Here is a 144179-nt window from a genome sequence, read left to right as displayed (position 1 = left end):
TTAAGCTTGATAGTCTCTGGGGAGGCAAGCTTCCACTGAGACCCATGTATCATCTCCTACACTTTAACCACCCCATTCCATCCCAGCAAAAAGCCGGAGATTTTCTCTTATTTTTAGTCTCCCAAAGGCACGGCATAGCCAGGCAGGCCCAGCCCCCAGCAGGAAAACTCTTCCTTCCAGCCTGCTGAATGGTAAAGCTAACAAGCTTTAACCGTGAGGCAAAGGAGTGCTTAAAGGATGCACTGCCCACCTTTCAAGATAAGAAATGAAAACATAAAAGGCCTCTTCTCATCAAAAGTTTGAAAGTACCTCAAACAACCATGAAAGCAGAGCCCATCCACATGACTTAGGCAACTCAGTTGCCCCACCACAGCCCCAAAAAGGCCCCCCCAGCCCCACACCTTGTCCTTATCAGTGGGCAGGCAAGGCGGGGGGGGCAGCAGGCGGCCATCACCTGAGGGCCTGCAGGTGTGTGCTGCTTGGGCAGCCCAGCCCTAGCCTGTTGGTCCCTGGGGAGCACTTGAACCCCCCCCCCCAAGGGCAGGGGGACAGGCTACCTGTGTGCCCCCATGGGGTTTGTTCACTCAGAGGGAGCTGGCAGCAGCCCCCTGGCCCTGAGGGCCTGCTGCCCGCATGCAGCCCCTCGCTCAGGGTTGGGGAAGCACTCGTGTCCTCCCGGCGTCCCCAGCCTCCCTCACACTTGCTTAAAATAAAGAACGGAGAAATGTCAATGGTGGGAAGACCGTAACAAATCACAGAACAAGCACTTAGCCCTTGACAATATTGGTTAGCAGTGCTTAGCACAGGGCCCGGCTAATTGAAAATGAGGCCTTCTGCTCAGGCACGGCTTCGCTCTAACCAGTCCTCTGGTATTTCAAATGGCAGCAGCCCTGGCAGAAACAACGCAAGCAGCTGCCTCTGCAGGGGTGTGCCACTTCTCAAGGTATTGCTGTGGATTAAATGAAATGTTTTGTCATAAAGTCCCAGCGCAGGAATCTGTTAGTGCCTTGCTCCAACGGTAGCAGAAGCAACATTTCAAGGCTGAGTGGAAGACTGAGTGAAAACACACACAAAAGGCCTAATTCTCTGCTTCTTCCTCACACATGAATTTGTTCCTGCCAAGGTAGACTGCTGCCATTTGGTATCTTGGCATTTACACCCTCCTCAAGCTCCTCACTTTGTGTTTTGCCAATGAAAACAAAGGAAAATTGCAGCCAGCATCCCATTGTTAGGGCTTTGCCATGACTGCAAGGGCAAGACTTCAATATAGGAAAAGTAATATGCATGTAATAATTTTTTCCATATTTTCTCTTTGGAAAAGCCTAAGGACAGTCGTGCTTTCCAGGGGCAATGGCACTTTCAAAAAAAAATTTCTTTTTGGGAAGGCATATTTAGTATTTGCCTAGCAATATGTAAGTTTGTTGCTGCTCTGTATTGCTCTGAAGTGTTATGAGTTTTAATTAGCAGGTTTTCAGTCTTTCTGGCTCATTATAATAACAGACAAGAAATCACAGTTAAATTAATAAATCGAGTTTCTCTCCTAAATTGCTGTTGGGCAGAATTCAGAGTGGTTTTAATATGTGTAATTATGCTCAAGGATCTTGTCAATCATGGCATTAATACGAGTCTCATGGAGACTTTTGGAATCAACAGAAAGCTCTGGCTGGGCCCAGGGCAAGCATGGCATTGATGTTCTCTTCTCCAGCCCGTGTGCTGGTTTGTATGCAACCAGTGCTATACCACAGTGCAGCCAAGCCCGTCCCGATCCCACTGCGCACACACTCAGCAGGCCCAGGTTGAACCTAGGGCCCCAGGGCCAGCCCCAGCCACACGCAGCGCCTGCATCCAGCCTCATCTCCCAACTTAACCCTGTCCTTGGCATGTGCCAGGGAACCACCGAGGGAGGCTGGTGCCTCCTTTGGGTAGCCGGGAACTACCCTCCCCGGTGCCCCTCAGTACCTCGTCGGCACAGTGGCTGCTGCCCCGCTGCTCGCACAGGGCGGCAGGATCCAGGCAGCTTTTTGTGAGCAGCCCACTGAATAAAAAAAAAAGAAGCAGAGTCCCGGGGGTGCTGTCCTGTAGGAGGCCAAGCAGAAAAATTCCCACTACTCGAATCCCCAGTGCAGAACAAATGCTGAATCAAGGTTCTTAATCGCATTTGAGACTCAAGCTTCTTGCTACCAATTGCCGAAGAAATCTTGTTTATAGAAGACAAAGGGAATGGACAGAGAATGAAAGTCATAAATACATGAATCTTTAACCATTTCCTCCATTTTAAAAGTCTGAATATTAAAAATGATGGCTTCTTCAGGCACCCCCAAGGTAGTTTCCAATTGTGTCAATGGCACTACAGGACATAAGCACAAATTAAAATCGGCAGGATGAAGATTTTCACTTAAAATTACTTTTGTGCTGTTAGAGCCAACATAACGACACAGAGTTTTATTGGTAATTTAAAACACACAGAAAAGAGGCATTTTCTCCCTTGACCTCCCTTCAGCACACACACCAGCTGCCCAGCAGGGCAGGTCCTGCAGCACAGAGCCTGCTGCTGTGCTGAGCAGCGCAGACATGTACCTGTGTGGGACGCTGCTGCCAGCCTTCAGGTGGACCAACATGTCCTTCTTTTTGTTTTTGCTTCTGGCAGAATAACCAGATACAGGAAAAAACGAGCAGTTACTGTGACAACTGTCTATCACACACTCTGCAGCACACACGGATTCTTGCTTTATGTTATGGTTTTGCATTATTTACAAAGCACAGCTCCAAACAATTCACTTAATAAGTGTTGCCAAAATAATGACAACTCTCTAGCTTTGAAAATACAACATTTGTTGTCCTCTTTAGTGACATACACAGGCTGCAACAGGAAAGAGCTGAGGGCTGGCTTTTCTCCCACTTGTTTACCATCCTGCCTCCAGCAATGGCTGGTACCTGGATGCCCCAGAGAAAAGACAAAAATATATGTTCCTATATGTTGGCTGCTGCCATAGAGATAGTGCCCCTAGCTAAGCGTACGGTGTTATTTCACAGAGGAAAACTACCTTTTATTTCACAGCATTCAGAAAGCCGCCTGAGAAAAACAGACCACTATTAAAAAATATATTCAAAAAGACAAAGCAAAAGGTGCTTCTATGAACTCCTCGTAACTCTAATGTGGGTTTTTTTTGCAGTAAACCAGAGCAGTTACCGATGGGAATTGTTGCCCTGCGATGCTGAGGGGCGAGCAAAGCCCATGCTGGGGCACTGCGAGGAGGATGCTCGCTCTGCTGCAGCGCAGGATGGCAGCTGGGGGGCACGGGGACAGCCCCCAAGGGCAGGGGTCTGCACACCATGGACACAAGCAGCTGGTGCCGGTGCGATGGGGCCCTGGAGATTTCCAGGACATGCTCATGGGGTGCATTTGGAGCATGGCTTCTCCTGCCAGCTGGGCTGGAACGAGAGCCTGGCAGGTAGGTCCTGAGAGCCCCAGCTCCCCAGAAAGGCTTTCTGCAGGGAAGAGGGCGTGAAGGTGCTGCCATATGATGGGCCTCTCTCGCCTTTAAACATTTCTTCTATTTTTCTTTTTTTTCTTCCTTTCCCATGCGGCTGCAAACCAGCCTTTTGAAAACAGACATCCAGCACCTCAGTCTGACAACTGAGTGCTTGAATCTTGTCACAATATAAGCCCCGAGTACTTCACAGCCGGAGGAAAATAATGCCATTAATACAGCAAAGGGATCTAGATGCATTAGCTACACCCAAGAGAGGGCTCGCGCTGCAAATCTTAAGCATCCGAGACAGCAGATGGAAAAGCAGTACTAGAAAGGGTTTGACAAGCATGTCTCTTGTCTCTCTATTCCATTTAGGAAACTGAATCACACCGGCACAATAGTAACGGAGGCGTCCGACCCTGAGGAAGCATGAAAACAGCCCAGACCGCTAGGAGCAGATTTCATTTTTCTGCTTCGAGTAGCACTGGCACAGGCTCCCATGGCAGTGCGCCCCTGCCCGTGTCGCTCCCAGCCCACGCTTCTCCGGCACCACACGTCCATGCGCCGTGCCCAGAGCCAGCACAGAAGGGGCTGCTCCGTGGCCAGGGATGAGCAAACACTGACTGCCCCAAAAACTGAGGTGGCACAGACTGCCAGCCTGACACAGTGCCCCTCTCCACAAAGGGCAGCTCTTAGGGCTCTGCAATACCTCTGACGGGAAAGGCTTTAGGTTCAAGGCTCAGCAATGAAATTAGTTCATTTATTTCTTCGCTTACAGAGCAATAGGGTGAGTCGCTTGGATGGAGGAAGCAGGGAAATAGAGAGTGAACCATCGACTTTCAGATTTCAAAACTTCAGAATTGAGCCAAGTTTAAGTTCCAGAGGCTTCGCCTCTAAAATTGATTGTTTCGCTATCAGAAATCACTGCTTTGTAGCTAGTCGTGTGAAACTAATATTTCCATTCATTGCCAAAGTGAACAATACCTATCAGATAACAGGTTCCTGATGTATTACATACATCACGCATCGGAAGAGCGCCGGCACCAATCGCCCACAGTACATCAACGCTGCATGCCTGTCTTGTGGTTCCCATCTCACTTTGACATTGAGGAAGAAGAGCAGCAGCGTGCGAGGCATTGCTGGAGAGGGGACCATAAAGAGCGTGCTGCTAAGAGGTTTCTCATTAGTAGTAGAGAGCTGGAGATTGTATGATTCATCATCCCCTTTTTGGAAAGCTTGCAGAGTATGGAAACAGCGCAAACACAATTTCAGTTGCAACAAAACACCATGTCTTTGAACATTAGCTTTGCTGGGCAGCAATAATCATCTCCATTTATTTTATTTAATCCTTTAAGTGCACAAATGCAAAATGGTTCTGTAAGTACCTAGAGGATAAATGAGGTTAAAACATTCATGGGCGGTAGAATCAAGGCAGGCTCATGCTGGTGTTTCGTACATTCAGCCCTCTATTATTTTTGCCAGAACCATTACTAAGCAATCAGCTTTAAACATTTCAGACCTTGGTGGCAGGGCTTCTGCATAAAACGGCTGTCTGCTTTTACTGAAATCCAACTCTTCATTATAAAAGAGCTGTGCAGCAAAGATAAATGTAACAAACACACCTCACTGTACTATGATTGCACCGGAATTAGGAACAAACTGCAGGTTTTTTGGAAAGAGACTTATTTTCTCAGAGCTCTGGAAAACCAGATCTGCACTCAACTGCAAACCTCCCCAGGACACAGCTTCAGCTGGTTTAAGTCAGCGTAGCTTCAAGTCAGATGCACAGAGAGAGCAAGAGATGCAAGAGGGACGTACATAGATAATTACAGAGAGCTAAAATTGAACGAGGGGGTGCCAGCCTGCAAGTGCTGGAAGCCCTGCAGCAGCTGACCGGGGGAGCTGGAGGCAGGGCTCAGGGGATGGGAAAGCCGCTCCATGGTTAATCCTTTCCCCAGCTGCAGCAGAGCTGCTAGCACAGACCACTGCCCTCCCAACGGGTGTCTGAGACCTCAGGAAGTTTTTAAACACGCAGATGTACTCAATCCATTGCAGTCGCCATCTGCAAACGTACAACGCAAAATAATTTAACACCTAGGAAAGGGAAAGATGAAACAAAAGCCTAAAAACATTGGCAGCCTCTTTGAAGGCAATGTCACAACTCTTTTTTAACTGCATCTTCATTTTTGTAGGCAAATTACAAGTCCAGGTTCAGAACTGTTTTTGTTCTGCCGTTCTGCTGTGACAGTATGTGCTGGCAGCCGCTAATTCATTCAGGAAAATCCACAATTAAAGCAAAGAAGGGAAAATGACAACAGGTTTGTGGGGCTCCTGCTTCCTGCTTGCCACGCATCAGAAAGCAGTGACGTCCAGTGCAAAGGGCCTTAGGACTTCCAAGCCCCTCTTGCCTGCTTCTCAGACTCTGCCTGGAGTGCCTCCCAATCTTTTCCTCCAGATCACCCAAACCTGAATTACAGCAAACTCCTCAGCTCGCCTGTCAGCTTTTTGTCTTATCTAATGGGCTTCTGTGACTGAGCAGTCCAGATATAAACAGCAAATAAAATGCACAATAATTAGCATAGGAGATCTGCACTGCTCCGGTAGCCAAGATTAATACCATAAATTTCAGGAGTCCTCGGGGATATAGATTCTGGAAGTCTGATATATACTTCTTATGCTTTTAAAGGAAAACAGATTTACCTAATTTACAATCAGGCTTGATGGTGGGAGGAAGAATTTAATTTTTTCTCTTTTGATAAATATCCTAGCCAGCTGCATCTTTTCTGTAATCCCTATCAGTCTGACATTCAAGGGGATATTTTGCGGGTCCATCATCTCTTGGTACTCTTAGTCCATGAAGTGCCCCCATGTAGGAAAAGTGGATTTCCTCCTACAAGCCTCTTACACCTACAAACATCCCAGGTGGGAACTCTTGGGGGAATTCAGTCCCTGCCCACGGAGAAGGCAACACGTCTGTGGGGGCTGAGGGGAGGTGCTGTGGGGAATCGCTACCGGGCATGCAGAGCATTCCCATGGGAAAGCTGGAGCCCTCCAGCTCCCCTCCCTCTCCCCGGCTCATGCAGACAGAGACACTATTCAAAACTCCCCTATTCAGAAGCGTCAGGGAAAGAACATCTGTTGAAAAATAAATGCAGGACTAATTATATATGATTGAGGATTTTAAACTGCTATTTTTAGCTTAAAATTAAACAGATTTGATGAATCAAATGCTTGTGCTCAGCATTTCGAACTAGGAGAGAGGAGCGCTGACTGCTTGACCTGCCGAGCTGGAGTGGGGAGCCCAGAGGTGTGGTGCTGCTCACCGGAGCTCGCCACGGCACTGAGCATCTGTTGGCACCTGGGCAGAGCAAATGGGGCCCACCAGACCCACCATTCATTTGAATAAGAAAGCATTTTTTCCTCCAGCCTGAGTAGTAGCAGGTGAACATCAAGATGCTTTTGATTATCAAGTTTATTTCAGCTCATTCTGCTCGGAAAGATCCAAACAGCGCGGTGCAGCGACACATCTGAGGACACGCATGAAAGAGCTGGTGCTCATCACCCCGAGGTAGACAGATCCCCCAGAAGGATGCCTGGGTTCTGCTGGGCTCTGATCCTGCATCAGGGCGATGATGTAATTGGCAGAGCATCACAAGAAAAGCTTGACAGAGTGTTTTTTCATCCGCTGCATTAAAAAGTAAATGGACACAGTGGAGATATTTCAAAGGGGCAATAAATTGAGGGGAGGCGAAACTGCAGCAAGTGCTCACGGGCACGGCCAGGTGCTGCTGGGGGCGCACCCAGGAGGTTGTGCTCAACAACGCTGGAGAGGGAGCAGAAGAGGGACACGGTTGTGCATCTGCCAAGAGAGCCACAAACACCCACCACGAGCATATTTGCCTGAGCAACACCGCTGCTGTCCTGCCAGCCTCGTGAGGCTGCTTTGCCCTGGGTTCCCAAACTGTGCCTGGGCTGTGGAACCAGCCAGGACCGCACCTGTGTGGGGCCACGAGGAGCCCCCTGGGCTGGGAATCTTGGGGGGACCTAAGGGAGCATCACCCAGGGCTGGGGAGGGGGCTGCAGCCTCCCTCGGAGCTGAGGAGCACTTGGAGCAAGCAGCGAGCAGTCAGGGGAACGGCTGCTGCTCACACTTAGTGCCCTTGAATTGGCAGAGTGAGAGATCATGTTTTATTTTAACTTCGTAATAATTACAGTTATTACTGAATTCATGTATACCAAAGAGGTTACAGCTCCCTAGGAAAGCTCGTAATGTTATTAATTGGTATGCCATTCCATTGGCTTTATCGTGTAATAAGCTAATTCACACATTTTGATGTTAAGCAGCGTACCTCCAAAAACTCTCAGTCACTCATTGTCACTGGGAGCAACGGCAGCTGCACAGATGTGGTGCAGCAGTAATTGTCCTTTGAAACAATTGCTTCACAGAGCCCCAGTAACTCAACCCTAGAACAGTAATAAGCACAGCCTTTATGTAGAGCAGTGAAATTAATACTAAAGATTTTAATACAGAGGAATGGCACGACAAATTAAGGAAGCGTTGCTCGTCGTGCAGTACCAAAGAAGAGGGAGATCTTATCTGAAAGATAGTGATGAGCTCACTGTTCCCGTACTTTCCACGTGATTACTCAGATTTAATTTCTCTGCAGCCGGCGCACTGCTCGGACAGGAGAACTTCTCCATGAGGGCTGGAGCAGCCTCGTGCTGCCGCCTGGCAGCTGCTGGCTCTTGGAGGAGGTGGAAAACCTCTGGGGGCTGAAGCTGTGGCCGCAGGTGGCATTTTTGCAAGCAAACGGGGTTTTTGCTGCTGGCCTGGGTGGGCTAACGGGGGGGCTGAGAGGGGCAGCAGCCCCCAGCCCCATCTCACCCACCCGAGGTGCTCCCATCCAGGCACTGGTGGTGGCAGAAGCAGACACATGCGGTGTCAAAGTGACACAAATCCCGGCTGTGCCTGTAACCTCACATTGATTTTTACTGTAAATCTAATACTTGGAGTCTGCCATCAAATGAATTGTTGCACATAAAACCCAACCATACACCCGATGGAGTAAAATTAGACAGCAGGTCTATTCCAGGACTGTTGCAATTTCCTCCACAATGTCAGGCTATAGTAACACATACATATTTCAAAAAAATTAAATTGCTATTAAACTTTCTGACCATCTTTGTAAATTAACCTCTCTTTCATCTCGGCAAGAGCTAGCTTTTGATTTAGCAGGAAATAATTTTTTGAGCAGTTTCCAGACTACTTCCATTAGGCTTTGGGGCTGTGGTCAATGAGCTTGAGTTAATTACCTGCTTAAAACAGATCACGGTGCTGTGCAAACCGGTCACTCATCTGTTCTGGAAACATTGCTTCTCCCTCCTCCTGCTGCCGGGGGGAACGAGCCCCCAGGGACAGCCTGCCGGGAGCTCCGTGCCCTGTTTGCACTTCAGGTTTCACAGCCCCAGGAAAGATCCCACAGCGCTTGCCCCAGCAGACAGAGGAACCATGTGGCTCCATGCCTCTGGAACAACCTCGCCATGCATGAGAGAAGCGCTCTGGGTGCACACCAACATCTACAACCTTCAATGCACCAGCATCCAAAGCAGAAAGGGGGCAGAGAAAGGTGTCCCAACAACTTTAGGGACCTGACTTGGGCTTTTTTCAGTTCTACTCCTCCTTGCTGATAAGCTACGTAACGTCTGATTACTGGTGTGCTAGCTTGTGACATGATTTGCTCTAGGTATATGCCTCAATTTTTGCTTTTGCATTCATGCATTAATGGCTTCAGTCACAAATCAACAGTCCATGTGTTTGGCCCTGTGTAATCAAGGGAAAAAAAGCAACACCAAAGAGAAGGTTTTTTTTTTTTTTTTGTGTTGCTTTTCACTTGAAAGCCTTGGCTCGTGAACAGACAAGGCTGTGTCCAAACCAGGTGAACCCTCATTTATCCAGTATCAACAGAGCTCTAATTGAGAGATCAATTGGGAACCTGCCTCTTCATGCACAATTTGGAGAGCTGACAAAGCCACCTGTAGGGGCTGGAAAATAAGTTCTGCCTCATTACAAAAGAAATTGCATCTAAATGAAAAACAACATATAATAAGAGCCCTAAAATGCCTGCAAAACGCTGCCAACCAGACAGGTAATCCAGTGATATATAGCATACACCATGTCTTTGACAAGGGTCACCTTTAATTATTCAGCAATTGAAGTAGCTCAAATCATTTCCCAAGGGCTTAAATGTTGGTTTTTGGTGGGTTTTATTTATTATTATGATGTGTAAATTCCAGGGCAGAGAATTAGCTGGCCTGAACCTAAGAACTGCATCTCTTTGATAGATTAAAACCTAAATAAGCATACATATAGCAAAGCAGAGGCACATTAACCAGGCTTTCCACCAACATTTTGAAAAGATTTGTAAGTCAGAATATCCTCCAAGCGTTCCCCTCCCCTTCTGTTTGGCTTAGCCTGTTTTCATCCTCACAGCCTAAACGGGCACAGGCCTCCTGTAGGATGGGGGCTGGCTCTGCTGCAGGGCATTGCACGGCCACACCATGAGCCCTCCTGCTCCATTGCTGCAGTAAGAAGGAGAAAAGACCTTTTGCATATTAAGTGTTCTCAAGTTGTGCTGGCACTCCACCCAGAAATGTCATTCTTTTACTAAAAAATGTACGCACTTCTGTAATTACTACCACAAGCTCGTCTCATGGTATCTTCCTTACTTGTGATTCATTATTTGTATTTTTTCACAGCATTACCTTTGTTCTGTGCATGTGGGACAGTGTCCAGCCACAGAAGATGCTGGGCCGATGTGGAGATCCCCGGCGTTTTGGTGGAGTGCCTTGGTTTGCAGGGGTGAGCAGCAGGAGGAAGGCTGCTCCCCTTGCTGCAGCCTCTCATGGGTCTGAGGGAACGTAGCCAGCCCCGCACCAGCTTCAGGGCTGCAAAATGAGATCAGGATAATAAAAGACATTCTGGAAATAGACAATAATGGTGAAATGATGTTTTGACATGGAGGCCATATATGGTTGACAGGAAAAAATGAACAAAGTAGATGATAGAGGAAGTGCTGGAAAAATAATTTCTAACAGCTGATTAGACTCCTGTTCAGCAGATCCCAGACAAATGGGATTGATTTTGTAGAATAAATCCCTAGCTGTCTTGGTTCATCACCACGCTTGTTTCTTTCCTTTAGGATTACATTTTATTTTTTTTTACCTTTTCTTTTTTTGGGGTCTGTTTGCACTGCATCCTCCCAGCTCACGTACCTGGGTTTGCTGCACTCCAACCCCGGCAGGCAAAGTCCCGTGGGACATGGCAGTTGGCAGAGATGGAGCTGCTGCAGGGGAAAAGCAGGGAAAACATTTTGAATCAACCTGAAAAATGTGTCTTCTCTGAAAAATGTTGGGGGATGCTCAGTTATTTCCAATTTTTAAATATCATTGATCTATGATCTAAGGAAAATATGGGTTCATTTTTCAGGTGTTAGCATCATTTTAAAGTAAATCTCAGTAATACCTCAATAGAAGTATTTCAGATCTAAAAAATGTAAATGTTATATTTAATAAACATTAATAGTAAACGTTTTGACTTCCTGAAAAACGTTTTGTTTTCTTTAAAACGCTGAAACACTTTGACAAATGCAACATGAATTCACAAGTGCTTTCAGCTGACTCAAAACCACATTTTTTTTCAACAAATAAAACATTCATTTGAAATGTTTTGCCCAACTCTAATGTTTGTCCTGTGCCTAAGGGTGAATTGCACTCTGTGTGAATAATAACGCGGTGCAGACAAGATCAATAAAGCTCATATTTCATTTTATTCACTGTCATGTTTCAGGCTAACCTGGCGCACAGCTGTGGCATTGCTGCACAGCGCACACAATGCGGCTTTAGTTCCAGCAGAATGAGGAGTAAACTGCCTTTTAAATCCCAGTTACACCAGTGATTTGATAGCGAGCCTGGAGAACCACTGGAGTGCCAGCCCAGCCGCTGGGGGGGCCGGGTTCAAACACTGGAAGTGGTGTCACCGCGCTGGCTCGGGCACAGACCCTTCTGCCAGTGAGGAATTGCCTTCAGCAGCTCCCACTGCAATCAAGCCAAGCCCAGAATAACGCAGCTTTGTCCTGCTCATCCACAGAGAAAACCACGCGGGGCTGCTCAGGGCCCGATCCTGAGCCCCTGCCTGGCTGCCGGCACCTGCCTGGGCTGGGGGCTGCTACGGGCACCTCGCTGAGAGCATCAGCCACCAGGAAAGGAGGCTGCCAGCAATGGGCCGTGATTTATCATCTTGGTGTGCTGCAAGGTCACCAGCCCCTGAAGCACCCTCGTTTTTGTGAGCAGCACACTCAGCACTTGTTTCACCTTCCAAACCCAGACCGACAGGGCTGGTTAATGGACAGGGCCAGTTTCTGGGGTTACTCAACGGGACAAACATCTCCGAGCTGTGGTTTGTTTCTCCTGCTTGACGATTAGAGACCTCTGTAATTTATTCTGACCAAGCGATGGGTATATTCAGAGCCTCGCATCTCCAGGCTGGAGACAGGCTGACAAGCAGCATGGCCAGGGAAGATGTCCTAAAATATCCCCAAAGAAAAAGAAACTTGAGACCGCTATTGTATGAGGCAGTGTCAGACACAAGACCACTGATGGTCATTACAAAGTTTAAAAATACACCTAAAATTGAACTTTTGTTAAAAAAAAGCCCACGGCAGTTCCAGGAACACACTTCTGCTCAGCATCCTCTCGGAGGCTGCACTGATCAATACCGCGCTGCCCAGCTGCTGTAGCACACCAGGATTATCGCATTACAGCACGCTGTCCTGCGCTGATGTATCAGCTTGGTGCCTTTTCAGGACTGCGAAGAGCGGTGTTGTACCAAACCAAAATGAATTTAAGTCACACCACAAAAGCTAATAACGGAGAGGGTTCCTCAGGATGTCAGTTTGCACATGCCGGTGAGGTGAAGGATTTTTCTGCGTCAGGCTCTGCAGGATGGGCTCCCCCATGGGTCCCCATGCCCTGGTCTCTCTCCAGGAGGCTGCAGAGCTCAGCCCCACAGCAGAACCCACAGCTGGAGGGATGAAGCCAGAGCACAGCCCCAGCCCATGCTCAGCCCCGGGCCACCAGCCAGCGAGGGGACAGCCCCAGCCCCGTTTGCTGCTCTCATTCCAATCCTCTCCTGCCTTCGCTGTTCCCTGGCACCGCTACCCGAAACAATTACAGGGCTTTTTTTGTACCAACTACAAAGGGATTTCACAAATTGGTGAATTTCGTGTTTCTCATTCAGAAAACTCTTCAGATGAAATAGCTGTGAAGGGAAGAGCTGCGCAGGGGGCACCAGGAATAGGGCTGGGAAGCTCCCCCAGCCCTCCCCAGCCCTGCATACCTGCAGTTGGGAGGCGCAGGGCACTGGGGGCTCGCTGCCAGGCTGTGCTTTGCCTGTGTGAAGGAAAAAGGGTGCCAGAGCACCAAAGTGCCAGTAACTGCCCAGCACAGATGAGAGGAGCAGGGTCTGGCTTCCTACTCAGTTCAACACCTCTCCTCGGTCATTAAACAACAACAAAAACACACAAAGCCAGAGCAGTTCCCACCATATTTCCCCTTTGCTCTTTCCACACTGGAAAATCTGGGTAACTGGCATTTGCCGAGCACTGCAGCAGTGCCTGCATCTCCCCATTTCATTTACTGCCTCCCTTCCCCTTATCACAGCAGTAAACATCTATCACAGAGCCAATATTTACATTTCAAATGAAGACTGACTACATCTGGGATGAGCCTACCCTGTTTTGTTCTCTCCTCGATTATTTCTCCATTTGTAAGCTGTAATAGTGGCAGATGCACAGGTGGTTCAGATGCAGAGGCTGTGCACGGGGTCCAGCAACAGAGAGGGGAGATGCAGAACACCAATTTTTGCTTCATTACAGAAGTTTTTTGCAATGCTGCTAAAGAATGCTGAGGGAACTGGTGACATGCTGGCCACGTTACAAAGCTGTCTGGGTGATTAGCTCATAAAAGTAGAGATCAATTCACTGGAGTGAAATAATTGTGGGTTCATTTTGCTACATGCTCTGTTCTGCATCTGATGACTAATTATCAGCATCTAATAAGCAAATGTTATCTTTAAATCATGGAAAGGTTAAATGCATTGCTGTTACATGATGCTAAAGATTGCCCACGTGAGAAGGTTGAATATCTCTTATTGCATGTTTGTTTTCTACCCAACACAGATAAAAAACAGACAACCTGCTTCAAAAATAGTATCAGAACCATCTAGGTTGGAAAAGACCTTCAAGAGAATCAAGTCCAACCATCAACTGCATTGCGGCTTCTTTGATTTCCTAAATAGATTTTTATTATTTCAAAACTGAACACGCTCAGCTTCTGTCCTAATAATTACCAGGCACTGCCCTTCGCAGGAAGCGCAATCTTTGCCACATTTTCCCTGCTCTCTTCGAGCACAGGAGATGAGCTGGCACTTCTGTGTCGCTGCAGCGGGGAGGTCAGGCACAGGGTCCTCATCTGACCACATCGGTGGCACAGCCTGGGTTATTCCGACCTCTCAGCACTTTTCTGAACTGATCCCTTTTTTTTCCCCCCACCCCTCTCTTCAGACTCAGATTTAATCCTACAGTGCAAATGGAATTCAGACAACTGCTTGCCCTTCAGGTTTAGGAAAAAATGTATAAATTTCATAAATTGGTAGAAAGAAGTTAAGAAAAATAATTACAAGATAGACCGAAATAGCAAAAAGCTGCTTTAATTCTGTAAAAGCTAATGAATTGGAGCTCCTCCTTCTAGCTGGCACTGAGTGTCATTGAACAAAATGCATGAACTGAAAGGCTTCCTGAAAGTAAGGGAATAACTAAAGAATCACAGTTTTGAGAAATTACGTTAGATTTGGGTCTAACTCCAGAGACCCGGCGTCTTCTCGTCACCCTTCAGAAAGCAACATTTCTAGAATCAGGAGGCAGCCAGCAGAGGTGTCGATAGCTAATTTGTGGCCTGTTAGAATTTACACTTGTTTACCAGCATTTAAGTAGACAAGACATTGATGCTAAGACAGTGGGAGGGAAGTGTTTTGAGCCAATAGTGTGTCTTGTCAGAAAATTAATTTGACTCTGGCCTTCTTTATACCCCAAACTGCAGAGATAATCTGGTACGGAAGGGCCGGCACTGCTGAAATGAAATCAGTGCCATGGAGGAGTCAGCAGCTCCTTCAGCACAGACCCAGTTTAGTTTTAATTTAAGGCTCATGCTGGGCATCTACCAAGTGCCTTTTATCACTGAAAATTTTAAAAGAAACGATGTTTCCTGATATAAATTTCTCTGCTAATGACAAAGACCAGAAGTAGCTTGTGGCCAAAGAATAAATGTTTTTCAAAAGCTTAGCAACAGCTCACACACTGAATGTCATCATCTCCCTCTGAGGGATAGCGCTGTGTTGTCAGGATTATGTGAAATTATCCTGAGCGCTGCATGCCATGGGTTTTTTCAGCGGTGCATCTTATCTTTCTGTCTGAAGGTCAATTGAGAATTACCCATCCTGTTTTTGCTCGTGAATAGAGGCTATGATAAAAAGTCAGGAAGCGCTAACTGTAATTATTTATTATTAATAATACTTATTATTACAGCACTTCTGAAAAGCAACCACCAAATCACAGGATTTAACTCTGTGCAGAGACAGAGTGTTTGGCAGAACCGATGGCTGCAGATGCCTGCAACGCTGCCTGGCCCCGGGGCCAAGTTTGCTTCTCAGCTGCTTTGATCTCCCTCTGCAGTAGCTGCTACCGCGGTGGTTTCAAATTTGCACGGGAGTCAGTTAAGGCACAAGCTGGTCCAATGCAGAGAGCTGAGCCTGTACCATGAGTAGTCCTCCCTGTAAAATGTTATTTTTTTTTATAAAACCACTTCCTACATGCACCAGCACAGAGCAGCATGAAACAGCTCCATGCAGCCAGCAGGGGCTCAGCCACAGCCACCTGCAGAGCTGGGACGGACAGGGCACGGAGCCACTCTGGTTTTGTGCTTCAGACTCATGCAGACATAAAGCCACTCATGTTTCTAAGCTTCCCCTTAATTTTATGAGGGCAAGAAAAGTTTTAACAGCAGCTGGGAACTTGCTGGGAACTTCCAAGCACCACACCAAGTGGCCAGCAGACAACACACTTATTGTATTTGTTCTTATTGCTGCTACTTGTGTTGACAGTGATAACGCAAGTGATTATCAGCAGCAATGCTTGTCCTTCTTCAGTATCGTTTATCTGCTCTCCAAGTTACCCACAAGTGGCTTTCCAGGTTTATTGTGACTGTGTGTGCACTAAGAGACATGGCACAGGACCGTGATGCCCAGACCTGCCCAGCCCTTTGAGCAGTCCCTACCAGGGGCTCAGATGAGTGATACCCACATCGGTTTCCATTGCTTTGACATCTCTCCAGCGCTAATTAAAACCTGGAGTGCTGCTGCTTTTATTTCATTTTCTTGTTTAGAACCGCGAAGGGCTGTTTTTCTAACAGCAGACCGTGTTTTTTCAGACCTGGGTCCCCTGCAGGGTCCCTCAGACTGAAGCCAAGAAAAGCGCCTCGGCGGCACGCGATGTTCTGGACTCGCGTTCCCCCTGTGAACCAGCAGGAATTTTAAATGAGCATCTATTCATATGTCTATCAGTACTGGATTAATTAGTAAATAATCATAAGCATTCTCCTCTCCTCGCTGTTGTTCTTCTGTGATTAGAGGGCTATCACTGCTTCAAAATGGTTGCCTGAAAAGCCCTGAAGCAGAAAAGCTCAGCACCCAGCAGCAAGTCCGAGTGCCACGTGATGACTCCTGTCAGCAACTGGGTCTGAAATCCACGCTTTAATCGGGGCTGGGATCCTACCGAGTAAGCCCCCTGGCTACAGCCCAGCAAAGCACTTAGCAGGTGTTTCCCCTTACGCACATCAGCGGACCCTTGACTTCACTGGGCCTTTGGGATTTTGATTTTAAGCACACACTGAAACACTTCTCACTGAAACACTTCTGAAGGGGTGCCAGCACAGTGCCAAGCACCAGCACCTTGCAGGGTGAGTGCTCAGCACAGGCTGGGGCTCTGCACACCAGACCCTGCGCACCCAAAGGGGCTGCACCACACCAGGCAGCCCCCAGCCCCCCACCATGCCCCTGGGAGCGGCTGCCAGCAGGGGCTCCTGGAAATAAGCAATCACAGGAGTTCAGCTAGCAGATTTACCAGGTCCTTTCCTGCATGTTTGAGCGCTTTAGATGATTTATCTGCTCAGAAAAGGATTATTTTTGAGCCTCCCTTTGCCAAAAATGTAAGCCTTATCAAATGGAAATCAGAATCCATTCTTCGGATCAGCAGCCTGGATCAAAGCTGAGGTGGAAAGGAGGTCACAGGAAATGCAGACACTTTCATGAATATTTGCCTTGCTGCTTCTTAAGCTTTACCTCTGAAGGTCTGATCTCAGACAAGCCAGGTGCCTTTGCACCCCACTGCCCGCTTCCAGCTCCTAACAAAGGCAGCAACACAGCCAAAACAACGTGAAAGTGTTAATTTGGCTTCTCTAAAATATTACTTTTGAAAATGGCTTTTCAATATTTTGCAAACATTGAAAAACATTAACACATGTGATCAATATTCAGCTGGCCATTGTAGTAGCAAAAAAATTGTCAGGTCAAAAATTTTGGTTGTCTGCATCACTTCTAACCCAGAGCAGTTTATTCCTCAGCCAGCTTCATGCAGATGAAGGTAATATCTCTGGCAGAAGATTCACACAATAAGAACAAAACACAGAAAAACTTCAACATTTTGAATATGGAGAAAAAAAGAATTTTGTATGCCCCCCCCTTTTCTGCCATTGGCAAAAATACAAAGAGCTGTTTCCCTCTCAGCTGTGTGTTCTGAGAAACTGGGCAATGTCTGCAAACTCAGAGTTATCCAAATAAGAAGTGCTATAAAATTGTGAGGTTTCATCAATACCAAACCCATCATTTGATTGAACTCTATTTGAATGCTATTACATGGATTTATTGCTTGCCATTTAAACATTTCCTATGTTCCTATTTATACTGGCTTGTATTATCCCCTACTACATCATTCCAGGTTGTGCTACTTTTTGCACATTATTTCTCAAACAGAGAAATAGTACAGCTAAAAATGCATTATCTAACATTTATTATGGTAGCTGAATGCTCATCTTTCCAACTAATTTAAAAATGAGTTTGTGTAACTTCATTCCCAGGTGAGCAGTAAGAATTTCCATGCTAAAAGGCTTCTTGGTCAGAAAAATGCGAGCAGTGATTTTTAGAAGTGAAAAAACTCTTTTTTCACTTGCTGGTCTGTCACCCACAACAAAACCAGAATTACTAATCTGTTTGACCCTGGATCTTGCTGTGAGCAAAGCTGGTCATATTTAAAAGATGTGTCTTGGTTAACCTTATTCCTGCCTGTAACAGAAATAAAATTGTGTTCAACTCCACTACACTGAAGTTAGCATATTTGATGATACTGCACATTTTCCCAGCAGAGATGAAAGCCCAACAGTTCACTTGTTACACAAGCAAGAGGAATTGTATTTTCACCATCCGCACCATCTTCAGACAGTTTATCACTTTGACAAGTCAAGTGAGTGGAACTTGCTCTGTGGTTAGAGCCAGGGAAAGCACCGCTCCTTTCCGGTTCTGACCTCCAGCTGGAGAAGACCTCTAACAGCCAACTCCAGGAGCATCCCCACAGGCTGTGGTATGTTGCCTGCTGGGATGGAGTTGTAGGACTCAGTTAAAAATACCCCCTCTAGAAACTTGTGTTGGTAGTTAGCCAGGAAAAAAAAAAGAAATAAGAACAAAGTCTGCTTTTCACTTTTCTTTCAGAAACTGAGGATCTTACAAACAAGCAAGCATCCCTAAGCTGTATCTCAGGAAAACATCTGAATATCCAAAAAATCCCTTTAATAAACTGATCTTCCAGCCTGCTAGGAAGTGAGATCTCCATCACGCACATAGGATCCAATAGAGGTCACAAAAACTCCCTGCTCCAAAACATGTTCACACAAATATTCTTTTTGAGCTGCCTAAGGAGCTTAGAGGAAAGATCTCCCATTCCTAAAGAACTTCATTTAACACTGGACTATCCAAAAATACTAACTTAATTTACCTTCAGGCTATCAGCTCTTTCTTCTGCTCTGAGCAAGTTTAAGATAATGCAGCAATAAAAGCCCTCTTTGATATCAAAGGTCCGCACCGAGGATTTAGATCTGAATTCCAGGTTAGCCCTTAATGACACACACATGCACACCGAAAGCCTTCCCTTCAGCCAGCAGGCTACGTCCCACTAAGAGCAAGGCAGAAATAATGATCTTACCGTATTCAATAATTCAAAAAAAAATCCGATTAAGCATGCATACTAGGTACAGAATTTGTCTGCAGGTAACATTACGTTTAATCTGCTCCAAGATAAGAATAAATCTATTTCTGCCTACCAGCAGTTTCCTGTACACCAAGGGGTTTGGTGAGACAAGTGGGGTTGGAACTAACCTCACGCATGGCAGCACAACAGGGGATGCACGCGGAGCAGGGATGGAGGCAGCCGGGCACAGCACGAGGCAGACACAGGCCCAGCGGAGCCCAGCTGGGCTAGGAGGAGAGCAGCAAAATCACACTCATAAGGAATGGCCCTGCCTGGCCACAGGCACAGAAACAGCAGCCACAGAGCTTGTAGGGCAAAGCTCCCAGCCTGGGCCTTTTATCATCTCCCTCCCAGTCCAGGCCGTGCCAGCTGGTGCTGTAACACAACGATCTCACCTGGTGAATAGCTCAGAGAAGGCAGGTGGGACTAAAAAAAATAACGCAAGGCTCTTGGCTTTTGATGGCCATCCCTGCCATGCTCTGTTATGCACCTGTGTCAAATCCTAACAACTGGGAGCAGCAGTTTTCAATCCCCATTTGCACAAAAAATGAGTGACCGAGGTGCAGGCCCTGGGTGGAGCAGCCCTCGCATCCTTCGATGCAGCTGCAGGCTCTGAGCAGTGGTCAGCTGAGCCGCGATGGCCTTCCTGCCAGATTTCTCCTCCCTGCCCCCATGCCTACTAATAATAAAAAGGAATCATGATAGTGCAGGATTCATTCCCCAGACAATAGTGAGGCAGGCTGTATATTGCTTTATGGCTGTTGACTTGATTTAAAATGCACTCTTAAAAATGAAAGAACAACTCCTTAAATTTGCAGTAAATGTATAGTTCCACAGATCTGATTTACTGGTTATGAGCCACCAAAGAATTGCAATTGCAGTTTATTGTATTGTTGACTCTAGCAGCAAAAACCTCAGCAACACTGTAGCTTTGGAAACCATGAAAAACCTGATCGTTTTAGATTAATCATTTATTTCAGGTTGGTTGTTAGTTTTTTTGTTGTTGTTTTGTTTTGTTTTCTTTTCTTTTCTTTAATTGGTCCCTCAACTTCCAGGGGATAACGACGATTGCTTTGATGGTGACTGTTTAACCCAACGTGAGTGAGATCAAAGGCGTGCAGTTGGCTTGTGCTTTGCTCAGTTCAGAGCGTTTTAGCCTTGGTTGACTCATAATTGCAAGAATTCCCAACTGGCTGGAAGTGGAAGGAACTTGCTGCAGAGCACCAGGCGCAGCACAAGGTGCAGGAACCTGCCTGGGCTGCAGCACACAGCAGAGAGCATGCAGCAGAGCAGCAAGGAATCCATCTGCTTGCACAGAGCTCCTCGCTGTGAGCCCACTGTCCTCATTTCCCTCGCACCCTTGCCAGCAGTGAACGTGCTGCTCAGTTGCTCAGCACAAGCACGAGGCACAGCCTCAGCACCGGCACCAGCTCCCACCGCCACCGCAAGAACCGACAGAGGCAAAACACGCTGCAGGTTGCAGGCGGTGCAGCTGAACCGCTCTGCCTCTGTTCTCCTGAAGGCACAAACAAAGGCGAATCACGTGCAGCACTGTCTCACACGCAGCCGCTGATATACGCAGGCACACGAATTCATTTCTCTGCTCCCTGCTCCCGCAGCACCGCTTGCTGCCGCTACCGCACCTGCTGGCTCCAGGCAGCCCCGCGCTCACCGCGGCGTTGCTGGCCAGCTCGCCCTCGTGCACCCGGCTGGCCTCATCCCTAATCGGGAATGTGAACGCTAGACTCTCGTTACTTAGGTGTCTGGATGTTGATAATGTAGAATATGGCCAATTAAGCGCAGTCCCTGACGAGCTGCTGCAGGGAGCAGCATCGCAAACCGGCATTTTTGCCTTACTGTGCGAGGCGGTACGCACGGGGCGGGGAAGGGAACGCTGCACAATAAACTGAACCCAATCCAGTATCACCGCTGTCCTTCAAGGGTCTGTTCCCTCTACTACCATGTGTGATTTTTTCTTGATTCATTAAGGTCTGCTGAGCAGAAAATTTTGCAGCTGCTGGCTAGATAGCAGCACTGCTGGACAGCATCCACGGCTCTTTCCTCTTTCCTTTTGGAAAGAAGCGGCAGAATGCAGCTGCCTATGAGGCTTTATTTCAGGTTGGAAAATCTCCAAACACAGAGGGGAAAAAAACTGAGAACGCTGTAAATCAGAGATGGCCTTGAACCAAACCCCACGGGTTCCCAGCACCCGCGGGCAGTGACAAACTGCAGCCGAGACAAGGACAGGGTCTGTCCATCACAGCGACGCCGCTGACGGACGTCTGAGGGGCTCCGAGGACCCCACAAGGATGCAAACAGCACCCCTGGAAACTCTGCAGTGCTCCCCAAAGTGCAGCTAACGCAGGCTCCAGTCATCCTAAACTAGTCCCCCAACCCTTAAGAACTCCCAACACTGAACTTTCTTCAAAAGGTGCTTGAAAGTTACTCACGTTTTCCTTCAGGGCTTTCCTAGGCTAAAAATAAGGCAGCTTTTCCTATATCAAAATAAAATTTTCACTGGAAGTGTGATGATAAAAACAATTTAGATTACCCGTAATGAAGAACATTTCTGCCTCTAAAGTAGAAAACAGCACTTTTTTTTTCAATCTGTACAAACTTCAAGCAACTCCGTGGTCTCTCAGGAATTTCAAATTTATGGATGTTTTTAAATTTATTTACTTTAACATATATAACCCCTTTCATTTTATAGCCTGTCTCAGCTATGACAGCACGGAAACAGCTCTTCCTGGAGTATAGGCACACCGTAACTGGTAAATGATAGTCAACACAGCCAAAAACATGGAGCAAATTTATATCTGCTGCATCAAACGGGTGGCGATGTGGCCGAGGAGGGAGCCCAGGTGGGGCCAGCAGAGGCTGGGGGGGGTTCAGGAGGGGGCTGCAGGGAAGGGGCCAGCCCCCAGCACTGCCTTGGCAGCGGCAACTCCTGAGCAAGATCCTTGAGCTCCTTCCCCTGCCACGCCTGCAGCACAAAGGCGTCTTAAAGAAAATGACAGATATTTTGTACTGGATTGATCGGATGAGATAGGAAGCGCCTCGCGCCTTCCCTCATTTATTCACCTCTGACTACGTATTTTGTGCACTTAGGTGCTGCGGCGAGAAGCCCGCTATTAATCCTGGAGGGCGGACAGGCGGGGAGGTGGCTGGCTGGAGTTCTGGAGAAGCGCCGGAGTGATGGATAGACAGACAGACAAACTAAATCACTGGTACACTTTTATAAAAGTGATTTCCTTCAGGAATTTATAGCGCTTTATAAATACTTGCACAGCCTGATAAAGCACTTCTTTGCAGCAAATGTTATCACATTCCTTCTTGAGCTGGGAGCTGGGAAGGCAGGGCTGAAGAGAGTTAGCCAAGGTCTGAAAGAGTTTTGAGAGAAGTAGTGAGATCCAAGCAGCTGTGTTTTCCAGGTTCTTTCAACCAGCACAGCACATATATAATTTTAAGGTTACCAAGACTGACCCTTTAGCATAATCTTATTAATGATCTTTCTTTAATCTACGCAGGCATTTTCACAAGCTTGGATCCAAAGCAAGGAAACTGCTGGCACAATCTATAGGACATAATGAGACTACAAAGCTACAATGTTACGGCAAGCTGTAATTTCAAGCAGCCAAGCTAGCTTTATTACTGCCACTGTCATTACAGAATGCTTATACAGCATGGCCATGAAGTCAATGAGATATTTAGATGCAGAATTAATGCAGGATAGCGCCCAGTGTAAAGAACAAACACAATAAATAAAACACACTGGAGAAGCACAGGATATAAATACAGAAGAAAATGGCAGAGCAAAAAGAAGATGCAAACTATATTTAAAATTGATATTTAATCCGCATAGCTCATTCCAGTGACTTCTCTGCATATGCGGCTTGTTTTAATGCTAGCAGGTTCGACTTTTCAGTAACAGAATGATAAAAAGTTTTTCAAAAAGTTTTAATAAAATGCTTAATTGGTTCATTAGAACCTAAAGAGATATTCCTAGAAAGCAAGAGAGAAAGGGAAAGGCAGAAAAAGAGTGAAAGAGACAGAGAGAGAGAAGATGCAAGCAAAAGAAACAAAGAAAAAGAGAAGGAAAGAGAGAGGAGAAGGAATATTTTCACATCAGACTATTTGCAGTTAGCTTGCTTTTGACTTTCAGACTCTATTTAAAAATACAAAATTGGGAGCATTAAAAAAGAGTTCCCAAATTAGCTTTTTAATAGAGATCGAAAGTTAAAAGGGGGCCGAGTCATGGGGGAAAAGCTATTCAGGATCACAGCCAGGCCAGAGCTCGCAGAGAGGGAGGCCAGAGCATGCCTGGGCGAGAGCAGAGAGGCAGCTTTATGAAGCAATGACATTGGAAATCACAGAAAAATCTTTTATACCAGCTAAAGCCAAATGACATTTCTGGTTTTACTTTCTTCTGTGCATCTGCAAGAGGCAAAGAGCAAGTGGAGATACGGGAAGCATTTTTAAGGGTAAAGTTCTGAAGCCGTTTAGCAAAGACGGATTTCGGGCCCTTTGATGTGCCTAAATGCATCCAGCCACCCAAAGTTTCCCATGGAAGTTTTAGGACTCACTTTGTACGCAGCTCTGCATGTGCAGTTATAGTGCCTGTACTCTAACAGTTATAGTGCACAGCTTCTGCCTGACCTCATCACCTGGCCCGAAGGGACTGAAACACAAACATCGCTGCGGGGAATTGTTTTGGGGGAGGACCACCCGTGACCTGCCATCCAGAAAACTGTTTGGTCTTTAATAATACTGGCAGTGACTTATCGGGGATTAGGGGATGCTGAGGCAGAGGACCGATGGATCGGGGCGCTGCTCTCAGCTTCCAGGTTGTATTTCCCAGCTAGTCAGTCGGAGAGCCGAGGTGTGTGAGGATCTGTTGGTCGCTTGGTGGGTTGGCTGCGTTTGTTTTGGTTTCTTTTGGTGTGTTTGGTGCGTGTGTGCGAGTTTTAAACGGAATTCGGGCCCGTTTTAGGAGCCTGTTACAGCACCGCCGCACGAAATCCCCGGGAAGCTGCCCCCGCTCGCTGCCGCCACCGCACGGCCCCGTTCCCCGGGGCTCCTGCACGGACCCCCCCACAGCCCACCCGGCTACCACCACCCCGCCGGGGGCTCCGCGGACACCCCCGGCCGCCGGGACCGGCCGGGGGGGGAGACACGGGGCGAGGAGACCCCCGGCTCTGAACCCCCCCGGCCCTGAGCCCCCCGGCTCTGAGCCCCCCCCGGCTCCGAGCTCCCCCCAGCGCACCCCGGCGCCCCCGGCTGTGCCCCCCCCCCCGGAGCTGTCCGCCGCCCGCGGTGCTGATGCCGCCCCCCCCGCCCCGCCCCGCGCCCCCCGCCCCGTTCCCCCTCCGCGCCCGCCCCCGCGGCTCCGCGCTCCCGGCAGCCGCATGGCAGCGGCGGCGCTCGGCGAGCGGCCGCGGCCGGCAGCGGCGGGGCGAGGCGCGGCGCCGAGCGGAGGAGGTGAGGTTGGGGGGGACACCGGGATGATGGAGGGGACGGCTCGGCTGCAGGCGGGGCCGGGGGGTGGGTGGTGGGGGGCTCGGGGTTGGAGCGGCTCTGCCCCCGCCGCGCCCCCATCCCCTCCCCTCCTCCCGGTGCCCGTGCCCGGGGTGCGCTCGGTGCCGCGGTCCCTGCCCCGCGCTGCCCGGCACGGCGGGGCTCGGCCGCTCCGCTCCCGGATTTGGTGCGGGGAGCCCCGCCGGTAGCCGGGGAGCCGGGCGAGGATGCCGGCACCGAGCGCCGGGAGCCCGACTCCTGGCCGCGGCTGAGAGGTGCCGAGGCGGCGAGGAGCGGTGAGAGCGGAGCGGGGCGAGAGGCAGCGGGGGGACGCACGGGGGGACGGGCGGGGGGAAAGCAGCGAGGGCGAGGACCCGCTGCCGGTGCTCCAGCCCCCGCCGAGGGCTGCCGTGGGCTCCCGGGGCCGGGGAGCGGCTCCCATCCTCGGTGCTGCCCGGCCCCGGTGCAGCCGGGCTGGGGCTGTCGGGGTCCGGCTGCGCCTCGCCCCCAGCCCCTGCCCTGCCCCCGGGGCCGCTCCGAGGGCAGGGGGCGGCCGGGGGCGGCTCGGGGGGGGGGGGGGGGGGGGGGGAGCAGCGGCGGCTGGAGAGGCTGGGGCTCGGCTGCGGTGAGAGAGCAGCTGTTTAGTCATCTCTCTATATATACTTCCACAATGATGATCGCGTTTTCTGATCGCTTCTGACTGCGTTTAGAGAGGGAGCCGAGAGGCAGGCAGAGCAGCTCACCTTTTTAGCCGGAGGAGCGACTGCTCCCCCTCTTCCTCCCCTTCCTCCGGCTGCCCAGGCTCAGCCCCGCTCCGGGGCGCCGAGCATCCTCCCGGCCAGGTAAGGCGTCCTGCGAGCCGGGTGCGGGGAGAAGTTCGCGTGCCTTCATCCTAAGCCTGTTGCTTTTGCCCCCAGATCTCTCCAGCTGGCTGAGGGAGCCAATGCTTTGCAGAAAGTTTTATTATCTGATGTGGCTGGGAAGGGAAAGGAATATGTGACCGAAAGAGGATATTGAAGCTCTGACATATTTTGCTTTTAAGCAAGAGCATCTTTGCTGTCTGAGCCTGACCCAACAAAAGATAGAAAAGGAGAGAACGAACGGTCTGAAGGCTCCTCGCCCCCCTTAGCATTGCGTCTCATCGACAAACTCACATGCTTATCAGTCATTTTAAATCATCCCAGTCTGCTTCCAGAAAGGGAGACACGATGAGATTTTTATTTTGCTTCTGGTTTTGTGAGCTTCTGAAGAGGCACTTATTAAGTATGGCATTGCCAGTGGAAGTTAATGTGGTAAGAACCCATCGCTTATTTCTTGACCCTTTAGGTAAATAGAAATGACTGTTCTCTAAAGTTTTCCTCCAGAGCTGTATTGATCTAGCAGTGCATGCCAGGTTTTTGTTTTGAAACTGGGATCAAACCACGGTGGCAGCGAAGCCAGCTGGCGCTGCGACAGCCAGAGGTGGTCAGGAGGCAGCAGCCGGGGTCGGAGTCCTGGGGAGCCGGAGGGGTCAGGGCACAGCTTTTCTGTCAAAGTATCCGGAGTAAAAGGATCATTTTCTTCACAGATGCTGACTTTAAGTCAGAAGGAAGCAAATTATTTTGTGTACCAGGTCTTCTAAATGGCATCAACAGGCAACCGATCTTTTGTTAACTAGTTCCTTCCAAATTACATGTTGAAATTACAGTAATTAAAATTCAAAATGTGTGTGTAGGCAAATACATGCTTGTTAGAACTGAAGCGTGTCTGTTTCCTACACGAGCTGAACAGACTCAGTCAACTGTACGGTATATTTTGAGCCCAGGCAATTGGTCTCCAACCTAAAGAGAATGGGTAGCAGTTACCGAAACCCAGGCTTGGTGTGCAGAAAAGGAGGCTTCTTTCCATATTTTATGGATAAATTATTTAACTCTTTGTTGTTGCTGTTTGTTTCCTTGTTTGTACCTAGCATGGTTCGTGCAGCTCTGAATTCCAAATCCAGTCCTACCTCTTTTAATTTTGTCTCATTTCGGGGCAGGGTGGAGTTTCAAAGATTCATGGATAAGAAAACACAAAACCTTTGTTATAAGAGATTTGATTATTCTTCTCCCTCTCAGTCCTTCCTTACAGACACCCAGTTTACAGCTGGAAAAAACATGTATTTTTGAGCATTTTGAGGATCAAAAGGGGCAGATTAATGCAACTTTGAAAATGAAGCACTAAGTTTTCTTAACCAGCTGCATTTCTTTGTCACAGAGAAATGGGATCTAAACTTCTATGAAGAATACCCTTCTCTTTTGTTTCAGTCTCCTGTCCATTTCATGGCTAAGATATTTATAGCTTCCCCACACATACTGCTAGCATAGAAAGACCCATTTTATCTTTAAAAAATGATTTAAAAATGTGTAAGTCACTTATGAGTTACCAGTGCTTTATTAGAACAATTATATGTGAAGTATTTATAGTGCCTCAGCAGCTAATGTAGGTAACCTGGAATTTACAACCAAAGTTATAAGTACAGAAGAGATTTCTAATAAGGTTCCCCAGAGAAATCAGGGAAGATGAGGATCCAGTGTCTTGTAGCTGCTCAGGTCACTGTACATCGCCAATCAGTCCTGGTAGAATGGCTGTGCTGGTGTCGCTAATTGAAATTAAAAAGCACAGAAGACAGTTTACCAGCAGGGAAATTAGGGACAGGATGCATTATCTTTGTCTCTTTGCTGTTTGCCTGTGTATATTCGGTGGTTAATGAATGGGATGGTCGTCACTTCGCTGCCTCCTGTTTTGCAGTCCTGTTCTTAACGCAGTGTTTCATAAAAGTTAAAAATCCACCACTGCTGCTAAAAGAAATCGGCAGCTCTGCTGTCTAAGCCCCTGGAGATTGCCTTCCAGCGAAAGACTCGGGCATATTTTCCAAGTAGTGCAGAGAAAGTTTGCAGTGCTGTGCTCTGGCTCTTCCATGGAAAAAGGATTCTGGTCTCCAGGGCTGTCAGTCTGGCACGATTGATGCAACAAATTCACTCTTTAGGAGAAGGAGAAAAAATAGTGCATAGTAATATTGAACAATCCTTTATAGCAAAATGTTGTGGGATATTGGCTTGGTGTATAAGAAAAGTGTCTCCTTGGGATAAGCATCACTATGGATTATTGTATGCTTCATAATTACAAAACCTCTTCCAGCAGCAGTAAGATGCTTGCACGAGGGATTTCAGTTGTCCTTTAGATAGTAAAATTGCACAGAAAGATGCTCCACATTAAGGTGATGAATGTTAATGTGTCCTGAGGAGGAAGAGCATTTCTGGGAGCAGTTCAGTCATTTTCACCACAGATTGATTCCATCATTTTTTATTCAGTATTTTGATGGCTGTTGAAATCAATAATGCTGCAGCCTTACTGGCTGGAATGGCAGCTTTCATATAATTAAAAAAGTTCAGAGTAAAATCGCATAGAAGGCTATCATGTAGAGGATATAATTAGGCTTTGAGGGCCTGAGTCAGTGGAATCAATGGAATCTCCATTGATAAATTGACTTTTGATAGGGCCCCTAATGCATCTTATATGATAATGGTACCTTTCTCCAGACAATTTTATGGTGGAGTTTGAAAAACATTAGGGAAGTAAGAGTAAATATGAGTTAAAACACAAGTTAAATATTCTAAGAACCATCACCAAAGACCAAAAAGAAAAAGAAAATTCATGGCCAGATCAGAACCACAAATGAATGCTATAATTTCAAGAGAACGTTGATTTCCAGTGGTTGAGGATCTGGACAGCTTGGGATATTTTTCGTCTAAAAATCAAGAGTGCATTGAACATATTTCACTTCAGCCTAATAGTCCTTCAGTTCTTAGCCTGAAGGACTTCTGTCTCTGCCTGCTAGGCAACAGCCAAGGTATCTTCCTGCTGGAAGAAACCTGTCCAAGTTTGGAGGCTTCCCCGTTCTGATTTTCTTGGTACTCAGCTGGTAGCATAATCCAGCGTGCACATCCTTCACTGACACATGTCCCTGCTGGAAGGTCCATAAACTTGCACACGTGGGATTCAGCCTACTGATGCTCAGATATTCTGAGCAACATTCCTGCAAAATTTTCCCCTGGGCCAGTGGAGGGTGCAAGATTTCACAACACTAAAACACATCCCTAAATCCAAGAGAGCAGCAAAATACTGCTGCTGAGCCCAGGTCTTTAATTAAAGGTGGAAGAAAATTAATGAAAACCAGAGAAGATTTTGTGCTTCTTTCAACTGACAATGTTCAGGTTCATTACATATCGAACTTTGTTAAGACTGGAAGCCCAGCTCAGGCCAATGGTGGCTTTTCATGACATGATTTTGCTGGGTGAACTGCAGGCTGATTTCACTGGAGCTCCCAGCTCTTTCTTGACAGCTGTAGTTAAATGGATGAGCACACGAGACTTACACCTGGGGAATCACGGATTAGTCTTGTTTGTAAGGAAGCAAATATAAATTACTGTGTTTATGCTACTTTTAAAATGCTTTTAATGAGGAATCATTTGCTATTCAAAATTTCAATCCATAATAATGCCATAACCTCGCTGAGCTGATTATCATGTGCCTTGTTTAACATCATTCTTCAAACAGGAGACGAGGGCAAGCCGGTTGTTTTAAATTCTTGTGAACGTGCTGATCTATAACTCCAGCACAACGGAGCAAGACACCCTGCCTGACTTTGTGTTGTGTTTGGTTTTGTTCTGTGTTGCAGATGGAACTGATCTGACTTGGGACAGGTCTCCGAAGCAGCCGAAGTGTCTTCTCCAGTAGCAAGGCCTGGGGTCAGCATGGCAGCAGGGGTGGCAGCGTGGCTGCCCTTTGCCAGGGCAGCTGCCATAGGATGGATGCCAGTGGCCAACTGTCCCATGCCACTGGCTCCCACAGAGAAAAACAAGAGGCAGGACGAGCTGATCATTCTCAATGTGAGTGGCAGGCGGTTCCAGACCTGGAGGACTACACTTGAGAGATACCCGGACACTCTGCTGGGCAGCACCGAGAAGGAGTTCTTCTTCAACGAAGACACTAAGGAGTACTTCTTTGACCGGGACCCTGAGGTCTTCAGGTGCATCTTAAATTTTTATAGAACTGGCAAGCTGCACTATCCCAGGTACGAGTGCATCTCTGCCTACGATGAAGAGCTTGCCTTCTATGGGATCCTCCCTGAAATCATCGGGGACTGCTGCTACGAAGAGTACAAGGACAGAAAGCGGGAGAATGCAGAGCGGCTGATGGATGACAATGACTCAGAAAACAACCAAGAAGGGTCCATGCCATCCCTGAGCTTCCGGCAGACCATGTGGCGAGCCTTCGAGAACCCCCACACCAGCACCTTAGCCTTAGTCTTTTACTACGTCACCGGTTTCTTTATTGCTGTCTCTGTGATCACTAATGTCGTGGAAACTGTCCCTTGTGGCACGGTGCCTGGAAACAAGGAGCTTCCATGTGGGGAGAGATACGCTGTGGCTTTCTTTTGCTTGGACACGGCTTGTGTGATGATTTTCACAGTAGAGTATCTGTTGAGACTCTTTGCGGCCCCAAGTCGCTACAGGTTCATCAGAAGCGTGATGAGCATCATCGACGTGGTGGCCATCATGCCATACTACATTGGCTTGGTGATGACCAACAACGAGGATGTCAGTGGAGCCTTTGTGACACTAAGGGTTTTTAGGGTTTTCAGGATTTTCAAGTTCTCTCGCCATTCCCAAGGCTTAAGAATCTTGGGCTACACTTTGAAGAGCTGTGCCTCCGAGCTTGGCTTTCTCCTCTTTTCCCTCACTATGGCAATTATCATCTTTGCAACTGTGATGTTTTATGCAGAGAAAGGGTCCTCAGCAAGCAAATTCACCAGTATTCCTGCTTCCTTTTGGTACACTATTGTAACCATGACAACACTTGGGTGAGTATTACTTTTTTCTTACTGAGCAGCAGGCAAGCATGTACTGGGAGCTTGACTTCAGTTACTCCTAAGCATTTTTCTGGGTGCATGTTCCAAAAGGGAATGGAATTGTTAAGGACTTGTTTGTTCTTTGCCTGACAACTTCTGGATTTCATGCTTTTGAAAACCTGAATAAAACAGAAAAGGTACTTAAACCCACTTGACAAATGCTTGGCACAATGGTAGATGGATGCAGGAGAAGCAGGGCTGTGAACAGTAGGTCCTGTTTTGCACTCCTTTTGAAGCAAAGATAACACGAGTGGAAGGCAGTTGGCAACTGGAGCTTGTGGGTTTATTTTTCAGACATTCATTTGAGCCGTAGGTTTTACACAAAATTGCTGATGTATGTTTTGTCTCTTCTCACAATGTCGGTCACAGTTTCTTTGCTTGACATGCCAGGAATTACAGGTTGCTGAATTCAAATGGCTGTTCTGGGTTGCTATGCTCCTGAAGATGCTCAGTGGTCTCCAGGACATATATATATATTAAAAAAAATATATATTTTACTTAATTTAGCAACAAACAGGCTTCTTGTCTGTGCTAAGTGCTGAGTTTAAACACTAATAGCAGTATGCTATAGCAGTTGCACTAGAATTTCAAACACTCCTACGGACAGGTACAGAGGTAATGATATAGTCAAAGCAACAGATATGTAGCCTGTAGGGCACTGTTTTTTTTCTATTTCATTTCTGTCTCACAGATATTTCTACTGAAATTATAGATCTGTGCTTTGAAAACCTTTGTCGGAATGGCCAACCCCTCACCCTGACAGGGTTACGTAAAAGAAAGTAGGCAATGCCCAAACTTTATAGCTACTTTGCAAAGAGTTTTCCCACTGGGGAGTTCACACAGTTCAGCACTCAGATGTAGACAATTCTCATCCCTGTAATATGGTGACAGGAATGACCACTTCTTCTCTAAGCTGCTTTTGATTTTAAACACTTCTCTGTGCCTATTAGGCATGGACAGGCTCACAGTAGCACTTTTAAATTATTAAAATCATAATTCAGCTGTCAGAAAGGCACAGAATCTGAGCATGTGACAACTGCAAGTCTGAATTTCTTCATTAAAAGAAAATGTGGATGTTTGTCATAGTCACTGGAAGATTTTCTGGTTTCTGTTTAACAACGACTGCACCTATCTTTCTGCCAACACACACGTGTACATTGTTATACCTTTGTCACAAGAAAGTTAGGATCAAGGAAACATTCAGGGTTGCTTGGGAACAAAACTTTGTTGTAAAATACATGCAGAATGTGCTCTAGAGTGCGATTAAGTCCCTGTTCCCGTCAGTGATGATTTGGTCTTGTTCTCTTTCCCTTCCTTTCTGAACACGCGGGTAGAGAAAACTGAGTGCTCCTGAGGACTTGAAGTGTCCTCAGTACACTGCAATCACCGAAATTATACATGAACGAGTGCTTTAAATGAGTTGACAAGAATTAAAAAAAAAAAAAAACAAAAAAAACCACAGACATTTAAACAGAGCTTTGTAAGAGTTCATTGGAAAGGGATCTATAAGGAGATATCCAAACCTTAAACTTAAACTTGTGGTCTTACTGATTTGGGGCGCTTTGTTGCAGGATTTTCACTAAAAGAGGTGTCTCCGGCACACACTCTGTCAGCTCAGACTGCGTCGTTCTCACAGACTTACGAGACGTACAGAGACCTGGGCGATACCAGCCCCTGAGGAGAGCCTGTGCTCTCCGACAGCCTCTGCCTACCTCTGACCGCGTTCGTCGGGCACCAAGCACCTTCCTGACTGAGGACCAGAGGCCAAGCACTCTCTGCTGGCTTGCCCCAAACCCTCACTAGACAGAGGAGTTGCTCCTCTGAGCTATCAGCCCCTGATTCCTGCTCCCTGTGTCCCTCCAAGAGGCACGCTGGGGTGGCAGCGGTGCAGCCATGCGCCCCCAGCACCAGCTCATCCCCGGCTGAGCTCCACGGCACCGAAATGAATGAGCGGCAGCGATGAAACCTCCTGGCCCTGGGGCATCCCCATCTTCCTGCCTTGCACCCTGTGGTGTGGGTGGTTAACACCCCCTGCTCCCCTTCATCTGCCCATAAAACCTTTCCGCTTTTTCAAATTGGCATTTTCACCCAATATTTCATCTGCTTCTCTCTTCAGAAATCGTTTAAGTGTGTTTGGAAGGATCTTGTTCCTAATGAGAGCGCTGGCAATGCCCGTCTCGCGGAGGCTGCCAAAACCGCAGCCAGAGTCCCCCCCATGCTCCCTGCTCCATCAGACTTCACCTCCTTAGCAGGTGCCCATTAGCAGCTTCCATTTCAGCCATGCTCAGAGCTTTTATAATTATCTTAAATATTATCTGCTATTTGTCTTTAAAATGTAGCCGGTATTTAAAACAAGAAATTATAAAGTGCAAGGGTTTTTAACTCAAATGCATACACACCTGTATATACATAAATATTTTTGTTTTGAACCCTGAAACATTTAAATCCAGATAATTGAGCATTTTCCTGACACTGTAATTTCTTTCTGTGACAGAGTGCTTTATAAAAGCGATTTGTAACGTGTAGGATAACTTGTCCCGTGTTACCAAGACATTAAAAAATTAGCTCAATTTATATAAAAGGGAAAAGTTTACTTACTATGAGAAAACAAGGCTATCATTAGGAAAGCATTAACAGATGTTCCAGTTGACTAATGTTAATAATTAAAATAAAAAATCCAAGCCAGATATTTGCTGCTGTAAATTAAATTCATTCAGTTGAAACCAAGGAAGCTGTGGTAGTTTGTCTGAGCTAGCCTCTGTGCCATAGCCTAGTACACGATAGTAATATAGAATTTTCCAAAAGGGCTCTTCCTCTGAGCAAAAGGCACAGAAACAACACTAAAAATGAAAATCCTTCATTTTTTTTAATTTTATTTTTGTTTCTGTAGCTCAGAATTTCGCTCTGAGGTGTTCTCTCCCATCCTCCCAAGATAACTATCGCTCTGACTGTCCTGGCTCCTTGCAGTTTCGCATCAGCTTTGTTTCGGTGCAAGCCTGTTCATTTTGGTGGAGCCCCGCTCGTTCTCCAGGGCTGGAGGCTTTACCTCGCTCCCTGCAGAGGCACATTCAGGGCAGGGCTGTTCAGAAGCCTGAGAGACGTGGCTGTGGTGCAGCAGTGAGCTCTGCTTTCCCCAGCCCCCCGCAGAACAGGGCCTTACCCTGCTGCTTCTCAGCCAGAGCTAAGTGGCCGCGTTACCGAGCATCTGAGTCATGATTCATATTAAATATATATACACCGTGATTTCCTGGGCTCCTGATCAAGCTGCCTGTCTTCCTGAAGCACACACGAGCACGGTTGTCCCATTACCACCACAAATAGGGCTGGACCTGGGCGCGCACAGCCCCACAAACTCTCCTGCTGTGCCGCGAGGCAGGCGCTGCTCTGCCAGGTTCCTACAGACACAACTCGATTCCCAGATTGACCCATAAAGGAAAAGCAAGAAAATGCATTTCTTCTGGAGGGTGAAGCACCGCGTATAATAGAGTACGTGCAGCTTGTGGTGGCACTGCTCTGCGGATCGGGGAGCCGAGCTCTGAGAAATGACGGACAACTTGCCAGCTCCTTAGGTAGCTAACGGCCCAAGGAGAAAGGTACAACAGCTTTTCGGGAATGGGAAACAAAGCAAAGGAATTAAATTATACTGACCCTGCGTCTCTGATCCCTGTGCTGTGCTCATCAGCCCTGGTTTAACAGAGGCTGTTTTTAATTTAGCACGATTTAAATTTTGCTCAGGAGGTTTTATAATGAAAGCATTATTCTTGGGTGCATCTTAAATCAATCTGAATTACCGAAACAACTATTCAAAATTAATTCAAAACCAGCTATCCAATTCATGCAGAAACATTCTCCTCGAGAGGCCAGCAGCTACCCACCTTCTCTCCTGCCCTTGGTTCAAGCACCAGTCAAATAAATGTTTGGTTTGCCACCCCCCTCCTTCTGCAGGAGGCCCTGGCCTCCCCAGCCCCAGGAGCACGCTGCCAGTCCCCATCAGCAGCATTTCCGCCCCCCTCTTGCTTTTAACTAACTCGATATGCAGTAGCCATCAGTTTTACGTCTATATTGAGACAGCTTAATTATCATAAATGGTGTTACTTTGTTCCCAGCCTGTTGTTTTTATTTACTTTTAAATGGAGTTTGATTTGGATGGGCCAGCCTCACGCGTCCTCGCCCGCCGCCACGCACTGCAAACAAGGCTGCGGCGCTACGCCTCTCTCCTGCTGCTAAAGCCCAAACCAGTTTTGCCCAGAGCGCGTATTTTTCTAAGCTTTTTATAGCTGTTTTCATTTCACCTGACAACAGCAGTATGTTTCAGGCTCTCAGGCAGCATCTGCGACCTGCACCGTGAGCTCCAAATCCCAGCGGTGAGATCTGCAGCACCACGTCTGCCTCTGCCCGCGCCCTGCCGCGTCCTGAGGGACACCGGGTTGCCACAGCCGGGCCCTGGCCGGGGCTGCCCAAGCCCACCCCAGCCCCAGAGCTGCTGGCCCTAAAGCAGGCATTTTAGATAGCGTCTCTGATGGCATTTTAGAGCGTGCTGCAACCACAGGAGGGTGAAACACCTGTGTCACGGCCTGAGGGAGCTGTCAAGGAGATCTCAGAGCTGTTCGTTTCATGAATCTAGTAGTTTGGGCGACCAAAGAGCAGAGATTTGTGATGGGTTTTGTTTGGGTTGGAGTTTAAGGCAGTGCTGCATGATTTTCTGTTGCGTAAGGAAGGCTGAGCTCCCACCGCTCACCACCCTCACAGTGGTCCTAGGAGAATCTGTCTTCTCCCTGGCCTCATGATTTGCAAGAACAGCACAGTTTTGGGATCAGCACCCAGCTTTCAGATTCAGCTGCACTGAGCACTGAGTTGGAAAGATACACAGTGTGTGTCTGGACAACGCAGATGCATCTATAGCTTATATTAAAGGAACCAGGTTAACACTAGGGAGTCACTAAAACATGTGCCGGCCTAGCTATGTCAACAGCCTGACCTGGGGTGGGACTGGGAATTCCTTGCAGTTGTCATTATTGGGGTGCTTAGGGAGCTGGTGTTTGGGGGCAGGGGCCTGTTCAGGTTTATTCGCATCGTTCTGGCTGGCGCCCCGCGGGTGGAAAGCGGGGAGCGAAACAGCAAGGCAGAACTGACACTTGATCAAGAGTTTCTGAAAGAAACGATATTAGCTGTGTTGATTTCTTGGGCTATTTTATTGGTATTCTACCCTGGAGAAGGAACGGGATGAAATTGAAGCAGTGAAACGGGACGCGAGGCGCTTACTGCCAAGCGCTGACAGCTGGGCGAGAGCAGGCTCCCGGCGTGCCGACCGCATCGCTTGCAGGGGCTGCCAGCGCCGTGCGAGGAGATCTCTTTGCAGTTACTCCTCCCGTGCAAAGTGCTGAAACCACTCGGGCTGATAATAACCTTCATTCACCCTCCTTCGTGCAAACTCAGAGGAGTTTGCAAAGTAAGGAAAACAATAAATCATCTCTGGAGCGCTGCCACGCCGGGTTCTCCGGAAAGATTGCAGCTTGGCCCCGTAATCACATTTTGCGTGTCACTACTTCAGTAACTGCCATTAAACCGAATCAGAAAAATTGCTTTAATAGAAATGCTACTTTGCATATTTACCATCATCAGTGGAAAGACAGATGAGATGTGGGATAGTTCCTTTGTAAAGCAAGGCGCTAAAATTTCATCACTCTCACCACTTCCTACCCAGTCAACAATTCGTATATCCACAGGCCAGATAATAGCTTGAATTTAATATACAGAAAGTCCAATCAGACAATGAATTGATGGAGCTACACAAAGAAGCCATTTTCCTGAGCTTTCATTCTCTTGACTCCAGCTTCCTCTTATATGAAATGTGTATCAATTTTCTTCCCCTAATGGATTTACAGATATTGTGTGTGAAATGTCTTTGTATCAGAAACTACAGATGGAACCTTTTTCCTTCGCTATCTTGACGTAAATCTCAGGCAAGCATCTCATTTTTGAGCTATTTGTATTCACCAGAACCCCAGAAGTATTAAAATACCTTTACTCATTCTCATGGCAAGTAGAATTCACGGGATTTTTCTCCCTCTTAAAAAAAAAAAAAAAAAAGAGGGAATTTATTTGTCCTTAGATTTTTTGTGGCTTTGGATATTTGTAACAATTGCACATATGTGCAAATATCCCATTTTTAATAGGCAAGACAAAATAACTTTCCTTTAAGGTAAAGTCATTGTGTGAGAAGTAAATTATTTGAATAATGTCGAGTAATGGTACTGTCTAAAATTATAACATGTCTACTAAATTTACTAACGGGAGCCTTGGCAGAGACGCATCTTTAGCAACTGAATTAAGAATTTTTTCTTAGCTCCTCTTTCTTTTTTTTCCCCTTTCCAGCCTGCATCATAGTGAGTGCCTGAGAAACGCAGATTAAGATAACATTGTATTTTTGCCCGAGATGAAGGGAAGTGATTGGCTTGCTGACTTGGATCGGAGTTATTTTTAGTCTCATAAAATGATAATTTCATAATAGCGCTGACCCAGTAAAAGTAATTAGTTTACATCGATCAGCTGAAAATAGGGGACAGAGTAGCCACTGCCAGTAGGAGAGCAGCACAAGAGGAGGGGAAGCTAAAGGCCCTGCAACGAATTAGCCCGAACTGATTACGTCTCTTGGCTGACTGCAGCCCGTGCACTTGAAATCAGCTTTCAGCATGAAGTGCGGGCAGAGGCACGGCTTCCCTGGCACTGCCGAGGGGATTTCGGAGTGCCTCCAGCCCGGTGCTCACATCGCAGCCAAGGCGAAGCCCCCCCTGGCACCAGCATCCATGGGCCTGGTGTGGGGTGCAGGACATGGCACGGAACTCCTGGCCCCCTTTCATGTTAAGGAAATGATACGAGGCTGCTTTTGTTGCTAATTTAAATGGATCCCTACCCTCAGGGCAGCTGAAGACAGAAGGTGAGAACACCTGTGACCCGTGGCAGCTTATTTCTAGAGGAGCACCCTGGGCACTCAGGTGGGGCCACCTCATTAAAAAACAAACAAACAAAAAAAAAGCAGAAAGCTACAGAAAGCTGTAAGATAGTTGGAGAAACTTTTCTCAGCTTAGTGTCAACAGCAATCTTCCGTGGCACCCACCACGCTTACAGCTGGGTTTGAGTCTTCAGCAGAGAGCCTCGGCTGTACCAGGGCTCCTAAATGAACAGCACCGCTGTTACCTGTGAGGCTCTGTGGGGCTTGGGGGAGGCTGGGTACAGCTGGCATTTAATGCAGGCTGTGTCTTCCTGCCCTTCATGCCCACCCATGCAGAAGTGCACAGGGACAGAGCTGCCACAGCGTGTTATCAGAGGACGGAGCAGGTTTATTTATTTTTAATGCAGCACAAGCCTCAGAAATGGAGATCTCCGATCCTAGCTGTTGGTTCCCGCATTACCCGGGGAAGTGCTCTGAGAAGATGCGCCTGGGCATGACCCCGGGTGCAGGAGGACCCAGCCTCGGCTCCCCTCCAGGCCTGCAGCAGGGTCTGGCAGCCCCGGGGCTGTGAAGAAGGAAAGAGCCCCCATTAGGTCATTTATCTATTGCCCTCCTGCTCTCATCGCTTCGACATCCAGCACAGATTTTTTTTTTTCTGTCAAACTCTACCACATCCACTGTAAGCTTGTTAATATTTTCCGTTGGGCAGGCAGCCTGCCGCATGTTTTCTCAGCTTTGTGCCACTCCCTAAGAGCTTTCGTACAATCCTACAGCAAAATCCTGCTCTCGTGTTTCCCGTAGAGCCAGCGGTGGCACCCTGCCTTCCCGCAGAAGCGCAGCCAGGCGCTCCCAGACACACCAAACCCCAGCCTGATGGGGCTGCCACCTGCGACGTGGCCCAGCGGGAGCCCCCAGCCACTACTCCGGGTGCCACTGTCCCCGGCTGTGCCCCAAACACCCCAGAGAAGGGGTTCCTGTCCTCCCTGTGGGTCGTGCTCCTGGACGGGCACTGCCCACAGAAACAGATCGTGTCTGTTTAACTATTTACCAGTGCTACATTAGAGCGCATTCAAGGGCTGTAATTCACCTCTTAAGGTTACAAGTAAGTGTGGAAGAGTTATTTTAAAATCAATATCTAGCAGAATGCCATTGTTCCAACATTAAAACCTGCTGGGAAATTACTAGGAGGCATGTGGCAAGTCAAATCACTGCCTGCCAGAGGAGGAAACAATTCATTACTTCTTTAAAAGGTGCAAATCTTTACTGGCTTTTCGTTTTGGTTTGCAGCCTGAGAAATGGTGCTGGAGCATCTGGCTCTTTCTTTCTCTCATTCTTTAGTGATTTCATTCTTTTGTTCTGGCTCTGCTTCACGGACTTCTCCTTACTTTCTGCACGGGTTTGGGTCTGGGGACGAACACTGCGGCATCGCTGCCAGTTCTGTCGCTCTTCCTGATGGAGGCCAGCACTTGGCGTATGAATTCTCTCTCACCTATAAAAGCATCTGCAACAACAACAAAACCAAAGTGGGCAGCCACTCAAAGTCATTTCATGAGCAGGCTCTTCACCGCGAGGATTCAAGAGAGCCATTGAGCAGATCGCCTGGGGAAGCCTGCTGCTTTCATCTTGCCCTGCCATCTGCAGCAAAATTAAAACACAGATCAGCTTTAGCTTTTTGCCTTCAGGACTTTGCAAAATTTGGCTGATGTATGTCCCCAGAAAGCCCTTGAGAAGGATTGTTTGCTTCTGAAGAGAGTAGCCCTGCAGAATTGGGCTACGTGCCCCTGGAACCGATGCGTAAGCACTGAGATGCAGAGGGCTCGGTGCAACGGTGCCGGGGAGCCTCCTAATAACAAGGTCAAACAACTCAAGCGATGTGTCCTGCCGTGCGGACGGCAGCCGCAGGTTACAACGTGGACACACAGGGTGCAACGAATGCGGTGGTGGCAGCGCTGCAGCGATCGGCACAGGCAGAGCTCGCCCAGCCTGCCCGGCACCTGGCAGCACGAGAGCTGTCGCATTCACTTTTTACCAGCTCCCGTTAACCAAACAACACGTCCTCAACGTTTTGAAGTACCCTTAGCTTTTTGTTACAGGTAATTATTTTTCGTATACTAACTGCTTTATTCTGTCTGTACACGTGATTCCCCTTTGCCACCTAAAAGACCCAAATTGCTGCTGTTTTTCTCATCTTGCCTGTAGATGCAGGGTTTCACATCAGATGTGAAAACAACAGAAGATAAACTCTTCATTCACTTTCAGCCTTTAATATATAATTGCACAGCTTGAAGATCACAGGATTTCACCCCACAACTCAACAGTCCCTTTGCTTCTTCTCTGTGCTAAGCAAAACGCTTCTTACTATTATTTTGTTCTGCCTATTTTCTCGCCCAGTTGCCACAATCCTCAGTCCCTTGTCAGTACAGTCTACGTGCACTTTTGGCCTATAATTTGAAGACAACACATCTTCAGCAGTACACGCGATTTTTCTACATTTGTATGAGCTGCAGCACAAGGGAGTCATCCTCCTTAAATATTAATTACAGTCACCATGATGAGAACAAAAATAACACATTATTTTTCAATTGAAAAGGATAATACAAGCCAGCTATTCTTGCAGCCTAATGCTTGGCAGAAGTAAGCTATCTTCAAAAGGAAAGCTAAAATGAGAGAGAGCTGTTCTGAGCTGCTTTCTCCTAGAGTCCATCCACATTAGTGTCTCAGTTTGGATCAGGAGCACCCTTTGAAAGCAAACTCTCAATCATCCTGTCCTTCCTGCAGCTTGGCTCAGTGCAAAGAGGTTGCAGAGCACGCCAACAGCATCCCTGCCGGATGGAATATGGCTGAGAGACGCGCTGAAGGAATGTGCCTAATGTGCTCTTACTGCTAATGGGTGCTCAGGCCGTGAACCAGACTAGCACTAGTCTAAAATTAACCCTCCCCGAGGTGCATACGGGGGGGATGCTGGGTCCTTCCACTCCAGAGCTCAGCTCCCAGTGAGTATGCAGATACAAACTTACTCTTTCCCTGCATTTGATTTCAGAGCTCATTTTCAGTTATATCCCTGTTTTAGCATCTTTTGAGGTTTCAAAATTTTCATGGTCCTTTGTCATCAGTATTAAATGAACGAGAACTCCAATGGTTTCTTTCTGCCTCTTCAGAGGGAAGATAGAAGTAGGCTGTTGTCGATTTAACAGAATCTGACACCTCCGTTACTCTACTGTATGAGAGTCTTTTTCTAGTAATCAGTGTCTGAAATGAGTGGAAACAGGACTTAAATTTACCACTTTGAGCATGAATCAATGAAGCATTATTGCCAACACACATCCTTCGCTGTCACACATTTCAGTTGTGCCGTTGGTTCAGAAAGATTTAAAAGCCTGTCTCCCACCCAGCTTTGCACCTGTGAGATATCCTTTTTATCGAACTCACTCTCTGATCTTTGCATAATTAACCAAAATATGAAATCCTTAGCTTCTGCTGTGTGTGTGCGTGCTTTAAAACTTCCTGCAAGACCACTAGATTGTGTACAGATGGGCAATCACGGTCAGCTCACAGGAGGCAATCACAACTTTTACTTGGTGCCTCTTTCGTTTTCCTGCCTACTTACATCTGCCTAACCGTCTGTTCATCAATCCAGGGAGCATCCATCATGTAATAGGATGAGTCCTACTGAGTCAGACACTCGGCTTCAGTTCACGAAATGAGTTGGCATCATATCCTAGCCTTGGCATGCTGTATGCAAAGACTTCAGCCCTTTTAGATATTTTTTCTGCTACAGAGAAATAGCAGGACAGATTAAATAATAGAAACATTCATTCAGCAAGACAGTTGTTGAATGAAAACATGCAAAACAGATCAAATTAGGTGAAAGTCACCTCTCTTGCTAAGGGTAAAAACAAGTAGTAAGCAGGGCCAAAGGTACACAAGATTTGGGCTGCAGAGGGCTGAGCAGGATGAATTCCACCACTAATGAGCTTAGTGAATAAGCTCATTACCTAATGAGCTCTATTGAACAAGCTTGATTTCCAGTCTAGGGGAAGCCTTCTGAATAGATAAAATGTAGGTAAACAGCTACCTCGGTTTACAGACAGAAAATGTATCTGTAGCTCAAGAGCAAAGTCACTGTCATTGCCAGATACTTTCTTGAGAGCACAGATGACAAGACTGCAATGCTTTGTTTCTTACCTTGTGGTGGGAAAAAAAAAGAAAAGAAAAAAAAAAAAAGCATCAGTTCACGGATCAGAAGAGCAACAAATGGTAGATGCTGCTTTCCAGGTTTGACCATCCTTTACAAATTCAGATGCCAACAAGGATGCACGCTAATGTGACTCATTAAAACACACATCCCAACACCTTTCCTCTTGGGTTACCAAAGGACTGTTCTGCCCTCCATGGAGACATCACAGAGCTGGACTGGGTAACCCCCAGAGGTCCTCTCCAACCACATGATTCTATGAACAAATGCTGCTGAAATGGCCTATTTCCATGGATCTCCACTTAAATCCCAACCTTACTTTTGTGACCTGAGAAGACACATCAGGAAATCTCACATCTCACTGTCCTGTCACAGATCTTGTGGGCAATATTTTACAAGGCAGGAGTCTTCAAATATCTAGTCTGTAAGGAGTAGTCCATTGTGTATCCACACACTGCTTAACATAATTTTCAGTCCTGTCAGATCGGAAAAAGGAGAAAATGAGATTTCAGAAGAGGCTAGATCTACAAATGCTGAAAGAAAAATCTTTAAATCTTAATTTTGTCTTCTGCGTAGTAACACTTGTACTTATTTTTACCATCTTTTCTTAGCCAGCAGAAGATTTTCAGCAGATACTGAAGAGTTGTTAGAACTGTTTAGCTCCTACAGTTGTGCCACTCAGACACTGCCTCTGTCCATCCCTTGCCTGTTCTCATCTGAGCAGAGCTGGAATATGTTTGAAGAGCAAAAGGGGAGGAACATGTCTGAACTTCACGGGAAAAAAAAAAAAAAAAAGCTAACTTGGTGGGAGATAGAGAATTTTGAGGAGAAAACAGGTGTTCAGTCTTTAAAAATATGTATTTAAAGCTATGCATGCATGCCCTCAAGTGCACATCACAGGGTAAACAAACAGGCGCACAGCTCACTTGTACGTGTCAGTATATATTCGCATGATTGCAGCATGAAAGTCTGGCACCAAATGTACTGTGAACTGAAAATGAATTTCAGCAGCTTTTATGATTCATTTTTTGTCAGAAACAAATGAGGCGTCTGTAGCTTCCTCGTTAGCTGTGTCCAGTGAGGTTCGTTCACTGCTGCTGCACATAAGGCCTGCTCGGACCAGGCCGCAGCTGCACGCTCCGATCACAAAGTGTGTCAGGAGGAACTTCGTCACACTCAGTGATTTACACCAGGGAAAATGAATGTCAGTGACAGCAGAACAGGCTCTGTGGATCCGAATTGGTAGGGGAGTGATTTGGGTGACGTTCTGTGCTACCTTCATGGGAAGGCCATTGTGGTGAGAGGTGCCTTCGAGCTCTGGGCCCTCCACAGCGCTGCGTCTCATCGTCCTTGTTTTACTAGCGTTTGCTTTGGATATCCTGGGAAGAGTGGAGATTTCTAGTGCTCAGTGTTAGGTAGATAAGGCATTTAAGAAAACCGTTGGATAGACTTTGTGTGTAGCCATTAATAACTGCTCTCCTGGCAATATCAAAACAGCGTGGGCAGGCAGCGCTTCTACTACCTGTAGCTCTTGTCTGTACAGTAAATTAAATCCACCTGTTAAATCATTGCAAACAGAGAAAGGGTGTTTACCCGAGCACGTGTGCTTACTGAATGCTTTCATCTGCTTATGATGGAAAACGTTGGTGAATAAAGCCACGTCAGACCAGGACTTGTGCGATGCTGAGATGCGCACATACGTGCGTTTTGAAATGCGCCCTCCCCTCAGAGCAGTGCCTTCAGAGGGTGTGCGGGGGGCAGCCAAACAGAGCCTCTGGCACACAGCTTGTGGTACAGCCGCTGGGCAGGAGCAGGGCCTCTGCTGAGCATGGTGTACACCACCAGGCAGCTTAACACGAACACATGCCAACCGTATTCGTGCAGCACAGCGGGGTAGCAGGAGTTATCTGTCAGCGTGGCCGAGCAGGGGGGAGCAGGCTCCCAGAGCCTTGAGGTGTCCTGTTGATCGATGAGTCTTAGCTGGCCCTCGGCCTCGTGGCTGGACTGCACTGCGAGCCGCCTCTTTCTCTAAAGGTCATCGTCAGAGTTGATGCAGAATGCCATAAAACACGGTGTAGAAGTAGGCTGCCTCGTGTCCTGCATTTCTGGCCAATGTTCTCTCTCATCGGCTGTCATGGTGGCTTAGGGTAATGGGGTTCTGAAGGCTATATATGATTGCCGAGGGACACTGAAGAGGGGATTTTCAAACGGCTGTGATTATTCTCACCCAGTCTTATCAGCAGGGGAAGATATAAATGAAAACACAACAGTGTCTTTGCTTTTGTGCAAGCCACCACTGTAACTCAAGACAAAAAGCTTCATGTGAGCAAGGCAAAATGATGCCAACTCCATGTTTCCCACAGCAGCTTTCAGCAGGTGTTTGGGAAGGGCCTGATGACCATTTGTCAATTAGCTGTGTGAATGTCTGTGCCGGGATTCTCAGGGAGAAGTGAGATTTAAATTCTGCCCCTGGCTGTGAAATGACAGAGCTGCAAGGCTCTGTGCCCGGCTCTTCCAGGCTCCCACAGCAGGCAGCTGCCTTCACTGCCCCGAGGGAGCTCACGGGGGGCAGCTGCTCCCCCAGCTCCACTAGAAGCTTTGGCGACCTCAGCAATCAAACAGGAATTTATGCACACCAAAAATGACACCCTAGACTTCATGAGTTACTAACTGCTCGGGCTACGAACTTTATAGAGGGAAAAACTCTGAAAAAGCTGAATCCCCAGCTTCCTGGAGTTCGGTCAGGTAGACACGCATGGTCAGCTATCTCTTCCAGCCCAAACTCAGACCGTTCCAGTCACAGTTCTGCTGCAGGACAGGCACTGGTCCCACCACACGGCTGAAAGACCCGTGGGCCAGAGAGAGGGGTCACGGCAGTGGTCCTACAGCACCCACATCAGTGATCGGCTCAAATGGCTCACTTCCAGACATGCAATGCAATCTAAATAAAATATCAAAGAACTCAACCTCTTCTCACAGATAAAAGGAGAGAATGGTTAAAAAGAAAAAAAAAAATCACACAGAATTATAGATGATAGAATAAAAGATGTTCTACAGGTTTGTTTTCCTGCTTCATAGGGAAAGACCAAAAATGATTTAGCAAAATGATAGCAGAAGTTGCTGCCTTCCCAGAAGCTGAGTTAGTATTAATAATAAAATACTGTAAATAATGAATCTACAACATCATCAAGCCAAGAAACGTATGTATGTTAAAAAAAATAGATAGGCATCTCCCCAGGCTTTGGCAAAAGGTTGTCCTTCAGATGAGACTGCAGATGGGCTGTTTCGCTCACTGTCAGTGACTTAATGAAGCGGTTACGTCTCTTCCACATCTGCTTTATCTATCCTGTGCATGGAAGTATTTCTGTTACTGTACTGGCCTCTCCTTGCATTAGAGTTTATCTACAATTTATCACTTTTAATAGATGATAGCTGTAATGCATTCGGACAGGAGAAAAAACAATTCACCTGACTACCACACAATACTTGGAATTAGAAAAATTGGATGTCAGTGTCTCAGGCAGTTGGGCATTCTCAAAAATTTTACCCAGAAGCTTACCAAAATGCAATATATGCACTTTGTGCCAAATACTGTGACACAGTATACAAAATGTTAAATAGCAGCAAAATCAGTCCACTTGAATTGCAATATAATGTAAGGTTTTGAACTTTTACTATATAATCCTTTTCAAGTTATTCTTGTGTATACTCTTCAATGGTAAAACTGTTTTTGTTTTTTTTTTTTTTTTTGTTTGTTTGTTTTTAGCAAAACGTGGCCTATGAAACACAGTCCAAATACATAGCATAACAAAATGTAATCATACACACCACAAATCTCTGATTGATTCTAAAGACTTCTCCTGTAAGATGCTCGTGCATCTTACGGACACGCCGGCTTTCCAGCTTACAGTGTGTCTGGGCCGTGCTGCTCTCAGAGTCAGAGGTAATAACAGCAAAGGCAACAAATCATCGGCTTAGTCAGTGGACAAGTGGACAGAGTCCTTCCAGCCTTGGAATTAAAAAACAATCACTCTGCCTAATCATTATTCATTGTGTATTTTTCCCTTGGACAAATCTGTCACTGGTTCATAAAACACCACAAGATGACTGTCAATTTTAAGCAATTACATGCAAGATGTGTAATGAAATAGTTGGAGACAATGCCACAAACACTTTTATGGCGCAGAAATCATAGGTGAATTTCATGACCTTTCTATGGAAACAAGTTGAACAAAAGAAATCAAGTGAGCAGAAGTCACTGTCCACAGCCTGATGCATACACAGCAGGCTCAAAGGGCATCTTAAAATCTGCCCTATGCAGTTCTCAAGTCCCAAGAATACGGTAAATGTGACCTTCACCACAACCCTCCATGCATCCAGCCAGGAGTAAATCAGATTCAGCAGGCATGAAAAAGAGTCTTGAGGATTATGTGTAAGATATGAAAAGCAATCATACCACTATATATGATAGAAGATAACCATAAAATAAAAGACTGAAGGCCTGAGTCACCGAACAGTTATCTATACTGGTACAAAATGATTTTAAAATGTTACCATTCGGATATGGTATAAAATCATATCCCTCTTGCAAAAAAAAAATAAAAATAAAAAAATAAAATAAAATAAAAGTTCCAAGTAGTAGAAAACAAAACCCATTAAACAAAAGGCAGCCCTGAGGAAAGATGTGGCAGAAGCCTCAGTCTGTCTTCCATCTAGCAAACCAGATCATTTTTCTTTATAGGTGCTCAAACTTTTGCATGATTTAAGAGCAGTTCAGTACGTGCTGCTAGACAGAGTGGTGTCTGAAGCGTTGCAGTGGAGGATGGGCACCCACAGGCAAAGATACAACACATTTTACATCTGTTTTACACCTATTCTTCATCTAAGTTATATTCCAAAAGTGTCAAACCTAGACTTCACAATAAAACTATCATAATGGTTTGGTTCACAGACATGACAAAAAAATTCTTTTTGTGTGCTGACACAGGTGAAGCACACACAAGACTAGTCAGCATAAGCAAGAAGAGTTCACCACCCTTTATGAGATTTGTATGCTGAGCAAGGCTTTTCTAGGTTGTATATCAGCCTATGTGCAAATGAACAGTCTGAATTCTGGTCTAATTACACACACGAAACATGTCAAGCATCACAAGGAGAGTGGTAGGAAATGAGGTCTAAAATTTCAGAGATTAGGTTGATGAAGAGATTGTATGCAGCTGTCAGTAAAAGTCCTCTTCCTTCTCCACAAGTGCCCCCCGTGGTCACAGAGTACCTGCTGAAAATGCCGCGTCTGACAGCAGATTGCGAGGAAAATTCTGTGAATTTAAGGGATATTGGCTTTATGCCCACTGTGAATAATGGGCTTTGTCAAGAGTGATCTATTTGAGAGCCCAGCACTGCTCGGGGCTGTCTGTGGGCCACAGGTGACCTGTTACAAGGCACGGCCTTAGCAGGGGCTCCCAGAGGCATTGAGCTCCAGCCCCAGCACCAGTGGTGTGGCTCTCAAAGATAAATTGCTCATTGCCTTCCCCAAAGCCTTCTACTACAGCCACAACGCCTACCACGTGTAGTCCTCGTTCCTTAGCATGAAGACGTCCCATCCCCAGCACGAAAAGTGAGCCATGCACAGCGAGGGGAAGGGGAAGCACAGCTCAGACACAATGGTCTCTCCCACTTAGATGGCTCCTAGAGCTAGGGCAAGCTTGGGGGGGTTAACTGCTAAGACTAAAAGACTCTTTCTTGGGGACCCAGGGAAGAAAAGCAATTATTTCTACTGCTTCTCCTGTTGCCTTTCTTCATGTTAAGCATCCTCCTAAAACGTCCTTTTTCTCTTCCATCTGAGCCACGTACTGCTTTTCTCTGCCTTACCAGAACAGCGATTTTCTGCTTCTATTTAGTCACTTTTCGAAAGAGAGGGGCTGTGCTGCAGCCCCGGTAGGTGACCTGAGTGCTAAGATGTCTCGCGACTCGGCTGCTACGGCAGTTGTAGCGCTGCCGAGTCTGCAACCCCGCGACGGCTCCGCAGAGCGAGCAGCTGGTGTCTGAGCCCAGTGACGTGAAATGATTCCAGAGACTAATGTTCTCCCAGCTCGCTATTGACACATGGGATGGGTAAATGAGATTTACTTTGGCATCTCATTCACTTCTCAATCCATCTTAGCTAGTACTTTTCTTTTCTCCCCTCCAGCCTGTGCGTGGAAAGGTCAATCAGTTTAATTACAGATGTTAGACACACACGTGCCATTTGCAGAGCTGCTCAGCATGCTCAGCAAATGGAACTCCGTTGCACCCTCCTCCTGCCTTTGGCATTGAATGTAGCAGCAGGAGGTTTCTTACGGCAGCAAAGAAACCTCCCCGTGTTGTCACTGGACTAATAACAAAAAGCAATAGATAACTGAACTGAAGCGAGTTTTAATGACATTTCTGCAGCCTCGCTAGGACTGTCAGAATATGCTCCAAACATTTATTAAAGTTCACCGCCTTCCTAAATAAACATTGACATCTCCATTTCACAGCTGTAGAATCCAAGCCAGCAGACCACTTCCACACAAATCACACAGTAAAGAATTCCCCGCTCCTGCTCTGGGGCAGCAGCAGAGCAGGGGAGCCCGTGCAAGCACTCAGACTATCACCTGCGCCAGGACAGCTGTGGTGTAGGGATTGGAAGGCAGCTGTGGTCAAGTTATTTTATTTATTTAAAGACCCTGACTCCCGCTGGAGGTGAGCAGTTGGACAGGGAATGGGGTGCGAAGTTCTGCCATTTGTTAAGTCAGTCAGCCCAGCACTTTGCCACCTGTAGCTGTCCTGCTAATCACTGCAATGTCACTGCTGACGAAGATTCTTCTGACAATACAGGGAATTTTAATACCTAGCGTTACTCTCCACATCCCAGTTCTGCTCAGTACTCCCACACTCAAGACACTTTGCAAAGCAGAGGCACAAATGATTAGGAAGCTACAAACAGTCTACAGAGACTGGCACATTGTTTCTGCCTCTTCGGAGAAACCCACAAAATTCTACAGGGGTCAAGGAAAACAGATGTTAGATGCCTCAGCCTTTGGAACCGATGCTGTACAGCGTTCCAGGAATTCATACCGCAGTATAAACTTCACTTTAAAATACAGGATTCTTTAAACATTTTAATTGCATCCTAACCTTTCATTAATTGGGCTTTATGCAGCGAGCAACATCACAATAATAGGTCTGCAACCTCTGCGCAGAATGCAAATGGGCTACAATCAGGGGAGAGCACCTGAGCATGCCAGGCCGCCCGCCGCTGCGGGAGCTGATGGACTCATCCAGCACAATAGAGAGTTCCTAATCATTCAGTGGCCTTTGTTTCACTGGATTTACTTTCAAAACAAGAAACATCTGAAAAGCATTCCCCACACACCACCGATTTTGGCATTGACTCATCAGAGAGGCACACAATAGCTCTGGAAAGTGATGGCTTTCAACAGCTCTGAAAAGTCACATTTTAAATTTATTTCCATAATAATGAGTCTAGCGAACAACTTTGTCAGAAAGATTTATTTGCATACCTCACATTTATGTTTTCGTGTCATTTCTGAACTTCCCATAAGCAATGGATTTTGCGGCTAATAAAAGTGGCAACCCCGAGGGCAGCGGCTTGGTTTATGGCTTTGGTGCACGTGCACAGCCTGCACCTGGGCAGCAGCACTCGAGGGCCCGGCCCTGCGGGATGCCCTGCACCTCTCCAGGAGCTCCCCTGTCCCTTCCTACAACGCACAGAACCCGCAGGATGAGGCCACAAAGCACACCATGAGGGGAGCAGCTGGGGCAAACCCCAGCTCCGCCACGCGCCCTGTGCACCCAGGCAGGTTTTAGTCCAGGTTTTAAGGCCAAGGTTGTCCCAGCCTCCAGGAGAGCCCAGCTCCCTGGGGTGGTCCTGAAGCAGCCGCCCCGCGAGCCTCCCCGAGGGGCTGCGAGCAGCACCTGAGACCTTGCCCCAGTCCTCCCCGCGCCGGGCTGGCTGCAGGCGTCCCTCGGCAGAGGCTGGCTGTCCCGTGGGCACTGCAGTGCCATTTGTTCTAATTCGTGTTGACATTTCATTTCACACGCTATTAAATGGACCTCTTCAGAAGGATGAAACAGAAATTTGCTTTAGAAAGGAGAAAAATAATGTGTGCTTTAGCACAAAACAAGCTCGTGATTTATTTTTCCTATAGTAGTTAACATATACGGCACAAAGCACCCCGTCAGCCTAAAGCAGCACCGCTCTGTTGTAGGCAGTACCGTACCTGGTGACTGTGGCAGCACAGCCACCAACATACGCCACGTTTCGGTGCTTCTATTATTGTTATTGCCATTTTTAAACCAGCCATAGTGTTTCTAAGTAAACTAATTTTCCCCTTTGTTTGTAAGACGAGTTGAAATGCTTTCTGTAAATACCCAGGTTTGTATCCATACTAACACAATACTGGATAATGGAAGGGCAAGTCTAAGGGAACTTAAATGAATCATTTTTTATTTGAGCAATTTAGCAATGACATATTATATCAATCACCTCTGTACTGGGGCTGTAGAGTAAGCAGATTTCTTGACACATTTTATACCTCTCTCTGAACAATATAAAATGACCTTAGGAGATGGAACAAGTTGCTAAAGGCAGCTGTGAATCTCTCTTACGGGTGGACCAGAGGAAGGGACGCCTTGCCCAGGCAGCCTGGGACACACCAGGACAGGGGCTCTGAGAGGGCTGCTGCCGGCCAGGATCGCAGCTCCCAGCTCGGGGGCATCACCCCCAAACACACAGCCTGCTGTGAGCAGCTCTGGGAAGCATCAGAGGAGGAATGGTTCGTGGAGAAACAAAGCTTCCTGCTGCTTTCCATGGGCCTGAACTCCCAACATGATGCATTTATCTTCTGTGGTGATTAAATCTCAGCAAAGTTATTAATACTGAGTCGGCTTCATTGTAAATGCTAAAAAATACGTTTTCTTGCTTGTTTAAAGAAAACAATCCCTTTTCCCCTTCTAAATCTGCTTGCATATGGGAACTGTAATTCTGAAAAAATGCTGAGAAGGGGCCATTTGTATATGGCTGATCAACAATTTTATGAATACTATAAAAAAAATACATCTTACAGGGATAAATGAAGGCCATTATTTACAGAAACTACACAGGTTCACGAAGGCAATACATCAAAGCCCATTTTTACTATTTGATCACTATGAGTTTACTTTCTTCCATCATATTTATTAGGAATATGATGGGACCGATGGATAATTGAAAATCACCCATAAGCCCATGTTACCTCAGTCTGTCTGTCAGATGCAGAGACGAGCATAAATAAGTTGGTTTCATGCTATATGTAACCAGTAGATGCTCGTATAGATAGATGGACATTAAAATCAAGAGGTTTCCAGTAACATAAGTTTGCCATTATTCCAGTGACATTTCCTCTGATAAGAGATCAGCTGGAAAATTGACATCTATGTGTGTGTGTGCACTTATGGTGCCGGAGCTGCCGGGAAGCTGCTGTCACTGCCTGAGAGGTGCTGGGAGTGCACAGGGGGAAGGACGGTGCCACGTCTGTGCTGTTACACACCATGAGCAACACAGCCCCGAGCTGTGAACCCTCACAAAGCTCTTTGCCCAGCGATGGTGGAGCTGGCCAAAGGAGATGGTGGAGGTGGCCAAAGCTGCGAGGCGCTGTGCAGCCACCCGTACTGTGCCACGGCTTCCAGCAGTGCTGGGACCACTGTGGGGAAAACACTTCTGAGACAGGGAACAATTCTGAGGATGACGTGAACTTGTACTCTCTCCATTTTTAAACTGGGATTATGTCATGTAATATTCTTAAAGATATTCCCCAGGGCCAGTCACTTTTACAGTGAATAATATCTCATCACCCATTTCTTCCCATGTAATATACTACCTCCTTCTAAATTTGTCGATCTAATTAGCTCTTTCCCCTAACACTCGGTATGATTAAATCTGTATTAAAACTTTCTGTGCAGCTCAAGAGCAGACACACCTGAGCATTTACTAAATTTAGCAGAGGACAATATTTAATGGGTTATTTTTAATGGATGCTGGAATTGTGGCATAAATGAATTCTGATTTGAATTTCCTCAGCCTTCTTATTTTTTCCTCGGCTCTCTTAAATTGTATATCAAGCAGATTAGAAAGAATAATGGAGAAACCTACCTGCTACCATCCATCAAGTATCTCTCAGAACTAAATTAACAATGAGCACTTTATGCAAAAAGAGGTGGAAGAAACTGGGTTTCTTTATACTTCAGCTTCATCATTTTGTAAGACGTGTCAGACTAGACACGCTTGGACTCATCTCGCAGTTTCCACGCGGTTTAAGCAGGGCAAGCACAAGTGCTGGAAGCAGTTCCCACTGATTTTCCTAACTTGCATTCAATCCGAATTTAGGAAGATCTGCATGGATTTGGGGCAGTTAAATTGCTTTGCATGAGTGGAGCAAAACCCCTGCGCTCTGCCAGATCCACCACCTGACAGGGAAAACGGCTGCGTGCCCTTCCCCAGGGCCAAAAGGGGCTGCCAAAAACTTCCCTAAGGCTATAGCACGAGGGAGTGGAGACCTAGGGGTTACCTGAGTTGTGCCAAGGCATAGTAGATGGGCACTCAATGAGTGCTCTTCAACAGGACTCTCCCCTTGGAGCACCCTGAACACCTCGGGCACAGCGGCTGTGCTGTCTCAGCCCCTGGGAACAGGAGCATCTCGGGGCTGGTTCCTTGGTTTCAGAGAGAATTTAAATTGCTCAGAGCAACTGGAGACTAAAGACACGAAGCAGGAAGCATAGATGAAGGGACTATTAGCTCAGAGAAAAACAGGGTAAAAAGCTGTGATGAGACATTTTCCCAATCCCTTCGCTGTCATTCGTTAGGCAGCAGGACAGGAAACCATGCCTGTGTTGCTGGGGGCTCTCAACTGCCTTCAGAAAACCCCACAAAGGTCTTTGCATGCCTCTAATTGGAATACTTTCTGTTGTCAGTGCAGGAATTCATCTGAGTCGTGTTGTGCAGGTTGAACGTCAGTTCTTGGCCCATTTAACTGTACAGCCACCTCTTTCATTAGAGTCCACAGGCAGAAAGATAACCAATTCCATCTTCATAATTACAAAGACATCCACAGCAGGAGACAATAAGGTTGTTTCTTACGGAGGATTTGAATTACTTCAATTATCGTCTCTGAAGCCTCCCATTCAGGGAAGCTTGAGGTTTGGGAATACTTCAGAGCAATCAATTGTACCTGATTGGTTATATTCAATAAAACTAGATGGGAGAATTTTTTTTGTTCCCTTTAGGCAACACAAGCTCAGAGACTCGTAAAATTTCTGTGCTCCCTTCAGGCTGTCACTTGAACACAACAAAGGCACAAGCTGAAGAAGGGGATGCTAATATTCTGGGTGTATTTAGGCTACTTCTTTCTCAAATAACAGTTCATCCTCACACTTCATCCACAGAATTCAAAGAGTAGTGCTAAGGATGTCAATGCCATTACCCTCGCTTCGTAAATAAAGAAACTGAGGCACACAACAGTGGCAGAGCTCTTCCTAAGCCAGGCAGCCTCAGGGGCTCAGCTCTGACCGCCAGCCCAAGGCATCAGACCAGGCACAGGGCGCTGCCCTGGGGAGGGCTGCACTTACTGGTCCCTTTCTGCAGCCTCCCTTATCATCTGCTACCCAATTCCAACTGCCAGATTTATTTTTCATCACCATGGAACAATGTTTATTAGAATTAAATGGAAAAAAAATATATCTTTTTGGATTAAAAAACAACAATAACGCTTTTTTGATTTAAAGGAAAACTGAGATTTTCACGGTATCACCCATTTGCCTTGCAAAACGTCTGGGCAAATTGCCTTTGTTGTGAGGAGACTTCAGGGGCAGAAGAGGTGCTGGGTGAGCCCTTGCTGCTGGCTGCAGTTCCAAGTCTCATAGCAAGGAAGAACAGCCTGATGGTGAAAAGATAGATCTGGCAAGGCATTTGGATTGGTCATGGCTTTATGCTCTCCTACAGGTCCCTATCAGCATGTTTCACAAAATTTTTACCACCAAAGTGATGGAAAAGGACCCCTGCATAGGCAGCAATTTGGACAAACTGGAGTGCCCTCTGCCTGCTCACGAGGGCAGGTGCTGCGAGGCACCGGTACGCTTTGCAGAGCGGCTCAAGACCCCATGTGGAAAGTGATCTGGGAAAAGGAATCACCTTCACTCATGTCATACGGGCAGAGGGAAAGGAGATCCAACACGTTCCTGTGTAAGGCCATAGCTGGCTTTCAGCACAGCACAGAAGTACAGCAGGAAGGTGTCAAGAACAACCCCGACCAAAGGACAAACCCATCCCCATAGCAGATTCATTCTGCAAACACAACCCAGCCAAGCTGAAGCTTGACCTCCAGTTCTAATGAAGTTCTCACGACTCTCATTAAAATGCACTTTTTCTTGCTTTTCTCTCTGGTAGTCAATAAGATAAACAATAGGCTAGTGGAATATAAAGAACGTGCTTTGTGCATTGTGGATTCACAAAGATGCTTTACAGCATTAGAGAGCGAACACAAAAACTGAGCCGATGATGTGTTTATTTCTGTATAAATATGTTTTCCTCTGGTGTTACTTTTGGCACAGAAAAGAAACATGTTTCCTCCTAAACATTTCAAAATGGCCAGAGGATTTAAAGCGAATCCTCATTAAAACATTTGTAATCCTGTCTCTAGAAGGCATACAGAAAAATGGATATGCCTCAAAAACCCATGACATGTTAATGTTTTTGTTTGTTTTTTTTAACATAATCCACTCCTATTTAGCCAGGCATCTGACTCGCATTTAATTTGAAGCATGTACATGAGTTCAGACTGGTTTAAAATTCTACATTGAATAAAAAATCTTCAGTGTGTTCTTCACTGATTTGAGGACAGAGCTATGAACTTACTGTTACCTCTAGGGGTTGTGACTGATGTTAAGAACTCCACCAAATCTCCAAACATCTCACTGGCTCCTAGATGATTACATTCCCTAAATGTTTCCCCTAAGAAAAGATTTTTCTCTTCATTCCCACCTCTGATCAAAACCCTAAGACCTAGTGGGACCATGAAGTCAAACTGAAATTAAATAATATTTTAATGTCTGCTTCTTCACTGGCCCTAAAATTTCTTTTGGGGAGATAGGAGAGTTGTTCTTTTTGAGGGAAACATGTATTTATGAAAGCTACAATTGCTTTGCTCATGAGAATGCCATGCCAGTTCAGCACACCATCCTGGATCAGCAAAGCACTTAGGCAGCTATTTCATTTAGGCAGGTGTTCAAATCCTATTGCCTTAAGCAAAGCAGGTATCTAAGCAGGTTGCCATGCAGACTGGGTTCAGCATCAGCTTTGCTGTGCTCTGGTCTGTGGCTTAGCCCTTTGCTGGTAAGCTGCCGAAGACAGCCCTGCTGCCTCTTTCAAGAGCTGGACAGAGAAAGTTGCAGAAAATAATATTGTGCACTCCCCAAGGAAATTAAAGAGGTCATGTTAGAGCTAGCTTCTGCGATGGAGAATGAAAGATGCTTGCAGTACCGGTGAAGTATAAGATATTGTGAAATAGGACTGTGGTTTTTCAAAGCTTCAGCTTGGCATGAACTATCTTATCTCCAGATAACCTTGCAGTCTGCTCCTACATTTGCTTTGCAAAGAAAAGGAGGATTTAAAGAAAAACAAAAACTTTTTTCTTCACTTAAGTGTCACTCGAAAGTTTAAATTTAGTTATTAAAAAGTCTCTCTATACTTCTACATGCATTTTTAAATATAGTCATTAAAAATAAAATAAAACCTTAGCATGATCCACCTTACATAACTTCCTCCACAATTTAAAAATAACTCGCACAACTTCCTAGCACTCCGCGTGCATCCCAGCAGTTACCAAAGAGGCAGGTACCCTGCCTGCGGCGCACACAGGACTCGCGCCGAGCTCAGCTCTCCCTTGGCAAAGCTTCCATCTCTGGGTACTGAACCCCTGCACCCCACGGCACGGCTCTGGTGGTGCTGGGGCTGTGCTCAGCTGCTACCGGTGCCCAGCCCGATCCCTGCCTCCCCTGGAGGGTCCCCGGTGGTCCCTGGTTCTGGGCTCCAGAGGCCAAGGCAAATGCACAGGCGCTGGCTGCACTGCAGGGACCTGTTCTTTCTGCACGTGGCATTTCTTTATTGCTGCAAGAACATTTAACATTGTAAAGAGCTGTTTATGTCTGGAGCTAGAAGCAGCATCACTCTGCATCGTAGGTTGTCTCCTGGCTAACTGAATTACCAGAGAATCCTAAATCTTATGTTATTCTGGTCCAATAAATATTAAAGTCAGGGAAGAAGCTCATGAAGAGTCACAGGAGTACGAATACAAAACAAAGATCTCTTTTTATTCATGCCGAAATCAAGCAATGCATTAATAGTGCTTTGTAAAATCTTCCGTGTATTGCTCCGTACCACTCTGTAGCTGAACCCTGCACTATCCACCCAGGGAGGATGGAGTCTGAATGCTCTTCTGTTCATGCTAGAGATCCCAAGAAATTCTCAGAAGCAACCAAAAAACCAGGAAATCAGTAAGAATCGCAGAGTGGAAAGGAATGTCCACATGAGAATGATAAATGCACTGAAAACTAAGGAGAGCAAGGATATACATCAACATAGGTATATAAATCATGTAGATGTGTGATTAATTTGTTATGCCAGCTATGCCTGTTGAACTGGTAAAGCGATACTAAAATGTGATTGAGAGACTTGTGTGAAACCCTAGGCAAGTCTCACAGGCCTTCATCCCTGTCTGCAGTAAGTTATTACAGCTCTACTCAACCCACCTAAGTTGACAGTTCATTAGGATCTAGCCCGTGGTAGCTACAGAGAGCTATTACTGAGCATGCATCAGGCCAAACATCATCAAGGAGTGCAGCACACTTTGTTTTCCATTTCCCGACTGCGCCCACTCCCACAGCCATCCGAGCTCTGTCCTCCTGAGCAGACACAGCTGCTCCAGGCGTGCAAACGAAATCCGCAGCACGCAGCAGGCGGGGAGCACAGCGGGGCTCGGACCTGTGCCGGTGGGACGAGGCAGGGAGCCCTCGGCGCCCGCCGCCAGGCTGCTGTGTCACTGCTCGGCTATTTATAGGCTCCCGGTTGTATCCAGGGAACCGCAGGATGTTGACTGTTTTTCTTCTATGAATAAAACATGGATATTTTCCTGGCTGGAGAAGCTGAGAGCTGCTTGAGATTTAGCATTTTCCCCTCTGATTGGGCTGATCAGCTGAGCTGGTTACTGGTGCTTCAGACACAGAGAGAGGATTTCAGATTTGGTCTGAGAGAATGTTACAAACACGAGGTCAAAATGTCCTTTGCTGTGACAGAATGTCACTATCCTATCGATATTATTGAAAAAAATGATAAAAATATTGGAAATTTGCCTTTTTTTTCCCAGATAGCATCCTTTTTTTCCATTTTTTTTCCCCCTGAAGTCAAAAGATAAGCACCAAGCCTGCTTAGGGATCTCTGCACTGCAAGTTCACTGCAGCAGTCTTTAACATCTGTAAATGATAAAGCATAAAGACAGCAGTTTTCCAAGGACCTTCTCCATCGGATCAATGGACAGACAGACGACAGGACAAACAGGAGACTGTGTTCCTCAAGCACGATATGCCCTTTTGTTCATCAGTGTGGATACACATCCTGTTACCTCCAAGTTACTACATCCACCCCAACCCCTCTCTTCTCCCTGTTGAAAAATTAATGGCAAGTTTCCTACAGTGGCACCTGAGATGTGAAATGACAAAAAGAAGGTCAGTTTAGTGGATACATTTTTCCATATAGTTTTGAAGTAGGTCAAGTAATATAGGACTTGGCATCACTCTAAAAGTAATCATAACTGGAATTAAATTTAGATCTCAGTAATGAAGGTGCTTGAAAAGTCAAAAACTCCAGGCCTGTTTCTGTGGCCCCTCCACCAACGTGGGCCCTCTTTCCCGCAAGGAGCAGTCCCCTGACTCTGTATTCATCTGAACGGATGGTTAAGTGTAGCACTTTCACAGCAACTTTCATTGGAAAATTTCAGTTTATTTATGAGCTTTTATAAAAAAACACAACCTTACAGCTACCTCTGCAAGATGAATAAATACCATTAGCCTCTGCTTTTACAGCTGAGGGCATTGCAGCATTGGAAGATTAAGTGAGCTGCCAGGGTCTGTACCACAGTGGTGTGACCAACCCAGAGAGAGAACCCAAACCTTCCCGGTACCTAAGCTACATTAGTCAGAAAGCTTTATTTTCAGGTTCAGAAAGGCTTAACTTTAACACGTAATTTTTATGGTTTGCTAAACTGCTTGGTTTGAGTTGGATTCACAAGAAGAAAAAAAGAAAAAAGCAGCACGAGAAGTCTCTTTTGTCTTGTGTTTCAAACTATTGTACATTAGGAACCTTGCAAGAAGAAAGCCTGACCTAATGAGATTACCCAGTCTACTATTTTCAGGGCTAACCACACTAAGGAAGAACAGAAAGGAAAACACATTACCGACTGATAAATAAAATAAAACTCATTTTCTGATTTATTCTGTAAACTAAAACGCTAAAAGAACCTCTAAGGCTATATTAAAGCTGAGAAATATGTAACACCGAATCAATGTTAAAGGCCATCTCAGCATCCTTTTATCTAACCAGAATTGTAAACACACTGCTACATTCCCAAAGCATAAAATCCATTTACACTTTGCATACTTGAAAAGAAGTCTAATGCATTTTGAAAGCCACAAACTTAACTGCATGCTTCTCCCATTTAATAAAACAGGACTTAATAAGATTTGCAGGAGGCATAAAAGGCAGGTTCCCAGCAGAGAGGCAAACCTAGCGATGGGGAAAATGTAACACCAGAAGGGATCAAGGCAGGATAACAGATGACCAGAAAATTCAGGAAAACGTCATGAAATGTAGACTCAGCGCTCAACTTCTTGCAATACTTCTTTTAACACTTAGCAGATGATTCGTAAGGGTGACAAAGAGTCAGTTTCCAAACCCAGTTCTCCCAGAAGGATTTTATGTCTTCGGGATAACTCTCAGGACTTCCACTCGCACAATCTGTGTGAAGCCCACAATGCTGGTGAAGCCTAAGTGCAGGTAGTACTTCTCCCTCTGCTGAGAAGTAAAGATACAGACGTGAAGCTTAATTTGAAGGGGTATATACACAGCAGCAAGCTGAGAGCTTACACAAGTGGTGTAATGCACGGCACAGGCTCTGTGACTCAACACAGCAGATGCTCTCGATACCTGCCTGACTCTGCATGATGTGCTGTGCTCCGAAAGCTTTATGGAGCCAGAGATGTCGGAAGGAGACAGAAAGGCTCCTGGAGCCTCGAGCGAGCCCTGGCTCGGGCTGTCAGAGGGAGGAACTGGACAACAGCATGGAGTCAGTACGTGAAATGTGCACACAAAATGACAGGGGTGCTCCCGCACCCCTGCACAGTCACTGCAATGCCTGATGTTAGTTCTTCCCCTCATTGCCTCCCCCTCTCAAAGGCCTTTCAGCAGCTCTGGGAGCCAAGTGCTGCTCCGGGAAATGGCTGCCAGCTCCGGGCAGGTGTTGCCAGGACAACGGGGATGGGGCCCTGCAGGCCAGGCCGAAGAGGGGCAGGGGGTGAGCAGGCAGGGAGCCGTGGAAATACCCCCATGGGATTACCAGGGATAAGGTTCGTCCCTTTTCCCTCAGCGACTGTGCAAGAGTGCACTAAATTTTGTGTTCTGGTCCTGGCACAAAGTTCTGAGCTGTGCAAATAAATCCAGAAAAATCGGGGTTCCCTGCTGCAGGCTGCCCCGCACAGGAAAGGATCTCAGAGGAGCTCCCGTGCCTCTGCCTCTCATCGTTCCCCTTCTCACCCTGCTCCCATCGCCAGCCCCACATCCCGGGGTGCCAGCGGGTGTTTCCACGGCAACACGACATAAAGCAACCCTTTCCTCTTACACGGTAGAAATGTTGAATGGCTGAAAAGAATCGGCTTGGGAAAACCTGGAAATTCAACTAAAAATAGGAAAGTTAATAATGGAAGGTGAGAGTGGAAAGCTGCCTGGGGACTCCAGACCTTTTCTGGAGGCCTTGTGCTAGCTGAATGCAATTGCTGCCTCTCTTCTTCCACTCTGAGGAGATGGAAGATTTTGTTTTCTGGTAAGATGCGAAGCATCTCTGGCAGCACTGTCCCTTCATCCAAACCTATTATTAGCAGTAGCTCTCCTAATTCTATTTTAATGAAATAGAAATGATTCTGAGGGACCTAGAGAGCAAGCAAAGAGAGGCAGAGCCCCAGATCCCCCGGAGGAACAGACTCACTTGAGAGCACGCACCGGTACAGCAAATGGGCATAATTTGTGCTCTCATGTCCTGCGCAGCCTTACAACAAGTGACAAATCAATCATTATACAAACATCCTTTGATAATCAGTGTGGTTACATTAATTACGATAAATGCTTTTAGCAGCTGCAGTATGTGGACGCAAAGCATAATTTCATAGGAATCACATTACCCTACTTTTCTCTTCAGGTCCTGAAAAGTCTCTCAGAAATGTTTGTACTTCAATAGCTGGATTCAGAGTTTACAATCTACTCTTCCAAGTGTTTAATTGTCGAAAATGCAGAGTCCATTACTGTTACAGCTATTAAATATTAAGTAACATTCTTTGCAAAAAGACCCATTACTGCTTTACAAATTACAAATATACCGGAGGACTGTATCAGTTTCCCGACCCAGGGGATTAATAGTAGCAGTTGTTGCACAGCAACACGGTGCAGCAGATTAGAACCTCACCTAATGAATAACACTGCATCCAATTGAAATTGCAAGGAAATTTAGCTTGCCAGAATGCAATTACAGAAGTTTAAGTCTGATTGGATCGCAGTATTTCTATATTCTTAAAAAGTGCATCTGTACAGAGTGGTAGAGAGCAATAGATGAGGAGCGTGGGTTTCCCATTAGCCTTAAAGCAAGAAGAAAGAGGGGTGAGGTCTGCAAGCCTTTGAATTAAAGTGACAAATTTTAGAAAACTGATCAATGGATACATCTTCACATAATTAACCTCTGGAATTCATTGTCACAGCACAGCATTTAGAGTAAGAGTTCGGCTTCCTTTTCAGACAGACCAGACATTTCAATCAAAGCCCGGAATTGATGAGCAAAATAACACAATATGAATTTAGAAAAGGTTATAATTCTTTTGAATTAAGAGAGGAGTGTCCTTGGTGGTAGGTTTTCCATCACTGCCTGCTCAGGGGCTCTTTTTTTCAGAAGCAATTCGCATTTGTCACAGTGAATGACAGGATGCTGAACACAACTGGTTTCTGGAGTGACTGCTCACAACACTGCCTGTGCTTTTTATATTCCCTCACATCCTAATGATCGCAAGGGGTCAGACCCTTGGTTTTATGTCTTATCATGGAGCTTTAAGAGAGTCTTTCAGGGGATTTTGGTAAAGCAGAACAGCTACATTAATTGTGTGGGAAACAGAAAGCACATGTTTTGGCACTTGCTGCAGCATCTGTGTTATTTCTGCATTAAGCCTATTGCTGTGAAGAGGATTTCAAGTTCAGTTCCATGCTAGAAAGACCCTGGTTGTTTGGATAGTAAAAAGAAAAAAAGAAAAAAGGCACAGCCTAAATATTTGGATAGGCTCCAAACCAGCACAGAGAAAGGAAGGAAGGGTGCAGGAGGGCTCCTCCTGAACGCAGCACAACAGCTCCTTGGCTTTTGAGCTGTGATTTTTCATCTGGTATGAACAGTGCAGTCTAGATGATGGAGCGGTTTGACAAGCGCCTTGATACTTTAGTGTTAAGGGAAATCAAAATGAAAGAATGTGCAGGAAGGCTCCAGCTGAATTACAGCCTCCCTGAAACAGAGGAATCAGGATGCCGAACGCACAACTGCCTGGTCCCAGCAGAGCCTCAACAAGGAGCCTCCTGTGAGTGCGCAGCTGGGACTTTGTATGGTAACAGTCCTGGGGCACACAGATGATTACCAAATGTGCCATATCTAAACCATAAAGATAAGTGGAAACTCTTCTTAACGTACTATTTAGAGAGGATTTCCCCCCAGTATTTAAGACAGAACTTTCATCAAAATACCAAGAACAGTAATAAATTACGAGTTTAAGCATCCTACTCTCAAAGACTTTATACTTCATGAAATCCATTTTGCAGGCTAAGGGATTCACCTCATTTGAAGCATGTAGAGAAAGACTTTGTGGAAGGATTTAGGAAAACACACAATTTGTGTTTTCAGGAAAAAAAGCCCTGCCACTTCAAGATAAAGGAGACAAAGTAAACAAGTCTAAGGAGAATCCTGAAATACCTCCGTGAGATCCCTACTGCTGCCTTTCACTACCTTATTTCTTAGGCTTTGGCCAGAGCCTTTTCTTTTCTCCTCAGTATGAGATCCCCTGAGGAACTGCTGTCCTCAGGTCCTCGGGAATCCAGCAGTCCCAATGGGCTGTCCCCACCTTCCCCAGCTGTGCCTTTCAGGGTTGCAAATCAGTACAGTTCCAATAGTTATAGCACTTTTTACCAAAGAGGGGCTTAACCCTGTATTTTCGTCAATTTTCCCTAAGCCTCTTGGCATTAGAAGATCTGAAAATAAACCCTCTTTCATATTTGGTGTGGTTTTGGAGTCTGATTTAGAAATGGTTTGAGAAGAGCTTTGTTCTCCCTTTTTAGCCTTTATATCAGTCATTTTATCTGATATATGATAAGCTCAGATGAGTTTAAACTGATTCATCCTATTTTTTAATGTTTAAATGTACTCTGCTGAAGCTCCATCATAATGTCACATACTTTTAAAATGAATAATTCATCCTGCCCACCTCTTCTGAAATGCCAAAAGGATGCTGCGCCTTACCAGCTAGAAGCAAATACCTTTAGTGAAGAGTACACAAGGAAACAGCGTAATTTAAGAAACAAAACCAACCTGAAATGCACCACTACAGATCTCAATACCATGATCTCATGTAGGAGAGCACAGATTAAAACCCTGAAGGGAGAGAAGGGATGGTTCAGAACAGAGACTCAGTTGGTCTCTGCATTAGGCACTGATTGCTCCGTGCCATGTGGCAGGACTCAAGAAGTACCTGAGAACCACTGACAGGTGCAGATAAGACTCTTCTAGCAAATGCCTGTCACGGAGCTGTGTAAGAAATGACATTGATTTTATCCCCATGCTGCTACTATTTCAGGGGGAGCCTTTGTCAGTTCTATTTTTAGCCGCTGTATTATGTACCTTGCTAATAGTCAGGTAGAGTTTTGTCAATTTTGAACCCAGCAGGGATCAGGTTAAGACTCCGGAATGAATGCCACTTTGTGCGAAACTGGTGTTTGCCAACTGGAATAAAACACAGGTATAATGAAAGAAACCCAGAGAACTTGGGATAACAGGCAGAGGAATTTCCCACAGCCACACGGCACGATGGTTTCCTGCAGTCACTGTGCACGCTGAAGTCTCTCCCAGCCTCTCTCTGTGCCTGGCCTCCAGCAGCCCCTCATGCCCCTTACACACCAATTTCCTGTGCAACAGAGCACTCCACATTGCTGGTAAATGCACGTTTATGTAGCCTGATATTTGGGGACCTCAATCTTCATTCATATTTCTCAACTGTTTCATGCAATGGTATTTCTACTGAATCACAGGCAAAACATCAGACAAGCTCTCCACTGGAGATGCTAGAGGCATCTGACCACATTTGCAGCGCTACTGGGAACCCTGTCGCTCTCAGGACCCCATTTCAGACATCGGCAAGAAGAGTACAGCAAGGACAGACTTGAACCATTCAGCCTTGCTTTTGTGGAGACGGGCTTTCAGAAAGCCAAGCAGCTCTCCTTATGAGTGTGAAATAAATAAAAATTAAAGAAAAGCAAGAAAACCCTGTAAAAACTCCAGAGTCATTTTCCATCAAGAGCCCCATACTGCTCATCAAACATTGAAGAGCAGTCTGTGAATATCTGAAAAAATGACCTCATTGTCATTCTTCAAATCTTCCCTTCAAGCCTCGCAGCACAGCGAAGCTTGCAAAAGAGCACCAGATGAATCTAGACTGCTGTGGCCACACGCTTTCACATTCTCCAACACCTTTTCACTCACAACTATTTTTCATGTGGTTGAAAAGAAAAGCGAATGTGTCAGCAGAGCCCCTGAACACCCACCCAGGCTCCTTCTCATGTAACTTGCACGGGGAAGGAGAGCAATGAGGCAAATGGTTTTGGCCCCGCGTGCAAATCTTCCAGAGTCTTAGCTACAAACCCAAGGAGCTAAACAACACAAAGCATCGTGTTGCTACAGGTAGTTCCCAGATACCTCAAATTATCAGCACTTTGGGGCAGGACTAAGTGAGAGGTGCTGAGACCCCAACGGAGGACTCGCTTCAATAATGCCTTACGCACGATTGAAGCTTTGTTGGTCTCCAATTAATCTCAGAGGGCTGATTGCAAGCACTCTGAACCCTGGTGAGAAATTAACATGTGGGGGATCCCTTCAAAAGGAAAAAGCAAAGCCCTAAAGCAGAAGGTGTGTCCCGAACCCCAGGCGGAGTGCTGCAGGGAGGGCAGGCACAGCACAGGGTGGCCGCAGGCAGCGGATCCCTGGCAAAAACAGTGCTCGTTCACACTGTCAGCCCCTGATCAGCCTGAGTCACACCACTTTCCTTCCAGATGCTCAGGGAGCATTAGCAGGGATCTGGGACCCGCTCCAAGGTCAGGCAGAGCGGTGCAAGGGGCGCAGAGCCCGTCCTGCAGCAGGGGTACAAGTGAGCTGGGGGCATGGGCCTGGCACCAGGAGGAACAGTGTGATATATACCTGTATGTATGTGTACGATTGCACAGTGCTTTCATAAAGCCTGTAATACTGCTGGACACAGGGCAGGGAGAGCTGGGGTCAGATTTTTCCTTTTCCTGTATAAACCATCACTCAGCAGTGTAATTTGTAACTGTATGTAACAGAAAGGTACTCATTTCTGAAGTCTTGCTAGACTCTAGACACTAAAATGCCCAGTGGGAGAAGCGCGGCAGAATGCACTGGTAAATAAGCACAGGATGGGACACTGAAGACCAGGGATTCATTAACAGCTTTTAAGGGAAGAAGGGAACATTATGCTCATGCCGAGTATTGGCTGTTCAATGTCCAAAGGCAAGAAAAACCCTTCTACTTGCAGACTAGTCACGGCTTACAACTGATTTGCTTCATTCTGCAATATACTAGTGCTTTCTATCAAGCTCTGTAACCTCATTTTGCTACCATTTTTTATTAGGTGACTTGGTTTATTCTAGTACCAGCCTGCTAGGGGAGTTACCAAGAGCTGCTAAAGATATTCTCAGTTCCAGAAGCCTCACAATTCAAGAGGAGGTGATTTAAAAGTGGAGGGGACCCACTGTGCAGATGAAGAACAGGAGCACACAGACTGACTCCCAAACTATATATACCGACCTCTGTTCCAGACCCAGCATTGATTTAAACAGTGCTTACAGTAAAGCAGGCGCTTAAGTGCTTTGCTGGATGACGGCTGGGACACCGAAGGTCTTGGTGGGTTCAGCCCAGCTTCTCCCTGTGGTAGTTAAATCCCTTTTGTTACATCTTGCCGTATTTCTGTCACTTCAAGGAGAATATTAAGCCTTGTCTCTTACTAGCCATCTGCAAAGAGAAGTCTAATAAAACTCTGTAATGAGTTCTCACTGCAGAACCCTTACCCACCATCCACGTTTTGGACACCTTTCACCTTATCTGTCCACAGAAAATGACCTTTCCCACATCTCATGGCTCTGATCTGTTAACGCTGAGTTCTACATTACATTCACACCCCCCATGACATGACTTAAATCTGAACCAAGACAAGGGTAAAAGGTGTGGGGGGAAAAAAAATCCAGATTTAGCTTCTTTATAATTGATGATTCCATTTAAGAAATAGAAAGAACGACTCAAGAGAGGATAAAAGATACCTTCTATAGGAATGCATAAATTTACAGAGGGACACACAGCTTTCATGACTCATAGGAGGATTTACTATCTATATTGCCTTTTATCATGACAGCTTAAAGCTCATCTGCTGCAAATGGTTTCAAATTAAATTTCTGGGGTATGAACATGCAGGAAAACGATCCACTGACTACGGTACTGAACCTGGCGCTTGGCTGTGTCGTGCAAGGTGATCTTTTGCTCCTGAGCCTACGTGACCACAGCATCTTTGTGTCTCGGTTCACCACTAAGGGTTGTGAGTCATCCAGCTGCTGCACTTATACCGATGAAGTAAGTTAATAAGAGAGACAGGGCAAACATCCTGTTTTGTTCTTGGTTCATGTAATTGGCTAAGATGTAGCTTAATTAACCACCCTTCCCTCCCTATAGGATGGGCTGACTGCCATCACTTACCATACGTAAAGCACTACAGGGTCACTAAATACAGTTCTTTGTATTAAAAACTTGTATCACAGCATCACCCTGATAACCGTACCTCCCGCTGGCAGCCTCCATAGCAATGCCAGAGATGCAACAGGGCCTAGAGACTTGAATACCCTCTCAGCTCCAGAGCTGCTGTCTTTCTCACTAATGCACGTTACTGAGGCTGTGCGTGGCACGGAGCTGATTCTTGCTGAATCACTCGGAGGCTTTTTGCTGCTTGTAAATTACTCTCAGCCCGGCTGCTTCCCTGCCACAAGCATTAGCACGCAGCATCTCAACCGAGACATCCAGCAGGCAAATCCTAGCCTGTGAATTGCCGTCAGGTTCTGTCCCGGTAATATTCCTCCTATTCCTAAGCCTGTGACTCAGGTGAGATGCATGGCACTCCCAGCCACCAGGGAAGGGCTCTGCTTGCAGAGGCTCCAAGCACTCTGTTCTGGACTGACTGCTCAGAGGGGTTTACAGATGCGTTATGAGACTCCCGGTTTTTGCAAGCACTCATCTCAGTAGCCTGGATGCAGGTGAAAGCACCTCAAAAGATGACACAATCGAGGAGAACATCTCAGCTGCCACCGCAGCACATCAGGTGTTTCATCTGCTGCTCTCGCCCTTCTCCGCTGCGAGCAGGGGCTGAGCCTTGCCCCGGGGCTGTAAAAGATCACCGTGTTTGACGACTGGATGAGTAATCATCCCCAATTCCCTGCTTCGCCCTGATCCCCAGCTGAGTCACTGGGTCCCTGTTGATACCCTGGGCTGGGTGACTCCTGTCTAGGAGGCTGCCAGGGATTTTTGCCATATGGCAACAAGGAGATTTGATTAGTTGACTGTTTCCTATTTGTTTTAATTAGTAGTTTATTAGCCATATGTTAAATTGCACATTTCAACTACTCAGCAGCGTTACTGGAAGTCAGAAAAGTGTCTGGATGGGGTTCTGTTGCCTCCTGAGCCACGTGGGCTTTTGCTTTGAATGCAATGGCACATGGTGGGAGTGCACGCCTCCATGGGTGCCCTCTGCATCTCCTGTCTTATCTCACTGCATCTCTCCTGGCACCATTGCCAGCAGCAGGCATACCAGTGGGCCTGGTACTCAGACAGTAGGAGGTCTGCTGTAGGACCCCCACTGATCTCCAGGAGAATCGCCCCAATGAGTAACCCTGTGGTGCAGCAGATGAGTAATCTGCCTGGGTAGCAGATTAACATGAGCTTGAAACCTCTGCACTAATCACACTGTGGTGCTTGCACCTCTTTGCTCCTGCATTCACATCAGTCAGTCATATAAAAGTTAATGGGAAACAGATCAAGTCATAAATAGCAGTAGATTCCATTTTAAACTCACTACAGCATCTGCAGAGACCTGAGAGCAGTTTTCACCCAGCCCTAGTGCACGAGCTTTTACCTTGGACACGTCCTGCCACCGAGGACTGCTACTGCTGCACGCAGCTCTCCCCAGAAATAGCTAGCCAGTTATTAAACAAATCCCATGCACCATCACACCTTTCATCAGGAAAACACTGGAAAGGTACTTGCAGCACGTGGCTAAAAGCAGCCTCAGAAAGCTCTGGGCAACGTGAAACATCCCAGCCGAGCACCAGTGAGGTGCGGCAGTGCCTGACCCTTTGCTCCCGTTGCCCTGCTGTCCACAGGACATTTCAATGGCATTTACAGACTTTGATAAAAGTTCCATTTTCCAGTACAGCTTCAGGTTTTACTACTTCTGCACACAGAAATGCATGAATGCTCTACTAATTTTACACTTGACTACTTCTACGTTTTCATATTCTTATAATCTTTCTCCATTATAACACCACATGTCAAAGTAATTGCACAGAATTAAGCACCAAATTCTGGCTTACTGGCTAGGCTAATTTGTTTAAATTTGTTTTCCTTCCTCCACCCTTCTGAAAAGTGCAAACATCTTTTTATACAATTATCTTGATGGCCTCTCCATGCCTATTTTACTCCTTCACAGAAATGCTAAATATTTAGTTTCACACTCGCACCTTTTCTTGGAAAACATCTTTAAGGTTAACTGGTTCCCAATGCAGTTTACAAATGCAGGTTCCTAGAAGTTTAGATTGACATTTATATTCTTTTTCCATCATTTCATGGCGTGTAATTGTCTAAAATGCAGTACCTGCACCCTCAGATACTACATTTCATCAGCGTGTTACTCTGATTCACTCTTATGCGCTTGCTCCTTGTGTGGGCTCAGATCAATTTTTAGATTCTAATGACTGACACATTTTTAAAACACATTTCAGTTGCATGCTTACAATAGATCCCAGGTGCGATTTGCCAGTGCGGATGACTGCAGCCCCAAACACTTGCCATTTGCAATAGGGATGCTGAGGAGTGGGTGCCCACAGCCATGCTGCCGGTGCCCTCTGCTGCTGGTGGGTGCAGGGGGAGCCTCCTGCACCCCGATGGAGCTGCAGCCCCCAGCAGCTGCCCACACAGCCCCCAGTCCCTCCAGCAGCCCTGGGCTGAGCACGCAGCTATGTCTTTAGTAAATAACCCACAGCAGGGCAGCAATGATGTTTGCCATAGCTTAACAATAGCTTTTCTTGAGCTACCATGTTCCACTGCCCTCAAAGCAGTTAAACATCAACCTATTAACGCTCCCTGTCCTTTCCCCAGCCCAGGGAGCTGTGCCAGACATAGCCACCAATGGGGGCAGTGAAACCAAGGGAGAATTGTTATTCTGAGGGTGACACAAGATGAGGCTGTAGAGCTGCCCATCTAGCACGAGCCAGCAGCAGCATCCCTCCCTGGCCTTGTGCCAAGCGCGGTAACATTTTGTCATCTGCACTGTGACAAAACAGAGGCGCTCACTACAGGAGTACTACAAGTGGAAGCAGATTTTGACTAGCAGACCCTGGAGAAGGAATTATATCCAGCAGCACATCCCAGAGCTTGTTCGTGCTGCTCTTCCCTTGCTCAGATTAACGCAGTAAGCCCAGGCCCACGCACGGCCTTGCCTCGCACACCCTTAAGCTGACGCATGCGCCCTGAGCCCTCCTGGCTCCCTGCAGTGTCACTGCACCTCCAAACCATCACAGCCAGCTCCAAGACACTCGAGTCACAGACCTTGAACTTGACACCAGGGGCAACGAGCTCTGCCAGGGTCGGTGGGATGTTCATCACCATGCTCTCGATGGCTGTGGTGCCCCTCTGCCACAAACCTGTTGACGCTGAACTTCTCAATATGCCAAGAATGCTCATGTGTTCCCCGGCTCTGCTGATGGCCTCTCCCCATGAAACGAGTCCCACCCTTCCCAGCTCAACCACTTTGTGACACAGAGGAATCACCAACAATTCCTACGGCACAAGACCCACATTTGTGCACAGACGCAGTGAAAGAAGCCTTTCTTCAAGAGCTGAGGAGTTTCATATTTATCCTCCCTGGTCTATGGGGGATTATAACATCACTGGACGTGTTAGTAAACACTGACAAATGGGACAAAATGTGGAGTTAATCCTTGAAGCCTGCTGAAACTAAACATTCTGTCCAATTTGCTAACAAGTACGGATAGACACACACTCTGTGGCCTCAGCGTAGTAATATTAAATATTTAAAGTTACTTACTAAATACACAGAGGGTCTGAACTTCCAGCTGGTTGTTGTAACATGCAGATTCTGGGGAAGTACATGGAAAGGCAGGCATGCCAGCAGCTCAGCCCGGGTGTGAATAACTGCAAGTTATCCTTCAGCTGGAAAATACGACAAATGAGACAGTATTAAAGTAACAGATTAGAAAAGATGCTCCCTTTATTAAAAAATAGCAGTACATTCTTTACATTTAGCATAAAATCTGCTGTAATTACCTAGCAGTTGGAAAGCAATTTGCAACAGGCTTTATTGTTCAGCATCTGTACCAAATTCTCAGGGAAACATCCACCAGGGAATAAAGTAAAATGAGATGTGCCACAGTAACTACAACATTTAAATGTTTGCACAATGGAAATTTCAGTGAGGCTTAAATGAGCTACAATGCAATTCTACATTTGTGTTGCTGTTTTTGTTTTGTTACTTAAGGGGCTCTGGGTTTGACTCCAGCTTCTCTTTCTCCCATATATACACACACCCCAGGAATGTTATAATCCACACCCACACCAGTAAGGTTATATTACCAAAAAAAATGTTATTGTAAAAAGAAAAATCAAGTTTGTTGCAGCCATAGAATAAGAAACATTCTAGCAGGTACCACCACCAGGACTTCGTTATTTATCAGTTCATGCATCTCTTTGGTTTTAATTTCCACAATAAAGAGAAACTTAAAAAGCTTGTAACAACTAATGACTTGCAAATTCACCACAGCATCCCAGAGGAACTATTTCATCCAGTGGAGAGAACTGGAGTTCACGCCAGGCTTTGTGGATGCTTAAAGGAAGCTACATTTTACTCCTATTTACCCACTTGTAAATCTCGCCTAACCCTACTTCACTTGACACAGGCAGTAGGAGAGGATTGTGTTGGGAGTAGATAGCTGACATTTAGTTTTGCACCTCCCTGAGGCACGGATCATACATGAGAAGCCAGTCAGGAATTCTTCTGTCTCAGGTGTTGAAACCTGTGCCACGCAGGAAAAGAATCGGAGCCCGATGTTCCCCAGACTGTTAAGTTCCCAGGGGGCCTCACACATCACATAACTACCACCTTGAATTCACTGGATACCTGTTTATTCCTTCTTTCTTTTTTCTCACTGATTAAATAACATCCCTTCTGATTTAATTTCAGACCATCAAATAAAATAGAAATGCATCTTTGCAAGGAAATATATCTTATATTGAGTTCCAGCCTGAAGCTAAGCAGTATAAACAAATTCATCCCTTTCAGTAATGAGGATGTGATTGCAGGAGTGCTTGGAATTAAGGAATATTAACAAACTCCCTGTACTTTTCTCCCATCTAGAATTACGCTTCAGAACTCTACCTCGTGCTTTGCCACCCTACATGATCCTGCCCAATTAGGCTATGTGCCCTCAAGCCTCCAAGCGGCTTATTAGTCTTACAAAATGCATAGGATTAAAAGCGCATGTCTAAGCTCTACAGGCTGAATTTTACTCAGCATGACTGCATGGATACAAACGAGAACAGAACTCGATTCTATATGTTTACAGTACCGTGCAAAATGCTTTAACATGCTATATAAATATAAAGCGAGTTCCAAGAGGAGGAAGTTAATGTTCACGTCTCCTTTCAGATCAGGAGCAAAGCACACTCAAATGGGGTATCAAAGTCTTATCAGGCAAAATAATTCCCTCAATCAACAGAAAAAGGAAAAATTCAACCAGTGCTCAAAGAAACGCGATGAGCTGTGAGCGAAAGGAGCCCATGTAGATGTGATGATAGGGGGGATGTGACTGTGTGCTCTGTGGGCTGGTAGGAAAGCCAGGAATAATAGGGAGCAAGGAGAATCAGACAGACATTTACAAAAGTCCTAGACTTTATTCAATGAATTATTTAAAGTCTATTTCTGATCCGGCACAGGAGTTCACTTGATCTCCTGAAGGAAGCAATGGGAGCCCCATCACTTCTGTCATTCAAAACTGGAACGAACACAGCGATAGGAAATGCACAGCCCAGAACAATCATCCTGTGGCACGGGGCAGAATTACCGGGCAGCCTCCACCCGTTCCTCTGAGCTGCTCTTCCTTCGAGCACTACACCAGCCTTCTGTAGTGACACCGATTGCTCTGTCTGAGGGGGATAGAGCTGCTTCTGTTTCACAGGAAATGTAGCAGACACCAGCAGAAGACATGGTTTGCCTGGTTATTTATTGTACCTCGAGCGCACTGAATTCATGTGCACCTCCTGGGCTGCAATAAAAGGGACCTACCACTTCCCCAGAAATCAAACAGGCCATCTTCTGCACCAGAAAGACCTTTCAGGCACAAACTGTCGTTTTCTAAGCCTTCTACAAACAAATAACAGCAGGCTGGATGAGGCGTTTCAGACATACAGAGTGATTGCATTAAGTGGTAACAAACTTGTCCTAAAACTCATTTTAGTAAGACAATACTGACTGCTGGAGAGGACGATGCTATCCAACAAAGCCTCTGAGCCCCAGGAGGTACCCCCAAGCCCACACACACTGCGATGGGCAAGCCTTGTCTTTCTTACAGCCGTATCTAAGAGCTGGGGAGAGGCTAGGAATACGAGCTGAAGGTACCGACCTAAATCACTTGAAGGTGAATGACTTTAATGACTTCACCAAAGTCTCGCGCAGTATACTGCAGCAGTCATGTGGGAACATTTGTGTTCCAACACAGTTCCACAGTTATGAGATCATGCTTCCTACTTCATTTTGCAGAGAACAGAAAGATTAATGGAAGATGCATCTCCCCCACACACACCCCAAAAGCCTCTGCAGTCCTCATGTCTCCACCAAGCACCCAATTCCCAGGATTTGAGGGACCGCAGCACATTTGTAGAAAATGGAAGGTGTATCTTAGGCCCAAGGATAATACTGACAGCCCAATTTTCCTCATTAGGTGAGAAGGGCACTTCTATCTCGGGTTGAAGTTACTTCATTTGCTAAACAGCCCCTTTATTCCTCCATCTTTCTTGATATCATGCAGGTGCTTATTACTTCTCCTTCTAAACTGTCTTTGGTTCTCTGCCCTACAAATATCCTTGACAACAAGTCCCACGGTCAGAGAAGAACCTAGAAACGTACACTCGGTTTACCTTGTTCAGCACATTTACAGTAGCTGGACCTGCCCATAAATAACCATACTGCAAAAGGTGAGCATGAAGGAGTTGAGATACGTAGATTGATAGAGAGAATTTCTGAGTTCTGGGCAAAGCTGAGACACAGGCTCTTTCACTCCTATTGAGCTGCAGTAATTTCATGTCTCTGAGAAGAAGGAAAAAAAGCTGCAAGCATGAGATTATTACATTTTGTACATTATACCCTGATAGAAGCTAAAAATAGACTCCAATGGTTGCTAAGTGCATTTCAAATGGCTTTCCTTAGAGGTAAAAAGGGGATTTTATTTGAAAAGCCAGAAGGTGGGATTTATAACGTCTTAGAAAAGAGCTGAACAGAAAATCGCCAGTTGTCAGAACAGAAGAAGCAGGGAGCTTGCACTCCCTTTTCTTCTCAAGAGAGAAGACAAGGGCTGTTTGCAGAAAGCTGTTTGGGCAGTCCTCGGTGCACTACGTGAAGAATATGCGAGCGAACTGATGGCACTTTGCCTCTCCTTCCTTTACACCACACCACAACGTTTTTATGGGTCCTACCACACCGCAGAGCACGCCCACCCTGCGGACAGCAGGGAAATGCAGGAAGACCTGCACTTGATTTAGGTGGCTCCGTGTAGTTGGGGAAGCCCAAGCCCATGTGAGCTCATTTCCCTGCTTCACAGGGTACATCTATCGGGGGAGTTTGGGGACACTGGGACAGGAAAGCCTGCAGCTTTAGCCTGGTAATGGGGGCAGGAACTGGGGAGTCTCAATCCCCTGCCCCAGCCACCAGATAACATCCAACATCCTCTGGGCTTGGTGTATTAACAGCTTTGGGGCCTCCACACAGACTAATTTCACTTCGTAATTGCTTTCTGCTTAACCATTTGGCATGGCATGCTTCACGTAAAAGTCAGTGTAAAATAGTCACGTATTTTATTGCAGTTAAGACATTGTGTTAAGTGTAAAACCTGCTTGCCTTTAGTTTGACTCATGCAATTCTTCCAAGGTCTGAAATACTGAAGTGTAGGGACTGACTGCCATTCTCATTAAAAGCACTGTGATTATCATTTCGTAATAAAGAAAACGAACTGTTATAATAAAGATTTATAGTTGTAATTGAAAGACATCTTATGTCAGAACAATTTTTGAGACACACTCCAGGTATTAAGAGCCATTTCCTGCAGTAGTAACTGCTGTAGGACTAGGCAACTCGTTAACGTGCCTACATGGCAGAAAATAGCCTCGAGATAATTAGAGTTATGGCCATATAAATAGCATTACCTATTCAAAATGTTTAGATGCTATTAAGGCTTATGCAGAAACGGTTGCAAGCAGAGAGGGAAAGATCAGGTTGGGAGGACAACGACCAGAAGCTTATGCATCCAAGGCACATTGGACGACCTCTCAGACACTGGGACCCCCAGCTCCCAAATGTGAGAACCACTGCTGGGAGGGAAGAGGGAGTTGCATTAAAATGTTAGGAGACTAAATTAACATTAAAAGAAAACAGGCATTGCATTAATGGATAGTTATGCCTTGATGTCAGAGGACACGTATTGAGAAAGTTGTATTTTTTGCATGCATTGTCAAACCAAAGACCTGGGGGCGGCGTGCATTTGATGACAGTAATTTTACCGAAATAGATAGATGTCCTAGACTTATTCTGAACACTCAGCATGGTTTCTGTGTTCCACCTTCTAAATGATGTCGGTTTAGAGAGTGTTGATGTTCAGTTGCATCTGTGATTAATTGGAGAATGTTGCTTCAGTTCTGCACTTTATAGGAAACCAGTGCCTATGCAAACACACAGCACAAAGTGTAGGGAGGTAACCGGGTATGCAGAGAAATAGTAACTGCCTGTAGGGGTACTGGGTCTTCATTACCTGCATTCATTGCAACAATTAGAGATGGACTTGGAGGCTTGAGAGTGAACGAGACAGGCTGACAACTTTTTTTGCATAGGGAATTACCCTGTGCCAACAGCAGGGTGGCCGCACTCCTCCAGGGAGACATCGCAAAGCCTCAGAGAGGGGAACAGACTCCTGCAAGCAGCATGCTGCACTGCTCAGGGCTGTGAGCAGGGCAGCAGTTTAATGGGTCTTGCCTCAGAGACTGCATGTGATAGTCTTTACCAACCACTCAGTAAGTTTTTCCAATGGTTAATTACCCTTACTCTAATTACAGCCCTTTCTCTAGCCTGTGCATGTCTAGCCATGCTTTCCAACCTTTGGATCTCGTTATATTTATATTATAGCATTGGTCTGAGGGAGCTGGGAACAAGGAGGATGGACACCAATGGGGAAAAAATAAATGCTGCTCCCGCAGAGAACACCCTCAGTCTGTGCCAGTGGTTAGACGTGGCCCTGGCCCTTCAGCGAGCTCAGCGCCCTCCTTTCGCATTCAAGAAAAAATGGAAAGGTAGAGAAAAATATACTTCAATAAAGTGATTTTGCCTCTAAAAGTTCTATTATCAGATCAGACTTATAAAAGAAAAGCGGATAACTAAACTTAACTGTGTGTTTCACAAACAAAATCGTTGAGGTTAGGGATCTGTAGTAAGATGACAAAAAACAGGAAATTACAAACTTGAGACTGACTGACAATTTATCCTCTGTACAGAGGCCTCAGAACATTATTGATGACCCACTTTGTCAGCAACTTCCTTAACTTTAACACAGTTTTTTCCTTTTACTGGAGAATTTGGGACATTTTTTATCGAGTACTAGATAAGTCCTTACTGCGATGAAGGTTAAAGAGTTTATAAGGGAAGTAACAGCGCTCCTCTGACGTGCTGGTTAGTGGCCAGGCCTGTCTCCGCTGCACTCAAGGGCCTCATTACAGCAATGCCCAGGTAGTTTGAGCAATGTCCTCTTTTATTATTATTATTTTAAGCGAAAACCACTGTTACTTTTAATCCTTAACAGAATTTTATGTTGCAAGTCAGCATATGATAAAATAGCAGGATATTCACCAGTGTCAGACCGAGGATCCTAGCAGTAGGCCTCAGTGCCGTGAGAAATGTTGTAGCAATTACTCCTTGTGATCAGCATGTTAATCTCCCTTTTTCAAATCAAATCCAAGGCTATCAGTATGATCTAGCAGCTTCTCCTGAGCACAGCCAGCACCAGCTGCAACAACTCCTCCTGCCCTTCGCTGAGCCAGCGTGACGTGAAACATTTGTGCGGGCAGAAGGTGAGGTATGGAGAAAGGGAAAGAGAAGGGAAAAGTACACAGCAGCACTGTTTTTTCATATCACAAACATTTTCCAAGCCTACACAGAGGTCTTGCAGAAAAGAACAGTCGTGTCACCAGCCCCCAGGCCCTCCCTGCTACAAACATCACCAGCTCCAACGCACCAGCGTCAGTGCCCCCATCTCAGCTGGGGATGCTCTGTCCTGTACAACCCACAGGGACTTTCTGTCAACAATTTGTTTCAACTGCTTGGTTTCTGCAGTCTTTTATGACCCGTTTCTCTCCACTTTAAATGTTTTGGCACAGAAATAGCATCAAAGAGCTAAACAGAACTTGTTACTCATAATATCCCCGTAATCTTATAAACAGCGTCCAGCAGATCCAGATCTCAGCAGTGCCGCAAGACGAATGCTCAGCGCCTGGCTCCCAAGCAAAGCGGTGCTGGGTGAGCAGCCCTGTGTATTAAAGCACACTTCAAGGTGACGTGACCCCACAAAAATATTTGTCAGCAAATGCTGCACATACCAAGAGCTGCCCCAAGTGCCCTACTTTCAGCGCAGAAAAGGCAAGGAATAATTTACTTGCAACTATGGGGATGATTTTCTCTGAGCTTACAGCAGGTCGCCAGACACTGGTGATCGCGTGGCATGTTGTGGGGCCACGGAGGACTTGCACGATGGTCCAGAGTCCAACAAGACTGGTTTGCTGCCTCATGCTTTGGCATGACAGAGCACAGACACATCCTCATTGCACAGACATCACCTTGGGAAGGGAAGGGAACTGAAGAAAACCCAAGAGAGGATTTCACACCTCTTAGCACGAACTGGCAAGATCCAGATTCCCGTTTCTTTCTCCACCATGTCAGCAATTTGCAGTGCCTGCCAGGCGAGGCAGGAACCAAGCTGGAAGCAGTGAGATGTCAGCAGCCCCCAGCTCTTCTGCAACCCCAGAGCTCACCAGCAGCCCTCATCCTGGAGGCAGAGCGGAGGCGGTGGGGCCAGAGGCTTGCCCTGGGGCAGCCAAAGCACAGGGCAAGGAAAGGGGCAGCAGCAACTCGACCCCAGCCCCTGCTTGGGACCCCGGTGTGTTTTCATGTATTCCCCTCCACCCAGCACCCTTCTCGGCCAAATGAAGCTGCTAACAGCCAGCATTTTCTCACCTCAGACAGGGACAATGAGGCTAATGTGACTAATGTCTGAAAAGAGCTCGGAGGCAGCTGGATGGAAGCGCTAGCATTATGATTAATTCCACAGACTCATGTGGATTATAATAAGCATGAAACCAAGCCATCGCACAGCGGATGTGCAGTATTATGCTGCTGTTGTCTTTATGGGGTGTTAGTGTCTCAGCATCAGTTCCTAACCAGCAAGAGGGCTACATATCACTTGAGTAGAGCACTCGACAGCTCCCCATGTCCTCAAAGGGAAGGGCACATTACACGAGCTAGCAGCAAAAACTAGCAAGGCCAGCAGCACGGGTCGCTTCACAGCCCGACCGAGGCAAGCTCCTGAATCACGTCAAGGGCTCAGAGACGGCGAGGTGACAAGTATGGCATCAGCAGGGTCAATGCTGGAGCTGTGACAGCGTCCACAGGCAAATAACTCCTCTTGCAGCAAGCAGAGGTGTGCTGGGAGCGAGAACACCTCCTGCCCGTGGCTGCACCTGCACGGCCCCTCAACTCCACCCTGTGCTGTGAACACGGGTGGCACCACTGCCACAAGCAGGTCCCTGTGGCTCTGCCCTCTGCTTGGGGGGAAGATACGGTGCTAAAGGAACAACTCGTGTGCCCAGGGTCATGCAACAATTAGAGCTTCAAATTACACGCAAGAAACGCGGGCACCAATCCCACTCTCTCCAGTCACTGTCAGGGCTGCTTTTACACAGAGCATAAATAATGATTTCCTTCATCACAGAATGAAATATATTTATTTTCCTCATGTCTAAAGCTCATCGTGGAAGAATGTGATAAGTGCAGAATTTGACTTAGAAAATTGCAGCAAAGATTAGAAGAGTGCGAACACACATACACACACACACACTACAGTGTTTACAACATCTACCAGTAGTACCAGTCTCCTGCCTGGCTAAAAATTCAGTGAAATGTAGCCAGAACACACATTCTCATCAGAATTCCTTCTTGGGAAGGACAGCGATGTGGTACACCTCGCAAGGGAGATGCAACAGAGCTTTAAATAACCACTTACAAACTTTCCTTGCAAAGAAAATTACAAGTCGGTTAATGCCAAGAAATCCCAGGCTCAGACTGATAAAATAGACTGTCTTCTGCATTGTGTGGAAGGAGCTAAGGAGTCATATGAAAGTTTTCAGCCTAGCAACCAGGAGAGAGAATTCTCACTTCTGCTTTCTACCGAGAACATCTATTTCAAAAGAAAGAGCTGTGATTCAGACCCAGTACAAGATACACGTAACTTGATTAGGGTAAAAATAATTGCATCTACTTGCAACAGGGAGAATTTGGGGCAGAAATGTTATATCTAAAGACTTCACCTGAAGCACTGTTAAAAAAAAAAGTTTTCCTGCTGGCTTACAGCAGGGTTCAAGTCAGGTATCCTCAAAGCAAGATGTTTCACCTCTTTGGCCAGTTAATTTAAAACAGGATTAATAATTCCTGCATGATTAGGATTTTATGAAGCTTAATTAATTAAAGGTCATAAAACGCAATGAGACTCGTGTATGACAGATACCAGATAAATCCAGCCCATCAGCAGGGGAGTCACGCTGTGCAAGATGTACAAGCAGCTCTGCAGAACGACTGCCACGCTCAGCCAAAATGTGCTGCTCCTCTCCTCCACGGGCAGCGTGCGAGGCTCTGCGCACACGCAGGAGCAGAGAACCCTGAAAAAATCTAGAGGGGAAAGAAGAAGCCCCCAGCCACAGACAGCAGGCACGGGTGCAGACGGGAGCTGAGCACCAGAGGTTCCCAAGGGCTGATGCACCCAGCACCCCACACCAGCACCGCTCATGCATGCACGCCCAGCACTGGGTGTGCCCGTGCAGGGAGAACACAGCTCTGAGTGTGCACATCCATCGTTGTGTTCAAATGAGCTCACTGTTCTCCAGGACCTTTAATTACTAAAAATGCCACAAATCCCCTTAATATGCTATGCTGGGGTGGGCAGAAGGGGCTGCTCAGGATTGAAGGAGGATAAAGAGAATAAAATGCAAATCTCCCCGCAGTTTGTACTTAGGACTAATACCTATCACAACAGATTCGTTTGGAAACACGCCTGTGACGTTAAACTCGTCAGCCCTCCCCACCTCTCAAAGCCTTTGCTCAGTGACAGGCCCGTGCCAGCTTCTTGAGGCCGGCACAGCATTTGCTTGGGAAAGGCAGCAGCTCTCCAGCTTTGGATCCTGACACCAAGAGCCAGTGCTTGAGAAGCAGTCGGTGCCTGCACCCTGAGACACAAAAATCCAAGCTGTGCAAGGGTTCATGCGAGGTGTCCAGCAGCACCCCAGCATTCCCATCCCCATACACTCTTCTGGGTGGGAATGAATCCGCACAGCTGGCTCCAAGGGGGCCAAAGCTAGGGAAGGATGCAGTTGGATGCAGCAAGTAGCATCGCAGGCCCTGGAGGTAACATCAGCAGGCAGCCTGCAGTGATCAGCCCGGCTCCATCATCCAGCTTTGGAGCACTGGGGTCTGCCTGCATCCTATTTAAAGAAGTTTGTTGGTTGGGAAAGGCTCCAAACCTCTTAACAGACCACTTCTGTCTCTGTGAAATTATCAGGAAGGATAAGAGCACAATGCATAACAATAAAAAACAAAACAAAGCCTGGCCTGATTTTGAATAAAGCCCCTGCAAATCCATATATGCCTGGGTTCTCTTTGGGAGACCAGGTAGTGATGGCCATTTAGGCATCCTGCTTCACTAAGAACCCAGAACAACAAAGCTTATATCCTGTGAATCTATATAAATACATTAGACAGAATGAAAACCGCATTGAGATTAGATTTCCATCTCTTAACATCTACGTACATGACAGAGGGGATTAGTAAATGAACAGACCACTGAAGGAAGGAGAGAGGATTAACAATAGAAAATAGGGAAGGAAAAAAAAAAAAAACACTAGATAATCAGTGGCTGCTCTTCAGAAAAGAGACTTAGGGCAAATGGCACAAGCGGCTTCAATTTATTTACTTCTGCAGATGAGAGATACAGAATATGAAAATGAAAGAACAATCTTCCTTTAATCTGTGGCGAAAGCTGGGTATAGCCCGGACAGGACATCAGAGCCACTAACGAGAGGGAGTTCTCTGGGAACATGCTCTGACAACTCTAATCATCCTGGGGCCCGGGAAGCTTAGAATCCAATTTCAGCTCCAGCTATTATGGCAGAAGTTTTAATCTCTATTCTTAGGCAAACAGTTTTAGGGAATGATGGATAGATAAATAAATGAACAAATGAATAAAAATCAGGCTCACAGACTGACGCAAAGAAACCATTTCTCACTGACATGAGCATCGCATGCTGGTGTGAGCTTGTGAATGACAGTCAGCATGAACACGACAGGCAGACGTTATCCTCCTGCTTATGATTTAGATCAAGTCCAAATTCTATACTTGAGTGAGTAACGAGGAAGCAGGGACTGCTCTAACAATGAGCACCAATGAAAAACAAAACAAAAAAGCATAGATGTTCTGATATTTCCAAGAAACAGGGTAGTTGCAGAGAGATTCTTCCACGAGCAAACCCTCCCAGTCTCTAGCACACAGCAGGCCAGGAGCTCCCTGATATGTATTTAACACACCAGTGACCCAGGAATTTCTTTTTACACAAATTTCTACGTCTGTGCACCTCCAGCTCCTGCAGCAATAGGCTCCTCAGGATATTTATGCACCGGTTAAGAGAATCCTTCCCATAGCTTTAGCTCTGATAGTGCCTACACCGCTATGCTGTTTCGGGGAAGCCAAAGCAACGGGGATTCACAGCACACAATATTTTTTGTCTGGGAAGTTTTGGAGTGAGGGAAGATCCCCACTCCACCTCCTGCACTGGCTGAGAAAGACAGAGGCAGCAGCACAGCTCCAGAGCCACCAAGAGGGGCTGAACACCAACGTCCATGTTCAGTCCCCGAAACTTTTTACACATCTGGCTGCCCACTTGTTCCTCAATCAAAAGTTGCACTAGAAAAAAAAAAAAGGCATAATTTCATTCACACCAAAACAGGATTTCTTCTCCTCTTTTCTCAAAGGAGAGAGAAACTACTGCCCCCCTCTACCCAGTGCCACACTTTGCATTCAGTCACAGCAGTTCCTGAGCCAAAGACACCCTGTCCTTGGGCTCCTGACGGTACACAACCGCTCATTTGGAAGAGCGGTGCCTTCACTCCCCCAGAGCCAAGATGAGAAACAATCAAGAAAGAGAAATGCTGGAAGATCTGCTTAACATTTTTCACAGCTCATGCATTTTATTGTTTCAAACGTTGATTCAGAAGAAAAGACATACAAAATTCAAAACGTGTACAATCTGGTGCAATCAGCTTGCCTGTCCTGGGATGTTCATCTTTTGAATTTTAAGGATTCAGAATTTAAAGCAGATTTTCATCAAAAGGTCACTGGTTCGATACAATGCAAGAAGCTCAGGAAGAAAAAAAAAAAACCCTAACCAAGGAGATCCATTATCACCATTTTCCCCCACTCCTGACGTCCCCACCAATCGGTCTCTTTTGGAGCAACCACACTGAAGGGGCAGAAGCTGACTTCTGCACCAGCAGGAACATCCAGCCCGTGCTGAGCGTGGACAGCTGCACACTTCCAGGCCATAAATCTGGTGCCCTTCACTTACACTAAATCATTTCACTAACACCAAAAGGAAATTAAAAATGATTTTACACGGTCAGCTTTTAGTCCATTTACAATTTTCTGCATTAATATTACTTTTTAAATGTATGCTCTCACTTTTGTCCAGACTAAAATAATGAATTAAAGATATTCAAAAGTTATTTAAGACTTGTGCCCTCTGAACAGCTTCCTCAGAAGGTGAGCCACTGAAGTCCTGACCTCCCATTTAGAACTGACTCTAAAACACGTTTGCTGCTTGTTAGCGGATTAACAGATGAGACAGGGGGGAGTTAAACATAGCCAAGGTGCGAAAAGTAATTATAGGCTGCAGCATCAGGCTGGGAATAAGAAAAGCCAGTGTTAAGTGCCTGCTCTAAGGGTGATATCTATCTTTACGGGAAAAGGAACAAGAAACAGTGGAACGTGTTTGGGTCTTAAGTACCTGACCTGAATCTCTGTCCCTCCACGTGAACGCTGTCCAGACGGATTGCACTTGGATAAACTTGACTCTTCTCGAAGTCTCCGTTTCTGAGTCACCTGTTTGCAGACCCAGGTTCTGCAGAAAGCTGACTCGGGCAAGAGGCGCTATGGGAAAGCAGAGCTGCATTGCACGGCCAGTGCAAAGAGCAGCAAACAAAGGCATCACGGCACAGTGCGTGTGCAGTAAGAAAAATCTCATTTCTTTTTAAAAATCAAAGAAGAGACCAGCCAAGTTTCCTTGCTTGGGAAGAATCAATATTCTCCTAATAATTCTTCTTCACTTGTGCAAGTGAAAGCCAGCCTGATTTGTCTGACTTTAAAAGTAATGAAAACCTCAAATTTACAATTCAAAGCAAAGTGTATTTTCCTCACTCTCCTTAAAAGAAGCAAAGATTGTATTAATCCACAGCTTTGAAACTTGAGAATAAGTACTAGGAAGAGGAGAGACCACTGCCCATCACTGCTGCAGACCTGAGAACAGCCCAGTGAGATTTTACTGGCAATCAGTAGAATTCCTCCATTTGTGGAAAACTGGCTCAGACTTCCCCTAAGCCATCTTTTAATCAAAACTGCCCTGGTGTTATTCCTTGCTTCTCAGGTTGTATTCACCTGTTGTCTTTTGTCTTGAACTGCAATTGTAAACGCTTTGAGGCTGCATTTATAGCTGCCATATGAGTGAAATCCCAGTGTCATCGAAGTCAGGGGTGATTTGTCACTTACATCAGGCAGAGGCAGCTTTTCATCACATGCAGTTTTGCACAGTGTCTATCAGAAGAGAGCCAGGGCATCCAAGATGCTCTAGCACAAATAACAGTGAATGATGTAATATTACGTGCCCTAGTAGCTGTTGTTATTTGGTTATATTATTTACTGATTGGGTCAAAATTTTGTTGTTCAGAACCTTATGCATCAATGCAAAAATGCACCAAGAATGTGACTGAGACCATGCTAGAAGGAAAGATTTTCTATTATAAATCTGTATGAATAACTACATGAGTTACGGGGCAATGGAATATCATTGCCTCTGGGTTGTATTTCTCTAAGCCACTCCTCTCATTTCTCAGAGGGAAACTCAAGTGCGGGAAATGTATAGCAAAGTGGATCAGAAACAGAAGAAAAATATATATCTTTGTCTCTTAATAAATAAATAAATAAAATCAAGCCTCACCAGCATTCCAATGACCAGATAAACATTTCTGCAGAGTAAGTGAAGTAGTTCACCGTTAGTAATCTCATCAGTCAGAGGTTATGACTTATGCATTTTTTGAGTTTGACTGATTCTTTATGCATGCACAAGAGCTAATTGCATCCAAGAGAGTTCTGTGCCTGTTGGTCTGGAGGTGTATTGCCATATGTTTGGTGTATACTTAATTAACACAGTGCAGCTGCACTACTTTCCGTGTGTATTATAGATTAGATTTCTATTACACATCTAGGCAGGAGTCCCACAATTCATATTTATTAAAATAATTACCCCAAGATTTAGTTGGTTGGAAGTACTCAGTCAAGGAGCCCAGCACTACTTTGCACAGGGAATTTATTCAGCTATGAACCAAACCTGAATAGCATGAGTACTTCAGTGGTGACATGCGTGCAGTCAGAACGTCAGCTTGGCAGACAGAGGTTAAAACAGCCTGCTGAGCATTTCATCCAGGTACTGGTTTTAAGGTACAAAGATTACTGAAGGGTGACTTGCTGATATACTCATATGCATCAGACTTTTTTCTTTCTCTCTTTTTTTTTTTTTTTAAGCTTTCTGTGATTTTTTCCACTATGCACTGTAAAATTAAATTTCCAATGTGCTCATTGGTATTTAGTATCAGGTTATGAAGCACCTATTGTTCAAAGATCACATATGCCTGTACAATTTTTTTTTAAATAGATTTAGAAGCTTGAGTGCAAATGCCACTTGTGCATTTCAGTCAAGTATCCTTCCAGTAACATTTTTTTCTGTACAAAACCATCTTGCATACAGATACACCAAGACCACACAAACAGAACAGATCCAGAATGCAAACACGTGAATTAAATGTGACCCAATTGCAACATTTAGATCCAGTATCTAATTCCGACTTCAATCACATTTCAAGAGTCTGGAATACTCTGGGTCCACAGCTGTGGTTTGGGTTTGATAAAAAGGGAACATCTAGCTTTTTATGTGAATGCTATTGTTTCATCCGACTCTGAACTGAGGAAGTAATCTGACTAATTAAAGTCCAAATCTATGCAATTATAGACAGCAACGCATGGCTGAGAAATAATCAAATTTACTTTTTTTATCCATTCATTAAGTCATCAATATAATTTTATAAGCTGGTTAAGATCTGCATGTAGGAAAGCGAGGATCTCCAATTACCTGGAGAGCACAAAGGGCATGGCACAGCAGCTCAAGCCACTCTCACGCTACACTTCACTTCGAGCCCACATGCCTCAAAACGGCACGTCTGATCCCGTGCCAGCGATGGCAACTGCCTGCTAGGAGCCGAACCGAGACTGACAATCATTTCAGGCAGGCTGGTGAACAGGTATCAGGTGGCAATTGGCACCTGACAAATATTTTGGCAAATAGCATTGAATTGAAAAACGTTATGAGTTATGATTCCCAATGAAGTTGATCTGTATACGTATTTTCTCAAGTAAACTGGATTTTTAGGCCTCTTAATACTGGGGTCCAGCAGTACTACGTGTCATAACTGCTGTGTTGTGTTTTCATACACAGAAGAGGCGGGCAAATCATAAAGCAGTCCATGTACAAAAGGCTGTGGGAAGGAGCAGTTCCACACGCCCTTAGCTCAGACCTGCACAATGCCAGCTGTGCCTCAGGGGGAGTCCAGAGCATTACCTTGAGGTCTGGCCATGTTCTTCAGCAAGTGGAATAAAAAATCGTAGCAGAAAATGTCTGTTTCCAGTTTCCTTGTGCAGTGTGCTAGATGCCAATGCAGTGATAATAAATGCCAAGACACTGAGGTCTCCGAATGTTATAGCCAGCCCCCAAAGGAGAAGGTGTTGACACGTCTAGACAGCATTCAAACCAGATCAATAACATTCAGATCTTCCACTGCCATTCCTGTGCTCAGAACAGACAAACAAGCTGTTTGGCTTGATGTTTCTAGTTGGTAGGGACGGAGGGAACAGGAGAGCCAGGGTCCAGAGCTGAGCTAAAGCCCGCACAGTGGGGCTCCTTTGACTGGGGTGTTCCTGTGTTTTTTATTTTTGTTTTGCTTGTTAAGAAAGAACAGTGATTTGGGGGAAAGCAAACTCATACAGCACTTGAGAGCCAGATGATATTTTGGAACAAAAGTTAATGGGGCTGTAAATCTAGGAGATGGGGGGAATTAACAGGTCACTTTGAATCAGTTGCTTCCGCAGTCCTTCTGTTAAAGCTTATTAGCATAGAAATTTCTAACTTTCCAGCTGAAGAGTTTTGGCTGTTTTATGTTTAGATTTGAATTACAATGGAGTTGCTATGACTGGAGGGCAGAGATAGGAAGAGGCCTAGGAAATATGCTTAAGCAGCTCATTGCTTTTTTTTTTTTTTTATCTTAGACATTTTTGCCTGCTTTATGGAGTCTGTTGTTTGAAAACAACAGCAAGAGGAACAACATAAATATTAAATAGGAATTCCAGGAGAGGACGAAAGAAAAGAAACATGGAGGATTTTGCTTGAGAGTTAAATGCAGTTTCACTGATCCATCTAGCAGCCACAGCTCAGAGGCTGCTTTATGCACTTGAGCTTTACAAAAATCTCCAAATCCTCAGGAGCAGGCTTAAGGGACTTTATCCATGTGTCAAATCCTTCTGTTGAAGCAACTTACTGATAGGTCTCAGCTGCAATGAAGTTATCCTAAACAGCATGGGAGGTGGTTACTGTCACACCAGAGGAATAAAAAAAGCTGTTCTTAGAAAGTCTGTTAAGTCCCCCCTCCCTTTGTGCACCCTCCTCTGCTCTCCGTAACAAGTCTGACAGCATCCAGCATCAGAAGCCTCACGATCTTTGGCTTTTTGAGCACAGGAGCATGGTACAGCAGTGGTCTCCTGGGACCACCTGGGGTCACAGAGGCACGTGCACCCAAACCAAGCACTGGAAAATGAGAGCCCTCTCCAGGAGGCCAGCACACGCAGCCCGGCAGCCAAGGCGTTTCGAAGCTCCCAGTCCCAGAGGTTCCAGAGGAGCCTCTTGGTCCTCTGAACTGTCTGGTTCTGCTGTTTGCAGAGACAGCTGTGTGCTTCAGCGTACACCACAGGCAGATCAGTAGGGCTAGGAGCTCACTGTGCAACTCAAAGTAGTTTGAAGTGCAAAGATAAAGTCTGGCCTTTGGTGCAAGTCTCTATTCTCACACGTCCTATGGACAGTCAAGTGGAAAAGACTGGTTTACACCTGCCTGCCGCCCCCACAACTTTCCATTTTAATTAACATTGCAGTCTTCAACCAAAGCAGTGCCTCTGACATTGTGCATTAATGAAAGAAGTAGAATCACATCCCTTAGTGGAAAAGTATTTTGCAAATGAATCTAATCCTTTTAAAAGTTCCACCACACGAACACACTTTTGCTGGCTGATGCTTCATTTTCATACCTGAATTGTCAGGCAACTCAGAATCATGGTAGCAAATTTCATGCTACACAAAGCTGCTTATCAGTATCAAAAGAAATGAATTAAGATGGTTGGGAGAGGAGGAAAAAACACAATTTTTGAAATAACGCTTATATTATGCTACACAAACACATAAGGTGGGCTTGCTTTTCAACTTCAGGAGAAGCTATTCTCCGTTTCCTTGTCCCTTTGAAGTGCATCCAACTCTCAAAAGCCGTATAAGAATAACTGGGCTGCTTCCATGTGAGCAACTGACAGGGAAACTTTATAGCACCATAATCACCAGCTCTCCATCCCACAGTATCCTCAGCAAAGGCACATTAATAAACATTAAAAAGGCAAGTAAGCTAGGCATCTTTCTAATTAAGAGTGGAACAGCCTGCCAGACGAGGTCAGTCCCCAGATGGGGTTGAAGGGCAGTGTAAGCATGAGAGAATAAATTCAACGTAAAGGTCATCTATATGGATTAAACGATCTGAGCAGTCATTTCCAGAGCCATCTTCTGCAATTAATATTTAATTAAAAATAGCAACACTATAAAGTTTAGCTTTTAACCAGCAAAATTATTTCGTGTCCCATAAAAATCTTTATATACACGATCATGCATTCTTTCTCTCGCCCTATACAAAGTAGGCTTCTGTGGCTGTGAGTAACCCAGGAAAGTGCATTTCAAGGACAGCCAGCCTTCGCACCTTAAAAACGGCTATCTAGCGACCAAAGACAACATTTAACAGCAGAGAGTTCCCCCCACCCCGTTCAATCCAGAATTAGATGCAATTTCTAACTGAATGTTCATCAAAGTTCATGATGAACTTAAAGAACTGAACGATCCCAGGGGCATCAGCAAGATGTTTTAGAGTAGAAGGTGACGGAGAAAGAGCACGTTGGGAGGCCTCGAGCACGGCCCCCAGGGCCCAGCCTGCCGTGTGCCCTCAGCCCCACTCCTCGAGGGCCTGCTCAGCAGAACCAGCGGCTCCAGAGGAACTAACCATGGCTTTCCACTTTTCTTTGTGCCTTTCCCTGAATCTCGCCTCAAAAGTGCCTCCAGCATTTGTTTAGTGCGATTTGCAACTTTCTGTCTCCTCTGACTTTGCTGCCCAAGAACTAGGCCGCCAATCGAGTCACCAGAGGAATATCTGTTCTTCAGCATTCGAGTCCTTTGTGACCTACTTCCAAGTTTTTAACCTACACCATCAGAAAAAGGTTGGAAAAGGAGGTTCAGACTCATCATATGAATTCTTATGTTCAGAATATGCAACAAAAAGTTGGTTTGCCTTCAAGTGCGTGGGGATGAGAGTCCTCTCACTGCCTTGAAGTTTGAGGCAATTTAGGTCTGGTTCCCAACTCTGACAGATTTCCCATTTGACTTTTGGAAAGACACACTCCCCGAGCCTCAGTTCACTGCGAGTGGAGATAATGCTAACTTACTTTCATAGGAGCTGGAAAATGAAAATTAGTGCTATGAAAATTAGAAGTAATCTAGTTCAAAGACTTGTTTTTATTTCCCTCAAAGTCAACTGTAAAAATTCCTTTACTTCACAGGAACAGGACCAATGCTTTTTGCTTTAGATATTTGATAGAGCTTCCTGTCTTTGTTCCTGGAACTTGGGATCTTACTGCATTTATTTTTACTTACTACATGGACAAAAACAAGATTTGTCATTGTTTTCAAGGGTACCAGAGAAGTAAGTCAAAAGTCTCCACGTATCTGACTTCTTGAAGCTGTCACCTTTTCTCATTGTTTCTACATCTTCTACAATAAGCCCTCCTCGTTTGCCCGCATCTTTATTCAGGAGAGTCTGGGCCACTCTCTGCTGGTTAACTTCTCACTTTGGTAAGCCAGTATTAAATTTAGCTGAACTTGCATCAGTACTCAGCTTCAGGAAGAGCCCGAGTGGTCCTCCCACAAAAGGAGGCAGAATCCTCAGCATTCATGTGAGCACTCACCCATCAGGAAAAGAGAAGGCAATCACCTTCTCTGGTATGCTAGTAAGAAAGCAGAATTAATTTCTTCACCTCTTACCCAGCCCCTGCTGTATATATTAAATCGGCGTCCATCCATACCCACACACATATACAAATGCTATCTGATTTAAATGGCATTTCTAACTTAGGGAAGAAAAAGCAAGAAGTAAAACCATTGATGATAAGCAAGAAAGAACACAGACAACATCATTTCTACACACGTATAAACCAACACCTGAAATTTTAGAAGTATCAAATATTATTTGTTGCTAATTCTGATTTGCAAACAATTGCCTATCATTTCTGCTAAAATATGTCAGAGTTGTTAAATGCCTGTATAAATAATAAATAGGAAGGACATGTACTAAGACCTCTCTGCATCAAGACATAGACAGCACTATGTTTTATTAATAACTATTGCAAACCACAATGAAGTAGGACAACGGCTCCTCTGCCAGGATCGTAAATCCCTAATTCACAACCAAGCACAGGACAGAGGGTAACAGTTCTAACTTTGTCATATGTTCATATGCTGTTCACATCAGCAGCTGTCCCTCTCTATCTCAGGGGGAAATGGTCCACAATGTGCTTCATATACAGAGCCCAGGGTTCCAATCCATTTGGGTGTTCGGGTCAGCTTCTCCCCTGATTTCCACAGGTGCTGAGCCCAGCTCCCCACATCAACTAGACTGTTGATGTGCTCATCATTTACCAGTGGCTTTACCTGCTTCACTGGATTCCTCAAAGTGCCTCCCAGGACAGACAGTAACAGCCTTTTGTTATATAGTGCTGCACTTCTTGAAGAAACAACTGCCCTACTGGGTCAGCGAGCAAACCTCTTTCCTACAAGTTTTTGTCACCTCCAAGGCTTGCATGATAAATACATCTAACTGTACACGTTTGTTTTGCATCTCAGCCAAACAGATGGCTTGGGAGAACTGAGGGGATATTAAATTAAGCTGAGGTGAACCATCTGGGAAAATTCAAGGGAATTTAATTGTATAGTATTAACTTTTACCTATTTCTCCTTTTTTATTTGGCAAATACTTATGAGCAAACTCCACATTTAATGAGGAAGAAAGTATAGATGAAAGGATATTTTTTTAACATCTTTAATCTGAATTCCTGCTGGTGCTGCATATTTTCCCACCAGAATGCTCACAGGTGATGAGGTTAGCCTGTAATTTTTCACTGATTACACCCCAGGCTAAATTAGGTACAGGATATCTATCTTTCTATATATATGTATAAAAACTTGAAGACAAACACAAAATTTTACACTCATCAAACAAAGCCCTAATCCCTCTGCAACTTGAAAGTACAAATGCTATGTATCGGATGCAATGTATGCAGTTTATGCAGTTTTATTACAGAACAAAGAGATTCGCACATAGACCCTTGTATCCAGTGCCACCGATCACTTGATGTACTAGCTCTGTCTCCAAATTTGTCTGGGATAAACTGAGGTGCAGAGGTATTAAATAACTTCCAGCAGGGTAAGTCATCGCAGGACTAGGAATAGAATTGAGGTTCTCTCCCTGACCCAGCTCTGGCTAACAGATAAAGTTATATTCTGAACAGATCCACTCCAGCAGGGAATTGCTCAGTCACCTTGAGCCATGTAGGACTTGACAAGGAACAATCCTTCCTAGTTAATGGCATGTCTTGTGTAAGGGCTGAAATCTGATGACAAAGTAACCCATGGGAGAGGTCTGCTAATGGGAGATGGAGCCTTTTGTCTCCAAAATTCTCCTTTAAATCTGAGCAATATTGGTGCAGACTGAAAGTCACCCACTCCTGAGAGCTAACTGGTTGTCTCTGAGAGGAGTATTACAGAGTTCTGTATAAGCCACAAGCAGAAAGATCAGTGCAACATCTTTTATCAGCACTGATAAATATAGATGCGTCTTACATAACAAGGGACATTGAGGTCATTGATTCTTAGGAAGATGTTCTCATTGATTTCCAATAGGAAATTCTGATCTTAAATATTGTATAAAATGACATTTTGATATTATTAATGTCAACTACTGAATAATATGAATGTTTAAACAAAGTGTAAATAATGATTATGAAATTACATACTGGACACCGTGTCAGTGCAAAGAGCAAAGTCCCTTATATAAAGAACAAGAGAAAACATTAAGGATTAGAAGGAAGGAAATAATATCTCCTCAGTGTTAGGCAGAGGAACTGAGGAGGAAAGGGTTTACTTAAGCTGTCCAAGGTCACACAAAAAGCCAAAAGTCACATCCCTTAGAGCATCTGCCTAGAGCTTTAACATACTGTAGATGACATCTCTATGTCTCCTGTACCAGTAAATCTTCAGGCAAAAAGCTTAAACCCGAGTGGTGGAAGATATGGGAAGCTGGCTTTGGGGAAAAGCCCATGCTACAAATGACAAATAAAGGACAAACACGTAAAATTTATCAACTAAATAAATCTTAAAATAAAAGGATTTAGGAACACTGTAATGATCTCATTGCTTACATCAAGCACAAGCTGTGCATATCTTCATATTGTATTTGCTGTTATGAAAACATAAACTGGATTACGAGGGCTTAGTGCTTAAGCAGCCTGTTTCATTAGGAATGCAAGGAACTTTGTTCAGATATCAGAGATGAGATTTAGATGGGACAGAGAAAAGACAAGGACCGGGATGTTTTCCTGTTCAAAAGACAACAATTATACTAAATAAATAAAATATGTATCCCAAAACCTTACTGGCTCATACGCATAAATCCAAACAAGGCTGAACCAAGCACTGTCATCCCTATAAGGATGTAAGTGAGCTCTGGAAATTCAGTCAGAGTTTTAAAATCAGGTAATCTGAAGCCCATGACACTCTCACTTCTGGTGAGGGAAGTTCTACCCCTGTTTCCAGCGATGTTATTACCTGAACTACACTTGTTAAGTGTAATGATGGGAACCAGGCTCATTTTACTGGGAAAAAATCTGACTCCACTGAAATCCAAAAACATCTGTTTGCTTCCAAAATGAAATCAGTCCATTTTAAAAAAACAAAACCCACCAACACCACAACCAACCTGCCAGCATACCCCCAGGCAGGGTACTAAGGAAGAGGCCCTGGCTGAGGACCTGGGCACAGCTGGGGCTGCGCTGCTGGAGCAGAGACCAAACCCAGAGCCCAGAGAGAAAGACTGAAAAGATTGAAAGCCCTGCTAGGATGAAAACAAAAGCTCTGCAGATTCAAAGAATTATGGTTTATTTTCCATGTGGTGATAGGGTCTGTGGCAGTCCACAGTGAAAAATGTAAAACTTAAATAGTTTCACTCGGATTTATACCCAAATTTACTACTTACTAGGCTTATTATAGCCACGTCTCCACTCAGCCACACTTGTACAGCTGTATCATAATTGCACAGCTTCAGCTGCATCGCTTTTCAGTTTGCTTCACTGGATTTAAAGGAATACTAAAATCCACGTTTCCTGTTCAAGCTATTCAGTATCTGCATTCTGAATGATGTCAGTAGCTCAGCACTTTGAGGAACGGTGCCTTCCACTCCTCTTGCCTGTCTTCCTCAGAAGAAACCAGAAGTCTGTACCCCAAAGAAACGCTCAAATTTCAGATATTTTTAGATGGTATTTTTGACCAAGCACTGGACTGAAGAGGGCTGAAAGCTCACTGCTGCTGGTTTAGATTTTCAGGGCTTATCTGCTTGGTGAATACAAAAGGAGCAAAACATAGCTTAAAACGTGCAGAAGTCAAAGGAAATCCCTGTACTGAATCCAGTCAGCTTAAAGGTCAGCCAGAGATTTTCCTAAATCAGGATGAGTTAAAAATCCGGTTTGTTTCCCATGTATGTGAGATCTACAGGGAAAAAAAAAAATCCACAGAACCAACCAAACAAAAAACCAACAAAGACACAAGCCGATGGCATGTCGTTTTCCCTACCTGATTCCTTGGCCAATCTGTAAGAACTGTTTGTAACTTGTGTCACTTTGCATGGCTGTTACAGCTGTCGTACTAATCTGCAGGGAAAAGGTACAGCAGCTTCATTGCCAGTCACAATATAAAATGTTGACAGATCCAAATGGCATGCTGCACGGCTTTTGCAGAACATACTGCGAGACATTTGAGTTCTGACATCTCTCCTTTTTCTATGGGAGAGACGAGAATAAAAATGCACGCTGCAGATCCGTGCTCCTGGTTGTTTGTTTTAGGGCTTTTATGTTTTGTTTTGGCTTGTTTGTTTATTCCAAAAATCACCTTGGGAAATGAGCCTGCTGCGTAACACTCCCAAAGATAAATTCAAATAATGTTATCTGCAATAGTTTGTAGCTGGAGGAAGGACGGTGAATCAGTAATTGCAAAAAGAATGAATTCCTAGTCAAGTGTTTTTATGAAGGCATCAACTCAGATCCAATATTCAGTGTCATATCTACAGGGAAAAGCTCAACTTCTAGGGGTGCACATGTAGCAACAAGAAGGAGAAGATATCACTAGTAGCCAATTCAAAAATGCAAGCTTTTCTCTGGGCATCATCCTGTAATATCTTAGAGAAAATAGAAACAGAGGAAAATATGATGAGGCTGACGCTACCTCTACTAATCTAGAAAGGAAAGGAAAGAGAATTCTTCACAGCAGACATGGGAATGAAGTAACAGATGATGGTTTAAATCTCAGATTGTGCAAATAATGGAGAAAGATCTTCTAAGACAAAGGAAATTAGAAGATAATATTTGCTGGCAGGGAAGCTGTGAATTTACCAAATCTGCAAGTAGTGATGGGAAGGACTAGACAGAGAATTTAGATTTAGTCCTAAATTTAGGTCTAGACAAAAGATTTACTGGTGGAAACCATAAAATAGTAATTTCACTGCGTGGTGTTGATGCCAGAAAACAGACCAGACGACCCAGTCTTTTGTTTTTCCTGAAATACTCATGAATGTGCATAAAGATGTGGCTGGTCAAATGCATAAAATGTGAGTAAAAGACTCAGGGTATCTACAGAGACAAGAACCATCCTTCAGCTCTGTCCCAAGATGCAGACCACGAATGATTTATTCTTATAATCTATTTCCATTCATGCAATACTTGAACACTCTTAGTGAGACAAAGCAGGGTTTGATTTTGGTGATTGTCCCTTTGTGTGCTAATTACTTTTATTAGCAAGTTAATTTTCATTGCTAGCCTTCTGCTTTCTCAGCTGGGAGGAAAATGTTTATAAGGCCAGAAGTTCAAAATCAACTTTCTGAGCATTACTAGAGAAGGAGAATACTGTGCATGCTGGATAAGCTGGCAGAAAATACATTAGAACCCAATTCTGATGGCCAAAGCTAAAGCAAGTAAGAGAATTCGAGCTATGCAGTGCTCACACATCCATCCCCACAGCCCGTCTTTGGGGCTGCTGTGGGGCAGCACACTTTGCTTGGTTCCAGCACTGCTGGGGCTGGGAGATTTGACCCCGCTCTCCAGCCCGATGGGGTGTTCAGAGCAACAGGGCTGGTGCTGCTGTCTTCTCAAACTGCACACCAGGGAGTGTTAGACTTTGGCAAACTGCCTACCTGAGCTCCGGAGGAGTGAAAAAGGAGAAAACAAGTTTTGACTGGTAACATTTACAGTGACACTATCAATCACTGGCAAACTTGGACAACTCCAGTTAATTTTTGCTTGGAATGATAAAATACTCCACCGGTGAAGAAAATAACAGGAAGCTGCATGCAGGGCTATTTTTCTTCTTTTTCTTTCTATTTAGAAGAAAAAATCGTATTAAATCTGCAGCATTTTAATCAAATACAAAGAAAATTGAAGCATCCACAAATAAGCCTACATTTTCAATTGGCTGTTGTTGCTTTCACCTAAAAGTTTATAGTTTGATTTTTTTTTTCCTAACAAATCTGAAACATTTCAAGAGAAACTGGTATTTGTGAGCAGGTCCTTTAGTCTGTCTTTGAAGAAAGAGGAGTCTGAAATAGAACAGAATTATTCAACCAGCTCTAGACTAAGAACACTTCCCTGGAGGCGTAGATCTGGCAGCATGTAGGTGAATTTGATTTCTTACTCAGAAAAATTATCTGTGTGTTATTAATATTAACACATGCTTAGAGGAACAAATGTATAAGATATTCTAAAATGCAGCTGAAGATGGATCCTACAGCCCGAACTGCTGGTACTCCATGCACAGATGGCCAACCCATGAGGGACAGGGAAAAGGAAAGGTGTCAGGGAGACGGGCTGGGACTTCCAGGACACCACTCAGACCGACACTCCTGGCTGCCAGCCATCGCTGGAAGGTCGCTGCATTTCCTCACACCACATTTACATGTGTGCACACAGTGCTGGAAGAATAAACCCCTGTCTGTTGTGCCTCCACGGTGGCTGTTCTCAAAGGAAACAAAAAAAAAAAAAGTGGAGCATCCCTCAGAACAGGTTCCCAGCTCTTGTCTTCCATTTGAAAAAAATAAAGTAATAAAGATTCTTCCTCTGATTCGTCCATCGTGCACCAACAAACTAAATTTTGTATTGTGGTTTGGCATTTAAAGCTTACTGATTTTCTTTTAATAAGACACTAATTTGCTCAAGATAAAAGTCTGGCTGGCATAGAAAAAGCTTTTTGTTTTCACTGTCTTCTGCGACAAACTTTTGCTATCCTGTGCTAAGCAGGTTCACAGAAGGCACCCATATTTCTTGGGGTTTTATTACTTATTTTTATTTTCTGCTACACAGAGTCACAAAATGAGGGGAAAATATGTCAAGGCTTCCAAAGAATCAAAATTTATTCATAGAAAAGAAAGCAGAAGGAACAGTCACGAGCAAGGAACACTGAAGTCATCTACCTTGTAATAAAGTCTATAGCTAACTAGCCACAGGTGCTCTTTACATCCCAGGAGCAAATGAGAGAGTGATTGATAGGGATGGCAGAATGGTTCTGCAACCATAATACAGTCTTTCTGGAGCACAGGTTTGCACCTGCTCAAAGACTAGGCATTAATATTTATTTAAACAAGGCCATTAAAAAAGCAGAGGGGTGGAGAAGCAATCATTAAGTATCTACACCAAGGTAGAACAAAGCACGCCCACGCCAAAAGAGTCTTCTGCAATGCAGAGGCAACACCCCAGCTCTGGCTAGCAGAGCGAGGTGCAGGTCCTGGGTATGATCTCCCAGCTTTTCGTGGTATATAACGTTCAGGATGTGCCTCTGCTGCAGAGTAAATCTCTTCCTAGTGGCTAGGTTGCATGCCACAGTCTAAAATCAGAGTGGATGTCAGAGCCACGTGTAGTATCTGTGGCCAGATTTACTGCGTTATTTAGTTGTGTCAAGAGGCAAATATCGTTCAGCCTGCACCAGTGCTGCAGTGAGCCCTCTTAGGAGCCCAATTAACTTTGTAGATCTAACCCTAAGTCAGATCTCATTTTGCTTACAAGTCAGCTGAGCCTATGGATAAGAACAAACACATCAGCAGCCAGGCAATCCAAGTCCAAGGGAACACACTCAAGCACTGTGTTTGCTACACATGAAAGCACCAAAATGCATTTCCACAAGTCCTCAGTTCCTCCCGATTCTGCTTTGCCCAGAGGTGAAGTCCAAGACAAGTGCACTCTGCTCACCTTCCCTCCCAGTTCTCAGCAGCCGAGGTCAGGTCCTCTAAAGGGTCTGGAAATCTGGGCTGCCTTCCCACCCCATTTTACATCATCGTTGGTGAGATTGGTCTAGAAACAAGGGAATTTTTACAAAGCTATCCATAGGCTAGAATTAACTGAATTTCTGATACCACTAAAAAAATACGTATTTGTTGACTTGTACTTATTAGGTGGGTCTATATTTTATAGATACAGATAACTGGATGCGTAGAAAAGTTACAGCTCAGGTTTTTTTTAGATCTGAAATATACTTCTCACTTGCGGCACGTCTCTCCTTCCAATAAACCTGACATGCTTCATACACTTCGCTATTTGATCATAATTGCTGGACTGTTGAAATAGAACTTGTGATCGAAGGGTAACTCTGTGCAAATTTACAGTATTATAGCTATTCTTAAATATAAAATATTTCAAACCATTATTTAAAAAGGAACTTAGGTGCTTAAATACAATTAAAGGAATCAAATTTCTAAGGAGATGATCAAAATTAAAACAGCTTTACTCCTTCAAAAAGAGTCAAAAAGAGCTGTGAGAATCAGTTCAATTATGCATCTGTCTGCTATTTTACGCAGTATAAACCCAGCAGCTATCTCCACGTGGAAGCAAAACTTCAAATACCATAGCAGGAAAAGCACTGCACAAAGAGAGCTGCTCCAGATCTGGAGCGTTCACCCCATTTTTTACTGCAAGGGTGACTGAACAGTGACGGACCTTGCCCACAGAGGCTGTGGAGCCTCCACCCATGGGGATGGTAAAAATCCAACCTGCACAGCCCGGAGCAACCTGCAGCAGGAGCCCCTGTCTGTGTGTACGTATACGTATGGTGTGTCTGCTGAGCCACACAGCGATGCCTGTGATATGCAACACTCCACTACAACGCACTCCTGTTCCTTCTGCTCACTTCTGAGCTCCTTTGAAACTACTTCCAGTTCCAAGTTCAACTTTTCCAGAATCCGAGGCTTTCAGAAAGCTAATTCTTAAAAAGCTAATTAATTCCCCATAGGCTTTTTTTTTTCCCCTTCCCTTTTGACTCAGTAAATATTTCTGAGATGGCTTTTTGTATAATCAGTGTTAGCAGCTCATTAAAATGCACAGTATGTGTATCATTCGGAATGTGACATGGCTCAGCATGGATGCTCAAGCTGCTTAAAAAGACAGAGAAGAAACAGATGAGGATAAAATGAAAGCAAAAACCCAACATTTCTTATAAGTTGACACCACAGTTAAGAATTTAAGACAGAGCAGGGAGCCTTCAGCCCTGCTAGTAGGGGAAAAGTCTAATTGCTCAGAGCACGCACCGCTCTCTCCAGCCTGCATGTTTTCCAGAGAGATTTCTTTTGCAGGGGTCTTTAAGGTGCTAAAAAATAATTGACTCTACTATCAGGTAATTGTATAAGGTTTTCACTCTGAATAATATGAGGATTCATCTTGAATTAATAATGAATGAAGTAATTTAAAAGGCCCCTAAGTTTATACAGGCAGAAATAAATAATACCTCAATACGGGACATTTTATCTTCCATGAAAACAAATAAATGCTTTTTTAAAAGCGTTTTTGAGAAGCACTGAGTCGCTAACACGCCGGATGATGGTCAGGTAGGCAACTAGACTCAGGACTTCTGATAAAAGAAGATACTCAGTCTCCTCAGATTTCCTGAGTATCACTTATGCTTGATAGCTGTAGAAAACACAAAGGTTGGAAATATTGCTTTGGGTCACAAGAAGAAAGCCCAAGACAAAGGGCTCATTCAGTAGTGGGTGGCTGCAAAGCTGTCGTTCCACTTTATTTAATTGGCCTTAATTCAGTTAGTGTGCTCTCTCTATTGGATAAAATACACCCTCGTTTGTTTAAGGACAAATTATAAATGAGTGACATCGTAGCGAAATGATAACAATGCTCAACTGTAAGCTAATTAGTGGCCGTGCGTGCAGTACCTCCTTGCAGCGTGCTGTAGGCACAAGCTGGTTGTAGCAGCACCTCTGAGCATCGGGGCTGGCACCACAGCCATCCCCTCGCCTGCACGTGCAGGAGCAGCAGCAGAGCTGAGGTTAATTGAAATAAAATTAATAAATAAATAAAAAGATCAAAGCAAGGTGCCTCATCACAGCCTCGTGTGCAGAAGCCATATGGCTTAAGGGCCAAAGGGAACCTGTGGTGGCGATTCTTATTACTGGATTTAAGTCTGAGTGCCCACGTTAGAATTTAAATTAAATTAAATATTGACCAAGGAAGAACTTGCTGTCAGTTTCAGGGTGAAAAGCCTGAATTACCAAGGAAACAGGAATCTGTGAAAGTAACATCATACTTTCACCTTCAGGAAAAAAAAAACCTACAATCTGAAGATACACAGCAAGGGGTGGGCTTTTTGTCAGAAGGAATCAAATGGATTTTTTTGGTTCATGTACAACAAAAACTCCCACTGATACAGCAAACCAGTGAGCTTTTCCTTGACCAATAATAGTGAGTTGAAAGGCGAAACAGCCACTTGCTGTGAACATATATGTGTTCTTCTCTTGACCCAGGGACTTCTGGACTACCCATGGCAGCAGCACATCTCAGCACCGCCAGCACAGCCGTCCTGCTGGGGCTTGGGCAGGAGCTGGGACATCTGCTCTGAAAAATCACCACTCAGACAAAATCTTTGGTGTTGCCTGTTGTCTTCTCGATACATTTCAAATCCAAATTAGCTCTGGCAAATAGAGAAAGATTTGTCTAACAAAAAAGGCTGTAAGTTCAACAGGCTGACCAAAAAAAATGGAAGAAAAAAATCAAAGAGCTTTTTCTGATGCATCTACCAGTATCGAAACTGAGATTTGAGGATCAAAAACTTAGATGACAGCTTAGCTGCTTGGCGATGCATGAGGAAAAAGAAAACTGAGTTCACTTTTTGCTAGATACATCAGCTTTGTGAGAACTAGAAAGAATAAAGCTTCCCCTGAAGAGCTGAATGAATATACATTACAGATGGTACAGCGTGGAGGTTAAGACTGGAGGTATTTGCTGCAAAGTGAAATTCAGTTTTTCTTATATTGATTCTACATAAAATTCAATTCCCCTTTTTCTCTAAATAATTGTTAAATCAACAGTTTAAGTTTTCCTTCTCATGGAAAAATTAGCTAGTGCTTTATTAGATGGTCATGTAGAAACATGAGATACCATAAAAAAGAAAACATCTATTTTTCTTTAATGAGATTTAATGACGGTGTAAATTGCTATTTCTGGTAAGCAGTAGACAATTACCCTGCATGATTTCTGAGTTGAACAGATCAGTGGGATGGTTCAGATTTCATTCCCTACTTTTGCTACCTGCCACTGTGACAATGACAGCCGGAGACCAAGGCAGATGCTCCCCGTCAACGTTCAGGGAGAGGAAACAGGAGGTCTCTGACACTCTCTCTAAAAACGCATTTGCTGGCAGAGCTGTAATGCAAGCAATTCTCAATTCAGAGAAATTTAATTCCTAGCAGTAGGCTGGGGGGAAAGGGCAAGGAGTAATGACGGTACTTTAGCTTGGGTTTGCAAAACATAAAGAACAAATGCATCTCAGTAACATTTAAAGAATATATGAACAAGTACGTTGCCATCTTTTAATTGAACAGGAATTAAGCATGTGCTTAACACAAAGCAAGGGCTGAAGCAATGTGCTGAGCTGGGACTGTTGTGTTAAAGGGAAGAAATTCCCCATTTGCTCTGAATAAGCCCCACTGGCTACAAGGAGGGGAGATTTCCAAGTGTTGGCACCCAATGAGCAAAGAAATCTCTGCCTGGCAGCCTTGGGTGCAGCGGAGTCACAGCCTGCAGGGGCGATGAAGTCACAGAACCTGAGTCAGGTGGATGACAGAATCAGTGTGGAAAGGATTATTAGTGTGGAAGGTATTAACAGAAGATGTGCAGAGCAGCTCTCCTCCCTGCGGCTGATGCAGACGAAGCCGCTCGTGTCCCCCTGCAGCAAGGAGCCCCGGGGCAGCGGTCACACATCTCCAGCACCAGCACAGCTGCAGAGCTGCTGGGCTCCTTGCAGGATGCAGGGGGCTTGTGCTCTCACCGTGGTCCCTAACAGTGATTCCTCCCCTGCTCCTTTTAATGAATGGTAATAGAGGACTCTTGATTAGAAGCCTTTCATCATTTTAGGACTAGGGGCTTTAGCTTTCTGACCTACTTTCCTTGCCAATGAAATTCCATTTTTAGCTTCAACTCAAGGTCTGAATGTTACCCGAATTCAGACCATCTGTTTTAACAGCCTACAGGCTGAGAAGTTGATCCAAGACAGAAAGAATAAACGGAACCAGTGTGTGCATACATTGAGTATTCTCAACCCTCAGTGTCTTAAATAACGTACCGGGTTTATTCCCGAGTCTACATAAACATTCCCATTTCTTTAGGCAGCCTCTGCTGCTGCTGTAAGGAACATTTATGCTAACAGTTGCTATCAGAGACCTTCCCAGTTTGGTCACCTTTCTTGTGCAAGGACAGGAACGAGCAAGCTACCACTGCCCCTAAGTCAGCCTGACCCCTTCACATGGCTTAGAGGAGGGTTGGGATGGGCTGCCCAGGAGAATTCCTCCCTGAGCAAGCCATGAGGAAAATCTGCCTTCCTTTCTGATGCTCGCAGGTAGAGAAGCAGCAGAACTTGCATCTCCTCAGAGAAATCATTCCTCAACATTACCTCAACCCCTCCTACTAGGTAACTGCCAACAACTTTCCAAAAAATCCCAACTAATCTAAGCACTGAAGCTAATAAGCACCCATTGCTAGCACAGACACACATCCACAGAACTCATCCCCTCGCAGCTTGGCTGTTGGTTGTAAATCCAGCAGAATATCTAGGGAGGATGAGAGCATCCATGTAGACATTAAGAAATAAAACATGCCAGGGAAAAAGAAAATACCGGTACAAAACCAAGCCAAACCTTGCAGAAGTTGAATACCCACCTGGGGAGCTGCCCACCTCAAAACAAGGCAGAAAATAAGGGTATTTAATGTAAAAGAAACCTAGCATGAAATAGGCTCTGTACTTCCCCAGACACAGCTGATTTGCTGTTCAAGTCTGTCATTTGACAGCCTGTTTATAGATTTGCTTGCTCCAAAGCCGTCGTGGATCTGTTTACAGCACGCTCTTTCAGGAGGCACAAGTCTCACATCAGGCTCCTCGGGCATTCACCGGCGCATCGCGGCCTTCCTAGGCTTAGAGTATTTGAAAAGCTGACAATGCTCCAAACTACCCTTGTTGACACTCAGTCTATGTCCACAAAACACTTTAAAGAAAACCTCTGCTTACTCTTTGTGGCCTCCCTCTGCCCCAAAATATGTCTTTTAGTAAGAGGGAAGGTGCTGGGATACAGGCTTATCAGTCAGCAACTGCCATCTTACCTCCCCTGCATCCAGAGGAACCAGAGGAAACAATAACCACGCAATAACAGAATTTTATGAACGTTAAGCCCCTCCCCAGGTGCATGCTTTATACACACACTGCCTGAAAAGCTGGCAAATAAAACAGGCTGCTGGAAAAGAGCATCCTCTGCAAAGTTCTTTCACCGTCCCCGCAGAGCCGTTACTGCTGTAGCTCCTTCTAACGTCCCCGTACTACACAATCTTCCAGCTTTTTGACAATTCCCTGTTTGTAGGGCTGTGAACGCTGCACAGAGAAAGGATCATCAGAGATGCTGCTGGGAGTCTATTTTTAGAGTGAGTCATTTGATGAGCTGTTCAGCACCTTATTTATTGCTGTCTCCAGCTGGAGGAGCTAAGCAGTGTCCAGACACCTCTACTGCTAAAACCAGAACTCAGAAGCAGTGACCTCTATTTTCTGTACTGACAGGGAGAAAAACAACAGCACATTAAGTTGTCAAGGCTAATAGCTACTAATTAGGGTGAATGACATACGACCCCTTTTATATCCAAAGTACAAAGAAGGTCCAATACAAATAAATAAAATAAGAAAACTCTACATTCATAGTCTTTTCCAGTCTATAGTGACCATTTAAAGGTAATTTCCCAATGCTTTGTTTAAGGCTTTACTTGCACTTTACATGATGCGTGGGTAAGAGCCTCAGTGATCACAGAGCTTCCTTGGAAGGAAACGTGGCTTTGAAGGGACATTGGGAGAAGAAAACAGAAGAAATAGCAGCCAGGTCATTTTAAGCATGGGATAAATGTGTAGGAACTGCAGAATCACTCTCAGTGCACCGAGCACTGGGGGTACCACGACAGCAAGGGCAGCCCCTCCTAAAGGTCCCTCACCCTCATGCACCCCAGCAGGGGCAGCTCCCCTAGAGCGGGCAGCAAGCAGAAAAACAAATCCAGCAACTGAAAACCGCTCAAATCTGTTGCCATCTAACTGGATTCCTGGCAAAATAAATAAGAAATATGTTTATCTCTAGGCATGTTCCGCATCTAACCTAGCCAATTCTCAGCATTTATCCCTGGGCATGCCTGGAGCCACAGGCAGGCTGTTTACTCCAGCTCTCTGTACAACCACCTCGCATTAGTAAAATTTGTAACGGAGCGGCACTGCTGGGTGCTGGGGACATTCAGCATGTGGGGCAGTTAGGGCTCTGAGGAACTTGATGCCTCATCTCACCAAGCAGGCGAGGAGTAAATAACCAAGTGCCATTTCATCAAGGGGGAGCTGAGGTCCCAAAAGCTGAAATGACTTCCTAAAGGTCACAGGAAAATGTACTGAATTTGCAGCCCCTGTTGTTTGCATCACAGGCTCTAACATCCTGTTAGGCCCTCTGAATGTTAATCATTTCCTAACTCTTTTATCTTCTTACTGCTCTAATGAGCTTATTGATGAATTGCTTAAAATGCACCTTCTGTAGCAGAAATTTTTTAGGTGACAAGTTGCCTTGTACTAAACAAATTAATAGGCAAGCTGGGTTCTCTCATTCCATTTTAAAAAACGTTGGTTTTAAAATGCTCAATTAGTACTAACTGAAATACAATATTTGAGATTATTTGGCACTATATCTGTTATAAATATGCCACGTGGCCATTAGCACTTGTGGTAGCATTCAGGACAAAAATAAATTGTCACCCCAGCATTTAACACTGCAGCAGCCACTGCTCCAAGCTCCCCAAGCCACTGTGCCTGGAGCCATCCTGCACCGTGCTCCTTCCCCACTGCTAAAATGAGATTCAGGTCTGAACATTGCCAGTTTTGTATTCCTCCCTGTTCTTCTTGCTTGTCGTAAGACATCCAGGAGGCAGGGGTACACAGAACAATCTGTCCTGCAGCTTTCTGAGTAATGCCCGTGCTCTGCACTGACCCACATACCCCAGGGGCACACACCTGGAGGTAACCCCGAACATTTAAAGTCTGAATGGATTTTTCTTTTTAAGAATAGGTCATCTAAAAATAGCCCAAGTTCCCCAGAAGCATAGCTGGATTTTACTCTGAGCACAAAGCCAAGACACTTCCAAGTACCACTGACACTTGCACTGCAGGTCAGTAGCCCAGGAAAGGCAGAACCATGGCTGCGAACGCGTGCCGTGCCATGCAGCCCCCAGTGCCCAGCCCAGCACATCCTCTCCGCAGGTAATTCTGCAGTAGATCCAGAGGAGTCAGTGTCAGAGCGGAGAAATTCTAGGTCTCGTTCCTGCACAGCCTACTCCAGCCAGTGCAAAATTTCCCATAACTGTCTCTTTCCCAACAGTTTTGCAAATAAAGTCCTGCACCTCCCCAGAAAAATCAGTCTCCACACTCCGAGATCCTGCCTGTTTTAAAGCAACTTCTCTGAAGTCCCAAGTAATGAGGTAACTCTCAGTCTGTGTGTAAGAACAAAACTCAACAAGGCAGACCAAGAGGCAGACGCTTCTTATTATACTTCCTCCAAATGCACAGAAGGGCTTTCTCTCCATACTCCAGGTCACTGAGATCATGTTTGAGGCATATGATTAATTTGTCAGCCCTATCGTGTTAAGGGGCAGTAGCAAAAAAAAGTGAGAAAGATTTTTTTAGAACAGTGTTAAATGAGGCAGAAGACCTTGTCACTTAGCAAGAGCTTTTAAACTATCTTTGCATAAAGCAGCAGCAGCTGGGAAGTTAACAGACGTAAATAGCACGGCATCGATTCGTGGCACTCTGAGCGCGAGTGCGCACAGGGCAGGTGAGCACAGGAGAAGGATTCTGCTTGGAATAATTAAGCATTAGCTAGTGATGTCTGAAAAATAAAACCTCGGCTATAAATCACTTTAATTTTCGGTATTTGCTCCATCAAACACCAGAATACCCCAAAGAAAAGCATGGAAATCCCAAACGCCATCTGATAGCAACCAGAAGCCTTCCAGATCTCAAGCTCCCTGAAACAAGGAACATCTTTCTCAGGCCCAGACTTCAGCATCATTTCCCTGTCCTCTACATTTCAGCAGGCTGCAGTGCCTAGGTCCTCCCTTCCACTCCTGGCTGTGACCAGATCAGACACACCTGCTTGCAGTGGGATTTTGCCTGACCTCCTGAGCCCCAAAGGTGCTTTGGGAATTCCTGTACTCCAGAGGCTTGCACACAGCCAGTTTGGTGTCAACCCCTCTAAAAAACACACAGACACACACACAAAAACAAACAAAAAAACTGGTATTTGGCCATTTGCTTTTCCCTTTCCTCCAGCTGAAAATCACTTCCCTGAATTCGGATGTTAATACACACTTGCACACAAGCACGCAATAACTGGCTCCCTGAAACAATTCCTGGAAATTCAGGCAGCGGCTGCGCTAATCGTGCTCCTACCATACTCTGAGGGCATTAGCTACAAACGAGCTCTTTGTTACACGATCAGAACGCAGCACAGCCCACCTCCAGCTTTCTGGATGGGTTTTTATTTGCCTATCAACCATGTGCAGAAGAAAGCATTGAAGTCGCTTCAAGAGGGTAAACGGCAGGGGAGAACGAGCCTCCTGTGGAGGTTTCCTCTGCATCTGCTGAAGGCAGGGCAGCAACGTTTGCACTGCCAGCAGCTGCTGCCCGACTGGGTATCAGAGGCTGTGCTGCGAGACGGGAGAGCTGTCAGCAACGGCGCGGTCGGTTAGAATTAAGAGGTCCCATCACCTGGCATAAAACACGGGGATTGTGTCAGGAAAACTGTAAATCAAAATGCAAAATCCCAGTTACCTTCACTGTAACACAGCGTTATGGAACAAGTGCCACACTTGCTCCTATTGCACTGCCGAGTGGCCATAAGCACATCGGTTACCTTTACAGAAGGAAATGTTAAAGCTTAAGTATAAAACCACTACAAAGGGCTTTTGCAATTTGCAGAGTGAAAATATAGACAGAAAAAAAAGCACTCAGAGCAGTGATTTATCATGTGCAACCTAAAAAACCTAAGCCAGCAGGATCTCCCATCTGCAGAAAATGGATTATTTCATCTCCGATTCTGCCGGTATTATTTAACATACATATTACAATAGTTAATGAAAAGATTGCTGGGTCAGCCTCAGTGCAGAAGTTTGTCTTAACATTTTTCAGCTGGACTCACTCCTGAGAATTCATTCATTACCGAATGCAGACTTTATTGCACCCCATATTTCTGAATGCATAGATGGCAAGGAAACTGCCGCGTCTTTAAACCCAAGCGTCAGTCAGTCCTCATTTGCACCTCGATACAAGGGAATGAAAATACATGAACTGGTCACAAGCAGACGTACACGCAGACAAACTTTGTTAGAGCTCATTGACATGGAGAGGTAGGTGCTGAATGAGTGAGGGCATGAATTTAACATGCTGAGCCACTGCCTGGGCTGGCACAGGCATTCTGCAGCCAGGGCACCCTTCTTTGGTGTAGCTCAATCCATTGCCAGAACGTGGTGTAAATCCACAGGACGTGTTGCTTGTATGGCAGGTTTCTGTTTTATTGTCTCACCTGCACACCCACGCTGCTTCTTGCTCAGAGAACCTGAACAGGCTTTTGGTGCCACCACACTTGTCTGAAGGAGGGGCTTCCCCTTTTTTGTTCTTTCCCCTCTAGTTATGGTGACATGGTGCCCAAGACAATTGCCGGGAAGATATTTGGCTCCATTTGCTCCCTGAGCGGGGTGCTGGTCATTGCTCTGCCCGTTCCGGTCATTGTCTCCAACTTCAGCCGAATTTACCACCAGAACCAGCGGGCCGACAAGAGGAGAGCGCAGAAGGTAAGCCGAAACCCACACCCCAGCACAAGCTGGGTACTGGACATGCTACACGTCGTAGGGCCATAAAGGGTGGTTTATAGACCAAGATATCTGATCCAAGCATTCCCCTCCCACCAATATCACCCACTAAAGTATAAAAAATAAATTATCACCACCTGAACAGGGACTTGAACCCTGGACTCTCGTTGTCAGAAGCAATACGGCTTTTATTGCTCACTCTGTCACAGACGTGAGAAACAAATACGTACATATAGAGGCACCCTAAGCGCCCCCTAAGTCACTAAAGGGAGCTGTTGATATTTCTGGCTGTCTGGTTCCTGCTGCCTCTCTGCCCTGGAGGTTTGAAGACACACACCCAGAAACACATAGTTATCAGCTACACACACCCCTAACATAGAAAAAATACACTGAGAATACAAAAAAAAAAACAAGCAAACAAAACCCAACAACCTGGAAATGCTAGGGGATTACCGGATAGTCTGTTTTTACCAGTATAAACCTACTGATTCACTCAAAGTATGACAGATTATTATAACTCCATTTCAGCCTGCTAAATTACAACAAAACCAGAATCAGGTTTTTACAATAACTGTACGCTAAAGGTTTGGTTTAGTTCTCCCGATGGAATTCTGTCTGCCAGAAATTCAAGACCCAGGGGATCTGCTGGCGAACAGTAGCAGCAAGATGTGCCATTTCTGCTGGGGGCAAGCAGCTGGGTCCTGCCTACTGCTCGCTTCTCAGGGAGCTGACAGCAGAGCGCTGAGATACAAGACCTACAAAACCACAACATCTGGCAGGCAAAGCACATAAGCAGAGTAACAGAGAGGCAGAATCACACAGGAATGAATTACAGGCTCCGTAAATCGGTGCTGGGATTTACATCTATATCTGCATTAGGTTTGGCATTATCACTTAGAAGAGGAAGAAATCCAAACTCCAGATCAGGGCAAAGCCACACTGGGGAGTGTGTTTGGAAGCTTCCATCTCTGCCCTGAGTCCTCTCTGTTGAGGACCACCAGATGTTCCATCACACTGTCTGCTCTCCCTCATGCACAGAGAAATGCTCTGTGAATTTGTAAAGCTGCTTCCTGGGTCGTAGCTTCTGAGCTTCCAGTCTCCAGCTGCGTCAGCCTCCTACCTTTCAGCAGCACTTACATCCACTTTAAATTAAACAAAATCTCTTTCACCGAACAGTGTGCACGCAGACAGCACCCTTTATCAGGATGTTGGTGGCAGAAATGTAACCTGGCAGGTAACAAACAGGACAGCATTACGAGCATTACAACAACCTTTTACTACTTCAGTGTTAACAGCTAATTTAGCTTTGCATCACTGGAAGACAGGTGAACTCTCCATTCCGTCTGTATTTAAAAGTATAAATCCTGAACCTTAGAGAACAACACAACCAGCAACAAAACCTCAGCCCATTAACAACTGATTTCTTCGTACGGTGAACTTACAGGTCAATGCAGTAACTGCTAAGCAGCTATAAGGACAAACGCTCCTCGGCAGTTAGCAACACATTTTGTGTTTTCAAACGTATGAATTTTTATTATATTATATATTATATAATAATATATATAAAAGAAAAACAAACAACAGAAAAGAGACCCCAATTGCTCCCATTCAAAACTCTTAAATATTGCCTAAAAGAAGCGTTTCTAAAAAGAAACATGCACATAGAAGTTCATTAAGGGGCCAGTGCACAATAGCCCAGTTACATAAGTGAAGACTAAGAGAAAGCACTTGTTCTACTGAACCAGTACGTAAATATGCTGAGACACAGAGCTTGCTTTAGAGTACAGCCCAGGCAGATAAATGGGCAAGACAAATAACCAAACAGGACTTGTGCGTAGCCACAGATGACAATACAAAGAAGCTCCAGAGCTGACTCCAGATCAGTGCTTGTGGCTGACGCTGTCCCGGGCAGACAGAATACCAAAGGTTTTTGTTCTGATTCATTTTTTCCTTTATTGTTGGACTGCAGTGCACCTGGTGGCAAGGAAACGTGCCACCGCCACCTTTGATGCCAATATGATTGACTGCAGCTTTTATAAGGTCTGCTGTATTGACACATAGTGTATGATTTCTCCCCATTTGAATTTCTAATTCCCTTGATATTGGATGAATTTCTGGGCTAAGAAAGTTTTCTCAAGTCAAAAGTGTGAGTAATTTGCACATGATCATCACTGCATGAATACTAAGGAGAGCAAGAGAGACAGAAGCACACTGATGACAGTGATGCCGCGATGTCTCTCTGGAGATAGTCAGGATGGGCACAGAGAGGGTCTGTGTTGGAACAAGTCCGTTACCAGCATCACCCTCCAGAGGACTCAGTTTCTTCTTCAGCCATAAGAAAATTTTAGTAATAGAACTCTGTTCCCATCTAATTAAAGATACAAAGACATTTACGTGGCTTTTTCAAGAAGGCTGGAGAAAGCTCTTTGCACCTTCTCAGCCCTTGAATACGCCCACCAACAGCATCTCTGTGAGCAGAGTTAGGAGACACTGCTTGGAAGAAATAACACAGACATCTTCCTAAGGTTCTAGGGTGCTAAATGAATTCTTCTTCTCTTTTAGTTGAGGAGTAAATAATTTTAGGGTGTTATGATGAGTGCTTTAGAACTTCAGTTTCTTCCAAGAATCGTACCTGTTACAACATCAGGTACATTTGAAGAGTAGGTTACGGATCAGGTTTATTATTTTGTTCATAACTCATACTGAGGAAAAGGCATTTAAATAGCATGAGTAAAATACAAGGGGGGTTGTTACCACCAGCACCTATTCTTCTACTAACTGAGGAAAAGTGTTCCTAAAAGAAAGAAAGGGAGGGGGAAAAAAGGGGAGAACAACAAGGAAAGAAAAAATAAAAAAACAACCACCACTGGTGCTTTAATCACCTCAGAGATAAATTATTCCTTGCCAAACCTGCAGTGCAAGAGAATTAATTACAAGAAGATCTGGTAATCTTAATTTATTGTGCTGTGTCATCAAATTTTGTCCTCTGGCACACAGCAAGGACCAGGTCACTCTGAATGGAGGATGAATTGATCATTTCTGACACGGCTCATTTTGGCAAAATTGTTTTTTGGTTGCTCCCCTCCACCCCCGAAAGACTTTTTTTCTTTTTGACTGATGTGCTAAGAATAGACCTTCCTGACATTGAAACGATGCTGTTCTTTACTGAATGTCACAGTCTCTGAGTTTAAAGGAGAACTTGACACTTAAAAGGCTTGACAATTGAACGACTTTGTAATTCACGTATTGCTGGAGTCCCTCTTGCCGCTCAGCCTGCAGTTCAGATGCAACATGAAGAAGCAGACAAGTATCAGAGCTGGCTTGAGCACAGCTCCCACTTTGCAGCCCTAGGAAGGAGGAGCAGAGGCAGCGAGCAGCAGCTGCTGAGCATGCTGCTCCTTTGACAGCAAAACACTTTGTTGTTTACAAGTTAGCCACTGCAAACACGACCCCAAGCCACAATGCTGTTCCCACCTGAGTGAGGTAGTAGAAAAATGCACGGCTGAGGCTGCCAGATAATGTAATAGACACGGCCTTGGAGCTTGGTGCAGCCAGGTCCCAGAAGAGCACGCTGCTCTCCCATGGTTTACATGGACGATCTGCACTCTCCCAGGGAAGAGCCAACCACCCACGTTTAGGATAGGAAAGGTCCACCCAGGACAAATGTTTTTGCATAGCAGCTATCACATAAAACCACAGCACAGGACTGAAAAGTGCAACGTAGGCTATCAAGGAGTGGATGGCACAGCCTAGGTGGAGCAGAGCAGCGGACGCATTGCCAGGCGGGTGAATTAAAGCACTCAATCACAGAGCTGCTAACAGCAGGAGACAGCAACGAGGCGGGGAGGGAGAAGCCACATCTTCAGATGGAAGTCGCCGAGAGGAAATAGATGGGGGAAGGTTATTCCAGACCACAAGGACTGCTGGCGAGGTGGCTGCACACAGGCAGCTGTGACTGCGGGCGGACGAAGAGGTAACTATGGAGATGCTGAAAAGGGGCTTAAGCCAAAAGGAAGAGTAAGGACGCAAATATCTTTCTGATTGTTCCATAAGAGGCACGCTAGAAACAGCCTGTTCCAGACCCAGCCGTCACTCCCAGAGGCATGGAAAACAGGACTGCAGTCAGCAGAGCTGCTGGAGAGGGAAGATGGTGACGAAGAGAATGCTTAATGCTGGATTTATGTCATCGTCTTACCCATGAGAAAGGCGGCCCACACACCTGTCAATAACAAGGCCATTATAATAATTGATTTTCTACAGAGCAGGGGAGTCAGCTTTGAAATGTTCTGTTTTTCAGCTGACACCCTAAATTTTGGAGGTGGGTTAGCGAACTTCAAAGCGTGGAACAGAACGGCCAGAAAAAGTGACTTGAGCAGAGCTGAGCTGTCTAAGGAGAGCTCAGCGACAGAACATGACTCAGTTCCCAGCAGGGGATGGGGTTGGGAACTTGAGGAGAGAGAGAAACAATAAGGTTAAAACTGGAGCTGGCTGACATTTAAAAAACATGTTTTTTTCAACCACAATGAATCTGGGTGGAATATGTTTTTGTTGTTGTTGATAGTTAACAGTTTCTGACAGGGAGAAGAGATTTTTTTACTTTTATTTTTAAAGAAGAAACTTCAGTTTTTCTGGGGTAGGTACCTCTTCCTCCTCTTTGTCCTGTTTGCCACATTCCATAATCCAAATCAGGGAAAAGAAACCAACCAACCAGGGATCCGTCCTCTTCTCCTTCATACCACCCACAAAAGCAAGTGGCATCCTCCACCAGTTCAGCTAGTTCAAAGTCCCTGGCTCCCAAATTACATCAGACTGCCACATGTTTGCAGTCCATCACGCCCCAGTCCTGACCAGGTAGTGCCCGTAGTGCTTAAGAACCTGACCGATCCCCCCCAGAGGGCTCCGTGGCTGCTCCAGGACTGTGGTGCCTCCTCTCCCCACCTGCTGGAAGGCCGGGCTGGGGGCTGTGTCCAGATGGCTCGTTACGTAGCACAGTTGGTAGGATTTGTAGTGGCTGATGTTGCCGGCTTCATCCCAGATGTCTAAATAAATGCTATCTGAAATTGCCTCATCTAGGAGACCTGCGTTCAAAATGTTCTGCCAAAAGCCTTGGGAAGCTCCGTCCCACTTTGGAACAGGCTTCTAGAGATCAGACTCTTTGCTGTTACCTCTGCTAACCAGTTATTTTGCCACTGTGCCTCAGCAATGCAGAACCAAGTGGGCTGGTGCTGTTCAGCTTCTGTGCAGCTCCCAGTCTGTGTGCTGAACGCCACAGCCTTGTGCCAGTGTACCTACAATGCGTGGTTACATCCGGATTAAGCACCATGGATATATCCACTGGGTCAGGAAAAAAACATCGCTTAAATTAGGTAAAAGTGGCAGTAAAGCTTGCTGCTGTAACTGATTGGTACCCTGCCAGTGATTAGCAAGTGAGGAGCAGCATTTGTCCTGATAGATGTGGTGCTGGGAGGGCAGTCCCCTCCCCACACGTGTCAGACAGGTGGGAAAACCCTGCAGCCTCCTAGCACATCGCCCAAGGGCCTCTGCAGAAATTCTCTGCAACCATTCCCAACCTTCCCACATGGCCCAACGCGAAAAGTCCCAAATCCCATTATTGCACTCCTCCCACTCCACCCCGCAGCCATGGTCTGCAAAGTCTGACTCAGAGCAAGTCTTTGTTGTTTAGAGGTCAGGAAAATCCAATCAAGCAGTACGTGCGGACAACTTCAGCATCGGATCAGGCTCTAAACCTGCACAAGGCAGGCCCTCTCCAGGCACAAACAGGAGCCTGCCACCCTCCTGTCTCCCCACTACAGCCACTGTCGTTGTGACCAACACGGATGTTGCAGCACCGTCACCCTTCCGTGCTCCCCTCTCTGTGATTCAGGTGTTCTCAAGCATAAAACTGGGATAAATCCGCTTCTTTCCTGGCTCAGTGGCTTCTTGTAGAGTTAGTTCACGCACAAGGTTATAAACTGAAACCATCCTGTGGTAATACTGTTTATATGTGGTTTTACATTTCTATCTCTGAGCTGTCACACTGGTGATTCTCTCTGAGCGAGGCAGCGGAGCGGCAGCACGCGGTTCCCTGCCCAGCCACGGGGAAGCAGCGCAGTGAGGGCTGCCAGAGCAGGGAACAGAGAGCGTGCGTGCAGCTTACTGACATTTTTCAAAAAATATATCTTTTTGCGGAAATCACAGTCTGCCTGCAAGTACTCTGCAGGAAGAAAAAGGAGTTCGATTTCCCAGACAAATTGCTCCTGAGGAAATAGTTTTTCTCCTCGTTGTCACAGCCGAGCAGAACTCTTCTGTTTACTATGCAGACCGGTGCCTGGTGGCAATTTGAGCCACCTGTTCTCTGGGTAAGCGCAGCCATTTAGCCCGAACTCAGCACTAACTCCAAACAAATACAATAATAAGGAGCAATTCTACACATTGTCCACCAGCTCCAGCATCCAGCCGCCAGCCAGCCCATTTCTGTCCACATATGAAACATCAGCTTCGTTAGCAACTGAGTCAGGACAATTAGGAGCCATTCTAGCAGGAACGTGCAACGATGCTGGAATGCAAACCAAGGCCAGGGAAGCGAGTAACCATGACAACTCCACAGCTTTCTGCTGACAGCCCAGGGAGCGCTGCAGCACCCGATATAGCACGAGAAGCAGGTTTCTCCCTCGATATTTGCCAAAGCGAGGCATGCAGCCAATGTTTTGTGGCTGTCGTAGAGATGCGAGCTGTGACACACATTTTTCTTTAAGCCTCCACTCGTCAAATACGACCAGGGGACGGGGTTCTGACAGGCCTTTCTTTTCCAAAAGCCGGCTGCAAGAGGCTTGTCCCCAGGGACCTCAGAAACAGGAGGAACAACTAAGAGCAGATTCAGTACGAAAGCCAATTGCACTTCACAACTTTATTGTCATCTGATGACTTCGGAGTCATTTTCCTTTGCCAGCCAGCAACACTTCTCTCAATTACTGCTGAGAGCCTGAAGTACGGAGCAGTGACACGGAGCACATCTCCTGCCCTTACCCAGGCTGGAGCTGCCCAAACTCACGCAAGGAAAGCCTAACACCGGCCACTCCACTTGCTGCCCATGGGTACCTGCGCTTCAGAGCCAAGTGCTCTAGTTGCTAATGAGTCAGCAACAAAGCAGGAAAACAGCCCCGCTGCCTCCTCATCCCCTGCTGCTTCATTCCACTGGGAGCTGTACAGGTTTAGGTAGTTCTCCCAAGTTTCATACGAAGGTTTGTGATTGTTTTTCTCCTCCTGTTTTCTCTGTCTTCCCATGGAAGGTGTGAGAAGCACTACATGAAGTGATGGCCTCCATTTTTTGTAGCTAATCACAAGCCTCCACACCATTAATTACTGTTCATATATCAGGCCTAGTAAATTGGCATCTGACACTAGATTAAATTCTGTTAATTTCTCCATCCCCTGAATAGTTTATAGCTATTAATTAGGGGTGTGAGCTGTGTGAAGGATGTTATAACAAGTGAGATCTGGAGACAGACAGACAAATCCCAGGCAGATATTCATCATACTTTGCTTTCTCTGAAACCAAGAACCTCTATAACAACAGAGAACAGCAAGCTCTCCATCAATGATGCAGGAAAACATGAGGCTTTTTTCTTGAGAAGATGCTTATTAATGTTTCTAAACAAATTCCAACACCCTAGCTTAAACCCCATGACATTTCACTTCCAACTCTAATGAACTATAACATATTCCCAGAACACTGCAACTGCACCTCTTTGACCATGCATCCCTGGAGTGACTTTAACTCGAGCTCTGAGATCTATTATAGTGGTAAGAAGACAAAAGCATATGCAGTGTTGTTGTTTGTGCGTGTTTTTTTTTTTTTTTTTTTTCCAATTACCATATTAATAAGAAAGCTTAAGAAGTGAAGGGAGCTAACTTTGTCAACTGGACTAGCAGTTCTTACAGAGATCAGGGTCTGAATACAACCCTCACTGGGTAGATGGCTGGGTAGCTGGGGAAAAACAAGAGAAATATGCAGGGCATCTATAGAGGATGGAAATAGGAAATGACCTTGCAAAAAGCTTACTTTTTAAGTGTCAAGCAAAGGAATAAAGTGAGAATTATCAAACTCCAGGAAAAATGAAGCTTATTCTGTTCTTTGCAGTAGAATGAATAAGCAGCAAACACCAGAAAGGGAACGGTCTACGTAAAAAGAAAACGTCAATACAATGGCAACTGAGTAAAGCTGGAGATAAATACATGCAGGCAAGAAATCAGAAGCTATTTTCTAAACAGAAGAATGAGGTTCTAAAGTAGATGCCCAACAGGAGTATGAGCTTCACTAATTTTACGCCAGAGCTTGTTAGGTTTGCAGTAGGCGAGAACTGGCCTCGGTGCTCCAGAGACTTCCTGACAGCCTTGCATTTCCCAATTTGAGTTTTGTGTATTATGACTCTTTTCAAAGTTCTGTTTCATCAGCGAGGATATCTATGACTAGTAGAGAAGTTGAGATCCATTAAACTCCATATTCTGTGCATTGTTCTATAAATAGATTGAACATCATGTTCTTCAGTGTTGGAAAAGATTAAACAATATAGTGCATTTGAAATGATGTTCTGTTGCTTTAATGGTGCCAAGGGTAAGGTACGATTAAAAGGAGAGCCACAGAGGAGGGGAGGGGAATCTTTCATCTCTGGAAAGTAATGAAGAGGCCCAAAATAAGATCAAGGTCTGACTCTAAGTGGTTCTATCAAATTATATAGGAATATAATGAGTTCTACACAGTCTAATTTTCATATGCAGCTCTACAATATCTCCCCCAAAGCAAAAGCGACAGAATATTTAAACTTGGCTCAAAAGCTGCTTAATGTAAAGAATTGAGAGGAAGGGAAGTCCAAATGTGCATACTTCGTTTCTCAGAAAGGTTAAAATGACAGAAAGATGATCTGCAGAAACCGACTTTTCTAATTCTGCTGTAACTCCATCGCCTATTGCAATAGCCAGATGGAGCCAGGGTTAGCAGAATAACAACCAGTACTTATTATATGGGCCATTTGCTTTTTAAACAGCTATTATTTCGCTCACTGTTCAAACGCATGTAATAACCTCGAGTACTAATTTGGCAGTCCAGCCTGTTTCCAAGCTTTGTTAAAGATGGCATATCAGCTTCTCGGAGCCATAAGTAGGACAGATGAGTGTCGCGTGATTATATTGAGGAAAGCACTCCACAAGCAGTAGATTCATTTAATTTCTTGTCTGCTCTAGACAGTATTTTTTTTATTATTTTTTTATTTTTTAAAAGAAGAATTTTCTGTTTTCCACTTGCAAAGGAAAACTACCCCAACAGACCAGGGGAGCTAAGCTGTTTTCCACCAGATGAAGATTGAATTCATCCCTTTTCTAAGTTATACATGTGTATTGAATTACCACTCAGGAGTACAAATTGAAGTCTTTGCTGAATTTTTTTTTTTTTTTGACTCTAATTTTATTATAAAATTCAAAGACAAGATCATTTCAAGTGCAAACTCAAACTAGCATCCGATGCAGACAAATGCACGAAGAAGGAGAAAAAGAAGAGCATTTACTGAATGGCTCTGATATTGTACCCTAGAAATAAAAATCAGATCAAAAGTATTCCGTTGATTACTTTTGAGAGAAGCTTCACGTCAGCAGTAAAAGACCAGTGGTGTACACGTACTGCACCCCTGGACTCACTGCAGCAGTCACCAACAGGACTGCTCAGATTCAAACTAATTGTTTGGGAGATAAAATGTGAGGCACTATTAAATATCCAATGTAGCTGCATTTTCTGCCAGAAATGCTCTTCATGTGGTTTTAGCAGATAAAGCTGGGTAGGAGGAATAATGCTAATAACAGCTCCAGCCCAAAGAGGGAGCAGGAGGGGGCACAGGACCCGCACATCCAGTACCTGACATACATGTGCTCCAGCCCATCTCCTTGAGCAAAGGCACAGAAGATCTGGGAAGCTGAAGATGTCTGGCAAATATGAAATTATGTCATAGATTGTAACTTAATAGTTTATGATACCACATAAATCAAGAGCGAACATTATCTCCATAAGAACTAGATGAAAATCATTAGTAAATAATAATTAGCTGTTTCCTGGGCCTGCCATCTGGTAAGCATTTTTCCTAGCCTGCAACTCCTGCTTCTTTCCCTTCTCCAACGCAGCTGAACAGTGAAGGCATGCTATTCTATTTCTCCTTTGCCAGCCCCTTTGGATAATGCAGGTACCCAGGATGCTGTCGGCCCCTTACATCATCCTCACCACCTATCTCAGCACTCTACACGTGCAGGGCTCCGCTGCCATTCTGCTTATTCAGTCTCCAGTTTCTTAAAAAGCAGCAAGGAGCCAGAAGTTATTGAGCCCTGCCTTCCACCCTGCTCTCAGAAACACGTGGGCACTAAGATAACCAAATTAATCATTCCAACCTGTAAGTGGCTGTCATTAGTATTATTATTTTCATCATATAAATTATCTTCCAGATTAGGTCATATGCATTTTGAGATCCTGTGGTTTCCTAGCAACTCCTCTTACCACTCCACATGCAGACACAGTGTGCCGTTTTCTTTCCTTTTTTAGACTCTCTGTGCAGGGGTTATATTCAGTAACAGTGATCTCAGGCCTGGCCCTAATGACCTTTAGTCTGCCACATTTGTGGGACGAGATGCAGAAGACAGCTATCCCCTCCAAAGACATTTGCTGCAGATGGTCAAAAACCCATGGTCCTGCACTTGGCTTTCTCCTGTCCTGCAGAGCAGAAGTACTGAGGCATGCAAACAGAGCTGAAATAACAAAAGCATCCCCACAAGCGTTATAAACTGGCAGAATTTGGAAGATCCTATCAGCCTAATCTTGGACGGTTAAATATGTGCCAGTACATAGTGTAGGGTCCTCTACAAAACACTGCTCCTTCAAAGTCTGTGAGGGGCACCCTAAGTGCAAGGCTTCGGCTCCTGCACGTTACTCTTCTCCTATCTGTCCAAGCATACCTTTGCTGGCCTGCCCCATCCAGACTGATAGATCCCAGCAGGTAACACAAAACTCTGCTGAAACAGCCAGCTTTGACCTGCTTTGTCTGTAACCCAAATTGTAAGTGTGCTGCCAGGTGCCCTTCTCACCCACAATCCACTCAGCTCAGTCACCCAGACCGGTGTCCAACCTCCACTGCAATGCCAGGGGAGAGCTGCTGTGCTGCTCTCAGGTGTGATTAAAGTACTGCATCCTGCAGAAACACAAAACACCTACCTAGACATCTTGTGAAGCTCACACAACTTGATAGACGTGCTTTCTAAATAATGCACATTTACACATAAACAGATTTTTACATAAAAACCGTGAACCATAGCTTTGGAGTTGTTTCTAGTCCAACTTGGGAAATTATCTGGAGGGCCAAACCAATTTTAGGCACCTATTTTAATTAACTTCTCTAGCTGACTTAATCAAGATATCTACCAAATTTAATCATGATGGGGGCACAGAGTTAGGTGATGTGACTATCCTAGACAGTCTTTTGTGTAAGGAAAATAGGATTAATTTCTGCCCTGCCCCACTGACATTTTTTAAAATAACAACGTCTGTTCTAAACTACAAAAGCTATGGGGTTTAATTATTAAGATAGCTAGTGGCCCTGTTTCAAAAGAGAAAAGGGAACAGACCTCAGAAACGAACCATCTCCAGTCCATGTGGAGTACAGCTATTAATATTTGATCTCCCGCTAGCCTGAAGGCAAAGGGAATAATGTTCATTACAAGAGCCTAAGACTGAATCCACTTTAACAATTGACTGAACCGATGATGATAGCAACTGAACTTTTCCTGCTGTATGTGAGGTGGGTAGGTTGAGGGACTCGCACACTTCCTGCAGCAAAAGGAGCTGATGTTCTGTCAGGCACAGAAAGGAACAGGAAGGAAAAAGTCTTCTGTGGTTGCCAGAGCCTCACTGTAAAGACCATCACTAGATCCACCATCCAGCCCTGATTACAGAAGAGAGAAGATCATTGTGGATAGCAACAGACACACATGACAATGTAACTAACAGGGAGAAAGTACCACGTAATTAAGAAAAGGACCAGTCTTTGACACCTTATTCCCACTCCCTCCCCTAAGTCATCTGCAGGTTCACTCAGGAGTTACACCAGTGTCAGTAAACATCATGGAGCACAGGCTGAGACTTGGCTGTCACCTGCAACTCCTAGCTTCTAATCTGATTTTTTTTTGCTCTGGGTTCCAGTCTGAGACCAGTCCCTATTTAGGTCCTAGAGCAAGAGAAGTTTGCAAAGACCTCAGAAAAAATGAAGATCAAATTTCATATTCTTGTTGCATCTTCAGTATAGAGTAATTTTCATCAGATTTCACGCTCATATACTTGGAGTATTAACATTAAAATGGGACAATGAAATCTAGGTGAAATCTAGAAAAGAAATTCAATTTTGGATGCCCCCATTTTGGGGTGCCAAAAAGCATGTCTATTTTTCAGGCTGTTCATAGTCTGTGACTCCTAATTAAGGCTGCAAAGCACCATCCTGTGCGTGTTGTTTTCTAAGAAATTGCCTGTTTAAGCGGAAGCTCTTTAAGGTTAAACAAATCTTTCAAATATTGAGGGCCAGAGTCACTCATGCATGTGCAGTAATAGAGCTCCTAGAATTATTACACTCTCTGGACCCACTGCAGATATTTGCCTCTTGGCTTTACTGTTCATACAGTGTATACCCATTAGCACCTCTAATTAGAAAGGAAAATCACGAGTTCCATGTTATTTAAAAGATTATGCAGCATTTTAAAATACAGCACAATGTAATTATTTTTAATAGCCACAGCTATTTCATGTATTTACTTTTAATGGTGTTTGAGTCATAAATTAACAGGAGAAAAGAAAAAGGCAAATCAGCACTTGACAGAGAAGCAGGCAACATTTGAAAAGACTAACTGGAAAGCTAAAAAACCTGTGTGATCAAAAGAGAAGAGGGCCTTATTAGTTTTTCTTGCTTGCTTTGTTCCAGGCTGCTTTTTATCATTTAACTTGTTCCTCTACATGTCAAGAAGGTCAGGGATAAATAAAAATGAGAAGAGTGTTGATGCAGAATGACTTCTGTCATTCTCCACAGAGATGCATGTTTCGGGACAAACAGTCCTATGTTGTCAGACACCACAGCTAACGAACTAACGTCGCCAGCGCAGAGGACAAAAGGAACACATAAGGTGCCTTTGTTTACCTCAGGATGAGGAACGTAGACTTTTCATTAGTGTTTCCTGACGAACCAAGGATCTTTGCTACTTGACTGGTAAGTGAGCACGTTACCAAACATCTCCCAGCTCCGCTCCCTCAGAACGCCTCTCAGCAGCATCTCCACCACCACCGGGTACCAGGTGTCAGTGTGTTTGCTGCAGGAACTTGTTTCTTATCTCTGGAAAGACCACTAACACTGTGTCAGCTATGTTCTTCAGATCTACGTGCTCATCTGGGCCCTGGAGACAGCCCTGTGCTTGCTGTTCTCTCCAGCAGCCTTGTCCTGCCCACACACCCCCTGCGTTTCATCCCCGGGTTTTTTCAGGTACAGTGAGATCCTGACATTGCCTTCGTCCTGGTACAGACAGCACAGGCCTGACCGCTTGGTGTGCCAAAGCATAAATCCAGCTTATTTGTCTCCTTCACAGAAAGCCCGGCTCGCGAGGATTCGAGTGGCCAAAACGGGCAGCTCCAACGCCTACCTGCACAGCAAGCGCAACGGCCTCCTGAACGAAGCCCTCGAGCTGACGGTGAGTGCTGACAAAACACCTCCATCCGTGAGTTTGGGCAGCTCCCTGCTCCCACCCATCCCTGGGCTCCCTCCCCTTCCCTCCCCATTGCCACCCGCATTGCTGGCCCTGCAGCACAGCAGCCTCCCTGGAGGGCTGTACCTGCACTACTGCGTGTGCTGAGTCCAGCTGCAGGACTGAAGCAGGGGAAAAAATACTTCCTTGGGCTCCTTCTTGAGCCGGGAAAGGATCTGGCCTTCCAGCAGAGGCCAGGTTCACAGCTTGTTCAAACCTCAGTGTGATGAAGCTGTGGGAGCTGCACTGCTTTGGACCACCCAGCGTCTGCCTGGGCTATAAATATCTGCAGTCGTTCAACATATAGTTATTTATTTTTAGAAGTCTCTCCCTAACATGGACTATCTGCCTAACAGGACAGGAAAATATTCCCTAGCTCCTGTTTCAGACAGTTTGGTGGTGGGTTTATTTTTAATAGAAAGGCATCTGGAGGCTAATATTAGCTATTCATGAGAAGAAGAAATGGAAGCGCGTCAGATTGCTCAGCAGAATCAGTGAAAACGAGAACAGGTTATTACTTTAAGCCTGATCAACACCAGAGCAGGTATTAGCACATTTCATGGATTCCATTTCAAATAAAGCAGCCTTTCGTGCAGGTGGGGAGCAAAGAATGACACGAAGAATGCCTAATTGAGCCACCAGAGCCACCTTGCGCTTGTTCGTGCATCCCTACTTGGGGCTCTAATCCTTCAAATGTCTATTTTCCCTGGCATACATCCCTGCCAGGATGTTTGCATTTGTAAAATCAAAGCTGAAAACCCCTTTCAAGCTCATGGTGTTACAAGCTGCTCGCTAGGACCCAAGCCCATTCCTACCCAAGATCAGCAGGTCCAGCACCCAGAAGCAGGGTGTGCATCACCTGGTTTTACAGCTAGGATGTTTCTCAGTGCAGACCTAGATAAGGGAGTCTGGTCTTTTGTAACTGGAGTAGCTTTCAAACATACTTTACGTGAAATACGGATTGGGAAGGCAGGATGCCTGGATCAGTTTCTGTGCTCCCCTCCAAAACAAGTTTGATCATCTACACAAATAACTACACAAATAACGTCCCTGCTCAACAAACGGCAGTGACACTTGGAAAATCTGTGGTTCTTGAACCACATGCTGCTCTTCAGCAGCTCGAGAAAAGTTTCTATAGCAAGAAAATATTGAGACCATGAAGACTGGTCACAGGTAGTCCAGAGATTAATCCCCACCAAGGAAAGGCTCAGGAGTGGGACACCACCACAGCTGAGTCTACTGTGTCGTTACTCAGGAACAGTCCAAAAATTGGCTATAATTTAGACTTTTGCTTTAAATTTCTATAAAAAGAAAAAAAGAAGCCAGAGGAGCTTAGCATGGACACAGTTTTCACTTGATCTTCCAGCCTGTCATCCCGACATGAATCTCCTCACATCTCTCATCAACCAAAACTCCCTGCCAAGAGCGCTCACAGGAGAGCAGCTGACACACCAATGCTTAAATCCAAAATGTACGAGGTTGAGAGAAATATTTGGCTGAATGGATTCATTTTCTGGCACCTGCCCAAAAAATAATTGGAAGAAGGGTCTTTTTGTTGGCTAGCAAGCTGTTGCACACACAGAAAAGATAACAAAAACATTTCTGAAGAGTCTCTAAAGGATTTCTCCTACCCGTTAAAAAGTTAGATATAGATTAGTGCCTAGAGCAGGCCTTCCCAAGCTTTCCTGGGTGCAAATTGCTTTCTGGTGGGCCTACAGCTCTAAACATTAACACAACTTCCCCACAGCCCAGTAAGATCCATGAACTCTGCTTGGGAAAGCACCAAACGTTATATACATTTTTATCATTACACAGTAAGAAAATATCCCCACCCCACGGAACTTCCAGATGAAACAGCCAAAAGCAAAGGCGAAGGGGAAGGCAGGCAGAACTACCATCTGCCTGTGCCACACAGGAATATCATGGACTAGAACAAGACACCTGCCAAAGCCATGGCTGGTATCTGCACCACTGCCAGGAAATGATCTGTGGCTACCCTAGCTCCTGAATCAAGAACCAAGACATCTCTCCACCCAGGGACAGGGACAATAAATCACTACAGATCTGCAGGGCACCCTTTGTCAGAAAGGTATACACGACCACTTAAATTCCACAAGGCAAGATTCTGTGTCCTTTCATTTTATGGCAGCAGAACAAACTATTCTTAAGAGAGTACAAGATGTGAATGACAGCACAGTCTAGCCAGCCAAATTTTTAGGCTGGAAAAAAAAAAGTGAAGGAAGGAATGCGACTTGTACAGTCGCTATAGTAGGGACAAAAGTATTATCCACATACTGTGTACATCCCTCAGTCAAATTAGTATCAAACTGCTTCATTGGTCAGGTGCACATCCCGTTTTGATACCTTGCCCAGGACTCATGCTAACTTGAACGGACTTCACGTGGCCAGATTGCCATTGGGCTTCTTTGGTACCCAGCAGCAATTCCAAGTGCAATTATGATGTGGCCATGATGAGATATTATCACTTTCATCATTAGCAATCACACAGTACTGTGATCAATGTATAATTGTTTTACAAGCGTCCAGCAGATTGCCCATCAGTCTGACACCCTGAGGGCTTAACTGAGGGGGGAAAAAAAAAAAAAAAAAAATCTGCTGCAGAACATCCCCCAGCTCCGACGCTGCAGTCACACTAATAAACGGGGAGAGAAGGGCTGCTCAAGATTCCGGAACATGTGCCAGAATTTCCTTTCATTAGCACCAGAACGAACACACTAACGGCGTCTTTCGAGGGAACAGCATGTCTTCAGCCTGTAGCCCTGCAGCAGAGTAAAGAACACATGAAGGAAAGGATTGATCCAAGGACAGCAGCAGGAAGAAGTTCTGTTCCTAGCAAGAACACAGACTTTAGAGACGTGGATTTGTAGCATTTTGCATTTGCCATCTAGACACCAAGTACTCAGAGCTTTTTCTTCTCATTTAGAGAGCTTTTTAGTGGGCTTTATGTCACAAGCACTCAAGAGATGGTGAGCTTCTTCCCATGGCAGCAGCCTACATATCCTCTTAGTGGTAATCTCCTTGTACAGCTAGCCGAAATTCCCTTTTAGCTAAAATGCTAGGCAGCGTATATCCTAGGAACAGTAGGTTGTGAGGTCCTGTCCCTTTTCACAAGCAGAATCTGCTTAGCCATAGATAAGCATTATAGCCATTCTCACGGCGAGGGACAGTCTAACCACTGAACCAGCTCGTCTCAGTTCACCAACGTCCAATTTCGTGCGCTGAACCACTAAGTAGAAGACACCTCTGTAGTGGAAACATTTTGGACTTCAGAACCAATGCCACAGTGTGTTTAAGTCTCCCTCGAAGCAACCAACAGCTCAGCAAACGCCTTCCAAGAACAAACTGAATGGGAGCTGGCATCAAACCCTGCAAAACTGGCACCCAGCTCAAACAGCAAGCCAGCCCCCATCCTCCCCCCACCATTTTTTTCCTTACAGCCAGACTTTCTAATGAAGACACAGATTTTGTTTGCCTGCAGTAACACAGGTACCACTAATGCAATCTCTGTAGCTACACAGTCCTCAGCAGCACTATCAAAATGCTAATCATTTGTGCAGCGTTGGTACTCTCCTGTTCAAGGTGCAGTGCCTGCAGATCTCTCTTAATTTGCATGCTAGGATGTTCTGAAAGGCTGCATGCCTTCTTGTTCTGAAAACACCTATCTGGCTGAAGAAAAAAGGTGAAAAGATAAGGTAGGAATCATACTCACTGATGCTACACTTTATTCCTGGTCACTGCCATCCCTTGATCCATTTCCATCAGTGGCAACATTTGCCTTGTAATGGAAGGCAGAGAAAGAGACTGAATCGTGCTGCCAAAATGTGACATTTGGCTTCGGTCTTCTGCCAGAAGTAGGGAAGCTTTGTCTCTGTCTCAAGCAAATCCTCTCATAAAGATACTTTTTGCAATATCTGTTCTTCCTCCCTCCTTTTCCAGAGCATTTTAGTGCAGTCTTATATTTGCTTTAAGGCTTGCAGGGACCTCCTTGGGAAATATTCCAACACAGACTTCACCAGAGTCAGTAATCTCAGTGGGGTAGAAACAGGATCTGCTTGCTGTGTTAGTTCACCAGGAGGATTGTTAAAAAGAAGAATGGAACTGATTATTTTTTTTAGGCTACTCTTAAAAATACCTCTGGGAATGCTCAACCTTCCAAAACAAAAGCAACAAAAAATCCATAACCTGCTTAAGAAGCATTCCCAGAGGAATCTATTAATTCTGCGTACAGAAAGTCAGCTTTCTAAGTGTACCAATTCAGCGATGTTTTGGCATCTGTCAGAGACAGAGTTATGCCTTAAGGATTGCAGAGCCATCCAGGAAGTGGCACATTTGCAGTGAATCATTGTGCCACATGGGTGTATCTAAAAGCAACGCCTTAAGCACAGCTGAATTTGACCCCCTTTAGAGCAACAAACAAAGTCTTGGCACTTCTGCCAAGAGGTTCTGCTGCATCTCCCATCCCACCCACTTTCTGTCCTGACCAGTCAGATCCTGCTGGTTTGTGGCTAAGCAGAGACTCAAGCCATGCGCACCCAGTTTTGACTTTCAGATTTAGGCATTACAGAAGACACCAGGCACCCCTTACTAGGGAGCACAGGGAAACATTGCACAACGCCTAATTGCCATTTTAATGCATGTAATTGTCTTTGGAAATGCTAGCCACCAAAGACATGCACAGATTAATGTGTCACGGAACTGCAATGAATTTTAAGATCAAGGACCTTAAACAGGAGCAGTGAAAAAACGTCCTAAACAACCCAGATTTTAAACCTCCCACGGCGGAACAGAGAGAGTGAGAAAAATAATTCCGACTCTTAAATATCCCAGAAACTCTCTAAACAACCTCTATTACTGCTTTTCCTTCCATTTCTGAGGTGTATCTGATCACCAGATCACAGCATAAGTGACAGATGCCGCAGTTTGGGGAACGCAAGCACCTGAGTCACTGATACAGCGCGGAGATCAGAAGCACAGAGCACTGCATTCCCTCCCCCTGCTCAGGGTGACTAAGGTGGCCTATTGCTACCCTGATGAGTGCTCAGTGCCAGGCTTTCTGCATGAGCTAAATAAATAAACCAACAGGAGTGCCCCAATAAGTCTTGCTGACTCCTCAAATCGCTATGCCAAAAGCAGCTTTATCCCACCCAGCTCTTCCCACACCTACCTAGGAGGGACCACTCCTTTTAACATGTTTTTGACATAAATACTCTCACTTGTACCCAATCCCTTCCCCAAAGATACTATCTGCCTGTTTGACTCTGAACACACCCCACTCTCTGGATTAGCTAAGAAATTTGTTAGCCACATTTAAGCCGTTTGAGCACATGGGGAATTGGGGGAAAGCCGGTCCCTCACTGCACAGGTCCTGCTGCACAGCCAGTCAAATATCTGGATCAGGAGCTCTTTGGTCAGGCTTGTCTTGTTCAGATTTTGTGTTAGGTGATGCACAGGGGGTTCCCTCTCAGTTTTCTGCGCTCCTGGGCACCGTGTTAATGAGACATCAAACACAGGACCCCATTCTACAGAGAGAAAGCCCCAGCTCAATGAGAACCTAATGGAGACGGACCCTCCTCCTAGGGAACTGCTGCTGCGTTTCACATAGACGTAAACCCTTCACCACTGCTGTGAGGAGAACAGTTGGCCACGTCCACATAGAGAAGAGACAGACCTAGGAGTCCTGCCTCCAGGAGCAGCATTACAAAGTCTGACACACGAAGCCCACGTTCACACTTTCTGACCTGGCGCTGAGCTGTGCCTCGGGAGGTCCCAGCACAACACACGCCAGTGCCAGCAGAGCCAGCAGCTCAGCAGAACTAAGGCAGCACATGCTTTGTCTCCTGAGAGACAGCAGAGTTCAAGGCACATCTGTTGGCATTCAAAGGTCGCGACAAGTTTAAAAGTCTTAACAGCTTTAGGAAAAATAAAACAGCAGAGGTTTTTTTTTTATTTACCTTCTGGTTCCAGAGCCTTTCCACCACACAACAGCAGTGTTTCCTCCACAGCTACAAAATGGCTAGAAACACACTGGTTTTGAATCAAAGCTCGTTTTCGCACCTGAGTTTACTAGCCAAATCATTAAGGAAATAAAAAAAAGAAGATTTACTCTCATGAGATTCATGAGAAAAACCTGAGAGATGACAATGCTGAAATTATCATCTTTATCCCTGTGAAAGCTGGTGGTTGTTTGTTTTCATGGTTTTACACCTGGTTTGGGTTTTTTGTTCCTCCCTCCCCTTTTTCTGACTCTAGGGATCCACCGAAGATGAACAGCATATGACTAAAGGCACCTCCTTAATTGAAAGCCAACATCACCACCTGCTGCACTGCCTGGAAAAAACAACCGTAAGTAGCAACACAACCCTTTCTACATCTTACTAAGTCTTTGTGCCTGTCCCAGGCTTCGTGAGGACAAGTTGTGCACACAGTATGCTCTGAACTGCCACTTGGGTGGGCACACATCCCAGGTGGACCTCCAAGCTGTGCCAGATCAGACTGACACCCCCGTTCCCCCAGAATACCCTGCAATGGAATAAATGTATTTCAATTTCATCGAGTCTTTAAAAAAAAAAAATTTAAAAAATCACTGTACAAAGGGATAGGGGTGTGATCGTCTGCTACTCCAGTCACTTACACCAGTACAAAGTCAATAGCAGGTTGCTCAGTTCACTGGAATACAAATAACTTTTCAGCAAGGGGTTAGGGAGGGAGATCCTATAGACCAGCTGCATACTGAGTTTAAGTTTTTCAGTGCTTCTGAAAGAGAAACAAACTGCATTTGTCTTGTGCTGTCAGTCCCACTTTGTATGTACTCGTTGCTTGTGCCACTCAGTACCACTGGACACTTCTGCTGTCTTAAGAGGAAGAAGCTGCTATCAGCGAGTACAAACCCCAACTTGGTCTGTGCCAACCGGGGACCAGGCTGGAAAAATCAACCTTTAGCCCTTTTTATGGAGCAGAGCAGATGAACTCTCTTAGTGGGTTTAAAGGTTGCACGTATCTTTTCTGGTCGCAAGACACAGTAATTTATCTCAGAGCCAGCCAAGCAGTTTCTCTGACAATGACTTTTCTGTTTGTGTCGTGCAAGGTGTTGGTGTAAGAATTTTATTTTTTCGTTATTAAGTTACTCTGTACGCAGAAGTCTCTTGGAACATTTCAGATATTTATCTGATACGTATGTTTTACTTCCAGGTTTATATAAAAGGTTATGCAGTAAAGGAACATATTATCTATACCATGATTCATTCTAGAAAGAATGAAGAGAGGTTAACATTTGAAATATTCATGACTTTTTCTACCTGCATCCATCATCAAATGTACTTTTGATTTCTGACTTGCAAGAGCTTTCTTTTAGACAAATCACCTTCACTTCCATAGTTTGGCTTATGCTGGAATAACATCACTTAGGCTTCAGCGATACACTGGAAGAAGAAGACTGGTTAATTACAGTGACCTGTGAGCACAGCTGCTTTATCACAATGAGCTAAGAAGGTCACCTTTCTAAGGACAGTGAACTGATTCTTCCTGTATCAATGACTATTGAATCCATTTTATAAGACTCATCTTGCCTTTGTCTCTAGCAGTTTTGGATGTTACATAACAAGCAGATATTTCACAATCTGACTCTTCGGTTTAGAACTTCATGCTTAAAAGCTTTACTGCCGTGACCCATATTTCACATGAATACTTCCATTTGAAAACTTTACCAAACTGGCTGAGGCAAACAAAAGCTGGCAGCCCTGCCTCCAGGGTCTGCTCTTGTAAGGCCCCAACCTTGTAAAAGCTGATAGGCGCTTTGACCTCCACACCGTGGGCATCTCTGGGAGCCACGTGAGTCACTCCATTACCAACAGGCCAGCTAGGGTGCTGGAAGTAACAAAGCCAGTCCTAATTTGTGGATGTATTGGCTTGCCACATTAACAAAGCCACGCTGCCTCCAGCACGCAACCCTGCTCAGTGAATCTCAGTGGCTGAAAACGTTTCAAACATTGCTTTTTTCAGCAACGGCTGGCAATAACAATGATACTCGGAATTGAATGAAAACCTAGAGGGAGAATCTGCACCGTATTTAATGCTTTTTCCCCCACATATTTCAGCCAGTTATAACCATGGATTTTTTTATTAAATCACACAGCTAGGTTGGATTCTGGTCTCAAGTTACCAATCCAAATTGTTCAATCAGCCTGTGCTGTAATTCTAAAGCTTCAAATAAACTCATAAAATACTATGCGGCATTTCTCCCCCAAAAACCTTAGATTGTAAAAAAAAAAGAATTTTTAAACACTGCAGAGTCATTTTGTGATGAAGTTGCAGGAATGGAATGAGGAATGTACCATGGCTGCACACTTGTTTCAATGGGCAATTCACCTTTCCTCAAACTAGGCAGAAAGATTCGAAAAGTGCCTTTATTTATTGCCACGGTACCTGCAGTCGCCACGAGCATACAGTCTTATAATTGAATGGCTGTGAATGGCTCAGAAATCTGGTGTATAAAATGACAAAGTGACTCTAAAGTACGTGTGGCTGCCATAATAAAGGCTACTTTGTCATATTAACACAACAGATGGAGTTTGTTCAAAGAAGAGGAGCTCTTCCACTCCTCCTGACTCCCGCATTGAATATGGACATTCACATGCCACACTTTCTCCAAATGCTGAGTGCGTTGAATCCAGTCCTTCAACCCAAACCTTTCCTCTATGTTCTCACAGACCATAACCAAAACTCATATCCATTGGTGACCCAATGGCAATGCAATTCCAATTCATTACTTGTGAATCAGCAGCTGAAACTTTGTTTTCCTTTGCCTGTGGCTCTCAAAAGATCAAAGCAATAAAGTTGTAACCAGCCTTGTTCTATTTTCAAGAAAAAGCTCAAGGGTGAGAAGGAACGAACAAACGGGTCTGATTCAAGCAAGGTTTGGAAAAGAGAAGGTCTGGTTGCCCATTCAAACTTGAGTGAGCCGGCCGGAATGCTGAGACAAGAGATGCAATGCTGGGACTAAATTTCTGAATGCCGGAATGGACAATCAATTGTGTTTTTATCTTTTGTTGGCATGTTGTCCGTAGGGATTGTCCTATCTTGTGGATGATCCCCTGTTATCTGTACGAACTTCCACCATCAAGGTATTTCCTTTTTAATTCAATTTGCTTTCTCTATGATCTCTGTGATGTGTCTGGAGAGTGTTTGCTTCCTTTCTCGTTCCTGGTCTTGTCCTTGGGAGTTTGTGCACGTGCCTCTTTTTGCTACCCAGTGCTCATTTCCTTTGAGAGTTGTGAGTTGTTCCAGTGAAAACTGATGGCTGCCTTCACCATAGCTGCTTTTGTTTCGCATCCTTTCTGATGCTGACAGGGGCTGGATAAGTATGTACACTAGAATTATTTGGGTGTTCATGTATGTGCGTAAGAGTTCTTTCTTTCAGGATTTCTTGTTCCTTAGCACAAAAACTCCTTACAGCTTTCTGAATTTCCTTCCCCTACCTGCTTCCCACTCTCAGCTGCCACGTTTATTTCCGTTCAGTTAATAGAAGCTCCCAGTGAAATGCAGGTATGTTCTGCACCCAATAGCCAGTACAAGCAACATCCTGCAAGTCCATTAAAGGTCCAGATGGTCCTCCAAACACAACACAACCCTGTCCCCAGGAACAAACAGAAAAGTTCCTGAAACTCCTCCTCTCTGGGGTTTAGTAACCATGCGGCATTGCAGAGACTTTGAAGCCACTTCCAGAATTCAGACACAAAAATGAGAGGAAAATCAGACACTATATTAACCAGCTCCAGCTATGTAAATAGAGCAGTATTAACAGACTATACCATGCTTCTGTCACTGCAACAGTTTCTCTTATTCCCCTATGGATGTGGGACAGCAAAATCTCCTGATTGCAGAGAGCAGAAGGGCAGAGTGACTTTTTAAGATCTGCCTAGTACAAATATTTTCAGGCACAAAGCATCTTACACAGACGAGGTACTGACACAGCCCACCAGCCTAGCATGAGGTGGTGCTGAAAACAACCTGCTGCTGGGTCACGGCCGGTACTGCTACCAGGGAGTAACAGCGCTCTTCTTTTCCCTGCCAGAACCACGAGTTCATTGATGAGCAGCTGTTCGAGCAGAACTGCATGGAGAGCTCGATGCAGAACTACCCGTCTTCTCGGAGCCCCTCCTTGTCGAGTCACCACGGGTTGACCACCTCTTGCTGTTCTCGCCGTAACAAGAAGACCACTCACCTTCCCAACTCCAGTGTGCCAGCCACTCGCCTCCGTAGCATGCAGGAGCTCAGCACCATCCACATCCAGTGCAGCGAGCAGCCCTCACTCACAACCAGGTACAGTAAGTAGGCTCTCACTGCTAACTACTGCATGCAAAGCCCTGCAGTACGTCATCCAACTCAATGTTTGATGCAGCTTCTTAGAGGCCTGTTTGGCAGCAAAAGAGAAGGGTCTAGAGCTCAGAGCATCGTTGTTTTCCTCCCTCTAATGACAACCCGAGGAAAGTTGCTCCTAGCTGTTCCCTGTAACTGTTCTGGGGGAGAATCAGGTGAAAGCTCGACTCTAGTGCAGCTCTTCTCTGACCAGGCAGGACATAGAAAAAGGATATAGCCCAGATATAGCCCAGATAGCCCAGTGCTTCCAAGCCCTTAATGGGAGCAGGCAGCGACAGCCAGCTGATCACAGGCTGCCAGACAAAGCTGGCAGAGAGCTGTACACACCGCCCTGGTCCACCAGTGACACTCAGCTCACTGTTTTTTATTATACGAGTCTGAATTACAGCTGTGAGCAACAAGCAGCACTGAGAAACAAACCAGGAGAAATTTCACGATGGTGTCTTCACAGCTTTCACCTAGAGAGACGTCAGTAACACATTACTCTTCTGATAGAAAATTTTGAGATAGCATCATTTCACACAAAACTTACTGAAAAATCCTTTCCTTGCTGTGTATTTCTTGCAGTTATTAAATGACTTTCTAAATCCTCCTCAGCCTATTAAGCTTCTTGAGCACTGGGCTGTTTCTGAAGCTATGATTTTTCTCCTCCCCACTCCTATCAAAGGGATCTGGAAACTGAAACAAAACAGCCTTTAGGGCAGCAAAGCAGCTACTTTGTGCCAGGAAGAAGTCAGAACAGCATTTCAGAGGATGAATTATGAATGAATAAGCACAAAACAAGTCTCAGGCTGTTGCAGTTTCAAGATGACAGTAGTTTAAACCAGCACCTGATACAGTAATTCAGGGGAACATGAACCCATTTCCAGTGTGTGCTATATCAGATGCTAGCAATGATATCTTAAATGTCAACACTGTTAGCTATGTTACTTGCTTACCAAACTGTGAAAGAATAGAGAGAGAAAAAAAAAGCTTTTGAGTTGCACTTTATGTGGAATGCAGCTCGCTGGGCGTGCTGTGTGCCAGTGGCAGAACCACCCAGGCTCCAAGAATGCCCCAGTCTCAGCTTGCGACTGAGGTAACCAGGGAGCAGAATGGGTTCTGTGGTGTTCTTGGGATGCTTGAGAGATCACAAAACATCCTCTTGGTGAGTCACTCTGAGATAACAACAGCAGTAGCTTTCCAACTGGGAGCTTTATATTTTAAAAGGACAGGCCTTGTGTTTAAAATGAACATGTTGGGCTGGTAATAGCAGACTCCTGTAGCTGTGCAGATGCACAGAAATCAACCTATCATTTTCACTCTGTAATTAATTATAGGATGCAATTGATGCAGATCTAATAAGAATGCTCCCAGCTGCCAGATCCTTGAAACTACTGCAGAGATAAAAAAAATAGAAAAGATCAAGGGACAGTGAATTTGAAAGAGGCATTCGAAATGCAAGGAAAACAACATCTCTTTCTCAGAAAGAACTACCTGTGCTCTAAAAAGACGGAGTACACAGTATTGTGTATTTAGATACCCTCTTAATTACACTAGAATTATGCAGGAATGAAGTGGAAACGTGGAACAATTTGCCCTGTCAAAAGCTATAGACTAACCACGAGGAATATTTAAAACCTGCACTGTGAACTGGGTAGAAATGAACGATGCATTGCAGGAACTGGGGGGAGCATTTAGGTGGATTCTTCTGAGTATTTCGGTGCCTTTAGTTCAGAGGAGTAAGACACTACTTAAGAACAAACCCCATTCCTACCCTTTCTACTGTCTGCTTTTAAAAAAAGCCACACCACTAACTCTGTTTTCCAGTCGTTCCAGTCTCAACATGAAATCAGATGATGGGCTACGACCGAACTGCAAAGCTGCCCAGATAACGACAGCCATCATCAGCATCCCCACGCCGCCGGCGCTCACGCCAGAAGGTGAGAGCAGACCTCCACCCAGCAGCCCGGGCCACTCCACGAACATTTCTACCACCACCACGAGCAACATAGTCAAGGTCTCTGCCTTGTAAGATGTCTCATGCACAGAAGGAGGCTGGAAGACCAGTGCCCCTCTCCCTCCACACCTCCATGTTCCCTTCTTGCTGCAAATTGTGCCTGGATGGACGAACCTGACATTTTGTCATCGAATTAGCAATGGAGACCTAACGAGGCAGCTTTCTTCAGACTTGCATTCATGCGTTGGACTGAGGAAGGATTAGGAAAGGGAGGAAGAGTTTTGTTAAAAGTAAAATCTGCATGGAGAGTACGTTGTGCCATGGTACAGGGCAGAAATTACCTGTGAAGGCTGAAGGGAAGGAATCATCATGGCAACAAGAGAGTCAATAAAGAAAACAGAAATATAACACTGTGTATCGCAGCACCTTTTTAAAGGTTTTTAATGGATAATATTTATTCATGAGGAAATGACTGAAAAAGGTGAAAAACAATGGATTTTGTGAATTTTTTTTCTTCATGGAGCAGAACCTTTAAACCAACCAAAATTTCACATTTTTTTTTTCTTTTATAGGAAAAGATTTAGACAAAGAAGCCACCTGTCACAGAAACCTATTTCCATTCCTCTGTGTGTGTGCGTGCGAGTGTGCAGCAGAACCACAGAGCCACACTGCATTTCAAAGAGCAGAGCATGTTTTCATGATTCAGTGCACAGTAGGAAAATACAAGCATGTGTCAGCACATACATGTGCACACGTGCACACACACACACACCTATTTCACCCTGGATGGCATTCTTTATTTAGACACTTTTGTATCCGCCTTTTAAGTCAATACAGTGCAATTGCAAACAGTGTGTTTGTCTGCTAATTATTGTCTGTGAAAACATATTTGTGGAAAAAAAAAAAAAAGACAGGCTTCAGTAGAGTTTTAGTCCCACATGGGTATCCGCTTTCTATTTTTGTTATCACTTACTTGTAAGAGTGTGACTAGACTACCAGTTCTGTATTTTTAAAAAGGAAAAAAAAAAAAGTAGGATTCTTTTTTAATACTGTACACACAAATGGCAAAGAATGAGAAAGCACTGAACTCAACTGCATCAAGTGTTCATAAGTCTGACAGAGGTTTCTTGTAATGTATGCCCATGATTTTTTAGTTTTGTTTTCTATGTATGAATTTCTTTGCTAGCACTGAACATACAACCCATTGTAAATAGTAGCCAAATAATGTCTGGATCTATACTTGATGATAATTAACCCCACAGCCAAATATCTTGCATGGACAGAGAGGTATTTGGCTTTTTCACAGTCTTGGGGCTCCAGTTGTCTCATCAACGGCTTCTGGGTTGCACTGATTTTGGGGGTAGACTAGGTTAGCGATTTTAGTTATCCGGTCCCAGCACAGGCTATACAGCATGCATCCACCTGAGAAGGGGGAGCAGTACTGGATTTTGGAAAACATTTGATAAATTGTGGTATAGACAGCCTTTTCTTTTTGCAGTTCTATAGTCAGTTTGAGAAAATTCACGTACTTCTAGTCAACCAAAAACTGTAACACTGGTACTGCCAGGAAGCTAATACTCTTAACTAAGGTGTGGTCAGTCCTAGCCCCCTCTTTCAAATATCTTCCTAGGAATGAGTTATTGTAAGGAAATACATAGTTCCAAAACATAACTGATTTTTCCCTCTAAGAATAACAACTTCTTTCTTCCATTCTGCCCTTCTCGAGTCCCCTTTTCATAACAGGTGTGATTCGTGAAGGGCAGAGGGAGAAACTGTCACCCACCTCTCGCTTCCTGAGCCTTCCACTTGTCATACACTGTCTGGCTAATTCTTGTGGTTATGCACAAATGCCCCTTCAAGGCCCTACACACACCCATAAACGGCAACGAACCTAGCCCCCAACAGCTTGCAATAGAATAGATTTCAAGTATCTTGTTTCTGAAAAGCGATTTTACCAACACTACAGATAACTACTCAAAGCATGTTTGAGGCTGATTCAGCAAAGGGATGTTTTGTTTTGTTTTCTAACATCTGTCATAATCTATCCTGATGTAATATTTATATACACATGTACACACATACGCGTATAAATAAATACACAGACACATACATGTATAGATAGATAAATAGACCTACATGCTGACTTAAACATACGAGCTAGCAACCTGCTTTGTTAGCACTCCTAACCTACTAGTCTATACAGTGGACTCAGATGGCTCACGCGTTAACTCAATACCCTCCTTAGAAACCTACAACATTCTAGGAATATTAGGGCTATGGCTAAGCCTTCAGTAGCTGCACCAGCTTATAGTCATTTATTCCAGTGCTGTAATATGTTACCGAAAACTATGTTTAGTCCTGTTTTAAATGATTAAAGTGCTCTGCCTTTGCTGCTTCCTGTAGGAGGTTATACTGCAGTTAATCTTACCATTATTGAGTTTTTCCCGATGTTTTAATTTAATCTTCTTTTGCTTTATTTAATTTCATTATGTCATCATATCTGCTCCCCATCTGAACACCCTCAGCCTTGTAGATCAGAGGCCTTGCTCTCCACCACTTTCCACCTTGCAACCTCATTTACACTGGCACAGAATGAGGGTTAAATGCTGCCATGCTGATAGGGTACAGTGTTCCTTCCAATGCACAGGAGTAAACAATCGCAAAGAGCCAGGGACTCAACGTGGACTCTCAGGGCTGCCTTTCTTTCTCCTGATTTACTGTGGAGTGGTAAACAAGCCACTTCATCTCTCTGCATTTATTTCTTTATCTGTAAATAGCAATCATAGCAACCCCTTTCTAAAGCGTGTTTGGCACATTTCATTGTTATCGATCAAAATGCTTTCTGAAAAAAAAACACACCGTTTTTAAGTGGCAAAAATATAAGCAAGGAGGAAAGCCAGTCCTTGGGGTTTCTGGATGGCTGCCTGGTCTCATATTACGGCAGCCCTCGTCTTTGTTCTTTTCCATGGAGGAGGAATCAGTGTTATCCGTGCCCAAAAATATTCGGCTTCTACCATTAACTTAGCGTGTGCAGCCCCATGCAGTCAGTACTTCAGCACAGACATTCAGGGGATAAAGACAGACAAAATTAAGGAAGTCTGAGCCTAGAGGAACAGGACTAAAAATATTTTTAATGGAGGCATTAGCGCCTTTTATATGCTGATTTGAAGTAGAGTGAGTAATGTTTCCAAAAGCACTTGAAATATGCTTGCACAAAACCTCTCATGGATTGCCCAACACAGCTACATCCTCATTATGGGAGCACTGTGCATTCATTGAAACAGCACAGACAAGAATCTATTGCCATCATATCAGCGGTTGGTAGGGCAGAACAAAACATCCTTCAAATGAGATGCATGAAAGAAGGAAAAACATTTGCCCACAAGAGCGTAGGAACTGTACCACAGCCACTTTTTCCCACAATAACGGAAAGCAATTACCTTTACTGAACTGCAAGGCTCTTTGTAATCTTTATAGCAACCTACAAACCATTTCTGAGACAGAGACAAGTCAACCCTGAGAATTCCTAGACCAGAACTTTAGCCAAAGGCCTTGGGCCCTTCTCTTCTGTGGTTCCCAGTACTGCCCTGCCTTACCAGTCTCCCTGTCCCCTTCTCCAGTACCGAGCACACCCAGGGCCAAACACAGACATTGCCACGGATACGAAAACCAGCACATACCCTGCAGTCCTCATCATTCCTGATGCATGGAGAAGGGGAATTCTTCAGGCGTGGGCTGCCTCCAGGAGAAGTATCCAGAAACCCAGGCTGCTTCTAGTCCTGACCCCTTTCTGAAAGGCAGGGGGTACAAAACAGCCTGATCAGCAAGACTGCTCAGCAAAACCTCAATAGCATCTCAGCAGTTCACCTCGAAAAACCTTCCCCCTCCCTCTATTTCCTTGCAAGTTTTGATAGCTTTTCCTTCTTCATGAAAAAAAAAAGATACAAAGAGATTGTTGGTACAGAAAGCATGTGGAAGGGGGTTGGTTTTCCAGTCTTTCATAAAGCAATACTAAAAATACTAGAGAAGCAACACCTTTATCCAAGCGTTTTGCTTCTTTTCAGAACTCTTTTTTGAGGGAAAAATATTTCCACAGATTTTCAGCCTATGCCATCAATTCACTCGCTTCTCACCTGGCATTGCATTGCTAATGGAAGGAAACACACCCAATTAGTAAAAGAATGACGAGAAATACCTTTCCCATCCAGGCTTCAACTTTCATCTACTCTTTCAAAAATCCAACTTTTACTTTTCTTTTCCTTAAACATCTTAGGTACAGCCATAAAGAAGAGGCTACTGACAACACAACTTGGTACAAAAAAATTAAAGAATAAAAATGTAATCCATGCCCTGCTAGCACAAGATCCTTCACTGCAATATATCACACTGCTTTCTCTAGATTACATTTAAAATTCTCCACAGAAAGGACTCCCACTGCTTCCCTGGAGAGCTTATTCCAGACTAATAGATCTCAATGTCAAGGATTTTTCCCCTGCTGTTCAGCCATAATTCTTACCTTATTTTCCCTTCCCCTGTTGTCATTATACTTTCACATCTTGTCAAATTATTCTCCTTTCCACGTGGAAAGAAAGCTGCCTTTTTTTTTTTTTTGCATGAAGTTATCATTGTAAAAGTAAAATGGGGAAAAGGTAAACTAAGTAACACACGTGGCTTTAGTGTGGAATAAAATTAATATATAATTCAAAAGGAAACATTAGAAAAATACATTCTTCATATTTTCCAGAAATACTAAATTTGAATCAATGCCGTTTGCCTAAACTGAAACAGTTGATAGCATAGTTGTGCTGTAAACCATCATTCTAGCTAAGACAGCTTAAGGGTGTGCATGAAATTCAAATACCAGCTAGAGGAAGCAAAGTTTCTTCAAATATTTTGCTTTTTGCCTTTTTTTTTTTTTTTTTTTTAAGTAAAGAGGTTGCAAACATTGTATCTTACGTGTATTATAAAACAGATTCAGTATATTAAAATCACATTTAATTTATGGGTTGCAACATCCCTTGGATCCTGTTTTAGTATTTTATCAGCGTCAGATGTCAGAGCTACAAAGTCAGCATTCATGGATGGCTTACAAACAGCAGCAGCTTTGAACTAAAGACTCTATTGTGCTTTTAAAATTAGGCAAATAATACCCATTTTCCACATAACTTACCAATAAAATACACCTTGATTGAAAAAAGTCACTTCTCCAACACTTCAAGCAACTGCACTAGATATGCAATTTCAGAACTCAAGTTTTTAGGCTTCACATTTCTGGATGCCATAAACACCCTTCATAATGGTTTTATTCTTCTAAAACCTTAAAAGCAAACACGATGCAGTGTGCACATTGATTAGAGGTAGTATCAGGAACCTACGTTCTACTCCTAATTGTCTTGATGAATCACTAAGTGACCTAGAAGAAGTCATTTCACCTCTCTATGCCAACTATACAAGTTGTATAGCAATTAATAACTCCTTTTTAAAAAAAGTGAAGCTCAGTTCATTAACACAGACAAAGATACCATAGAGAAAGCATACCGGAATAGTACTGCTACTTCCATTCAGAACACAAAAACTGTGCCAGAAAAACTACAGGTGGATCACTCAAAAGACCAGGTGACAAAGAGCTTGTGAAAATTCCTTCCTGAGTTTCGATCTCAGTCAATAGTCTGTTACTTTCGTGTGTATATGTGTGCACGTGTTTTCGTTTTGATTTAAACTAGTACTAGTCACAGGGAGTCACACAGCTGTGTGGGTGAGAAGTCAATAACCATGCCGAATGTTCTTCTCAGTTGTGGCAACTATGACTGGGAGCTCCCACAGGCTCCTCGGACCAATGAAGTATCTTTCAAAACGCGTGTGATGGTATATTTTTGATAAATTAGTAAGGCATTCCAATGGTGTTTTCTTTAGGAGTTTTATGTTATGAGAAGCTCTCAACCTTATTTTCTATTTTCGTACTATAAATGGGCTTTGCTTACAACCATCAGAGGACAGATACAAAATGTACTGTATACAACTGCAGGTAGCTTCATTTGAGAACAACTTTCTAGAAGAACCAAGTTTCTTGTTGTCTTCTTTTGGAATTGTAGTGCATATGTTGAAACTTGTATATCATTTACAGTATTGAGTCTTGTGCCACTGCTGTACCTGATGTATCCAATCTGGATTAAACAGAGTATGTGCCACAAATACCAAGATGATGCTGTAGATTTCTTCTAAAAAAGATTTTGGGAGGTTCTTTTGGAGAACATTGGGTGATAGCCTAAGCAACTTGAGCTGCATTTAAATACTAAAACACTTACTTCAACAATAATTGACAAGAACAGCAAGATAACAGAGATGCTGTAGAAGAGCATTAAAGCAGATACCTAAGTGTAACTTTCACAGCAACCTCCTTTTGTGTGTTAAGAGTTGCAGCAAACTTCATCCTGGAAACCAGAACAGAATCTTAAAATTATGCAGACGTAATGTAGAAGAGCCCTCTCTCTGTGGTCATGTGTTGTGACACAATGGAGTAATGTAGGGGAAGAGAAGAACAGGAAGAAAAATACTCCTAAAATAATGCATATTTAATTTAAAGAGCACATATTATGACATTCTTCTAAAAGGCAGCCTGGCCTTAGAAGTTCCTGTTAGGCCACAGACTTGCATTATCACAGATAGGGTCAGATTGTTTCAACTGCAGATTGTTTCTACTTCAACAAGTAGAGCTGATCTCATCTGAACCATAACAGAAAATGTCACGTTGAATCATTTTTTAAAATTTTCAAAATTATTTGATCAAATTGAAACGTGAGGTAACACCCAGTAAAGGCTGAACAATGTGACTTTTATTTCTTGCAGTGAAGCACGATACCCACTAGGGGACACCATTTCCCCAGCTAAAAAGGGGAAAAAAAAAAACAAAACCCACCAAGAATAGCCCAGCGCAGGACAGCACTCAACTAATCCTGTGCTAATTTTCTACACCACTCAAACTACAATAATCCTAAAGTTCTTCTTCACAGCAGAGTCTGAACTGCATGGCATAAAGTTTAGACCCACAACTACACAAGAAACTGCACAAGTGCTGCCAGGGACACCACAGGATTTCCACAAGAACATTGCAACATTAAAAACTCCCACAAACAATTTATTAATATAAGCTGAGTGAAAGGCTATTACACTTCTCAAAATTGATTTGAAAATAGCAAAAAGTGAGCAACCGAGTAGCCTTGAGGGCATCCATCTCTCCAAATTGAAGTTCTCCTTGGAAGTACAGTTGGCATCAGATAGGAAGCAGTGCTTCACTAAAGATAATCCAACCTTACCCTGATCAAGAAAAAAAAGAAAGCAACAGACTAAATGTGCTCTGGTGAACTTTGATAAATCCAAAATACTGGCCACAGAACTTTGTCTCTGCTCCCAAACATACTAAAGCTAGAGCATGAAGTTTCAAAATTAGTGTGAAGAATCAGCCTAGCCATCAATAGCCTAAACCAGCCACCACTTCATCCCGTCCTGCTTCAGGATAGCTATGTAGAAGGCAGTGCAACCAAAACAAGAAATACCAATTAGTGTTAGTACTAACAGGTAATTTCATTTCTAATTAAAGCTTTCCTTTAAGTGTGGCAAGTCTGATATTGTTGCACCCTGAGGGACAGACCAATTATAATAGCTGCAGATTTTGTACATAATTAAACCATCCCCTACTGCACAGCGTGCCTGTTCTATAGAAATGTTATTTATACAGTGTTAATTAACTGGACTAAAATTAGCAATACAAGCATTGAGATGCAGGGTTTAGTCTGTCACTAGTAATTGGTATATAATCAGTGCCCGATGCTTAATAAGAGAATTACAGAAAGGGGGAATGATCTCTGACTATAAACAACTTTTGTAGTCTCATTATGAATTCATCCTCACCCAAAAGTTACAAGCAAGGAAATCAGGCAGAGAAAATTGAGTTTGTTTGCATTTTCTCCTTGCTGAGTTTTCTTACATGGAAGCAACTGACTTTTGTCTTTTATTTACTTAGCATTTGAAAGATTGCAACTGAACATCCAGCTGTCTTTCATTTCCTTTTATTAACAACTTGTAACATCACCACTGGAATGCATGTAAAACATTTACCTAGACACAGCTCGCATATGAAAAAGACAATACTTTTCTTCAATCTGTTTACATCTGACAATGTACTTGTAGACAGACAGTTACGTTTTCACAGACATTTTCCATTTGCTGTCCCAACCAGCCCATCCTTAACAGCAGAAGCATTATATTAATCATCACTTTTCAGCAGTTCCTGAAGGTAGACTGAGTTGGCATGATAAGCATTCATCCAGTTAAACTGTCTGTAACTTTTCCTGTAGTGCATGTGAGACATTGCAGCATAGTAGTTTTGCCATGCTTGATAGTAAGATCTCCAGTAGTTTTTGTAACTCCAAGCCTCTTGCAGAAACTCAGGAACAGCATCATCCCAAGAGCCACAGGAGCACTCATCTTCAGTTTTTCTTGTGGAAGGATTAGGGCACTGATGGTAATGGTTTTTCTTTTGTTTAGAATTTTGTTTCAGAATTTTCTTTTTTGCTTTATTTTGCTTCGGGACTTGCGATAGCTCCTTTGACTTCTCTGGTGTAGGACAGAAGCCTGTAAGACCCTGATGAGTGGTAGGAACAGCATTCTTCTGAGTATCTGAAAATGCTTCAAAGCACGAGTTATTTTCACTGCTGTTGGAGGAAGCCCTTGAACTGTACGAACCATCACTGTCACCAGACACACCATTTGCTACTGTTTCTGTATTATGTTCCATCTCTTTCCACTCTACATCACCATTTCTGGGGAGTTCACATTGTTCTCCTGGGCCTGAATAGTTTCTTACAATTTCAACGTCTCTCTCCAACCCTTCTTTAATGAAGTATTCATAGTCCTCAACAAACTCTGAGAAGTTCCAGGGATTGTTCTGCTGCTTTTTGAAAGATGACAAGCAGGGTATTCTGGGAAGATTTTTTTTCAATGCTTCTTCATCTGGAGCCTCCATGTTATTACTTTGTACACCTATTCTGGAGACAGTTTCTACTCGCTTCTTCTGTTCTGTGTTGCAACTGGAAGTTTTGGGGTTTCTGCTACCTTTTTCCACATTTGCGGAATTTGAGCACTTTTTCACCAGCTTTTGCTTCAGAGCCTTTTTTGGCCTCTCTACAGAATTTTCGCCTGCAAGATCAGAATGAGGCTGACGTACCTCCGCAAAACTATTTTGAACAGACTGAAGTACTGGTTCCTCTGATTTGAGACACACAGTGTCAGAATTCACAGAAGCACCTGTACAGACAACAGGTTTGACTTCAACCTCCCAGTCTTCAAACTGATCCATCATTCCAGGAGGTATAGGCTCTGTACAAAAGGGAAACAAGCAGGCACTCAATTAAGTGCATCCTTCCTTCTGGAATTCAAATGAGTACTGAAGGAAAGCTTTGCAAAAGCATGGATAAGATGTTAAGACATTTTTAAGGATGCAAACCAACCTCTTCACTTCTTGAAAGAGCTCAAATAACCAGAACATTTTCTTCATGGAAAGCATCAAGAAGTTGATTAATACAACAAGCACTGCATTACTCATCATCTATATTCCATATCTTATTTAATCAGGTAAAAAATTAGTAGTTATGCAAGAAGGTTAAGTGCTACATTTTTGGCAGAACAGCTTCTGGTAAAGCATGGCAGCAGATCATCTCGTTTCAATTATTCTTCCCTTCTGCTGTATCTTACAGCCTGAGAAAGGCTTAATACTGAATTCCTGGAAATTCAAGTAATTATGCACTTGCTTATGCAACAGCTGGATTCTGAGTTCCTGTCCCTATCTGTAGTCATGCACTAAGTTCTTTTCCTATTTCTTCCCACAACTGCAGCAGTTACACAAGAGGTCAAAAGCACTGGTGATGAGAAGTCTAACTGCACCAAAAATAATGCCACTATAGCAGAGAAGATGCATGTCAGTTCAGTGTTGATGTCTGAAGCATTGAATGAGCAGCAAAAAGCAACCAAAAATAAATAAAATATATATATATATATATATGTAGCTGCATTCACAGGAGAGAGCATACCTGGTAAAGGCAGAAGCTGAAGGTTACATTTCTGAGCAATTTTCATCATCATGTTTTCTTCCTCTCCGCGGCAGCAGTAAGTCACAGATAAGCCTAAAGTTCCTGCAATACATAACAAAAAGTATAATTACCTAACCAGACCTACATAAGCCGGTGCAACGTCAAGAAATCCACAACTGTGCTTTTACCAAAGCGCCCAGCTCTGCCAATACGATGCATGTATGTTTCCCAATCTACAGGTACATCCAGATTGACAACCAGATTCACTTTTTCAGCATCAATTCCACGAGACGTCTTGAGAAAACAAAAAAGGAAACAAGGGGAAAAATAACTGAATACGCTGAAAAGAAAATTAAAGAAATACAACAACACATTTGGGAATAACTGCTCATGTAGTAACTTCTAGTTGTTAAAACACACCATATAGTATCTATGAATTTCCAGTGAGTTTACAGCAATACACACGGAACAGGCACGTTGCACTGGGATAATGAAAACTAGGGATCATTTTATTTATTCCTTCTGCACAGCTAATACAAACAAGCATATTTCTTCCCAGCATTAAAAAAGTCAACATGACAACACGCAGATTTTTTTTTTTCCATGACAGAACCTCAAGTAAACAACAGAAGAAACACATTAACCACCCAAAAAAAAAAAAAAAAAAAAAAAGCTGAGTGCTTCAAACATAACCACTGCTCAATCTGGAGCTGTTTGGGATATAACTGTTGTGAGTATACTGCACTAAATAAAAACTTCTTCCCATAGCTCCTATCCAAAGTTAACACCTCTGCTCCTCTGCAATCTCTACAAACTTCTAGCATCCAACAGCTAAATTAAAACTGATTTTTGGAACAGATGATCAGCAGTAGACAATTTCAAAGTTTCACAGTGTAAAGTCAAACAGCACTCAAGTCACACATTTTAACAGTACGTGTATGTTCTACTCAACATCAAGACAAATCTATCTCAAACAAACAGCTTTATTTGCAACACTCACACATACTGTGAAATACTAACTCACCAAGTCTGTGGAAATCAGAACTCTACAATGGAATTGCTTTAATTTAGCCATAGCATCAAGTCGTTGATTTTGATTCATACTGCCTAGAGAAACAGAAGTTAGAATGAATAGCTCATGTTCTTCGGTTTCATGCCCCTAAAATTCTTGAAGACACTGCTTTGTAAACTGTAGTTGATATGAGAAATAAGGTTGAGAGAAACTTCTTCAAACATCAGTTCTAAATGAGTACACAGGAGAAAAGCAAAACAAGCTTGAGACTAAGAATTATTTTTTGGCAATGCATTTCCTTTTGCTCCTTTGAGAAAGAAACCGATTACATAGATACTTAACCCATTTGAATAACATTGGCTTTAGACAAATTTTATTTTACAATCCCAGAAAAAATGCTGAAGTAAAAATTCAAAGGAAGATTTCTAATAAACATTTGAAGCTTTTTACAACAAAGCTAGAAATAGAGATGTAAATTCAACATCTGCATTCCCAAGCTACAAGCTACAAATTTAAGCTTTCCCTTTAAAAATAAAATAGTGCACTTGTCTAAATACTCATAATATGTTTCT

At 44.8% G+C, this 144179-nt stretch overlaps 2 protein-coding genes across 3 annotated transcripts in view; one reads left to right on the top strand and one right to left on the bottom strand.

Annotated features, from left to right (window-relative positions):
* Positions 1-29169: 29169 nt before the first annotated feature.
* KCND3 (potassium voltage-gated channel subfamily D member 3) lies at positions 29170-132585 on the top strand (the record flags this gene model as incomplete). Of its 2 annotated transcripts, XM_082778323.1 has the most annotated exons (7): positions 29170-30278; positions 106187-106349; positions 120021-120122; positions 126447-126539; positions 129260-129316; positions 130267-130514; positions 132381-132585. In XM_082778323.1, 7 exons carry the CDS (start codon positions 29170-29172, stop codon positions 132583-132585), a joined length of 1977 nt encoding a protein of 658 aa, XP_082634449.1. The 2 variants fall into 2 exon arrangements, with proteins under 2 accessions (XP_082634449.1, XP_082634450.1); XM_082778324.1 differs by lacking the exon at positions 129260-129316.
* A 7960-nt stretch (positions 132586-140545) lies between these two features.
* The window catches only part of DDX20 (DEAD-box helicase 20), a 6140-nt gene continuing 2506 nt past the window's right edge, over positions 140546-144179 (bottom strand). Inside the window, exons 8-11 of the mRNA XM_082778214.1 lie at positions 143620-143702; positions 142784-142889; positions 142596-142697; positions 140546-141885 (exon numbers count right to left, since the gene is read on the bottom strand). Coding sequence (XP_082634340.1) covers positions 140774-141885; positions 142596-142697; positions 142784-142889; positions 143620-143702 — 1403 coding nt within the window. The 3' untranslated portion in view covers positions 140546-140773. The remainder of the gene's footprint in view (positions 141886-142595; positions 142698-142783; positions 142890-143619; positions 143703-144179) is intronic.

This window comes from Aythya marila (assembly GCF_965140915.1).
Source record: "Aythya marila genome assembly, chromosome: 24".
In the NCBI taxonomy this organism is placed as follows: domain Eukaryota; kingdom Metazoa; phylum Chordata; class Aves; order Anseriformes; family Anatidae; genus Aythya; species Aythya marila.
This window is presented reverse-complemented; position numbering and strand designations above follow the sequence as displayed.